The sequence below is a fragment of the Manis pentadactyla genome, chromosome 8 (genome assembly GCF_030020395.1).
Source record: "Manis pentadactyla isolate mManPen7 chromosome 8, mManPen7.hap1, whole genome shotgun sequence".
NCBI classification, from domain to species: domain Eukaryota; kingdom Metazoa; phylum Chordata; class Mammalia; order Pholidota; family Manidae; genus Manis; species Manis pentadactyla.
In genome coordinates, this window is record NC_080026.1 from 71,383,542 (window position 1) to 71,527,346 (window position 143,805).

General features: G+C 43.7%; 4 protein-coding genes and 1 pseudogene across 10 annotated transcripts; 4 read left to right on the forward strand and 1 right to left on the reverse strand.

Annotated features, from left to right (window-relative positions):
• The first annotated feature begins 35,245 nt into the window (after positions 1–35,245).
• Positions 35,246–52,647, forward strand: MAT1A (methionine adenosyltransferase 1A). 3 transcript variants are annotated; one of them, XM_036924090.2, is made up of 10 exons: positions 35,246–35,382; positions 35,570–35,809; positions 39,124–39,201; positions 40,046–40,168; positions 42,970–43,082; positions 43,474–43,617; positions 47,883–48,101; positions 49,221–49,403; positions 49,747–49,880; positions 50,537–52,647. In XM_036924090.2, exons 2-10 carry the CDS (start codon positions 35,716–35,718, stop codon positions 50,637–50,639), a joined length of 1,191 nt encoding a protein of 396 aa, XP_036779985.2. In that variant the 5' UTR covers positions 35,246–35,382; positions 35,570–35,715; the 3' UTR covers positions 50,640–52,647. The 3 variants fall into 3 exon arrangements, with proteins under 3 accessions (XP_036779985.2, XP_036779984.2, XP_036779986.2); XM_036924089.2 differs by lacking the exon at positions 35,246–35,382 and having other exon boundaries at positions 35,468–35,809; XM_036924091.2 differs by lacking the exons at positions 35,246–35,382; positions 39,124–39,201 and having other exon boundaries at positions 35,478–35,809.
• Positions 52,648–64,370: 11,723 nt separating this feature from the next.
• LOC118931495 (pulmonary surfactant-associated protein A-like) lies at positions 64,371–68,457 on the forward strand. Of its 2 annotated transcripts, none has more exons than XM_036924084.2 (5): positions 64,371–64,481; positions 65,245–65,439; positions 65,706–65,825; positions 66,562–66,639; positions 67,135–68,457. In XM_036924084.2, exons 1-5 carry the CDS (start codon positions 64,418–64,420, stop codon positions 67,509–67,511), a joined length of 834 nt encoding a protein of 277 aa, XP_036779979.2. In that variant the 5' UTR covers positions 64,371–64,417; the 3' UTR covers positions 67,512–68,457. The 2 variants fall into 2 exon arrangements, with proteins under 2 accessions (XP_036779979.2, XP_036779980.2); XM_036924085.2 differs by having other exon boundaries at positions 64,375–64,481; positions 65,248–65,439.
• A 6,337-nt stretch (positions 68,458–74,794) lies between these two features.
• On the forward strand, positions 74,795–78,982 carry LOC118931493 (mannose-binding protein A-like). Of its 2 annotated transcripts, none has more exons than XM_036924082.2 (5): positions 74,795–74,945; positions 76,397–76,567; positions 76,978–77,094; positions 77,917–77,991; positions 78,545–78,982. In XM_036924082.2, the coding sequence occupies exons 2-5, from the start codon at positions 76,405–76,407 to the stop codon at positions 78,916–78,918; spliced, it is 729 nt and encodes a 242-aa protein (XP_036779977.2). In that variant the 5' UTR covers positions 74,795–74,945; positions 76,397–76,404; the 3' UTR covers positions 78,919–78,982. The 2 variants fall into 2 exon arrangements, with proteins under 2 accessions (XP_036779977.2, XP_036779978.2); XM_036924083.2 differs by having other exon boundaries at positions 74,798–75,023.
• A 1,440-nt stretch (positions 78,983–80,422) lies between these two features.
• Positions 80,423–100,172, reverse strand: SFTPD (surfactant protein D). Of its 3 annotated transcripts, none has more exons than XM_036924081.2 (9): positions 100,114–100,172; positions 97,424–97,625; positions 92,124–92,240; positions 91,738–91,854; positions 91,322–91,438; positions 90,833–90,949; positions 90,119–90,202; positions 81,609–87,792; positions 80,423–80,919 (listed from the first exon to the last, which is right to left on the reverse strand). In XM_036924081.2, exons 2-8 carry the CDS (start codon positions 97,620–97,622, stop codon positions 87,416–87,418), a joined length of 1,128 nt encoding a protein of 375 aa, XP_036779976.1. In that variant the 5' UTR covers positions 97,623–97,625; positions 100,114–100,172; the 3' UTR covers positions 80,423–80,919; positions 81,609–87,415. The 3 variants fall into 3 exon arrangements, with proteins under 3 accessions (XP_036779976.1, XP_036779974.1, XP_057361841.1); XM_036924079.2 differs by lacking the exon at positions 100,114–100,172 and adding an exon at positions 99,706–99,847; XM_057505858.1 differs by lacking the exon at positions 100,114–100,172 and adding an exon at positions 99,706–99,847 and having other exon boundaries at positions 81,503–87,792.
• A 39,613-nt stretch (positions 100,173–139,785) lies between these two features.
• Positions 139,786–140,327, forward strand: LOC118931514 (ras-related protein R-Ras2-like; annotated as a pseudogene).
• Positions 140,328–143,805: the final 3,478 nt, after the last annotated feature.

Here is a 143,805-nt window from a genome sequence, read left to right on the forward strand (position 1 = left end):
TTGTGTTTTTATCGATTCAGTGATTCTATGTCTTTTGATTGGTACATTCAGTCCATTTACATTTAGGGTGATTATTGATAGGTATGTACTTATTGTCATTTCAGGCTTTAGATTCATGGTTACCAAAGGTCCAAGGTTACTTTCCTTACTATCTTAGAGTCTAACTTAACTCACTTAGTATGCTGTTACAAACACAATCTAAAGATTCTTTTCTATTTCTCCTCCTCCTTTTTCTTCCTCCTTCATTCTTTATATAGTAGGTATCAAATTCTGTACTTTTTGTCTATCCCTTGATTGACTTTGTGGATAGTCTATTTAATTTTGCATTTGCCTCACAATCAGCTGCTCCACCCTCCCTACCATGGTTTTACTACCTCTGGTGACAGCTATCCAACCCTAGGAACACTTCCGTCTATAGCAGTCCCTCCAAAATAGACTGCAGAGATGGTTTGTGGGAGGTAAACTCTATCAGCTTTTGCTTATCTGGAAATTGTTTAGCCCCTCCTTCAAATGTAAATGATAATCTTGCTGGTTAAAGTAATCTTGGTTCCAGGCCCTTTTGCTTCATGGCATTAAATACATCATGTCACTCCCTTCTGGCCTGTAAGGTTTCTGCTGAGAAGTCTGATGTTAGCCTGATGGGCTTTCCTATGTATGTGATCTTATTTCTGCCTCTGGCTGCTTTTAACAGTCTGTCCTTATCCTTCATCTTTCCCATTTTAATTACTATGTGTCTTGGTGTTGTCTTCCTTGGGTCCCTTGTGTTGGGAGATCTGTGGATCTCCATGGCCTGAGAGACTATCTCCTTCCCCAGATTGGAGAAGTTTTCAGCAACTACCTCCTCAAAGACACTTTCTATCCCTTTATTTCTCTCTTCTTCTTCTGGTATCCCTATAATGTAAATATTGTTCTGCTTGGATTGGTCACACAGTTCTCTCAATATTCTTTCATTTTTAGAGATCCTTTTTTCTCTGTGTGCCTCAACTTCTTTGTATTCCTCTTCTCTCATTTCTATTTCATTTATTGTGTCCTCCACCATATCCAACCTGCTTTTAATACCCTCCATCGTGCTCTTCAACGATTGGATCTCCAACCTGAATTCATTCCTGAGTTCTTGGATGTCTTTCTGTACCTCCATTAGAATGTTGATGATTTTTATTTTGAACTCCCTTTCAGGAAGAGTCACGAGGTCCATATCATTTAAATCTTTCTTGTGAATTGTATTAATAATTTTACTCTAGACAAGGTTCCTTTGGTGTTTCATGTTTTTATATGGCGCCCTCTAGTGTCCAGAAGCTCTATCCTGGAGCTGCTCAGCCTGGGAAGCAATGTCGGGGGTCGCAGGGGCGTGGTACTGGTACCTGGTTGGAGGAAAGAGCTGTTCCCCACCTCCTGGCTGCTGTGCCTGTCTCCACTGCCTGAGCCAGTGGGCTGGTCACACAGGTATATTTTTGTCCCAGAGCAGCCAGTATGGATCCCTGCTTTCCACAAGCAGCTGAAATCCCAGTCTCCCCGGGAACTCTGCCTGTATTAACTTTCCAACCCGGTAGTCATGCGAGTCTCATGAAAGCTCCATGAAATGTAGGTTTGTGCTCCCAGAGCAGATCTCCAGAGCTAGGTATTCAGCAGTCCCAAGCCTTCCACTTCCTCCCTGCTCCGTTTCTCCTCCTCCCGCTGGTGAGCTGGGGTGGGGGAAGGGCTCCGGTCTCACAGAAACACAGCCCTGGTACGTTACCCCGCTCGGTGAAGTCTGCTCTTTTCTCCAGGTGTGTGCAGTCTGACGCTGTCCTCTTTCCTGTTGCTCTCTCAGGATTAGTTGCGCCAATTAAATTTTCTAATTGTATCAAGTTTTAGGAGGAAGCCTCTGTCTCTCCTCTCACGCCACCATCTTTAATCCGTTCTCCAGTCTTAAAGTCATTTTTTCAGGATTAGTTGTATTTGCTGTATTTTCATGTTTTATGTGATTTTGGGAGGAGGTTTCTGCCTCACTTCTCACACTGCCATCTTTTCCCTCTCCTCAAGTAATGCATTTTCACAGAATCAAGATGTTATTTTTGTATATTATATCACTTAGACAAACTGTGTTTCATTTGCTGTAATTAATTTTTAAAAGTCACATGGAGATGGCAACTGAAGTCTTAGAAAATAGAAATATAATTTTTAACTATTCAATAAAGCTGGAGGAGGAAGGGGGAGAAAACAAAAACCACTATGAATGCCTACTGTGCTCAGTTTCCTCATCTGTATCACAAATAAAGTAATGGTGCTCACCTTGTCATGCCAATTACATGACTTTATTCATGTAATGCTTTTACAGCAGGGCCTAGCAATTATTAAGCACTCGGCAAGTGGTGACGTGGTTCCTACTATTGCTGCTTGTAATTGCTAGGCACTGTGCGAGGTGAAGAGAGAGCTCCTCAGAGTGTGTAGGGCATGTTCTCCAGAAGCCCAAAACAAACTCAGAGGTGGGACATAATCAGTGGACAGTGTAGGTGCCTAGAATTGAGGACTGGCTGACTTTCATGAGACCAAGGGGATCTAAAGTCAAGTGAGAGCAGCAATAAAGTGTGGGGTTCCCATGCTCACTATCAGCTGGGTGACTGCATTGTGGCTTTAGGAAAGCCGGTTAGAAGCCTTGCTCAAAGAGGATTCCTGGCTACGCACAGAGCTGTGGTCGGAGGTGGGAGGAGTCATGGTAGGAGAGGATACAGCAAAGGGCACAGCTCATGGGAGAGAAGCTCCGTGTTTAGGAAGGTCTGTGGCCCTTCCAAGGGGCTTAACTATGAATCAGGAGCAGGACCAATGCCCATTGTTCAGCTTAGACACATAGTGTACGGACTGGGGCAAACAGAAGGGTGCTTGTGACTGAGTAGGAGAGGTCAGGCATGAAGGTGGTGAAGGAGAGGGAGGAGGACTAACATTGACTATTAATACCAAAGGCTTTACTGAAAGTTTATAGGGTTGTTGATAAAAGCCTGTGGAAATACGTGGAGAAAGGAAGTTTCATAAAGTAACCAGAGTTGTTCAGCTAAAAAGTGTTGGAGCCTTGCTGCTCTGTTCTGTTCTGTTTGATGTATTATAATGACTAAATGTATTTGGGTGTAATGAGAGCTTTAGAAAATAGCTATGCCTAAAACAGAGCTTATTTAATTTTCCCAAAAGCTTTTCCCCCTGAAAAATTCAGTATTGTAATTTTCTTATTGTTGAAGTGCCCCATTTATAATGTAGGAATTAGCCTTGGCCCTTCTGTGGTTATTATACCTCTAGCCCAATGTACTGTGCCTACTACTTGCTCTTTCTCTCATATCCTGAAGTCAAAGGTGATGGGTTGCACCAGCTTAATTCTGCTGGTGTCACCTTCTCCAGTTCTTGTCAAAATGGAAAAGATCAGCTTGTTTAAAACATTACTCAGAGTCATGTGCCAGCACTTCCAGATTAAGGATTGCAAGGGTTTATCCCAATGTCAATCAATGCCATCCAGCCTTTACCTAGTTATCCTCCTTTCAACAGATCTCTCTTAGTTGGCTCCCCTCCAAGGGATTAGTTTCTGAGTGCACAAGCTGGTGTCAGAGGCAGTTGGTGCCACTGAGAAGCACACTTCTAGCTGGTGAGCAGGGGCCTAGGCAAGAAGGTAAATGGTGATGCAAACTCCAAATGACTAATTAATAGTGCTGTGACCTTTCTCCATGGAGAGAAGTCTCTTAGAGCTTCTTGGAAGTGAAAGACCAACACACACACACACACACACACACACACACACAGAACACAGGAAACGATTGATTGTGGGTGGGCAGGAGGAAAAATGTGAGCAGAGCAATGAAGATGGAATGCCTGCAGGATGCTTGAAGAATAGCAGATCCATACAGGGATGCAGTGAGGGAGTTCAGGAAAGTCGATCTGCACCAGCTAAATGTAGTATATTAAATCCCAAGCTAAGAAGTTTAGAAGGAGGTAGGTGCGGAAGATGGCGGCGTGAGTAGAGCAGCGGAAATCTCCTCCCAAAACAACATATATCTATGAAAATATAACAAAGACAACCCTTCCTAGAATAAAGACCAGAGGAAACAGGACAATATCCAGACCACATCCGCACCTGAGAGAACCCAGCACCTCGCGAAGGGGGTAAGATACAAGCCCCGGCCCCGGGGGAGCCGAGCGCCCCTCCCCCCAGCTCCCGGCGGGAGAAGAGCAGGCAGAGCGGGAGGGAGACGGAGCCCAGGACTGCCGAACACCCAGCCCCAGCCATCCGGGCCAGAGTGCAGGGCCCTCGATACTAGGAAAACAGGGCAGCAAGAACAGTGAGCGGGCACTGGAGCCCGGGTGTCGGAGGACATAAGAAAAGCGCGCGACCATTTTTTTTTGCTTTTTTGCTGTTTTGTTTTGACGAGCGCTTTTTGGAAGTCTTAAAGGGATAGGGACCCCAATACTAGGGAAACAGGGCAGAAAGACCGGTGAGCAGAGGCCTGAGGCTGGCACCGGAGAATAAAGAAAAACGAACGACCACCTTTTTTTTTTTTTAATTAAAAACTTTTTTTTTTTTTTAATTTAAAAATTTTTTTCTTTTTTTTTTTTTTTTGGTGGTCGTTGTTTTGTTTTGGCAGGTGCTTTTTGGAAGACTTAAAGGGGCAGGGCGGGTCACTTAATCCAGAGGTAGGGAATCGGGGGATCTCTGGGCACCCTAACCCCTGGGCTACAGGGAGCAGGGAGGCCCCTTACGGAGATAAATAGCCTCCCAGCAGCTCCTGCTCCAACGCGACTCCACCATTTTGGAGTAGCTGCCCGAGCCAGGCCACGCCCACAGCAACAGCGGAGATTAACTCCATAGCAACCGGGCAGGAAGCAGAAACCCTGTCTGCGCGCAGCTGCGCAGCACAAGCCACTAGAGGTCGCTGTTCTCCCAGGAGAGGAGGGCCACAAACCAACAAGAAAGGAAGTCCTTCCAGCCGTCACTCGTCCCAGTTCTGCAGACTATTCCTATCACCATGAAAAGGCAAAGCTACAGGCAGACAAAGATCACAGAGACAACACCAGAGAAGGAGACAGACCTAACCAGTCTTCCTGAAAAAGAATTCAAAATAAGAATCATAAACATGCTGACAGAGATGCAGAGAAATACGCAAGAGAAATGGGATGAAGTCCGGAAGGAGATCACAGATGCCAGAAAGGAGATCACAGAAATGAAACAAACTCTGGAAGGGTTTATAAGCAGAATGGATAGAATGCAAGAGGCCATTGATGGAATTGAAATCAGAGAACAGGAACGCATAGAAGCTGACATAGAGAGAGACAAAAGGATCTCCAGGAATGAAACAATATTAAGAGAACTGTGTGACCAATCCAAAAGGAACAATATCCGTATTATAGGGGTCCCAGAAGAAGAAGAGAGAGGAAAAGAGATGGAAAGTATCTTAGAAGAAACAACTGCTGAAAACTTCCCCACACTGGGGGAGGAAGTAATCGAACAGACCACGGAAATACACAGAACCCCCAACAGAAAGGATCCAAGAAGGACAACACCAAGACACATAATAATTAAAATGGCAAAGATCAAGGACAAGGAAAGAGTGTTAAAGGCAGCTAGAGAGAAAAAGGTCACCTATAAAGGGAAACCCATCAGGCTAATGTCAGATTTCTCAACAGAAACCCTACAGGCCAGAAGAGAATGGCATGATATATTTAATACAATGAAACAGAAGGGCCTTGAACCAAGGATACTGTATCCAGCACGACTATCATTCAAATATGATGGTGGGATTAAACAATTCCCAGACAAACAAAAGCTGAGGGAATTTGCTTTCCACAAACCACCTCTACAGAACATCTTACAGGGACTGCTCTAGATGGGAGCACTCCTAGAAAGAGCACAGCACGAAACACCCAACATATGAAGAATCGAGGAGGAGGAACAAGAAGGGAGAGAAGAAAAGAATCTCCAGACAGTGTATATAACAGCTCAATAAGTGAGCTAAGTTAGGCAGTAAGATACTAAAGAGTCTAACCTTGAACCTTTGGTAACCACGAATTTAAAGCCTGCAATGGCAATAAGTACATATCTTTCAATAGTCACCCTAAATGTTAATGGGTTGAATGCACCAATCAAAAGACACAGAGTAACAGAATGGATAAAAAAGCAAGACCCATCTATATGCTGCTTACAAGAAACTCACCTCAAACCCAAAGACATGTACAGACTAAAAGTCAAGGGATGGAAAAACATATTTCAAGCAAACAACAGTGAGAAGAAAGCAGGGGTTGCAGTACTAATATCAGACAAAATAGACTTCAAAACAAAGAAAGTAACAAGAGATAAAGAAGGACACTACATAATGATAAAGGGCTCAGTCAAACAAGAGGATATAACCATTCTAAATATATATGCACCCAACACAGGAGCATCAGCATATGTGAAACAAATACTAACAGAACTAAAGGGGGATATAGACTGCAATGCATTCATTCTAGGAGACTTCAACACACCACTCACCCCAAAGGATAGATCCACTGGGCAGAAAATAAGTAAGGACACAGAGGCACTGAACAACACACTAGAGCAGATGGACCTAATAGACATCTACAGAACTCTACATCCAAAAGCAACGGGATACACATTCTTCTCAAGTGCACATGGAACATTCTCCAGAATAGACCACATACTAGGCCACAAAAAGAGCCTCAGAAAATTCCAAAAGATTGAAATCCTACCAACCAACTTTTCAGACCACAAAGGCATAAAACTAGAAATAAACTGTACAAATAAAGCAAAGAGGCTCACAAACACATGGAGGCTTAACAACACGTTCCTAAATAATCAATGGATCACTGACCAAATCAAAATGGAGATCCAGCAATATATGGAAACAAATGACAACAACAACACTATGCCCCAACTTCTGTGGGACACAGCAAAAGCAGTCTTAAGAGGAAAGTATATAGCAATCCAAGCATATTTAAAAAAGGAAGAGCAATCCCAAATGAAAGGTCTAATGTCACAATTATCGAAATTGGAAAAAGAAGAACAGATGAGGCCTAAGGTCAGCAGAAGGAGGGACATAATAAAGATCAGAGAAGAAATAAATAAAATTGAGAAGAATAAAACAATAGCAAAAATCAATGAAACCAAGAGCTGGTTGTTCGAGAAAATAAACAAAATAGATAAGCCTCTAGCCAGACTTATTAAGAAGAAAAGAGAATCAACACAAATCAACAGTATCAGAAACGAGAAAGGAAAAATCACGACGGACACCACGGAAACCCAAAGAATTATTGGAGACTACTATGAAAACCTATATGCTAACAAGCTGGGAAACCTAGGAGAAATGGACAACTTCCTAGAAAAATACAACCTTCCAAGATTGACCCAGGAAGAAACAGAAAATCTAAACAGACCAATTACCAGCAACGAAATTGAAGCCGTAATCAAAAAACTACCAAAGAACAAAACCCCCGGGCCAGATGGATTTACCTCGGAATTTTATCAGACATACAGGGAAGACATAATAGCCATTCTCCTTAAAGTTTTCCAAAAAATAGAGGAGGAGGGGATACTCCCAAACTCATTCTATGAAGCTAACATCACCCTAATACCAAAACCAGGCAAAGACCCCACCAAAAAAGAAAACTACAGACCAATATCCCTGATGAACGTAGATGCAAAAATACTCAACAAAATATTAGCAAACCGAATTCAAAAATACATCAAAAGGATCATACACCATGACCAAGTGGGATTTATCCCAGGGATGCAAGGATGGTACAACATTCGAAAGTCCATCAACATCATCCACCACATCAACAAAAAGAAAGACAAAAACCACATGATCATCTCCATAGATGCTGAAAAAGCATTTGACAAAGTTCAACATCCATTCATGTTAAAAACTCTCAGCAAAATGGGAATAGAGGGCAAGTACCTCAACATAATAAAGGCCATCTATGATAAACCTACAGCCAACATTATATTGAACAGCGAGAAGTTGAAAGCATTTCCTCTGAGATCGGGAACTAGACAGGGATGCCCACTCTCCCCACTGTTATTTAACATAGTACTGGAGGTCCTAGCCATGGCAATCAGACAAAATAAAGAAATACAAGGAATCCAGATTGGTAAAGAAGAAGTTAAACTGTCACTATTTGCAGATGACATGATACTGTACATAAAAAACCCTAAAGACTCCACCCCAAAACTACTAGAACTGATATCGGAATACAGCAAAGTTGCAGGATACAAAATCAACACACAGAAATCTGTGGCTTTCCTATATACTAACAATGAACCAACAGAAAGAGAAATCAGGAAAACAACTCCATTCACAATTGCACCAAAAAAAATAAAATACCTAGGAATAAACCTAACCAAAGAAGTGAAAGACTTATACTCTGAAAACTACAAGTCACTCTTAAGAGAAATTAAAGGGGACACTAACAGATGGAAACTCATCCCATGCTCATGGCTAGGAAGAATTAATATCGTCAAAATGGCCATCCTGCCCAAAGCAATATACAGATTTGATGCAATCCCTATGAAACTACCAGCAACATTCTTCAATGAACCAGAACAAATAATTCAAAAATTCATATGGAAACACCAAAGACCCCGAATAGCCAAAGCAATCCTGAGAAAGAAGAATAAAGTAGGGGGGATCTCACTCCCCAACTTCAAGCTCTACTATAAAGCCATAGTAATCAAGACAATTTGGTACTGGCACAAGAGCAGAGCCACAGACCAATGGAACAGACTAGAGAATCCAGACATTAACCCAGACATATATGGTCAATTAATATTTGATAAAGGAGCCATGGACATACAATGGCAAAATGACAGTCTCTTCAACAGGTGGTGCTGGCAAAACTGGACAGCTACATGTAGGAGAATGAAACTGGACCATTGTCTAACCCCATATACAAAAGTAAACTCAAAATGGATCAAAGACCTGAATGTAAACCATGAAACCATTAAACTCTTGGAAGAAAACATAGGCAAAAGCCTCTTAGACATAAACATGAGTGACCTCTTCTTGAACATATCTCCCCGGGCAAGGAAAACAACAGCAAAAATGAGTAAGTGGGACTATATTAAGCTGAAAATCTTCTGTACAGCAAAAGACACCATCAATAGAACAAAAAGGATCCCTACAGTATGGGAGAATATATTTGAAGATGACACATCCGATAAAGGCTTGACATCCAGAATATATAAAGAGCTCACACACCTCAACAAACAAAAAACAAATAACCCAATTAAAAAATGGGCAGAGGAACTGAACAGACAGTTCTCCAAAAAAGAAATACAGATGGCCAACAGACACATGAAAAGATGCTCCACATCGCTAATTATCAGAGAAATGCAAATTAAAACTACAATGAGGTATCACCTCACACCAGTAAGGATGGCTGCCATCCAAAAGACAAACAACAACAAATGTTGGCGAGGCTGTGGAGAAAGGGGAACCCTCCTACACTGCTGGTGGGAATGTAAGTTAGTTCAACCATTGTGGAAAGCAGTATGGAAGTACATCAAAATGCTCAAAACAGACTTAACATTTGGCCCAGGAATTGCACTCCTAGGAATTTACCCTAAAAACACAGCAATCAAGTTTGAGAAAGACAGATGCACCCCTATGTTTATCGCAGCACTATTTACAATAGCCAAGAATTGGAAGCAAGCTAAATGTCCATCGATAGATGAATGGATAAAGAAGGTGTGGTACATATACACAATGGAATACTACTCAGCCATAAGAAAAGGGCAAATCCAATCATTTGCAGCAACATGGATGGAGCTGGAGGGTATTATGCTCAGTGAAACAAGCCAAGTGGAGAAAGAGAAATACCAAATGATTTCACTTATCTGTGGAATATAAGAACAAAGGAAAAACTGAAGGAACAAAACAGCACCAGAATCACAGAACTCAAGAATGGACTAACAGGTACCAAAGGGAAAGGGACTGGGGAAGATGGGTGGGTAGGGAGGGATAAGGGGGGGAGAAGTAGAGGGGTATTAAGATTAACATGCATGGGGGGGTAGGAGAAAAGGGAGGGCTGTACAACACATAGAAGGCAACTAGTGATTCTACAACATTTTGCTATGCTGATGGACAGTGACTCTAAAGGGCTTTATAAGGGAGACCTGGTATAGGGGAGAGCCTAGTAAACATAATATTCGTCATGTAAGTGTAGATTAGTGATACCAAAAAAAAAAAAAAAGGGGCAGTTCCTGTGTGGTAACCTCAAATGAGTTCTACACAATGGTATAAAGGGCATATAAAAGTGTAGGCAAAGGGTCTGTTTGCGTCTATACAGAAGATCAAAGCCTAATTGGGCTACCCCGAAAATGACCTAAGATACTATATGAAAGAGAACTTCCAACATCAGCACTCTCTGGAAGACTCATGCCAGAAGATGATCATCAAAAAACCCCAACAACGATCCACGCACTGCTACAGCTGTAGATGCACTCATCCCACCAGCTCCTGGACTTGCCATGGGAATGAGGAAGGAGATATCTAAGCTGGCCTGTGCATACAGTAAAACAACAAATTTGACTGGCTCTATACTGTTGGAACTCAACCAAGAATTAGGAGAAGTGCAAATTGTAGCGCTCCAAAATCTTACAACTACAGACTATTTACTGTTAAAAGAACATAAGGGATGTGAACATTCCCCAGGAATGGGTTGTTTTAATTTGTTTGATTTCTCTCGGACTGTTCAAGGTCAGTTGGACAATATCCACCATATCATAGATAAGTTTTCACAAATGCCTAAGGTGCCTACCTGGTTTTCTTGGTTTCACTGGAGATGGCTGGTTATTACAGGTATGCTTTGGTTATGTAACTATACTCCTATTATGTTAATGTGTGTGCGCAATTTAATTAGTAGTTTAAAACCTATACATGCTGAAGTTACTCTACAAGAAGATATGTCAAAGAAATAATCAATCTTCCCATGTTTTCTTCTGCCTGCTACTTCTATAGCTTTTCTTCTTCCTTCCTAATTACAACCCTTAAATAGAATTCGTGCCTCATATCAAATTTACCGAGTATCATAATTCTTCCAAGTGGTAAAGATACCTCAAGACAAATGCTGGGCATAGAAGCCACAGGGCATAAATATGCAAAGAAGTAAAAAGCTAACCTTTTCAAACAGTAAGGCTTCTCTCTCACTTACCAACTTTACATTTCCCTGTATGGCCCCGGAAGATGACTGGTTAGCCAGAGACGGGTAAGATTCCTCAAGGGAGGAACAACCTAAGACAGGCACAGTCGCAGGGGGGCCATCAGGTGAGAAATTGGGGATCAACAGAGGTGAGGCTTAGAACCTCACCCCCCCTGTTCTGAGAGAAATCTTCTGCATATGTGGATGTATTATTGCCCTTGTCTAGCTCGGATTAACACATAGTCTACAGGCACACACCTGATCATCTACATTTGCTCTCTTACAACACTAAACTATGTTTTCTACCTTTATCTTGTATCTACCTACCACTTCAGCATTTTATTAAAAATAATAATAATAAAGAGAGAAATGTGGTATCCACATATAAATCAAGTATAAAAACCAAATGAGTATTCATATTTGAACTGACTGTTTATAGTTCATAATGCATGAGCAAAACCGAAAGTTTCTGTGATGACTGCCCTTGTACTGTTCACTATGTAACTTATTCGTTATGTAAGAATTTGTTCTACATGTAAGAACTTGTTTGTTATGCCTCAGAAGATTGGAGACTGATGAAAATTAGGCTTGGGGTGTATTAGTGATTGTGCATTGAGCATTGACTCCCCTATACAGAATTTTATTGTCGTTAACAACCATTTGATCAATAAATATGAGAGATGCCCTCACAAAAAATAAATAAATAAAAAATAAAAATAAAAAAGGACAGACTTCCAATGGTAAAATAAATAAGTAATTGGGATGTAACTTATAGCATAAGAAATATAGTCAAGATATTGTAACAGCTTGGTAGGGTGATAGCTGGAACCTAGAATTATTTATATAAATGTTTTATCACTGTGTTGTACACTTGAAACTAATGTAATGTAATACTGTGCGTCAACTACCCTTCAATAAAAAATTATTAAAAAAAAAAAAAAAAGTTTAGAAGGTGTAGGCTGACAACGGGAATTGAAATGAGAGTTGTACATGGAAAAGCTTTATTGGGAATGGGAGATGAGAAAGTGCTTTTATGTTGCAAAGAGATGTTTTAAGATGCTTAATTGATGGTATTAAGGATAGATCAGGCTTAGAAAGCTGTTGTCGTAGTCTAGATCTAAGGTAATGAAGGTCTGAACGTGCGTTGTTGCAGTGGAAATCCATTCAGTGAACTTTTGTGGTGTACCAACTAAGTGCAGAGAATAGTACTAGGTTCTCATGGGGAACATATGTGCAAGAAATGGTTCTCTCAAGTCATTCCCAGTTTAGTAGGGGATATAAAGAACACAAGTGGACTTGGAAGCTGACTGGATAGGTTTGAAGGGCACAAGAAGAGTCTGGGACCTGGAGCAATGGTGGGGCCATTGAAGGTTCAGAGAGATCAGGCAGAGGGGCAGGTCTGGGACAGGAAGGGACACCTGGCCTACTAGGTGTGTAGCAGGGTGTAAGGGAGAAGCTTGGAGCTTCCTCCTGCTGTTCTCACTCACCCAGAGAGTGGGGTGGGGGGTGGGGCACTGTTTGGGTGACACTAGAACTGACAGCGTTGGTACATTTTTCAGACCAGTGGCTGAGCCATGTAATTGATGTATAAAGATAATAACCCTATTCCAAAGTGTCATCCCCAATAAAAAATTAAAATATAGACCACTGAAAACAAAAGCACAAGCTTTTAAATTTTTATGAAAATTTAATTAAACCAAGAATTCGGATAGTAATACATTGAAACAAGTTTGCTTCTAATTATGTATTAAATTGAAACTATTTCTGCTACCACTAGATGTCACAAAGATTCAGTTTTTAAAAGCCCTATCTCTTGATGCTGTGGCTTTGAAAGATTTTTGTACAGAAATAAGGTTTTCTAGTATTTACAATTATAATGAAATACTACTTAAAATTTTTTTAATCACTATGAAATATGCCACATATGCACAAGATTTCCTAGAATAATCGAAGTAATATCTTGTATCCCAACCCAGGTTTAACAAATACTAACCTTTTATCATGTTTGACAGCTTTAAAAAAATTAGTTGGTGTTTCCTTGTATTCTTCCATCCCATCCCTGTCATTCTTGCTCACAGATAACCATTATCTTTTTTTTAATTAAAGTATCATTGATATACAATCTTACGGTGATTTCAGATACACAACACAGTGGTTCAACAATCACCCATATTAGCAAGTCCTCACCCCCTCCAGTACGGTCACTGTCCATCAGTATTAAGACGGACAACCATTATCTTAAGATCAGTAGATGTACATCCTTGATGTTTTCAGGCAAATGTTTATCCAAAAATAACTTCAATTTTTTAATGAGATCTTAATGTTAAATGGTATCATACTATAAGTATCATTCTGCAACTTGCTTTTTTTCATTCAGTATTGTGTTTTCAAGATTTAGTCCTGCTGATTCATGTAGGTCTACTGCATTTATTTTAACTGCTGTATGTAAATGTACCATTGTACATATTCTTCTATTGACAGCTCTATAGACTGTTTGAAATGCTTTATTTTTAAACATACATCCTTGTACGTATCCCTTTGTGCAAATGTGTTACATTTGAGGAAATCTGATTGCACACTCCCTTGACTCTCAGTGACACTGTGTATTAGTGTAAACCAAGGGTTGTCAGACCGCTTTCCCAGGGAATGTATCAACGACCTCGTCCCTAGTATTCTGACACAAGACCCTGGTGAAATAGATGAGAAGTAATGTGTAAATGTTCCTCTGGGGCCATGGTTCTGAAACTTGCGCTTGCGTCAGAAATTGCACAGTCAGTAAGGCAATAAGTCTGAGCCAGGGCTGGCAGGCTGGCCTTCCTACCAAGCTCTCAGGTGCTGCTACTGCTCAGCAATCGCATGTTCGAAAACACTGCTCTAGCATAGATAGGTCCATCTGCCCAATTCCTGGTGTGTGTTCTCTGCATTATGCCACATTGCTTTCCAAAGTGGTCATGAGAGTTTATTAGACTATCCTACTAGCAGGATATGGGGTTCCTGTTTTGCCATTTTCTCTGCAGCAGTTGGCAACATCACACTGCAGTATTTTTGTCCATCACAGAAATGTACTGTGGTAGCTTCTTTGTTGTTATATTTTTATTTTCCCTGATCATTAGAGAGGCTACAAATCTTCTCATGTTTATTGGACAATGGTTTTGCTCTTCTGGGAATTGATATTCATATTATTTGCTAATATTACTACTGATTTGTTTGTGTTTTTATTATTGACTAAGTGTTGGGAAATCTCTTGGTGGATTGCCTTTTAATTTGGCTTATGGTGTTTATTGTTTGGCAAAAATGTTAAGTTTTATTATAGTTAAATGTATCCTTTTTTCATTTATGGTATGTGCTTTTTAATCTTTTGTTTAATAAATTAATAAAACATAATTATGAAAAACTTAGAAGATATCTAGTCTGATTTAAGGATTATCTTTAAACATTATTTTCATGTATTTTAATTTAGATTTTTTAAATTAACTTCCTTTAAGTATAGCCAATAATCAAACTGACAATCTAAATATCAGGCAAAGCGTAATTTTTCCAGTAATATTGAACAATTAAAACAATTCTAGCTCACTCCTCGCACATTGATGAAGTTGCTGAGATATTTTAAGTGCTGAAAAAAAACCTATTGCAGTTTAAATATTCGAGCTTGCTTTCACCCTTGGTAATATTTTTGTCCTTTTAATTTGATGATTCAACACTTTCTCCAAAGAAAAAGGAAAAAAGAGCTTTTAAATAAGAGGATTCCAAAGTACATTAGTGCAGGAGAAGTTCTTAAGTGGGAGGGGTGCAGCAAGGCTGATGGTGGTTGGCAGATGTGATTTTGTACGTCACAAGAACTGCTTACTTACTTCAAAGTGTCTCCCATGTGGCCACACTGGCTGGAGCAGCACCAACTAGATCATTATTTGCATCAACACTATTTTGAAATTCAGTTATCTCCGATATTATGGTTCATGTATCCAAAAGGAAGAGAGGGTACTTACTGTGTGCCGGGTGTGGTATGCAAGACACTTTGCATTATGCCTACGCCCTACTCCTATGCCTACAGAGACAGAAATAGAAGTTCAGAGAGGTGCTGAGATCCACACAGCTGATCTTCAAGAGAGCTAAGATCCAAACCCAAATTTTTCTTATTTTTTAACACTTTCTTGCTACCACTGTGTTCTCTCAGTGACATTTCACTAGCATCTACTGTTTGTAGGCATTATTAGCTATTCATATTTTAGTGGAAAATAGCCCAAGCTGTATTGCTAAGCCATAAAACCTAGCTGAATTGGATGTGCTTGGGAATAGGTAAGCAGGTAGGCTGGTGCTGGAGGGTTTAACTTAGTCATGATACCCTCTGAGAGCCTGAAGAGCTGGGACCCAATGATTGCACAGCATGGCAACCATACAGGAGGAAGTTCATTTGCTTTGTCCTTTTTTCCTAGGGCATTGCTTCTCAAATTTTAATTTCTTATAAATAACAGAAATTCTGTTCAAATGCAAATTCTAATTCCTGAGTCTCAGGTGGAGCCCCAGATTCTGCATTTCTATGAAGTGGGAGTGTGATGCTGAAGCTGCTAGTTAGGGGACCACACTGAACAGGAAGGGCCCAAGGTGTACTGACAAAGTGTGTGTGGTGGAGAATGGACTGGAGAGAAAAGGAAAAGTGTTTGATAGAGATTTGGGTCACTGGAGGAGTTTGAGGACAGAGCAGCAGTTCTAAGGAAGGTGGTTGAGGGCCTGGGCAATGGAGGCAAGTGGGTGATATGCACAGTGCTGGCAGTGCCTTTAGCTCATACCGTATGTTCTGAGCCCAGGCTGAGCACCGTGTCAGATGTCTGATGATTCGCTGGACACACTACTGCAGTACAAGTGATCCTTATGGCTCCAAAGCCAGTGGAAACAGACCATGCTGAGTGGTGGAATTAGGGATGTGTTTGCAAGGCTATCTCTATGGACTTATTAACATGGGAGACTGGTGTTAGAGATGGAGTAAGGACGGGAGGCCGCTTCTGCATAGGTTTTCAAAATATGCTCTCGAACCCCCCAAATGACACTATTATATGGAGATTTATAAACATGAAATACTTCTGACCAAATTCTGTTTTTTTTTTTGATGGGTTGGTAGGTTTAGGCTATATTACTTAAATAATCATTTTAGTTTCTTATTTCTCTTAACATATTTAGACACCAACAACACTATTCATTTATATAAAATATTTTCTAGAGTATAAGGGAAAGACAGCATATCAGGAGAAAAATAAAGCCAGATTACTTCATGACTGTAATTTTCTTTTTCTACAGTTTTTGCCTCTAATATGTTCTAACTCCCTGTTTGGTTGTTTGGGATGGGGATTTGCTCATTGAAGAAATTGTATTCTGGGAAAAGATGACTCAAATTCTGTCTCTGCCATAGGCTTTGGCTGTATTGCACAACCTTAGGTCAGTGATTAACCCCATTAAGCAAGGTGTGAATGAGGTCATACAGTTCTTTGTCAACCTATGCACTTCGAACATCTCCCACCTGTGTTGTTGATTTATGGTGAGGTGACTTAGAGGGAAGGATATGATATTTTAAATTTAAACTGTAAATCTAATAAGTTAGTTGAGATAATCTTCAGTTTTGAAAATAAACTGATTTATACTGATGGCTGGGGCCATTATGGTTATTTCAAAATGGATGTTGTGTGCTTCCATGTAGTCTTTAGGGATGCTGACAAATCCCTAAAGACACTCTAGCTGTCTTCTAAGTTTAGAGCTGGGAGTTGATAGCTAATTTATTGAAGCAAGTTATAGTGTATTCGACATTCATAGTGATTGTTATGAATTGATTCTTAGATTTAACTCAATATTTTTCTACTTTAAAGTATTAAGTCATTTTACAGCAAAGCTATTATTAGCCAAGTTGAGGGTCCCATAGATATGCTCAAAATTTGTGCTTCCCTATCTAACAAAAATTGAGCTTGTGTAATACAACCCCTTCCTTCCCTCTACCAAGGTTACACCCTGTGTTGGGAGATCAACTGACCAATCATGTGCTCCTCTTCCATCCCACCCAACTTCCTGCTTTTTCCCTCAGAAATTACTGGCTAATTTAAAATACACCCATGCTGGCTCCATTTTTACCTCAGTTGGATATTTATCTTGTGAGTGAGTTTGTTTATGTAAAATGAGTACTATTTATTTAGTGATAACATTCAGAATATTGATTATTTAATATAGAATCACATATTTATAGAAATATTTATAGAGGCATTTTTCAGGATGTGAGATTTTAGTATTTTATATCTATAAAGAATGTTTACTTTAAACATTTTGGATGCTTATTTACTACAACCTGACCTGTTGAGCAAGATGTTTACTTAGAAGCAGGCCTGAGAAATGCACGTAAAAGGCAATACTAGTGTTTGTGGGGTAAGAGACTAGAACAGGTCACTGAGAGCACCCAGTTCTCCCTAGGGCACCAGTACTCACTCACCTCCTGGCAGTGTCTAACACATCCTGGGAACACACAGTGTCTGTGTTTATTGTCATTATTACTCTGCTCTGGCATCGCACATGTTCACCTGACCCAGCTACTTGGAAGTCATCCCTGAATCCTCCCCTGCCTTTATCTCCTACATCCAGTGAGGTATCAAATCCCAATTCTACTTTGGCTATGCCATGTAATTTCCCTGTCTCCAGGGTAGCTCTGTCTAGTCTAGTCTCCACCCAACAATGGCAGCAGCTAGCAAAATGGTTTCTAGAAAAGGCTACATATACATATGATCTTGTGCCCCATCCAGGCCATCTTTTGTTTTTGAAACCCTTTCTTGACTTCTCTTTGGATCAGGAAAAAGTCTGAATTCCTTATAGGATCCCCAGAACCCTTCACGATCTTGGCTCTGCCACCACCTCCAGTCTTCTGTCTTGCTGTCCCCAGCCCACACTCCATGCCTCACTGAACCACTTGAAATGTGATGACGGTTTCATGCTCTCTCCAGCTTGTGGGCTTTAGTAAATGTTCTCTCTTTGCCTGGAACATTTTCTGGTGTCAGCTGGCAGGCCTGTGTTTGTCTTTACTATGGAGGGCCTACCCCATTTGTAGCATGTAGTGGGTGTTGGGTTCATGTTCAGTGAATGAATGAGTGGCATGTGAGAATGGGAGGATGGTGGATTCATGGATCCCTGTGTGGTATGGTGGAGCCTGTCCCGGTCTTCATGCCCATGTTTCTTTCTACCTGCACAGCCACTGCTGAGCCTGCACCCTAGAAAGGCATGCTTCCGACCTGCCTCTTGTCCCCCAGCCCAGAGCCAGCAGCTCACCTGCCCTCTGATGTAAGCCTAGACTCAGAATAATTGTTCCAGCTAGGTGCAGAGGCTGAGCCTCCTGCTAGGAATTTGCCATATCTGACTCCAGGGCTTCCTTTTACTCCTCTTTGGAAATTCTGTTCCTTGGTTGTCAAATTGCCAGATTGTATGGTCTTCAGCCTAGGTCTTTAACTTCTCAAAAATTTTTCTTCTATAATGAAGACTCAAGAAGATAATTTTTTATTTTGAAAAGAGTGACTTCTTTCTATGGTTTAACAACCACTTAGTGTTATTAGTTTAATTTTCCACTGCACTGTAAGCTCCTTAATGGCAAGAATCATGTTGGGTTTTATTTGCTGTTTGTATCTCCAGAGACTATAGCAGTGCCTGGGATATGTAGGTGCTCAGCAAATAATTCAGTAAGTAATGTGAATGAATATAGGAATGAATGAGCCAAGGTAAATGGTTTTTTAAAAAATTTAGAATAGTTTTAGATTTACAGAATTATTGCATAGTATACAGAGTTTCTGTGTATCCTGAACCCAGTTTCCCCTATTATTATCATCTTGTATTAGTATGGTGTAACATTATGGGATCTCTTTTCTGAGTTCTTCCTTCTCTGTGATATTCCCATTTTTTTCCCACCCTGGATCTCTACTTTTTAGTCCTTTGTCCAGAGAGCTGGATTTCAGTTGCCCCATTCTGCTGTGCACTTTCCACAACTATTGCTGTATCTGAAGCCAAGTGGTAGAAGACACACAGAGAAAGAAAGCAACAGGGATTTTCTCTACTTTCTTGGGATCACAGCTCTTCCAATCAGAGTTTCTCCTCCCTCACAATTTTAGGTACCTGCAGGCCCCCACCGCCAATTTTGTCACCATGGAATTCCCTGGACTCTAGAGAATGGAAAAAAGAAAAATACAGAGGGTTTACCTTTACTGTCTCAAAATATTAGAAATCCCCTTTCCTGCTCTTGATTCAGAATAATAGGGCCTCTTCTGGAGTTTTCTCTGTGTGCACCCAGGTGCCCACTTCTGAGTTTTGCACTGTCTGGGGTCCAGGATACAAGAGGAAAAAGATGGGAACCTCATTGCCTGTTCAATGGTACTTTGAGTTTTGATCTTCTTCCCCTATTTGCCTACTAATATTTACTTTTCAGAGTCCTCAAATAGCTACTCCATGCATTCTGACCAGATTTTATAGCTGCATTCAATGGAAGCGACACAGTGGAGTTTGCTTATTGTTCTATTCCATCTCTCTTGGAACTGGAACTCTACATGTTTAATTAACTTTAAAATTTTTATCTGATACGTGGGGACTATACCTGTGTAGCTATATAGATATATTTTCTTAAAAAGAAAATACTTTGAATATATTAATTAGGCTTATCAATCTATGAATGGAAGGATGATAGTATATTACTTTTCTGTACTATCTATATTTTTCTCACAGTTACTATAAATTACACCAGAATAAAACTCAATAAATGTTATTTTTTGAAAGAAGCCTAATACAATTGACTGTTGTAGTTAGAAGCTCGCAGCACCATTTCACATAAAGCATTTTTCTTTTATTTCTATCTGAGAAACCAGCCTAACAAAGCCCAGGGATTCTATGATGCTGTATTGTCTTCCAGTTTTGGAAACATTTTGCTTATGCTAGTTTCATATACTCTTTTGATTACTGTAGCTTTGTAGTAAGTTTTGAAATTGGAAAATGTGAGTCCTTCAACTTTCTGTTTTTCAAGATTGTTTTGGCTATTTGAGATCTTTTGCAACTCCATATTAATTGTAGGATAAGCTCTTATATTTCTGCAAAAGAGGCCACTGGGATTTTGATAAGAGATTGCACTGAATATGTAAATTGCTCTTGGTAATATTGCCATTTTAACAAAGCTGTCTTCCAATCCGTGAACATGGGATATCTTTTCATTTACTTAGGCTTTCATTATTTCAGCAATGTTTTATAGTTTCCAATATCCAAGTCTTGAATATCCTTAGTTAAACTTTTCCTAAGTATTTTATTCTTTCTGACACTGTGGAAAATGGAATTGTTTTCTTAATTTCCTTTTCAAATTGTTCATTAATAGTTTATAGAAATACAACTGATTTTTGTGTGTTGATTATATACCCTGAAACCTTGCTGAATTAATGTATAAGCTTTAATAATTTATTTTTGTGTGGATCTCTAGGATTTTCTCTATAAAAGATCATGTTATCGGCAAATAGAGACAATTTTACTTATTCCTTTCCAATTTTGGTGACTTTAACATATTTTTCTTGCCCATTTGCTTTTGCTAAAACTTCCAGTACAATATTGATTAGAATTGGTAGAAGTGGGAATCCTTGTCTTGTTCCTAGTCTTAGGGGGAAAGCTTTCAGTTATTCACCATTGGATATAATGTTACCTGTAGATTTTTCATAAATGCCCTTTATCATGTTTAGGAAGTTCCTTTCTAGTCCAAGTTTGTTGAGTAAAGTTTTTACCATACAAGAGAGTTGGATTTCTCAAATGAGATGATGGTGTTTTTTTCCTCTTATTCTATCACTGTGGTACATTATATTGATTTTCACGTTTTAACCACCCTTTCATTCCTGGAAAAAGCGCTCTTTCGTCACGATGTATAATCTTCTTAATATGTTGCTGGAATTTGTTTGCTAGTATTTTGTTGAGGAGTCTTTGATCTATGTTCATAAGGGATATTGGTCTGTAGTTCTCTTCTGATGTCTTTATTTAACTTTGGTATCAGTATAATGTTGGCCAAATAGAATGAGTTAGGAAGAGTTGCTCCCTCTTTTTTTGGAGGAGTTTAAGAAGGATTGGTGTTAATTCTTTAAGCATTTGGGGGAATTCACCACTGAAGCCATCTGATCCTGGAATTTTCTTTGTTGGAAAGTTTTTGATTGCTGATTCAATCTCTTGACTTTTTATAGTTCTTTTCAGACTTTATATTTCTTCTTGAGTCAGTGTTTGTAGTTTGTTTCTAGACATTTTTTCATTTCATCTCGGTTATCTAGCTGGATACAATTGTCCATATTATTCTCTTATAATTCTTTTTATTTCTGTAATGTCTGTGGTAGTGTAATTACCTTTATTTCTGATGTCAGTAATTTATCTCTTTGCTATCTTTTGGCCCATTAAGCTAAACATTTATCAGTTTTGTTGACTTTTTTCCAAAGAACCAACTTTTCACCTTGTTGATTCTTTTGTTTTTCTAATTTCTATTTCATTTACCTCTACTCTAATCTTTGTTATTTCCTTCCTCTTTTAGCTTTGGGTTTAACATGTTGTTCTTCTAGATTTTTAAGGTGTAAAATTGAGTTATTGATTTTATCTTTCTTTTTAAGAAAAATATAAGGTTTTCAGCTATAAATTTCCTTCTGAACACTGCTTTTGCTGCAGACTATAAGTTTCAATATCTTGTGTTTTAATTTTCCTTCATCAAAGTATTTTCTAATTTCATTGCAATTTTTTTCTGACTCATTTTTGTCCAAGATTATGTAAGTTAATTTTTACATATGTAAATTTTCTAGCTTTCCTTCTCCTCCTGATTTCCAACTTCATTCCATTGTGGTCAAAGAAGATACTTTATATGACTTCAATCTTTTCAGATTTATTGAGTTTTGTCACCTCACGTATGGTTTGTCCTAGAGAATGTTCCATGTCCATTTGAGAAGAATGTATATTGTGTTGTTGGGTGGAGTTTTCCATATACATTAGTAAGGTCTACCTGGTTTACAGTGTTGTTCAAGTCCTTTGTTTCCCTGTTGATCTGCATATTTGTTCTATCCATTATTGGAAATGGGATATTGAAATCTCCAACTATTTCTACCTTCAATTCTGTTAGTTTATGCTTTATATATTTTGGCATTCTATTGTTAGGTGTGTATATGTTTATAATGGTTATAGCTTCTCAATGGACTGATTCCTTTTATCAACATATAAAGTACTTATTTGTATCTTTTAACAACTTTTGACTTAAATTCTATTCCATCAGTTATTAGAGTTAGCCACCCTAGCTTTCTTCTGGTTATTATTATTATTATTTTAAAACAATGACTTCTTTCATTGCTCTCCATGCTATTAAGTTGACTGGGATCTGCTGGGTCATTCTTCTCAGGGCCTCTCATGCATTTTGTTTTTATTATTTTTATTTTGGTATTATTACTCTACAATTGCATGAGGAACATTATGTTTACTAGACTCCCCTCATCACCAAGTTCCCCCAACATTCCCCATTGCAGTCATTGTCCATCAGCGTAATAAGATGTTGTAGAATCACTACTTGTCTTCTCTGTGTTGTACAGCCCTCCCCATGCACCTGCCCACATTATACATGCTAATCATAATATCCATGTTCTTTTTTACCCCCCCTAACCCCTCCTCCCCAGTCCTTTTCCCTGTGGTAACTGTTAGTCCATTCTTGGGTTCTGTGAGTCGTCTGGTGTTTTGCTCCTTCAGTTTTTCCTTTGTACTTATACTCCACAGATGAGTGAAATCATTTGATACTTGTCTTTCTCAGCCTGGCTTATTTCACTGAGTATAATACCCTCTAGGTCCATCCATGTTGTGGCAAATGGTAGGATTTGTTTTCTTCTTACGGCTGAATAATATTCCACTGTGTATATGTACCACATCTTCTTTATCCATTCATCTACTGATGGACACTTAGGTTGCTTTCATTTCTTGGCTATTGTAAATAGTGCTGCGATAAACATAGGGGTGCATATGTCTTTTTCAAACGGGGCTGCTGCATTCTTAGGGTAAATTCCTAGGAGTGGAATTCCTGGGTCAAATGGTAAGTCTATTTTGAGCTTTTTGAGGAACCTCCATACTGCTTTCCACAATGGTTGAACTAATTTACATTCCCACCAGCAGTGTAGGAGAGTTCCCGTTTCTCCATAACCTCGCCAACACTTGTTGTTGTTTGTCTTTTGGATGGTGGTGATCCTTACTGGTGTGAGGTGATATCTCATTGTGGTTTTAATTTGCATTTCTCTGATGACTAGTGATGTGGAGCATCTTTTCATGTGCCTGCTGGCCATCTGAATTTCTTCTTTGGAGAACTGTCCATTCAGCTCCTCTGCCCATTTTTTAAATGGAATTATTTGCTTTTTGTTGTGGAGGTGCGTGAGCTCTTTATTCATTTTGGATGTCAACGCTTTATTGGATCTGTCATTTATGAATATATTCTCCCCTATGTTAAGATGCCTTTTTGTTCTATTGGTGGTGTCCTTTGCTGTACAGAAGATTTGCAGTTTGATATAGTCCCACTTGTTCATTTTTGCTTTTGTTTCCCTTGCCCAGGGAGATATATTCATGAAGAAGTCGCTCATGTTTATGTCCAAGAGATTTTTGCCTATGTTTTTTTCTAAGAGTTTTATGGTTTGATGACTTACATTCAGGTCTTTGATCCATTTCGAATTTACTTTTGTGTATGGGGTTAGACAATGACCCAGTTTCATTCTCTTACAGGTAGCTGTCCAGTTTTGCCAACACCAGCTGTTGAAGAGGCTGTCATTTCCCCATTGTATGTCGATGGCTCCTTTATCATATATTAATCGACCACATATATTTGGGTTAATATCTGGGCTCTCTACTCTATTCCACTGGTCTGTGGGTCTGCTCTTGTGCCAGTACCAAATTGTCTTGATTACTGTGGCTTTGTAGCAGAGCTTAAAATTGGGAAGCGAGATCCCCCCTGCTTTATTCTTCCTTCTCAGGATTGCTTTGGCTATTCAGGGTTTTTTTGTGGTTCCATTTGAATTTTAAAGCTATTTGTTCCAGTTCGTTGAAGAATGCTGTTGGTATTTTGATAGGCATTGCATTGAATCTGTTGATTGCTTAAGTCATGATGGCCATTTTGACAATATTAATTCTTCCTAGCCAAGAGCATGGGACAAATTTCCATTTACTAGTGTCCTCTTTAGTTTCTCTTGAGTGTCATGTAGTTTTCAGGGTATAGGTCTTTCACTTCCTTGGTTAAGTTTATTCCTAGGTATTGTATTCTTTTTGATGCAATTGTGAATGGAATTGTTTCCCTGATTTCTCCTTATGTTAGCTCATCATTAGTGTATAGGAAAGCAACAGATTTCTGTGTATTAATTTTGTATCCTACAACTTTGCTGAATTCAGATATTAGTTCTAGTAGTTTGGGAGTGGAGTCTTTAGGGTTTTTTATGTACAATATCATGTCATCTGCGAATAGTGACAGTTTGACTTCCTTTTACTAATATGGATGCCTTGTATTTCTTTGTTTTGTCTTATTGCCATGGCTAGGACCTCCAGTACTATATTGAATAACAGTGGGGAGAGTGGGCATTCCTGTCTTCTTTCTGATCTTAGGTGAAAAGCTTTCAGCTTCTCACTGTTAAGTATGATGTTGGCTGTGGGTTTGTCATATATGGCCTTTATTATGTTGAGGTACTTGCCCTCCATACTCATTTTGTTGAGAGTTTTTATCATGAATGGATGTTGAATTTTGTCGAATGCTTTTTCAGCATCTGTGGAGATGATCACGTGGTTTTTGTCCTTTTTGTTGATGTGGTGGATGCTGTTGATGGATTTTCGAATGTTTTACCATCCTTGCATCCCTGAGATGAATCCTACTTGATCATGGTGTATGATCCTTTTGATGTATTTTTGAATTTGGTTTGCTAATATTTTTTTGAGTATTTTTGCATCTATGTTCATCAGGGATATTGGTCTATAATTTTCTTTTTTGGTGGGTCTTTGCCTGGTTTTGGTATTAGAGTGATGCTGGCCTCATAGATTGAATTTGGAAGTATTCTCTCCTATTTTTTGGAAAACTTTAAATAGAATGGGTATTATGTCTTCTCTATATGTCTGATAAAATTCAGCAGTGAATCCGTCTGGCCAGAGGGTTTTGTTCTTGGGTAGTTTTTTGATTACCTTTTCAATTTCATTGCTGGTAACTGGTCTGTTTAGATTTTCTGTTTCTTCCTTGGTCAGTCTTGGAAGGATGTATTTTTCTAGGAAGTTTCCATTTCTTCTAGATTTTCCAGCTTGTTAGCATATAGATTTTCATAGTATTTTCTAAAAATTTTTTGTATTTCTGTGGTGTCCACCGTGATTTTAATTTTCTCATTTCTGGTTGTATTTATGTGTGTAGATTCTTTTTTTCTTGATAAGTCTGGTGAGGGGTTTACCTATTTTGTTTATTTTCTTGAAGAACCAGCTCTTGGTTTCATTGATTTTTTCTATTGTTTTATTCTTTGCAATTTTATTTATTTCTTCTCTGATCTTTATTATGTCCCTCCTTATGCTGACTTTCAGCCTCATTTGTTCTTCTTTTTCCAGTTTCAATAATTGTGACTTTAGACTATTCATTTGGGAATGTTTTTCCTTCTTTAAATTGGCCTGGATTGCAATATACTTTCCTCTTAGAACTGCCTTCTCTGTGTCCCACAGAAGTTGGGGCTTTGTGCTGTTGTTGTCATTTGTCCGCATATATTACTTGATCTCTGTTTTAATTTGGTCATTGATCCATTGATTATTTAGGAGCACGTTGTTAAGCCTCCATGTGTTGGTGAGCCTTTTTGTTTTCTTTGTATAATTTATTTCTAGTTTTATACCTTTGTGATTTGAGAAGTTGGTTGGTAGAATTTCAATCTTTTTGAATTTACTGAGGTTCTTTTTGTGGCCTAGTATGTGGTCTATTCTGGAGAATGTTCCATGTGTACTTGAGAAGAATGTGTATTCTGCTGCTTTTTGGTGTAGAGTTCTGTAGATGTCTGTGAGGTTCATCTGTTCTAGTGTGTTGTTCTGTTCCTCTGTGTCCTTAATTATTTTCTGTCTGGTGGATCTGTCCTTTGGGGTGAGTGGTGTGTTGAAGTCTCCTAAAATGGATGCATTGCATTCTATTTCCTCCTTTAATTCTGTTAGTATTTGTTTCACATATGCTGGTGCTCCTGTATTGGGTGCATATATATTTATAATGGTCATATCCTCTTGTTGGACTGCCCCTTTATCATTATGTAATATTCTTCTTTATCTCTGGTTACTTTCTTTGATTTGAAGTCTACTTTGTCTGATATAAGTACTGAAAATCTGCTTTTTTCTCCCTATTGTTTGCATGAAATATCATTTTCCATCCCTTCACTTTTAGTCTGTGTATATCTTTGGGTTTGAGGTGAGTGTCTTGTAAGCAGCATATAGATGGGTCTTGCTTTTTTATGCATTCTATTACTTTGTGTCTTTTGATTGGTGCATTCAGTCCATTTCCATTTAGGGTGATTATCGATAGGTATGTACTTATTGCCATTGCAGGCTTTTGATTCATGGTTACCAAAGTTTCAAGTGTAGCTTCTTTACTATCTAACCTTCCAACTTAACTCTCTTATTAAGCTATTATAAACTCAGTCTGATGATTCTTTATTTCTCTCCCTTCTTATTCTTCTTCCTCCATTCTTTACATGTTAGGTGTTTTATTCTGTACACTTTTGTGTTTCCTTTGACTGTGGTTAGTTGATTTTATTGTTTGCCTTTAGTTAGTATTTGGTTGGTGTTCTTTCTTTGCTGTGATTGTATTTTCTCTGGTGACATCTATTTAGCCTTAGGAGTGCTTCCCTCTAGAGCATTCCCTTTGAAATACCCTGTAGAGCTGGTTTGTGCATGGAAAATTCCCTCAATTTTTGCTTGTCTGGAAATTTTTTAATCCCTCCTTCAAATTTAAATGATAATCATGCTGGATTTAGTATTCTGGGTTCAAGGCCCTTTTGTTTCATTGCATTAAATATATCATTCCATACTCTTCTGGCCTGTAAGGTTTCTGTTCAAAAGTCTGATGATAGCCTGATGGGTTTTTCTTTGTAGGTGATCTTTTTTCTTTCTCTGGCTTCCTTTAATACTCTGTCCTTGTCTTGATCTTTGCCATTTTAATTATTATATGTCTTGGTGTTGTCCTCCTTGGGTCCCTTGTATTGAGAGATCTGTGGCCTTCCATAGTCTGAGAGACTATTTCCTTCCCTAGCTTGGGGAAGCTCTGAGCAATTATTTCTTCAAAGACACTTTCTGTCCCTTTTTCTCTCTCTTCTTCTTCTGGTACCCCTATAATGTGAATGTTGTTCCATTTGGATTGGTCACACAGTTCTATTAATATTCTTTCATTCCTGGAGATCCTTTTGTCTCTCTCTGCCTCAGCTTCTCTGTATTCCTGTTCTCGGATTTCTATTCCATTAACAGTCTCTTGCACCTCATCCAGTCTGCTCTTAAACCCTTCTATCAATTGTTTCCTTTCTGTTATCTCCCTCTATACTTCATCCCTTAGGTCTTGCATATTTCTCTGCAGGTCCATCAGAGTGGTTATGCCTTTTATTTTGAATTCCTTTTCAGGAAGATTGGTTGTATCTATCTCACCAGGCCCTCTCTCTGGGGTTGTCTGTGGATTTTTGACTGGGCCAGATTCCTCTGCCTTTTCACAGTGATAGAAGTGGTCGCAGTCAAGTGGCATGTGTGTCAGCTGGGAGAACAAAGTCCCTTCCTGCTTTTTGGTTGCCTTGCCCTTCTCTGCTGCCTGTGTTGTCTACCGGCAAACCAGGAGCAGGCTCTGGGATAATCTCCTGACCTGCCGTGGGTGGGGTGGCCCTTGGGCTAACCTAGCGCACTGCAGGGGGTCGCAGCTGTGCTGGGTGTGTTCTCCTACAATAATGGTGCCCCTTTGTACCTTGCTCCGGCTTCCACTGCCTGTCCTGGTTAGCTGCATGCTGGGGAGGAGACTCTGTGTGGTTGCTGTGGGCAGGGCTGCTCTCCAGCTGCTCCACAGTGCCCCTTTGTGAGATGTTGAGTTCTTTCAGATGTAGGTGTAGCCTGGCTGTTGTACTGTATCTTCTGGCCTCTCTTTTAGGAATAGTTGTATTTGTTGTATTTTCAAAAGTATATATGGTTTTGGGAGGAGATTTCTGCTGCCCTTCTCATACTGCCATCTTGAGCCCTGCTCCACTCTGCCTTTTAATTAGAGACTTTAAGCTATTGACATTTAAAATAATGGTGGATGAGAAAGGACTTCTGCCATTTTCCTATTCACTTTCTATATGTCGTATCTTTTGTTCCTTTATTTTCTATTACTGCCTTTTTTGTGATTGATTCCCCTCCCCCCCATTGTATCATTTTGATTCTTGTTTCTTTTTCTGAATATATGTGTATTTTTTTCTTAGTGGTTACCCTTTGGATTACAATTAACATATTAAATTCATAACAATCAAGTTGGAATTAATACCAATATAGTTTCAGTAGTATACAAGAACACTGCTTCTTTAGAGCTCTGTCTCCTCCATCATGTTGTTATTGTACCAAATTACAAATTTTACATAGAGTGTCCATTAACAAAGATTCATAATTGTTTTATGCATTTGTCTTTAAATAAAATAGTTATGTATGAAAAATGCAATAATACTGCCTTTTATATTTACATATGTGCCTATGTATGTACCATTATTCTTTCTGTGTATGACTGAATTACGGTCTAGTGTCCTTTTATTTCAGCCTGAAGGCCTCTCTTTAGCATTCCTTATAGGGCAGGTCTACTGTGACAAACTGTCTCAGTTTTTATATTATCTGTGAATGTTTTAATTTCTCCCTCATTTTTGAAGAAAAACTCTGTTGATATAGAGTTCTTGGTTGACAGGTTATTTTTTCACCTTTAATTACTTTAAATATGTCATCCCATTGGCTTCTGGCTTCTTCCACAATTTCTGAAGAGTCATTGGCTGTTAATATCATGGAAGATTCCTTGTATATGATGAGATGCTTCCCTATTGCTATTTTCAAGATTCTCTCTTTGTCTTTCAACAGTCTGACTATAGTGTGTCTCAGTGCGGATCTCTTTAATTTATTCTTCTTGGAGTTTGTTGAGCACCTTGAATGTGTAAACTTAATGTCATTACATTTGTGAAGCATTTAGGAATTTTTTCTTCAAGTATTCTCTTTTCTCTCTTTCCTGCCTCTCTGAGATTCCCATTTTGCACATATTGTTAAAGTTGATGGTATCCCACATGTCTCTTCAGCTCTGTTCATTTTTCTTTATTCTTTCCTGTTTCTGCTCCTCAGACTGAATAATTTCAACTGGCCTGTCTTCATATTCACTGATTCTCTTACCTGCCAGCATCTGCTGTTGAAACCCTATAATGAATTTTCATTTATATTATACTTCTTAGCTCCAGAATTTCTAGGTGGAATTTTCTATCAGTTTACCGTTATTCTGTATTTTGTGATAAAACATTCTCCTGCTTTCATTTAGTTTGTTCCCCTGCCGTGATTTTCTTTATATCACTGTGAATATATAAGGCAGTTGATGCAAGTCTTTGTCTAGTAAGTCCAATGCCTGGGCTTCCTCAAGATAGTTTCTATTAATTTCTCTTTTTAACTTTTTCACCTACAAATAAGCTATCTTTTTTGTTTCTTTGTATGCCTGGTAATTTTGTTGTTGTTGAAAAAATGGACTTTTTGAATATTTATATGGCAGCTCTGAACATCAGATTCCCCTCCCTGGTGTTTGTTGTTGCTATTGTTGTGGTTCATTGTTGCTTATTTAACACTTCTTGGGACTATTTTGTATTCTGTACTTTTTGTTGTGTGTGGCCAATGAAGCCTGTTTTCCATTAGCTTAGTGGTTAGCTAGTTAGTGGTTTGACAGAATTTCCTTAAACACCTGGAGCCAAGAAAAGAAAAAGAAAAAAACTCTTCCAGTCCTTGCAGATTGGTTCCTTGCTGGGGCATTCTTCAGTGCTCAGCTGGGCCATTTACAACATTGCCTTACCCTTCACTCCTGTTCCTGGGAGACTGGTTCAGCCACAGGTGAGGTCTTTTCTGAACATTTGTCCAGCCCTGGTCATGTGCTTGGTCTTCATGATTCCCTGGTATATATGGTAGCTTTAAAAATCCCTTATTCTTTCATGTATCTCTTTTCCCAATCTCTTCCTCTGAGGCTTTTGGGTCTATTCATTGCTTGTCCCAAGTATCATCTGTTGCCTCAGTTTGCTGTGGCCAATGCTTTTGCCTTGAAATGCTTTTGCTCTGAAACACTTTCTGCAAATGCTACCTGAGATGCTGCCGCAGCCCTAGGGATGCTCTGGATTGGTCAAAAGAGAGGCAGGCCCTTAAATCAGTCCTTCAGGGAGCTGCTAGACAGGTCAAAAAACTAACTACTATTCTTTGAGAATAAGGTTTGTTTTGCTCCCTCTGGCAGTAGCAACCTGCATCAGTAGTGTGTGTTACCATCTTCATAGCTACCATTGATCTGGGAAATAAGGGACAAGGTGGGCAGTTTAAAATGCAGCAGGGCCCTTTTACTGTAATACGACAGCTTCTTTATATATTAGCTCCTATTAATTCTCTAGTGAATTCCAGAGTTCTGGAAAAGTTGATTGAGTTATGTTTTTTTCCAGGTTATTAGTTGATTTTTTTTGGAGGGACAGAACCCTGGAGTTTTCTACTCTACCATTTTCACTTGGTTCTTTTTCTTTTGTATCCTTTATTGAATAACTTCATTTTCCCCTGTATTCTTTATTGAATTTTTATATATTCCTAAAAAAGTAAATTTAAAAAAATCTTGGTTTTACCTTTATTAAAGGATATTATATATATATATATATATATATATATATATATATATATATATATATATATATATAATCGTCTTCATCCATACTATTGTGTATGCTAATATGGTTAATGTTTTGACTGCTGAATGGTATTCCAGAGTAGGAGTATTTCTGGGAGATTGATTTAGCTTTCCCTGTGTAAATATTTAGTTTGCTTGCCTTAACTGAGGGTTTGTTAGCATAAGAGATTGTTCATTTTTCTAGTATCAATCAACAGGCACTTTTAAGGCACCTAGTATGTACAGCACAGTACTAATCTGTGAAGGGTGTGTTGATATGGGATGGCAGGCCCAGCTGGTGCCTAACTGAAATGTGACATGACAGGGATGACTGCAGAAGTGACTGTCCATGGACATGGAAATAGAAGGGGAGAATTCCAAGGCACCATTAAGAAAGAGTTGATGCAGGCTTTGTGGGAAATTGAGTATGGATGATAAAGGATCAGAACTTGAAATAACCTCTCTGGATTTCAAGCATTAGCAGTTAGGGTATATGTGTTTGAGGAATGGGATGATTCTAATAAGAAAAGCAACAGAATTTTGAAAACGAACAGTGCATACACAGTTTTGCATTATATTATATGAATGTCTCTGAGTCTGTTCCTCTTCAGGTTACTCCTGGATCAAGGCGGGAGTTTTAACTCTCTTCTCTAATTTTGGAATCTTCTTCCTGTAATCTAGCATGCATTTTCCTGTCTGACCGAAACTCCCATTTTATTGCCTACTTAACTACTCTGAGTTGCAGCTCCTGGCTTGCCTGGCTTCTCAGTCCTCTACCATCCTGCCCAGTTATTTCCCAGTCCCTCAGATGGAGTTGGCACAATGCTCCTCTGCACCACTTCTGTTGTGATTTTTTGGCTAGTGAAGTCCTGCCACCCTCCCACCCCCAGAGCCTCTCTGTCTCCCTGTTGCCTTTTAAAATCCTATAATTCTCCAGCTCAGGTTTTGTTTTATCCAGGAAGTCTTTCCATATTTCTTTCTTCCCTTTCAGAATAGCTATTGTATTTGGGTTGGACTTTTTACTGAATGAAGGTCACCATATTGCCGAAATTCCCTAAAATTTTAAAAACGTACAGTCTGAATCGATTTTATCTTTCTTTCATAAATAAGTTACTCATAGTCCAGGATGACATATGTGGGAAAAGTTTGTGCTTCAATTAAATTAATGAGGGCAAAAGAAGTAAATCTTGAAAATATTCCATGTGGTTAGAGGGACTTTCTCACTGAAGTTTAGAAATGTTGGCACCTAAATAGCATTGTAAGGGTGGATCCAGTGTTTTAGGTCATCAAAACTATTCTTTTTTCTGGCTGTGGCATAGTGCTCAGGCATGGCAGTGCAGGGGCCTGCGAAGGGCACCATCTGGCCAGGTGCTTTCTATTAGTTCTTCTTCCTCATGGTGTTACCTGGGATCAGGTGCCTTGTGAGACTGGTCAGTATGCCTTACATACACTGCTTGTTGGAAATATCATCCTACATTTGGTATTTTATGTTTAACCTAAAGTGATTTTCATTGTCAAGTTTCTCCAGAGGCTTGTTGGCAAAGCTTCAGAATTGAAGGTTGCTGCAAGGAAGTGAGATGTGCTGTGGGCCTTTGGCATGTTGGATTGTACCTCAGTAATCCATGGGGCTGGAGGGCAGCGGGGAGGGGGTGGGTATTATTAGGACAATATATGTAAGGGAGGAGGGGACAGTCGGTGTGTAAGGGAGGCTTTAATTTGGGTTTAAAATGGCAAATCAGGGCTACAAAGTCCTTGTAGATTCAGCTCTCTTAGTAATGACATCTTTACCAAGATCTGCCAGTTCTCTCTGAAGGGGACAGATTGAAGCTACTATTTTAACTCATAGTTGAAGTGCTACTTTTTTTTTTGTTTAACTTTTAAAATTTATTACAAAAAGGAAATCTTTTGGCTAGATTTCAGCCAAAAATGCAAGGAGATAAAAATCTTTTATCTCATTACAAAATCATTTCTCTTTTTATAAAACACATTTTATCTTTTTACAAAAAATATATTTTTGTAAATAAATATTTATATCTTATCTTTTTACAGAAGCATTTTATCTTTTTACAAAAACATGCCAATGAATAAATATCTTTACTGCAGCATTATAGTGATATCAAACAATTAGAGAAGTTGAAAATGTTCAGCTCTTATGGAATGAATAGTAATTTTATGGTACATCCTCATTGTGAGATATTATTCAAGTGCTAAAAAATAACGTCTATCAGTATGTGGAGATATAAAAGGAGGATTATAGTATATTGTGAAAAGAAACAATGCAGAATAACATATAGGATCTATTTTTGTTCAGAAGAAAATCATGTACATGCACATGGAAGGTGATTAGGCAGTATTTTATTAAACTCTTACTGTGTACCAGCACTATGTTCAACACTCATCATGCCTAATGATCTCATTTCATTCTCACAACACTGTGAGGTAGGCAATTATTTAACCTGCTTTACAGATGAGGAGTCAGCAGCTTACAGAGGTTAGGAAGCCTGCCCCAGGGTACAGAGTAGATTAGAGGCCAAACAGGACTCCAGCCCTGAAGCCTACACTCCCAGCCACTGTACTGTGTGTGCTTCTTGTTAACATTTATCTGCAGAAAGAATGTAAGGTGGTCTGGTATTTAAGTAGGGATGTCATATGAAACTTGTACATGAGCTGGGTACTGAATTAGGTGCCTTTGAGATCCTTTCCTGAATTTGTGTCCTGGCTGCAGAAGCCTCCTGCATCATGTTCTGAAAGGGCCACTTCCCAGTACAGGACATCCCCCCATCCCCATGTGTCTTTGCCCTTTGATGCTATCATTCTTTTTGGAATTCAGAGGACAGTTAAGCTGTTGTTGGGTGACATCTTACTAGCTGGGGGAATGTTGAGGAGTACTTGGTACTTCAGCTTCATCTTGCTCTTTCAGAACATAATGCTGTAGTTCTAACTGCTAGCGTAACCTAGGTCTGCAGTTCACATTAAACATTAGCTCTGGGTTTGAAACCAGTGTACCCAGAAGAAATTTACAAAGGGACAGAAATGTTGAAATATTTTAAGTGTAAACAGGAGGATTCCTGTATGCTGACAAGGACAAGGTTGTGTCCTCTAAAGTCCCTGTTTGATTCCTCATTATCTCATCCCTTCCCAGGGTCTTTCTCTCTCTGCACTTCAAGCAGTCTTATGCCCTAGTATTACAGTTCACTCTTTGCTAAATGCTTCTGGTTATATATGTATATGTAAAAATCTCTTACTTTACCCCAGAAGAAATCACTTTAATATAGTTTTAATTCCCTGTAGAGATAGTACTACCACTGCTCACCAGTTGGCAAAATTCAAGATTTGGAGCACCAGAGAAAAATGTTAAATGCTCTTAAGTATAGAGGGGATTTGGTCACAGAAATGTTCGTTGGGGCTATTGCGTCCTACCCTTTGCTTCCCCCAGTCCACTGTCTGATGTATGAGGTTTGGGTTGATTACTTTTTATTGTATTCAGTGGGAACTGTTTTCTCCACCCATTCTCATTCTCTGTCATCTCAATTCCCTATTGTTCCTTAGGCTTGAGGATGCAGCTAGATCTGAAAATGGGAAAGAATGAAATGAGAGATGCTGTCATTTAGTGCATGAATTGGTTAAAGATATAATCCTATCTACTTTTCTTGGTCAAAGCAACAAAAAAATGCAGTTTTGTCAGCAGGATGTTTATTAAGTATATAGGACTGACTGTATAGATGTTTGATTTATGATATGGAAGCTTTGGGTTATTGCACTCTGATAATTTCCCTGTAATGAATCTGTCTCTCAAGAGTTTTTCTAAAAAACATTGGTTTCTATAACTTGTCCAGAAGCTTTTTAAACATCTTGTTTGTTAATACAACTGCCAGCGTCTTAGAGAAGTTGATAGTTTAGGTGCTTGCTATTAGCAGAAAACTGTGGGCTCAAAAGCTTTTCCTCTCAATGAATCTTGTGTAACATCCAAGCTGACTCAGGACACAGGTGCATGTTCTTGCTCTGAGAAGGTAGAGGAAGGGGAAGGGCCCAATCTAGACAAGGTATGAGGGAAGGGAGAACCAACAGCAAAGGCCGCCCTCTGCTGCTGTCTCAGCCCAAACCTTACCTCTGGGAGAGAGGAGCTCGCTGCCTGTTGGATCCCAGAGTGACCCCAGAGCCCCAGCTTCCACCGTGGGATGTTTACCTTAGAGAGGCATGGAGATCAGCATCAGAACTGAAGCAGAGTCCCAGAGGAGCTTCAGTTCTGCAGAATCTATACAGCCTTCTTTACCAAGCATTGACCAGATGCTTAGGGCTTGGGATATCAGAGCTCAAGACTGAAATTCCTCAAGGTAAGGAGACCCCTCCCTCCCAGGAAATGGACTCCTCCAATTTTCTCACATGATTATTCAGGCACTTTCACTTTTCCATATATAGGAGTCACTCAGGAGCAAGCTCTGACCAGTCGGAGGGAGTGACACATCTGTCCTCAGTCCCTCCTTTCTCACCCATCCTCACCTTACTCTCATGTGTTTGCAGGCAGTTAGGCAGAAGTGAGCCTTGTGGCTCTGCCAAAGACAAGCCCTGTAGATTTAAAGGAAAAACACAAAACAAAAACAAACACAGGCAAAGTCACAGCATTAAAGTCTTTGCCTTGAAGAAGCTGAGTGGAGAAGTGTGGAAAGATGAATGGACCGGTGGATGGCTTGTGTGACCATTCTCTAAGTGAAGAAAGAGCCTTCATGTTCACATCGGAATCTGTAGGAGAGGGACACCCGGGTAAGTAGGTTGTCCTGGGCCAATGGCAGCCTGTACCAAGGGAGTCACTTTTACTAGAGGTCTTAAAAACAATTTGTTAGCTATTATAAGGGTTCTCTGGAGGAGTAAGATAAAGTAATTTTTGTTGTATTACTTTGTAGTTTTGTAAAGCAGTCACTTACACAGATGATAAACTGTATATTAATGAAGCTGAGGGTCCTTGTTGCTGCCCACCATCAGCATCTCAGCATGAGGGGGCTGCAACAGAAATTATGTTGGCTAAACATGTTATACATACAAAACGTATCATCAAATATAAATGTGTTATATATGTATATTTTATATATTATTAATGAGCAACTTACATCAACAGAGAATGTCCCCTAGAACAAGACTGTGGGTCACTAAGTTTTGCATGTGAAAGACTGCACTTCAGAAATGAAGAGCGGTGCATTCTACTGAGTGCTGAGATAGAGCTCTAGGCCCTGGAAGTTCCAGGTATATTATCTAAGAGAAGTAGAGATGACTTTGTCAAGAGGAAGAAAATTAAAGCATTTCTTTTGGTCCCTGAAAGGCAGGTGGACTGTGATGAGGGGAAGTGACAGAGGCTTCCGTGGCAGCAGTGAGGACCGTGATCAGAACCTCAGGTTCTCAGATAGTGGTTCTCAAACTTCAGGGCATCAGCATCACACAGAGGGCCGGTGCAAACCAGGGTGTCGGGCCCCGCTCCCAGAGTTTCTGATTTAGTAGGTCTTGGGTGAGGCTCAAGAATTTGCATTTTTAATAAGTTCCCAGGAGAACCACTGTTCTAGGAGAAGCCTGGGGCTAGACATACTGATTTATGTAGTTAAGCACTTCTTCAAAATTCATTTGAATATTTAATGTTTTTGGCAACTAGTCACCAAATCTACCTCTTCTTCATCTTCCTCATCCTTGTTCTTTCTCAAAGAGATTGAATTTTCATATCTTATAACTCAGCTTTAGATAATCAGTGCACTCACTACTCCTTCCATATGCTTTAGTCAGTGGTTCTCAACTGGGGGCGATTCTATTCTTATTCCCCCAAGGGCATTTTGTAATGTCCGGAAACATTTTTGGTTGTTACAACTCTGCGGGGGGTGGAGAGTGATATTGGCATCTCAGTGGATAGTGGCCAGGCATGCTTCTAAACATCCTGAATGCACAAGACCATCCCCCGCCAACAAAGAATTTTCCAGTCCCAAATGTAAATAGTGCTGCTCTTGAGAAACCTTGGCTTATGCTAAGTTTTGTATGTGACTTAGCTCAATTCAATTTAAATGGCCACTTTCATTGTGCCTTTAACTTTATAAAGTTTCTTGGTTTACTGTACTCATAAACTAAGATTCATTGCTATGTCTGACCCATTCTGCACAGATCCATGGTTTATGAAGGCCATTTATAGGTTAGGAGAAGGATTTGCTCCACCTGGAGAAAGTGGGTATTTTGGCCAGTGGGCGCATCATACACAATGTGTGCTCCATGGACAGAAAAGGAAAATTCCAATCAGTCGGTGGTCTTGTTTACTTAATGACAGCCCTTCAATTTGTCTGATTCTCCTTTCACTTGCTGCTATAAATGAACTCTCCAAATTAGTCAGTTTCTTCTAAGGCTTGGTGACTTTCTGCCTGTCATTCCAGTGCTGGATTCCTTTCCACCTGAAGGGTAAAATTAATGCTTCTCTTTCAACTTCCAAGAAAACCAACCATTGGCTGTCTTGAAGCTGCTAAGTGACATTGATAGAAATTTCGAAAGCCTAAAGAAACTGTTTAGAGAGGGCCTCCTTAGGCATTGTTTTAGTCTGTTGAACTATCTTAATACCCTTGCTTAACTCTAGTTTTATCCCTTATATCCCTAATCCTGTTTTCCTGTGTGGATTGGGAACATGTGACCTTTGTCCTTTAAACAAGCAGAGTCATCCATGGTCAGCTTGTGAGTAGCCCCTAGGAGTCCTAATGGGTAAGCCTGAAGTGGATATGTTAGCACAGCAGGTCCTCATTGGTAGGGGTGTACAGAGGCTATAGACTCAGATAAACCTAGATTTTCAACCAGGCTCTGCCACTGGCGGGAGGATGGATAGAAGACCTCAAACATTTATTTAGTGGCAGTTTCTGAAGGTAGGATCAGAGAATTCACCTTTAATGGCAGACTAACATTTAAATTACATTAATGTTTTAAACAATGCACTTTTGAGAGATAAACTACTTGATTCTGGATCTGGATTCTTAATTTAAAAACTAAAACACCCCCCCCCCCAAAAAAAACTCCCCAAACCAAAACAACAGAGGGACACAAAGAAACTTTTGGAGGTGACGGGTATGTTTATTACCTTGATTGTGGTGGTGATAGCATAAGTATATACATCTGTTCAAACTCACCAAATTGCATGCAGATGTTTTACATACCAATTATACCACAATAAAGTTGGAAAAAAAGACTTATTAATCTAGTACAAAGCAGACTCTAGGGTTATTTTAAACTCTAAATGAGATCAATGTATATAAATAGATGTCACTTTTATTTCTAAATTTGTGAACATTGAAAGATCCCATAATCTCAAAGCAATAGTGGGTTTTTCCATGGTGCCTTTTAGTGGCCCACATACTCATCCATGTAGTGTTTAAGGCAAAGAGTAAAAGAATAAGACTGAATCATAGCTCATGTTGAACTTTTGTCAGTCCCACCTTGACTGAGGGAGTCAAACCCACTATTAGAACATCTAGCCTTCAGGAGGCTGTGGGACTGTGGGGCAGATCTGGGAACCATTTATGGAAATGTTTTGCACCACAGCAATGATGCGTAGAGGGTCTCTGACAGACCTTACCAAGGGAGTCATTGACCCGGACATGCATGGTATTTTATACACAGCGCATTGCGTCTCCTGGAGCCTGTAGTGCAATGTATCTGTCCCGCCTGGTTTTACATCTTGGCACCTAACCTTACTGACTTTATTAGCTATTCTAACTTCTATTTCTAGGACTTTTCTAGATGTTACACTTAAAGGGAATATGTTGAGGAATGAGAGACTTCTTAATAAGTGAAATATATGTGTGTATATGTGAATTACTTCATTGTGTTAGAATCGATTTTGGAATGTAGTTCACAGGGAATGCTTTATATAATATACATCATCCAAAATTAGGCAGAAATAGTAGAAATAAAAATTTCAAAATATTTCTATTTTTTAATATTTGAAATATATCTTCTTAGGTAGGTGGGTTTGATACATAAACTAACAAAATAACTAATGATTTTAACATTTCAGTTTGTTATACTTAATATTTCTGTGATTTCTACACATGCTCATGCTTGTCCAGATAAGATCTGTGACCAGATCAGTGATGCAGTCCTGGATGCCCATCTCAAGCAGGACCCCAATGCCAAGGTGGCCTGTGGTAAGGAATACCCAGTCCCTTCCTGCTGGAGACCTAAGTGGGCAAGGCTTGAAACCTTTGCGTATATTGAGGCCCTTGGCCAGCAGAGAGTCAGAGACTCCAGAGGCTGGGAGACCCCAGAGCTGACTGTGTCTGACTCACTTTACTGAGGGAATCATGGGTGCAGCCAAATCAGGGTCTTGGCAAGGTCACAGGTTAGGGGTGTCCAGCACGGAGCCCAGAGCACCACCCTCCTCACTGTCAGCACCCTGTCCTGTCTGCCGCACAGAATGGCCCTCTCACTCCAGTGCCACCCTATCCCCTGGGTTGAGCACTAGAGGGTCCTGTTGCCCCTCTGAGGGTAGACTTCACACTGAGATCTTTGTAAATAGCAGGAGAGAGGTTGGCCTGCCTTGATTCTATGTTCAGAATCCTACTCTGTAAAGCCTGTGGTGAAGTTTTAGCAATAAAGGGGCAGGAGAAGCCTCACATATGTTGACTGCATTCTTTATGATAACTGCATAGAGCCACTGTCTCATTTTAATCCACACCACAGTCTTATTTTTCATCTATTAGTTGAGGAAATAGAGAGGCTACATAAGTTGTCCAAATGTACAAATGGGAGGTGATTGCTATGAAAACACAGGCGTGGCCAGTTCTTTCCAGAGCATAGTTCTCAGGCAGCATTTGCAGATGGTCAGCACTTAAGCTGGGATTTACTCTTTTTATTAGCACTATTATTTTCTTTCTGGAATCCATTCCTTGTAAGGTTCTTTGTGAGTCTCTTTTTCAGCTTTGTGAGCCATCTATGTATTAAGCTTCACTTTGGGGGCATGTGGCCACTAACTTCTCTCTTCCCTGACAGAGACAGTGTGCAAGACAGGCATGGTGCTGCTGTGCGGAGAGATCACCTCTGTGGCCATGGTGGACTACCAGCGGGTGGTGAGAGACACCATCAAGCACATTGGCTATGACGACTCTGCCAAGGGTGAGGGAGGGGATCCTGGGTGTGAAATATGGGTGGGTCTCTGCTGAGAGATCCTCTGAGGCTAAGTCACATCTGAGGCTCTCTGTCTTCTGGAAGTGCAAATATCACCAGAACGAAAAACATCCCTGGGCCTGCCTGTCAGGGTCCAGGGGTCAGAATCCATTTCATATCTCCATCCGTTATTGACTCTGGTCTTTGTTAAGGTCCTGCCTTCTTGGTGCTGCCAAAGGCTTTGGAAGAGAAACAAGCACCAAGTAAAAGGGGCTGCGCTTTGCTGGGACATGTTCTCTGCCAGGCATGGGTGCCGGCTTCCTCGTATGCAGCCTCTTACTTGCTTGAGGAGCTCTGCCGTACTTCCCATGCAGATCAGGAGACTGAGCTTAGGGATGTAAATGATTTATGTAAGTCAGCACAGTGGGTAAGTGGCTGCCGCATTTGGGACTCCTGTGCTTCTGCTAAACTATGCTGCTTCCCATCACAGACAAAGAGATGACAGTCCAGAGCTCTTGTTCTCACAGCAAGTGAAGGAGACAGACTGGCTGAGGGAGACTCCTATGTGGGACCCTAAAAGCGGAGACGGGGCCCCAGCCCCAGCAGCAAGCACTGTGATCAGGTGGGGTGAGCGCTGAGGGCCCAGAGGCAGACCCCACATCTAAGACTGCGCGGGCCAGGGAGGGGCCCAGTCTGGAGGGGTATCAAGGACAGCACACAAGGGCCAACTGCCGAGGGCCTGTGTACAATGACATCCCATTTACTGGTCATTCAGGGTGACGTGCAGCATCCTGGTGGGTGAGGGAGGCGGGATGATGCGCTGAGCCTTTTAAGTGAGAGTCACTCACTGCATGAGGGCACAGACTCACAGAAGCTCAGGGCCACTAACCTCTGACTTGCCCGAAATACTCACCAGTGAGTGCAGGTTACTTCCCTGCGCAGCGCACGGGGGTGTTCAAAGAGGAAACACTGTCCTGGAGCAGCAGCTTCTTGACATGTCACCGCACAGACCCGTCACCCAGTTCTCCCGGAAAGCTGATTATTTATGTACATATAGACCTTCCTCAACAGCAAACCTTGTTCTGCATTAGGTAGAAAGGAATTTCCCAGGAGGTAATGCCTGCTAGAAAGGGAGAAGTGAGAGAACCCAGCTGTGCTGTGGGCTGCCTGTCCGTGGGCCTGTGCCAGGTGGACAGCGTGTGATGTCATGCAGGCAGCAGCCAGGCCTGTGGCTCACCATCCTCACTGCTCCTGGCCACGGAGGTGCTGGGCTTACTGCCCTATCCAAGCCCTCTCCTTGGTCCCCCAAACTCTTCTCTTTGGTCCCCTAAACTCCAGTGTTCCAAATCACTTGGACCCTGATTTATTTTCAGCGTTGGATTTATTATTTAGACAGTAATTAGGTATAGTGAGAAATGTTTCGTTCAGAATTGGTGAGTCCTTGGCAGCTCTCTAAAGATTGTTCACTGGTGTTTGCTGAATGCAAAGATGATTTTTAATAAGACATTCACTGGGAACAGGAAGCTGCAGAAGACAACGGTGATGTGATGGTCCCAAAGTGGGGGTGTTGCCTGGCATTAAATGCTGCAGTATGAGGTGCCCAGTGGTGAGTCAGGGGCATAGGGGGAATGGAAGGCAGGTGCAGGAGGGTCCAGGGACATTTACTGACAGCTAGTCAGATTTGGGGGTGTGGGGATGGGTTGAGGAGGAGCATTCTAGGCAGAGAGACTTTGTGGGGTGGAAAAGTCTTGTTTAAAGCTGTCCCCGAGTTCCTGTTGGCTCAAAGACCCCAGCGGAGAGGGACTAAGGCATTTCAGTTTTACTTCATTTGGCAGTAGGTCCTCACTTGAAGCATGTACAGAAATAATAGATTGGGTCTAGATTTGTTTGTTTGTTTTAATAAACCCATTCTGGCAGCCTGGATAGAATACACTGGAAAGGTGACAGTTAAAGTTGGCACTAATAGTTGATCTTGTGGTGGGGTCTCTGCACATTTTAACTTATAAATCACATGATCTCCATAGCTGAGCCCAGCAAGGCTGTGAGCCCCAGCAGGGAGAAGAGCGTGCTGTCTGTGCACAGCAGCTGTCTCGTGGGCTGCTTGGGCTGGGCTGTTCCTAGCCAAGACCTCTTGAGCCAGTTCCCAGCCTGCTACACCTGGCCTGGGAGGAGCAGCCTTTGTCTCTGTGCTGAACTTCAGGGATGGGCAGACAGGGCCTTGGCCTCCAGAGGTGTGCCTTCTCTTTTGCATCAGGCCCTGTGCTCATCTTCAGATCAGAGGACTCTGGCTCTGGAAGTCTCTTTGGAAAGTTCATGGGCACTGTGTTTATTCAGTGTATTTAATACTTGGATTAGACATATACCTGGGCTTCTGAAACAGTGTTGGAGGGCCCTTGCTTTTCACTCTGCAGTGATTTTTAACCTGGGTCCTGGGGGTACCCTTAGGAGAGACTAAGAGGATGGCAGGGCCATGAGTCACCCACCTGCTCCTCAGCCAGGGCAGCTGTGGCTGTTATCTGGATTTCATACTGCAGTTCTGTGCAGGATATATTTTGATCAAGGTATAATTTAATGTAGCAAACATAGCAAAATCCATGGAGAATTTTCTTCAACTAGAGCTCCATGCAATAGTATGGGAAAGGTACATAGCCTTCCCCATCCTGGGCCTCAGCTCTGGGCCCAGACAGACCCCAGCTAGTTAGAGACCACCCACCCCAACACTAAATGCCATGTCAGGATGTGAGTGGTCCACCAGGAATCACAGCCACCCTGTCTGACGTGTGTTCAAGCCTGCATTCCCTTCTCCTTAGGCTTTGACTTCAAGACTTGCAATGTGCTGGTGGCTTTGGAACAGCAGTCTCCGGATATAGCTCAGTGTGTCCATCTAGACAGAAATGAAGAGGATGTCGGTGCCGGGGATCAGGTAACTGACTGCTGCACATGGGTGCTGCCTCATGAGCAATGCTGAGGAGCTGGCTGGGGAAGTTCATGTGGGATGGGTTAAGCAGAGTGTGGGGTGGAGCCCTCATCCTAGCCTGAGTGCTGGTAGGTACGTGCTTCAGGGCAGTGACTTGCGGGTATAGCAGGTTGTGGAAGGCTGTGGTCCCTGATGCCTGAGTTAGGCTGGTCTCCCACTTCTAGAGCACCAAGAGGGCAACAGAGACCAAGTTGTCCTCTCCACAGGTGCACAGTGCAAATGTTGCACACATAAGCACCCACACATGTTGGAATGCCTGAGAAGTGCTAGGCTTGAAGGAAGTCTTTGCCCTGTTGTCTGAAGTGGGTGTTGCTCAGTCAGCCCTCTCCTGCCACAGGGCTTGATGTTCGGCTATGCCACCGATGAGACAGAAGAGTGCATGCCGCTCACCATCATCCTCGCTCATAAACTCAACGCCCAGATGGCAGACCTGCGGCGTGCTGGGGTCCTGCCTTGGCTGAGGCCTGACTCTAAGACTCAGGTGAGACCCTCTTCCACCTCCTGTGGAGCTCCCGACACACACCTTTTAGCACCTCCAAGTCCTCTTGCTTCATGTCATTGTAAAAATCAAAATGTTCAGTCTGAGCACTCTAAGAATTGTTGATTTTGAAAAGAACTGTTTATTTGAAAAATCTTCAACTTTAGGTACTTCCCCCCCAACATTTTATAAGAAAAGTCTTAAAAATACAGAAAAATTGAAAGAATACTGAATACTTGATTTTTTTTTTTCCTTCTTAGCATAAATTGACTCTGGTAATGTGATTCTCTGATTCCTGACACACACACACTTCGTAACAGGTTTCAGGCTTTTGGTCACTGCCCTCCCACACACAGACACACACACACGCACACACACAGGTCTCCATATCTTGAGCAGGACCTGGACACAACACTAACAAGGACGGTCTGCACCTCACTGTGTCCCTTTTCCTTTGTTTCTCATAAAAAGGCTTTACCTTTACTGGTTTTGACTCTCCGTCCCCATGGGCCCTGACCTCTCTGCTCCCTTCAGTGTTGAAATCCTCCCTGGAGCCTCTGTGTGAAGGCCAGTAGTGATGCAAGTGTCAGCACACATGGAGGCCCTGCCTGCCTGCACATCCCTGCCCTGTTCCTCCTGATGACCCCTATGGCCCCTTTCCGTGGGCTGCCTTCCCTGGTTCCTCTCCCCCATGCCAGCAGGTTCTTGCCACTTCTCCCATACTCTCTCCCCATCTACCCACACCTGGGGGTCATTTTCACCTCTGCACAGCCGGTTCCCACATCTTCCACCTGCAGGTCTCTGAATCACCAGCCGCATTTCTCGTTTATTACGCAAGCATAAGTGCGCGAGAGCTCATGGGGTGCAGTTGCCCTGTCACCACCACCTCGTGGAGTACCAGCTTTGGCCCAGTCCTGCACAGTACCCTGCCCTCTCTGTGTTGTCTGCCTGTGCTCCAAGTCCCCCTACAGGGAAACCCTTCTGCTCCAGCCTGTTTCCCAGACCAGGGCCACATCTGGGCCATGCCCTCCCAAAGGTTCTCCCTGCCTGGAAACTCCAGTGAATTCCCTTGGGCTTCACTTTTAATTTCCTAATATCTGATCTGAATCCTCCACAACTTTCTACTTCCTACAGGTGGTGGGGACTGGGAGGGCACATGTTATTCTGGTATTCCAAGCCTTTTATGGTCTTCCAACTTCACCTCCCTCTGCTCCCCTCCCTGATCTTTGCTTCATGTGTATTATTTCACTCATGTTCCCCTTATTCCGAAGTGCTTTGCACCTGAGTTCCCACCCTTCGCCTTACTTGGAATCTTTTTCTGGTTACTGCCTGTCCATCAATGGCCAGTAAAGTGTCCACTTCCTCATGGTTTTCCCTGGTCACCACCAGATAGAGACTTCCCTTACTCTTGTACTTGGAATTTGGCACATGTAGTTTCATAGCTCAGTATGGTTCATGTGGCTTGTCCCATTACTTTAGCTGCTTGGGCATGCATGCTTCTCATCCCCAAGCCTAAGGCCACACCGGGCAGAGGGTTGCATATTGGCTGTACCTCGGCAAGGAAGTGCATTTGCAGCCTAAAGGAAACCCTTCCTTGGGCCTTCTGGTGTTATCCATGTGACCGGTGAGTGGCAGGTACTGTCATCAGCATTCCTTAGGTGTTCTTTGAGACTGTGGGGCAGGAGAACTAAATTCTGAAGGTGGGGATGGAACCAAACGAAAGGGGCACACAAATGGCACACCCCGCCTATCCTGTACCAGGGCTGTGCTGTGATGGGAAGTAGGGTGGAGAGTCACAGAAAAAGAAATCCTAGAACATGGCTGGAGGAAGAGTGAGACAACTGAGCTTTATTTTCCTTGCATTAGAGAGGGCAGGAGGCCCCACCAGCTGACTGGAAAGGCTGCCTTCATCCTGCTTAGTAACAAGGCTTCCCAGTTCAGGAGGCACCAGCACTGGAGGGGGCAGGATGGGCTCTTTTAAGGCTTCCCTTCCTGCAAGGACACACTGAATTCTCTTAAAAAGGCTTCTTGGGCTACCAAAGTCAACCTCACTGCCCTGCCACAGGCAGGACCCGAGCCCCCTGGCATTGGAGAGGGTGTGGGTTTGCCCCTCGGAGATCTCCCAGAGCCCCCGTGCTGGCCTCCGGGCAGCCTGACTCATCCCAGGCAGCTGCCTCATGCCGAGGGGCACTGTGCCAGGAACAGTTTCTAAGCCTTCTCCTCTAGCCTGTTGGTAAATGTTGATAGGTGTTTCATCATCTAACCAGAGCGCTGGCTGTGAACAGGGTTTGTCTTTCCACCTGAACAAATTCTTGCTGCTGATATTGAGAGAGGGGCAGTATGAGTGGCTATTTTTGTACCTGGTCAGAGTTCTGTTTTCCATGGTATGTTTTTCCCCACATCTTGCTGACATGATGAGATAAGAGCCATGCTTGGAGCCCCTTTGCTCCACCAGAGTTCTGTAATTCTGCAAGGCTGATGCTTGAGGTCTGCAGCAGGCAGAGTGGGAGCCCGAGGGACGGGGAGCAGTGGAAACGCCTCCTGAGGCCTGGTGCAGGCGGTCTGCTGCTCCTGGGAGCCCCCGCCCCGACTGCAGCTCCGCCCCCAGGGCCCTGTGTGTACACAGCTCCGCACAAAAGCGTTGCTCTCAGTCCTCAGATGCTGGTGCGCATCTGCCCATCTCACCAGGAGCAGGCGTTGCATGGGCAGGGCTCTTTTCTCTTCCTTCTCCTGGGCCCCATCCGATTGCTCTTTGGACCAGGCAGTATGCCAAATAGGAGTTTGGTAAGGATCTAGTTTTTGATGGATGTCTCAGGGGCTTCAGGCAGGCCGAGACCTTGCTGCAGGCACAGCCCCAGGGAGGCTCTGTTTGCTGCCCTGTGGTCCTGTCAAGGCCCTGGGGTATGGACTAGTCCTGTACCAAGGCCGTAGGACTCAGGTAAATCACTGCAGGCCCCACACACCCCATAGCCCTCCAGGCACTGCTCCTGTGGGTCCACATTGCCTTGGCTATGGGGTCAGGATTCCAACATGTCCCTCAGCAGCTGAGTGACAGCCTTCTGCTAGGCAGAACCCTCATACCAGGACACACAGCTCCAGGCTGTGTATCTTGACCAAGGTGCTATATCCTGGAACCTCAGCTTTCTTGACTTTAAAATGGGCCCACTAGCAGCTTCTCATAGCTTTCATCATGGCTTCTTGCAGAGAAGCGCAAGCCATCGATGGATGATCCCCCCTGCCTCACCTGCCATCCTCACTGCCTCGTTCTCTCTCCCTCTTCAAGCCCAGGGTGCCCAGGCTGCCCTCCTTTGTTACTAGTCAGGCTGTGACATTGGGCTCGCTGGTATGTCAGTACAGGATGGTGTCTACGGAGAAGCATTTTGTCTGTGCTGCTGTGGGAATGACACATGCTTTTGGATCAAGAAAAAGCAGAGTTTGGCTCTTTGGCTTTACAGTGACTGGCGCGTGACCTCAGACCAGTTGTTTCCCTTCTCATAGCCTAGTTTTTCTCATTTGTAAAGTGGAGATGACATTGCCTCTCTTTCCGGGAAGGCTTTAAATATTAACTGATAGTGCATAGAATGGTACGGGACTGCCCCGTGCTGGCGGGTGTACCAGACTTGCCCTGTGGCCTGACCTGCAGGGGTACCACAGGCGGGTTGCTTCCCCCATGTGCTCTCTGCCTTTCCTTTCTTTTCTGAAATGCCCAGAGGCTGGCAGTGCAGAGCTTGCTGCTCCTGCTTGCCCAGGCACCCTGCGCGAGTCCTCTCACTCTGTCCTTGTAGCAGGCAAGTCCCCTGCCCCTGTACACTGCCAGAGCTCCTCCACTGAGGGGCTAGGGCAGCTGGCGTGCAGCCCACAGACTCCTGGGTCCCTTGGCAGGAGCTGGGATACCTTAGCCCCAGGCTGTGGAGGGTCTGGAGAGGACCGTGGCCAGGGGCACAGTCACCGGCAACCAGAATGTCTGAGATAGGAGGAGAGGAATGTAGTGGGTCACAAATAGAAAGGAAACTCTTTAACACCTGGGTCTCCTCCAGGGGTCACTAGTTGTGGTCACAGGTGGGAGTAGCTTATGCCTCATGCTCAGTCATCCTGTAGCACTAGGCAATTATTCAAATACAAGAATGCGCCAGATTAACTTTTCTGGAGGCCCTGGGAGGACTGGAGGCCCCCTTTGGCTGCTGGGAGCCCTGCCTGCCTCCTGGCAGCGACATGTTCTCAGCTCAGGGCAGGTCCTCACAATGTCTCCTCCTGCTTCTGGCCACCAGGTGACAGTTCAGTACATGCAGGACAACGGCGCGGTCATCCCTGTGCGCATCCACACCATCGTCATCTCCGTGCAGCACAATGAGGACATAACACTGGAGGAAATGCGTGAGGCCCTGAAGGAACAGGTGATCAGGGCCGTGGTGCCAACCAGGTACCTGGATGAAGACACCATTTACCACCTGCAGCCCAGTGGGCGGTTTGTCATTGGAGGTCCCCAGGTATGCCCTTGTCTCTGAGCCAGGTCCTGATTTGCCTTTGTTACTGGAGCTGCTTAGCAACCCCAGCACAAGCACAACAGGAGGTGGGTTTTTGTGGCTCAGCCAGGTCTGGCCCTGATCAAAATGTGAAGTCAGCTCCGTCTCCGTGGGGCCTGCTATGTATCTGACAGTACAGGAGCATCAGGCCATGTCCCCAGGGTGCTCCACTCAGCGCTGCTGACCCTCCCATTCCAGATGGGTCATACTTGCCCAAGCCACCCTCTCTCTCTAAGGTGCCAACTCACCATTGCAGATGGCTGGACCGTCCAGCTGGCACTTACCAGCTCTTTGCCACAGGTACCTTCAACTCTGTGGGCAGCAAGGTGGGACATCTGCTGCCCCCACTATCCCCCCACAGGAGTAAGGAACTGGAGAGGGCAGAGCCCCTCTGTGAGGCTGCTGACCACTGCCAAAGGGACCTCAGCTGTGGATGGGTCACCCCAAAGTGGAGCCCCCTTAACAGGTTCTGTGGCCCCATGCAGTGCAGAAACACAGGGTGAAAGGAAGGGAAAGCTTCCCTTTTTTCTCGTAGGAATTGTCAAAGCCTAGAGCCAACAGCTCGGCCGCAGACCCCAGAGCAGGGGATACAGTACTCAGATTTCCCCCAAATCACTTAACGTTGAGCACCCTGCCCTCTGAAAACATTCGCCCTGACTGGTGTTGCACAGAGCAGACGCTGGAGGACATGCGCAGCCTGGCGTCATGGGTGGCCCGGCCAGGGCCGCAGCCGGGGTGTGTTTATCACAGTGCAGCTCCTTCCTGGGGTTGGGTTTTTCCATTGCACTGACTCAGAGAAACAAAGGCCCTGGGCCTCCAGAGGATCTCCAGCCCATCTTCACTCTCTGATGAGGCTCTGACAGTTCACCTGACTTGTAACTGGCCAGTGACTGAACTGGGGTTAGAGCCCAGGATTCCTGTCTGCCTCCCAGCCCAGGGGTCTTTGGAAAATGCCCACAGGCAGCGTCAGGGCCCCCTCTCGCAGTCGTAGTGCAGTGGCTATCACGGTGCTTCGGTCTTCTCTCAGCCATCGCCGGCTTGCATTCTCATCTCCTCCCTCTGTCTCTTCCTTTCTCTTGGCAGGGGGATGCTGGCGTCACTGGCCGCAAGATCATCGTGGACACCTACGGTGGCTGGGGGGCGCACGGCGGTGGGGCCTTCTCCGGGAAGGACTACACCAAGGTGGACCGCTCAGCAGCTTACGCCGCCCGCTGGGTGGCCAAGTCCCTGGTGAAGGCAGGGCTCTGCCGGCGAGTGCTCGTGCAGGTGGGTCCGGCCCGTCCGACCCCAGCTCTGCCCTGAGGGAGGACGTGTTGGCGGGGCGGGAGGGTCATACTGCCGAGGAATTGTGACTATATGTTTTGCATCTGGGCACAGTGGCCAGTATCCTAAAAACCTGGGGGAGGGAAAGCAAGTATCTTCAAGGAGAAGGGTACACACAGAAAGTACGCACTGTGAGGATGGCAGGGATTTCTAGGCGGAGGAGGTGAGGGGAACATACTGGACCAGAGAGGCGTGATTCCAGCTGCTCCTTCCTGTGGACACCCAGGTTCTGTGAGGGGTTCCCTGCACAGAGGCCTCTGTCCCTGACTTTGGTATCTTCTGGAAGGTTTCCTATGCCATTGGTGTGGCTGAGCCACTGTCCATTTCCATCTTCACCTATGGAACTGCTCAGAAGACAGAGAGAGAGCTGCTGGATGTGGTGAATAGAAACTTTGACCTTCGGCCTGGTGTCATTGTCAGGTACAAGTTCTGCCCTGCTGTTAGAACCCCCCCAAGTCTCTCACCCCTAGAGGCTCAGCCCAGCTAAAGGGAAATGGAAAGGATTTGTGGTTTCCCAGAAGCGAGAGGGTCTACGATCTCTGGGCCCAGCGCAGGGCACACCCAAGGCAGGCTGTCGGGTCCTCTGGCTGAAGGAGGCCGTGTCAGGTCCCTGCTGGCCCCACAGACACTGACTCCACAGGGCATCTGAGCAGGTGGGAGGATCTTAGTAAAATAATAAGGCTACCTGCTGAGAACTGAGTCTGCAAGTCTAGTCCCATCTGCTCCCATCTCTGATGCCTTCTGGAGCTTTGGGTATTGGTGTCAATCTGGTCAGCTCAGTGGGTGGAGGGGAAGGGCACAGGGAGGCCGGAGCTCAAATCCAGGCCCCCTGTGGTGCCTCTGTGTGATCAGGTTGTCCCTGAACCTCTGGGAGCCTCTTTCCTCAGGGCCAGTGACAGTCACCTCATAAGATGTGGTGTAGCAGAGAAAGGAAGTTTATGGGAAATTGCTCCGAGTGGTGACACTTCACACAAAGACTGTCTTGGTCTGTTAATTCTTCCCATGCTTGAAATTCAGAGAAAGAAACTCTGCCCCTTTTCCATTTAAAATGGCCCTCTTTTCTGATGACTATCCAGGGATCTGGATCTGAAGAAGCCCATCTACCAGAAGACGGCATGCTATGGCCATTTTGGAAGAGACGAGTTCCCGTGGGAGGTCCCCAAGAAGCTCGTGTTCTAGAGCTGGTGGGTGCAGGGCCTGGCCTCGCCCTGGGGGCACCTGGCAGGCCGCTTTCCGCCTCCAGGATCCTCCCCTAGATTTCTCAGCCACCGATTGCTCCCTGAGGAGTGCCTTCCCCACCCGCAGCCCCCTCCTGGGCTCCTGGCCCCTCTGAGGTAGCCCCATCCTGTCATCACTGCACATGGCAGGGGGCAGGGGCTTCCTGATCCTTGGATCCGGTCTCCTCGTGAGCATAGTCACCAGGCCCTGCCTTGCCCTCAGTACAAGTCAATGTTAATTTAGTGGAAAACCTGCCCCTTTCAAGAATAAAACCCCTCCCTCACCTCCCCTGCCAGCCTGGACCCTGACCAGCACCTCCCATTCCCTGTATGTGCCAAGGTCAGCACATCTCACAGACTTCAGGGCTCTGCTTGGGCCTGAACATGCCGGGTCTGCCCTTCACATCTGCAGCTGGTACCCTGAGCCAGAGCCTACAAAGGCCCTCCATGGCTGGGCATCTGCTGGGGCTGAGAACAGGGCCTGACGTCTCCTAAGCATCTGTGAGGTGTGAGGGACTGGGCCAATGAGTGATTTCATTTCTTCTTTACTGCAACCCGAGAGGTAATGCTTCCTGTTATCCCACTTACATATAAGGATACTGAGGCACAAATGGCTAGGTGACTTCCACAAGGCCCCACAGCCACACCTATCAGGGCCTCGACATCAGTCCTGGAGCTTTGACTCGGGAACCTAACACCCTCACCCCCATCTCACGCCGGAAACAGGTTCAAGCAATGACAAAGAAGATTGAAATGAGGCTGTGGCTCTGTCCTGAAGATGCACGGTGGCTAGGCAATAGGGGGTTAGCCTACTGGCTCTTGGTGAGCCCTGGACAACGATCTGCAAAGTTAAGACAGAACGAAGGACTATTTCATTTGCCTCATTAATTTGAGAAGACAGTTCAGAGTGAGCTGGCTATCCTGACCCCTGTGGTGGGGCTCTGGGAATAAGAAGAAACCATGTAATCCTAGCCCCTGATCACTCAGGACATGCAAGGCTTGGGTTTTGTGGACCTCTTTCCAAGTCCAGTCCAGTCCTATTTGGGCTTCCTGGAGCAAGAGAGCAGCTTGTCCAACAGGTGACCAGCAACTTAGACAGGGGCCGGAACCCTGTATCCTTCAGGTCTCTCTCTTGGCCCTTTATGCCCCCCGCAGTCTGAGTGCTACTGGAGTAAGTGGGCGAGCGCCTCAGGTGCCTCTTCCAAGAAGGCCAGGCCTAAGGCCCAAATATCCCATGTGAAATAATGACTAGGGGAGGGTGTGACTCCTAGTGAGGAACAAGTTGGCTGCAACTGAATGAGGAGAGTCTGCCTTTGTCAAGTGGTGTCTGGGGGTCTACTCCCGAGAGACCTGAGTGGTCCTCGGCATGCCAGCCTCCTGGAACCTGCACATTACCTCCCTTTCCATCTGTGGCTGGCACTACCTACCCGCACCTGGGGCTCTGACAGCATCGCTACCTTCTCCCCGCTCCCTGGACCGAAGGCTCCGGCCGGGGCCTCCATGGGCCCCAGGAGAACCCTGTGGCCTGGGCTCTTTTCTGGGGCACACAGTGCTAATTTTGGCTGGGGTAGTAGCCCAGGAAGCCTCATCTAGGGAGCAGACAGCCTGCATCTGGGCCCTGGGCCTAACGCACAGAGACCCGAGGCCCTCACTGTCTCTTCAGCTCAGAAGGAGGGGCCCAGTTACCATAAAAAGCCAGAGCTCATATCTGATACAGAAGCACTGGTCTCTGTGGGGCTCCTGGGGACTCAGGGAGTCTCAGGTTCCTTTCAGGAGAGGGGAATACAGGTTTGCAGGCACTGAGTTCTTCTAACTTGGGCCATATTCAAAGTGAAAATTCAGAATTTTATGCTTTCCCTACTCCCTAGAGAAATGAGATTTTTTTTGTCACCATTGTTTATGTGACACTAGAGCTTTTATTTGTTAATATTTCCTAATAAGACAGTGAATAAAAACAGAAGGAACAACTACTCTAAGCTTCACTTTTGTCTGCAACCCCCCTGAAACCTCCCCTCTGAGTAGCATAACCTGGGGCCCCCACCCCCCAACAAAGTGGGTGAATGTCCCTCAGCCTTCCCCACACCCGGGGCCGTCTGTTCCCAGTTGTGGGGCTCATGCAGCATGGACAAAAGTTTTCTCTTCCACCAGCCTCTGTGTTAGGTCACCACATTGTTGTGCCCTGCACCACACTCTGCAGAGGTGGACATGCTTCAGAACCCCGGTCACCTGAGGACAACAGGCTCATGGGGGTAGGAGTGTGACCGAGGGCACCTGGCTGCCAGGTGGCTCCGCAGACTTCAGAGTGCTCTCAGTCACCACATGGTGCCACCTGTAGTCCTCACCTGCCCTTCCTGCCTATGAGCTTCAGTAAGACTGGCATGTGGGGGCACTTGGGCAATGCTTGTTGAACAGTTGAATAAATGAAGTCAAATGAAACGAGTGAACCAAGGAGTTTGGTCTGCAGAAAGATGAGCCAGACCTTTAAATGGGTGCACATTTCCCTGCTACGCAGATTGTGAGGAGAATTAGCAGATGGTTGTTCTGATTAGAAGACCATCCTGTGGTAGCCCCAGGAGAGGAAGTCCCAACGGCTTGTCGATGCAGGTGGGGAGATGGGGCCTGCACTGTTTCCCACAAGCAGATGGTGAGGAAAGGAATCCGCCTCCAGGCCAAGGGGAGAGCCTGTGTGGGAGCCTTGGTGAGACCCTGACAGGAGAGAGGCTGATGCAGGGTGCCCGGGAGGGCTGACATGCAGAGAGACCTGGGAATGCGGCACAGAGAGGAGAGGAAAACCAAAGGCCAAAGGCAGGAAGCTCCTACAGATGTGTTTGAGACAGAACGTGTGTCTTGAGAAGCCACTACATGGGCTGTGCAATGAAATACTTTCCCTATAAATAATACACATTTTGTAAGAACACATACAAACAGAAAGATAAGCACGAAACATTGGAATGCTAGCCTCTGAGGGAAGGTGTTCAAAGAATGGGCTTTATAGGCATGAAAGGCCAAATAGTGAAAGCAAGAAGAAGAAGCAACTTAGGAGCCATGAAACCCTCAAGTACTAGAATGTCATGGTAACCATCAACGGGAAAGGAGATGGGGACGGAGCAGCTGGGGATGCAGGGTGGGGGAGAAGAGCCAGGAGAATGGGGCGGGGTGGCAAGTGAGGACAGGATTTCCAGGAGGAGGGAGTCTCCTGTGTGAGATGATCCTGATGGGTGAGATGGTGTGAGGCCGTCAGCCACGTGGAGGTCATTGGTGACCTGAGCAAAGGACAGTCGTGTGGCCATATTCCCCACCAGTCCTTTAGTGCCTTGAATACATTCTGAATAAAGTTTAAGGGGCATGACTAAGCTGTCAGTGTCCTGCATGCCCGCCCAGTGGCCGTCTCTCTGCCCTCCTCCTAGGCTTCTCTCCCAGGCAGCACCCCTGCGCTCCAAACTCCCTGCCTGCTTTGGCTTCCCCAGACATTCCTGCCTCACGACTTTTGCACATGACATTCTTCCTCAGATACTCTGCCCTGTCATTGAATGGATGTGCCCTCTTGTAGGTTTCAGATGAGATTTCTGGGTTTCTGAAAATCCCCTTCCTTGATAAACCTCCTTTCCTACTCCCTTCTAGTTTTAGTTGCTCGTTTGGCAGTTGACCCAGTGTGTAAATAAGTATTTCCTTATCTACCTCCTGGGGCCCCATTCCCCTCATGACCCCTTCCACACCCAGCCACCGGCCTTTCTCTTCACAGGGTGGGGCCTTGAATCCTTTCAGTCTCATTTTATAAGTCACCCTCCAGACAGACACTCCCAAATATCCTAAGTTATGCTCAATACCACCTTTATCTGTACAGGGATATCGAAGACTGTAGTTCTTAACGAATGTCAGTGCTGGCTTGCCTATTCCTGTTGGCCCCTCAGGACTTGAGTTCTTGAGGTCTTGTCCGTTTTGTCTGCTGTTTCACACCCAGCTCCGGTGCGGGCCTGGCACAGAGCAGCTGCCCCACGTGGCTGGATCAGAGCATGAATTCTAGGTGTGTTCATCTCCCCTGCCCCTGAGCTCCCTGTAGCAAAGAGGTTCTGCTAGATGAGGATCCTGCTTACCCTCTGGTAGGTTCTGTGCAGGCTTAGGCCTAGAGGTGTAAATAATTATTTAGTGGAATTAATATTTTAAAAGCACTTGTTAAAGAGCATGGTGCTGTGACTGACACAATTCATTATTTCTTAAACAACATATCATCTGGGAGCAGTTCGGCCACTAGGGCCTTTGGAAACTTCACAACACTTTCTGCTGATGCTTCATTGTTGCTCAGTGATAAGAGAACAGTAGGGATTGCTTCATGGGCTCCAGAAACAGTTGTTGATTAATGGCTGGGCTCTTATGATTGCATGAGGGGCAGGTGTGTGGAATGAGGGGTCCCTGGGGGGCTCCTGGTGGTCTGGGCCTGGCACAGCTGCTGCCCTCTTGTTATGAGGACCCTGGAAGGGGCTGGATGAGACTCCACTTCTCCATACAGCAGGAGGCCCAGGCTGGGATTCTCAGCCCTGCCCCACCTCTCCAGGGCATCTGGGCCACTGGGGCCCTGTCTCTTCATCCAGAGTCAGGAACCTGCCCCAGCATCACGACTCTTACAGTGCATGTGCCGAGGGCTGTGGGCAGATTGTGCCAAGCTGCGGGATATCAGCAGCCTTGGGACTGGAAGCTGGGCATGAGTCGCTATACCCAGCAGCTTGGCTGAGCCAGGGTCAAACTTGTCTGGGGCTAAATGTCAATTAGAAGCAAAGAGCAAGGCTGGCACCTCGGGTGGTCTGGTAAGCAGTGGTGGGAACTGAGGCTTGGATGAGGCCTGCCTTCCACAGTAACAGTTCAGGTAGAGCCTGTCCAGGGCCTGATCCATGGCTGTAGGCATTGTGGGCAGAGAATGCACTAGATTCTTCATGGAAACCATGCAGAAGATGTTCTGGAGTTACTTGGAAAGAGGTTTGACCCAGGTGATGGAATTTACAGGCTGTCCCACCTCTAGTGAATTACAGAGCCTCACTGAACCTCCGACTCCTCCTCTCTTACAAGGGAGTGAAGATGGGCCCTCACTTAAATGACTGTGGGAGAGAGATGGTAGATGTGAAAGGTCTAGCTAGTGCCTGGTACATAGCAGGTGCTCAGAATGAACAGTGGTTCACATTAGGCTTCTCCAGGCACATAACACCGAGCCAGCCTTTGCAGACAAGTAGAAACAGGACCATTAGCCAGATGAGCTCTGACAAAAGGAGGCACCCAGGGCAAACTCTGTATCTACCAGACTAGGTCACGGGAGAAGCAGGGAAGTGGGGAAATTGGAGGCTCTCATGGATACAATCTGGGTGAATCAGAGGATTAAGCTGTGTCTCTTGTCCTGCGTTGGCATCTGGTACAGAGTAGCCCTCTGTGAAGTTGGAATGGATGAACAGGGAGGGTGACCTGTGGCATTCCTCTACGCATCCCCTCAATTGGATGCAGTTCTACAGGCAGCCACCAGAGGGCAGAGCTGACCCCACATTCCCTGTGAGATCGAGGCGGAGCTCCTTGGGAGCTCTGTGAGCTCCCTGGGGGATGGTGAGCCTCAGTGCTCAGGGACCACCCCATCCCTCGCCATGGGTGCAAGAGGCCATTCAGAGCCCCTGAGAGGTCAGGACTCCTTCCCCAACATTCTGGGTCTCTGGAACAGGACAGGCCTGTTGAGACAAATGTTCATGCATGTGTCTGACCAGATTTCTCAGGGCTTTAGTGCACCTGTGCCCCTTCTTGTCCAGGGAGTGCTCCCTCTTCCTCCTTTGTTAGGGAGGACTTTTCTCAGGGGAAAATACCCCCATGCACAGGAATGCTACCCCGTGTGCTGTTTACAACCAGTGATTGTCAGCTAGGAGCTGTCTTTATGCTCATTTTACAGGTGTAAAGACAGAAGCCCATTGCAGCATCGTTGTCATCAATGAGAAGCAGAGCCCCAGTTGAGCATGGAGTGGAATTGTGTCTGTGCATTTTCTGGAGCCCCCTCCCCAGTCCCACTTTGGTATGATAATGACTGGTACCCTTAATGGGAGGTGGGGGGATGGCTGGGTATCTCGGGAGAGGGAGAAGAGGCCACTGGCATCAGGCTGTGCTGGTCTGGGAAAAGTTATTTTTGAGTCTAAAACACTCCTCTTGTTAGGTTGCAGTCCTTGCATGGGGCCTCCCAGGACACCTTTGCTTGATGCCACCCTGTCCCCAGCATGTCCCCACTGCACTCTTCTCACTTCTTGGGGCTCTCTAAGCCCCTGTTCAGGGTTGACCTGTCCACTGGGACCACTATGGGCCACTGGGATCATAGGTGGGTGTGGGCCCCATGACACACACAGCAAGGCTACCGGTGAGCTCTCCACTGCTCCTGGACCAGGGGGACATTCAGAGGTAGCCAGGTGGCACCCTCCTTCCAGGGATAGCTGTCCCTCCCTAGGAACTGGTCACCTCCAACCCCCACCCTGCAGACATACAAACACAGATGTGGCACACATCTAGACACTCCTATGTTGATATAGGCAGAGACACACATGGAGAAATGCAGAACTGATGTGATACAGATGTGCTGTCCCTTCATTCCCCCTCAGACCCGGAAGTCACACACATATCAGCAGGCATGTGCACAGGGACAGGGCTGCTGGGTTGCCTGGATAAGGCATTTTGGTGGAAGAAAACCTTGCTAGTGGCCAGTGTCCTACAGTGTTCACCAGCCGTAGTTGAACTCCTGAAGGCCCCCCCAACCCTGAAAGTCCCTCCAGCCTGGCTCCTTACCTTGGGCAGAGTGGGGCCCATGGCCCGGTGTGTCCCCTCAGTTTTGGGTGGGTGCACGACCATGTAGCTTAGAGTTAGAGTCCCAGCTCTGGCAGGGTGGGGCCTGCACTAGGTTTGCAGAGGGCTGAGTTCCTCTAGTTCAGGCCATATGCGAAGCACACTTTCAATTTTTTGTATTTGTATTCATAATTTTCATATGGACAGCATTTCCCAGAAAACCAAGATGGATTTGGTTAAAGCTGTTTCGATTAGTATTGATTTGCAGCTGGAGTCCCCGTTTGCACACAGTCAGCTCCTTTGGGTCTGGGTCCATGTCTAGCTCTCCAGTGCCCACCGACAGGTGTCTGGTGTGCGTAGACAGGAAGGCAGCGGAGCACACGGGGTTGGGGGTTTTGGAAGGCCCTAGAGTTAGGAACAATGCAGATGCCAGGCAAGCCCTGCGTCCCCTCAGCAGAGGGCAGACCTTGGGCCGCTGTGTGGGGAGCTGGTGCCTGCCTCCCTGTAGGTGTGGGACACTGCCAGCAAGGGTCAGGTTTTCCCCACACCAGTCATCCTGCTGGGTGCTCTACCTGAATACCATCTTTTATTATCTCTTCAGCCCAATGAGATCGAAATTCATAGTATGCCAACTTTATAGATGGCAACCTGAGACCCGAAGAGGCTTAGGGCCATGCCCAAGGGCCACTAGGAAGTTTAAAATTATATATGTGGGTTCTAGTTTATTTCTAAAAGTGATGTGCTAAAATCCAGGCAGCCCCGGCATCGCTGCGGACTCCCTGCTGCCTGTTGAGGGTGGGTGGGTGCCAAGCGTGAGAGCAACACCCTGTCTGAGGTCAGGAGCCCTGGGCCTGGGGCTGGCTGCCCCCAGGGTGCTAGGAGGGAGCAGGCTGGGCAGTGCAGGGACTTCTGTCCCTGCCCCGTTCTTGAGACACCTTAGGCTGAATGCTCCAGAGAACTCCCTGTCTTCTTGGACATCCTGGTCTTTTAGAAGGAAACACAGACCATGACCAATTATTAGTCCCATGTCAGGAGCACTGGGGCCAAGCATCACAGGCCTTTATGAGCAGAGACTCTAGTCCCTTCTGAAATGTTGTCAGAAGTCTAGGATGAAGATACCGAGGTATTATTGCTGTGATCTGAGTTATTAATCACAGGAGGATTCACAGAGGGGCATTGCGCACAGAAGGAATAGAACATGTCCAGGCCATAGGGCCATGAAGAGTGAGCCTCTCCAGAGAGCCCAAGGGAGCCCACGGAGCTCACGTGGCGGCGCTGGGGAACTGAGCTCCAGGATGGGCGGGAGGAGGCCAAGGGTGACGCCCAGGGTTGAGTGTGTCAGGCTGTGGGCTCACACTGTCTCTGAGGATGGGGCCCCGGATGAATGAGATGGGGGTGGAATGGGGAGACCCACAATGGGAAGGGTCGCTTCAATTCCAGTATGGACGCGAGTCAGCCAGATTGGAGGCCAGTTGTCTCATGAAGCAGGGAGAAGAGAGCCCCAGGTTTTCCTGAGCCTGGAATTCCTCCCCCGGGAAAAAGCTGTGACAGTTTAGAGCACATGCTCATGTTCATGTTGGATTATGAAGATCAGGACCTCTGTGGTCCTGCGACGTGCTAGGGCTAAACCAAAGAGCAGAGTGTGCTGCCTGGGATGCAAGTTCTCTTTGGTCACCGTGGAGGGGGCAGATGGTTTCTCTAACTCCCTCAGGCTGGGCTCCAGGTGCAGCCGGTGCTATTTCTTTCCTGGGTTGGTGAGGGGAGGCAGAGACCACCCTGACTGTTGCTGATGCCTCCCTGTCGCATCCACTGGCTGAGCACAGCTCCACCTCCACAGGCAGCCTTGTGTCAACAGCCCCTGGAGCCTGAGCCCTGGCTGCGTGCTTGTCTCTGGGCTCTGCACAGTTTCAAAAGTGTCTGGAACCCCCGTCCCAAAGAAAGGGACAATAGGACCATGAAAAGCCTTTACCCACATTCAACATCCCGGAAGGCTGGTCGGAGGCATGTCAGCCTCACCTGGTCCTTCCCTGGCAGTCCTGGTCTACTTTGTCTTACTGAGCTCCCTATCCATGCACGGAAGCTCCCCCGGGAAGCTCCAGGAGAAGGCTCACTCTAGTCCAGATGCATGCAGGGCAACTGAGAGGATCTACATGAAGCAGATCCTGAATGTTATTACAACGCTGGCTCCTGTACCCTGCCAGCTTCGGAGAGAGCTGGGTTTGTCTTCAATAGCAGCCTTGCTTATGCCCATATACTCCTTCCTTCACAGCCCCTGCTTGCCAGCCAAACAGAGCTCAGAAAAAACTTTTCATAGCAACCGCCAGGCTGGGTTCTGCCTCGCCTCACCAAACTAAACAGTATAGCATGATAGCAAGCCAGGGAAGTCTCTCCTGCCTCACCCAGAGCCTCCACTTGTCTGGCCTCTTCAGGTAGATGCTAGATAAACTACAGGAGGCACAATTACATTTGAACTTCACATAAACAATGAATAATTTTTTAATATTGCTTGTGATATAGCTGTATTAAAAAATTGTTCCCTTGTGCGCTGTTGGTGGGAATGCAAATTGATGCAGCCACTGTGGAAAGCAGTATGGAGGTTACTAAAAAAACTAAAAATAGAAATACCATATGATCCAGTAATTCTGCTTCTGGGAAGAAAAAAAAATCACCAGTTTGAAAAGTTTTGAAAAGATGTATGCATACCCATGTTCATTGCAGCATTATTTACAATAGCCAAGGTATGGAAATAACACGTGTCCATTGATGGATGAATGGATAAGGAAGATGTGGTACATATACATAATGGAAAATTTCTCAGCCATAAAAATGAATGAGATCTCATCTTTTGTGACAATGTGGATGGACCTAATGTATTATGCTCAGTGAAGTAAGTCAGACAAAGAATGACAAGTACTGTATGATTTCACTTACATGTGGAATTTAAAAACAAAACAACCGAACAAACACACAAACTCAACAGAAACTGACTCAGAGACACAGAGAAGAGTTGATGGTTCCCATGGGGCTGGGAGGTTGGGGAGATGGGCGAAGTGGGGGAATAGGATAAAGAGGTGTAGTCTTCCAATTATGAAATAAATTAGCCATGGGAATAAAAGTACAACATAGGGAATATAGTCAATGGTATTGTAATATCTTTGCATGGCAACCAAACTTATCTACATATACTACAGTGAGCATTTAGTAATATATTTAATTGCCAAATCACTATGTTATATACCTGAAACCAATGTAATGTTCTGTATCAACTAAATTTCAATTAAAAAAAATAATGCTAAGGACAAAGAAGGATGAGAAGGTTGTATTGGTAAAAATTGAAGGAAAAATAGTGTGAATTTTAAGCAGTCATTTTCAGGTAATAGAACTACATTTACTTACTATGTTATTCTTCTTTTAATGAAATGACATTTATTGGAGAGGCCCCAGTGTAATGTGTGTATGTGTGTGTGAATGTTTGTGTATAACATACACACTATTTCATGTGTTGACTGCTTCAGGGCATGACAGCCTGAATTCCCTTTTCTGTGTTGGTGAGCTGGCCTGAGAACACACCTTGAACTGTATAATTTACTGTAATAGTAAATTACCTTGTTTATCCCTTTGTCTCTAGGCACAAGTAGGGTAAGCACACCCCTCTGAATGTGGGATATTATGTCAGAGAGTTTTAAGTGGCTTACAGGAGACCTGTAATGACCCTGTCAGGGTGACCCAGACCATTCATGCAACCTCCCTCAGCCTCAGTTGATTTAATTCTCAAATGAGGAATCACTTTCTCTCTGTGTCAAAAGGTTGTTGTGATGGCCCCAAATGAAAGCTCTGTCAAGGCAGCTGCACACATACTCCTGAGCCAGAAGCAGGGCAGCTGGAGGGGAGGGCGGGCAAGGAGCCGCGGAGACAGCGGTCCCGTCTCCCAGCTGCTGGCAGGGTGAGTGCATGGCCTCCACTTAGCACCCTTTGGTCTTAGTTTCCCCCTTCTGACAGCAGGGTTTCCTTGCTGGGTCCGGTCACACTGAGCGAGGAGGCGCCTGTGTGGGAGGGGTCCTGTCGGTGGAAGGGGAGGGCGCAGAGTAGGGCCAGGTACTCTGCAGTGAGGTGGCTCACGTGGGCTCCTAGAGTTTGGGGCAGGGAGGAGACGGTGGCTCACAGGCAAGGGCTCAGAATGGGGTGTTAGAGCTAAGGGAAATAAACATATTTTTAGGGAGAGGGTTATTTTACTGGTGACACTGAGTTGCTGGTGCAATGCACTATTAAGTTCTCTACAGATATATTATTTAAAAATTATCTACAGAAAGTGCAGCCTCTTATTACCTGCATCCTGAGTGGATGGTCTCCCCCATCCTCCTTACTCTGGCCTGTGATTGGTGTGCCTCAGGCATGAATTCATGCTAATATGAATAAATAAATGAAATAAAATGCAAAGAGAAAGCTTGATGAAGGATCTTTACATAGTACTAAAGTACCTCCTTACAAAAGAGTTATTAGTTAAAAAGAGAGAAAGCGGTAACTTTAGGGTGGGGTAGTCTGGCATGCACCATCTCCATCAAATGATTAAAGTCGACATATCATAACTTTTGAGATGATTGAATTCTGTGCCACCTGCTTGAATGCGATGAGAACAAGGCAGGTGATTCCTGCCAGAGCTGCGGACCCGGAACCTAATCTTGAGGCAATACATCAGAAAACCCCAAACGGAGAGACATTCCACACAATAACTAACTTATCTCTGAAGTGTGTTAATGTCACAGAAATTAAGGAAATTAAGAAATTAAGAAAATTAAGAAATTAAGAAATTAAGGAAAGCCTTGGGAACTGTTCCAGATTGAAGGAGATTAATGAGATACGATAATTCAAAGGAATGCACTTTCTAAACTGGATCCTTTTGCTGTGAAGGACATTACTGGGGGCATTGAGCACATTTTGTACAGGGCCTGAAGGTTACTTAGAGTTGTATCAGTGTCAGTCTTTCCTTCCTTCCTCCCTCCCCTCCTGTCTTGCTCTTTCTTTTTTTTGTGACAGAAAGGGCAACCAGAACCCTACAGACCTGTGAAAAATCACAATCAAAGAGCACCACCCAGGTCTGTGAACTTAGAGCTTTCACTTGTAGAGGCTGCAGAAGGCAGAGTGGGGAGACCCAGGGTGAAGGAGGTAAGGCCAGGCAGCTAATGACATGAGTTGTTTTATCATAATTTTGTATCACACATCTATATATATATATATATTGACGTGAAGCAATGATAGTGACTTCAATGATGAAATAAGATATCCCATGGTATTCTACCACATTTTAATAAAAATAATGAATGAATCAGTGTTAATTTCTTGTTTTTGGTTACTATAGTGTGGTTACAGAGGAAAGCATCTTGGTACGAAATATAAAGTATTGGTGTGAAGAGTTATTGCTTTGGCAACGTACTCTCATAGGTGCAGAAAAAAGTTGTATTATGCCTGCAGCTTTTCTGTAAGTTTGCTGTTGCTTCAAAGTCATAAAAAAAAAAGAGAGAAAACCATGGCTCAAAAAGTTACATAACCTGACCAAGGCCACATGGATAATAGGTGGCGGCTCCCAGTGCAGCTGAGGTGTGTCTGCTCCTAAAGCCACACCCTCCGCCACCAACCTCTGGCACCCCAGATATCTCAGCTGCCTCCCCTGAGACCCTTCAAAAGACTCTGTTCCTGTTCCTTCCCCTACAGAGCAGCCTCCCCTCCCAAGCCAAGCCGAGGTCCTTTTGGTGGAGCTGCCCCCCTCCCCCCTGCCACAGCCTTGTGCTGGCCCTGGCTCCCACCCCACGCCCAGCCGGGTGCCCGCAGCGGCAGGAGGGCAGCTGAAAGGGCTCTGAATAGGCTCTGGCTGCTTCCAGAAGTGGGGTCCTTTTAGCCGAGCTTGCACTCCCCCAAAGTTCTCTCACCCTTCCTGAGGATCTCACAACTTTTCAGACCTCTTACAAGTATGCGTGGTGATTCTGTCTTGTCGTGGATTCTGCTGTCGCCATATAACCATATAACCTCCATATAACCATCATCCATATAACCTCTAAGTTAGAGGTTCCCTCCTAATCAAGCAGCTTGAATAGGGGATCTCATCGATCAGGGCTTCTTAATCACGCCCCCACTTAAGGTAATCACCACTGTAGGTCATCAGACATTTCCCACCCCCAGAGACAGAAGCTGCTGCTCTCCCGGGACCTTGCAGGCTCTGGCCTGCCTCCCCGCAGCACAGCCTGCCTGGGCAGAGGGAAGGGGGCCATGCAAAGGGTGACCTGTGACTCTGAACCATGTGCCCACCAACTCAGCAGCAGGCTCCAGAAGCAGCAGCTGGGAGGCCTGAGGGGCCCCATGGTGAGGCAGGTCCCATGACAGCTTGTTCCCGCCCCACCTCACCACCCTCAGCTTGAGCCATGACCCCTGTGCTGTGTGGAACCTAATGGGCCGTTCCCAGTGCTAGGAGGCTCTGTGGCTGGGATGGCCCCAGGAAGGAGTCCCCTGGAGACATCCTGGTCGTTGCTGGTCCACCCTCTGCTCCCCTGGGAAAAGAGCCCAGCCCAGTATGTTCTCTCCTGCTGGTGGACACTTGGGGGATGGTGGTCCTGGGCCTGTGAATGTGGCACCAGCTGGACTGGCAGGCAGGGGTCCCGGAGGGGGAGGGGTTCTCTGCCACATGCTTCCCTCACTTCCTGTGTAAGCGCCCTCATCTGTCACGCCAGGGGAGCTGGCTGGGGTAGAGGGAGTGACCTCCGGCCCTCAGGACACTCCCTTGTTAGAGACTTGGGGCTTCCCTCCAGCAGGTCTCTTAAGTGCCCCTCGAGCCTGAGTGCTCTGAGGAAATGCTGTGTAAATAAGATGGACTCTTCCTGCCTGGCCCTCTCCAGCTAGAGCCCTCTTGATGGGAGGCTCTCTGGGCCAAGATGAAGGTGGTAGCCCACATCCATATAAATGGTGCCATCCACCTCTCCGCTCTACCCAAAGGCACAGATCCACATTGGCTCTGCTGGTGCGGGTGAGTTCACCCAGTGCGGGTGGTGAGAGCCAGCCCTGCAATCATAGGCTCACCTACGGGCTGGCCTGGGAAGGAGGGGGCCTCCCCATGCACCACGGGTGTTTTTCCACAGGATCATAACTATGGATGCAGGAAGATGGGCTTGCAAATATCCCCATCCTTCGCTGTACTTCTCGGCCAGGTCCATTCCCACCAGGGACTCAGCAGGGCCAGCCAGAGGGAAGAGCATGCTAAGGAGAAGGGGACAGACACCCCAGCAGGGGAAGAGGACTTGGGGTGAACAGGCTGTCAGCACTGGTCATCTCTGTTCATTCTCAGGAAGATGATCCCCTAGAATCTGGAAGGAGGGTGGCTGAGAGGATGAGGGACAGAGGGAGTGGGTGAGTGACCTCCCTCCTACCAGCAGGCTGGGAGGGACAGGTCAGGACTGAAGCTGAGAGAGCTGAAGTGCATTGCCCATGGTCACAGTGAGGTGTGAACAGAGCCTCCTTGAGAACCCAGTTCCTCTGACTCTCCAGAGCTCTTTACTCCTCCTTGCCCGCTGGGTGCCATGCCACCTCAAGCCAGAGGGATGGGGCGTGAGGCCACGTCAGGTGCCAAGCGGCCCCGGGAGTTTCCAAGGATTCTCTGGGTTTTCCCAGGCCTCTTGTCCGTACCTGCCCGGGGCCTCAGGCTCTGTCATGTTCCCGACTCTGGACAAGTCGCAGTGAGCAGGGGGCCTCTGCCAGTGCTTCTGAAGGGCAATGACCCCTCCTTTCTGCAGCAGAGGCCACTGGAACAGAAGCCATGCTACCAAGCTCTTTGGCCCTCGCCCTCGTCTCGCTTGTGGTTTCTGGCATTGAATGCGATGTGAAGGAAGCCTGTGTTGGGAACCCTGGCATCCCAGGAACTCCAGGATCCCACGGCCTGCCTGGCAGGGACGGGAGAGACGGCATCAAAGGAGACCCCGGCCCCCCAGGTACTCGGGGGAAGACTGCCCCTCAGCTTCTGGACAGCGACCTGTTTCTAGGAGGCCTGCCTGTCCAGGGCCCAAGGGTCAGCCGGATGTTGGGGAGTGGTGGGAGTTTCCCGGGACCATCCGACGGCAGCAGCTCTGATCCACCCTCAGAGTGCCTGTGGAGGGACAATGAGGCAGCCTGACGGGTAATGGAGGCCCAGCCACATCAGCCCCACCCCAGCGGTGGGTGACCGATCCCACGTATCCATGTCCCCTTCTCTCTGCAGGCCCCATGGGCCCTCCTGCAGCAATTCCAGACTTCTGTGGGTGTAATGGGCTGTCTGGGGCCCCTGGCATCACTGGAGAGCGTGGAGACAAGGGAGAGCCTGGCGAGAGAGGCCCTCCAGGTGAGCAGGGTGGGAGAGAGGGCAGGGGCAACGTGGCACGGTGCCCATGATGGGGATCAGACAAAACCGTGGGGTCCCCCAAAGGGCATACTGCTCAACCTCAATGACAGAATCTGAACTGGAGGAGAGGAATCAGAAGTGTGTGGGCCGCAGGGCACAGTGCAGGGACTGATGGGTTTAAGTGCCCTGCACCTCACGACTGCTGATGGGGGAACACAGGGAGTTGGGTGTGGGAAATGGGGCAGCACTGGGAGGCAGGGGAAGCCCTTCCTGGGGCTGAGGCATGGGGGGCATCTGAGAGGCGTACAGGCTTATGTGCACCCAGGATCCAGGCAGATGGTGTGACTGGGAACCCCACATGCAGAGAACTTGAAGCTCTGCGTGGTAATCAAGGTCAATCAGGAAAGTGAACAGAGAACCAGGGTGTGGGGGAGGGCTGCCCAGAAACCAGATAAATGCCCAGAAGTGGACAGACAGAGCTGCTAAAAAGTATGGCAGGAAGGAAGAGCAGGGAGAGAGCTCCACAGGGGCAAGGGAATGAGGAGGAAGTGTGAAAATACACTCCAGTATTGTGGACCCGATAACCTGGGGACTGGGTAGTGCGTCTGCAGGAGCAGAGAGCAGAAGGCCGGGATGCATCTGGACAGGACGAGGCTGCCATCACACCTGCTGGGCAGCAAGTGGTCGGGGGTCTTTGTTGGCTCCCTCCTCATCATGGGTGGGAATCTCTCCACAGGGCTTCCGGCTTATCTAGACGAGGATCTTCAAACCACACTCCACTTCTTGAGGCATCAAAGCCTTCAGTCACTGGGAGGTAAGGGGACCCCTTAGGGCATTTTAGGATGAGTGGTCTTCCCTAAGTTCTCCTCATCCTCAGCATTAGGCTCCCGCCCTAAGGACTTGACAAATAGGTGTGGACATGCAAGTCCTGGGGAAACAAATGATACTTTCTTTTTCTGACATCTTTGAATGGCCCAGAGGAGACAAAACTAGACATGGTTTAGCCCCCTATGTCCTGATTTATGGGAAAGCAAGTTCTCTTCCTAGAATGCTTTGTAGTGAATCCCAGGAAACTATAGTTGCTGGCACATAATTGACAGTGGATAAGTAATAGCTAGATGAGTGAACGAATGAATAGAACAATGAGAGCTTAGGGGAGAAATTTGAAAAGACTAGGATTGGAAGAGGAAGGGAGACAGAGAGAGGCAGAGATGGAGAGACTGGAGGGAGCAGAAGGGCAGAGAGCCCCAGTGAAGCAGAGGGACTGAGGCAAAGCAGTGGGTAGCCTGACCCAGTCCTTTGCTTTCAGTCCTCAGTTTGCAGGGGTCCATGCTGGCAGTGGGAGGAAAGGTCTTCTCCACCAATGGGCAGTCAGTCAATTTTGATGCCATTAGAGAGTCATGTGCCAGAGCAGGCGGCCGCGTTGCTGTCCCATTGAGTCCGGAGGAGAATGAAGCCATTGCAAGCATCGTGAAGAAGCACAACACTTATGCCTACCTGGGCCTGGCCGAGGGCCCAGCCACTGGAGACTTCCACTACCTGGATGGGGCCCCTGTGAATTACACCAACTGGTACCCAGGGGAGCCCCGGGGGCGGGGCAAAGAGAAGTGTGTGGAGATGTACACAGACGGGCGGTGGAACGACAAGAACTGCTTGCAGTACCGATTGGCCATCTGTGAGTTCTGAGCAAGCATCAGGGCCCTGGGAGAGATTGAGTCCTGCCTTGCCACTCAACCTCCATCTGTAGGAAACACCTGATTTTTATGAGATGCTCTATCTCTTTTTCAACAAAATCCATTTGTGGCTATTATAGTTGGAGGCACTCTTAGCCACTCTGCTCCCCAGTTGGGCCCTGCCCCTGCCCCCAGGATCACTAGTCAGTCTGGCGCTCACCCCGGAGCCCTGTCTCAGCTCTGCACTCTAGGCCACCACTCCTAACTTTGCCCTTCGGCAAGAGATGGAGACTTCCTTCCTCTTCTCGTCCAGTTCCTTCCTTTATAGATGGCCACGGTGACGTCCTGGGATGGAAATCCCTCAGAGTGTGCCTGCTTCCTGGCCCCCTCTACCCTTTTTCTGCAGTCCACCACCTGCCCAGCCTCATCAAGATTTAGCAGTCTGGACAAGCATGATGACAGACAGACAGACTTCTCAGAAACTCCAAATGTGTGGGGAGGCCAACCTAACCCTAGTGACTGGCATATATTATCCACTCCCTTGAGTCCTGGGGTGCAACCCAACTCCTGGACCTGAAATCAGCCAGTCTATGCCCCACACCCCAGAAACAATCCAAATAATTTCCTGCTGATGGACATATCCCCACACCACTTGCCACACCATGGACTATTTATTGAGCACATACTGCCCAGCACCTTGATAGCACTTCTGATACACCTTCTAGAATATTATTTAATCTTCACACAATGCCATGGGACCACCATTATTTCCCCATTTTTTATATGAAGATATTGAAACAGAAAAGTTAAATGTTTTGAGTTTCATTACAGTGAGTTTATTATAAGTGGCTGTGGCTGGATTCAAACCCATCTATGTGGACCTGAAAATCATGCTCATAACCACCCCACCTCACACTGAACAGAGATGATTTAACTGTAATAAATCATGAATGTGTTAACATGAGCCTCCATTGCTTTGGTTCCAAGAAACATCACATATCTGTATTTTTAGTTAGTTAATCAAATTAACTCTGGCTCTCAGCCCCCATTTGCCCAAAAAAGGGAAAATTCAATCTCAAGTTATGCTTTCTTTGTTGGGTGGGAGTGGCCACCAGCTCTCCACCCTTAGGTTGTATGGGTGGGTGGCGAGTTGCAGAAAACATCTGGGAGAACGTGTGGGTGTCAGCGTTGATGGCTGGCATTAAGATAACTCGATCTAAGACCACGCGGTCCATTTCAGGGGGTGGCAGCATGCCTTCCATTCCCCACTCAGCCCTCTGGATGTTTTCCATAGCCCAAAGAGGGTGGCATTCAGGGCTCTGCCCCAGGCCTCTGTGAGCCGCCTCAGTCTCAGTCCTGCATGGAAGGGGGCCATGCTCCCACACCCCAGAGCTGTGTCAGAACCAGACCAGGCCCCACACATGGAAGTAGCCACGTGTGTGCCCCGTCTCCAGAAAGGTCCCCGCTTCTGCCGCCTTTACATCTTCGACTGCTCTCACTGCTTCTACTTTTCTTAGGCAACAGGGAGCTCTGGATCAAAGACCACAAAGCCACAGAGGATTGAGTAGAAACATTTCTCTTTGAGATGTCCCCAAAATTCAAAAGTGCAAGAAAAAACACATTTCCCGTTTTGTAGATGAACAGTCTCAGCCTCCAGAAACTGATGTCTTCTCATTTCTTGTTAGGTTTATTTTTGCTTACTTTATATACAAAAAGACCCATTATGTGCTATTTTTAGTATATTATTTTTAAAAATCACATTTTAAATGAATTGTTCCTAGTTCAGAAGAAAACTGTTGATTTATTTTTTTGTTGATCTTATAGCCAACCACCATTTTGGATTCTCATTTTTCCTCCAATATGTCTAATATAATTGATTCTTTCATATTTTATAAATATATGATTATTTACAAATGACAAAGTTTGCCTGTTCTGTATGATATTTATATTTCTTGTTTGTCCTTCTTATCTTTTTATAGGGGCCAGAAGCCCCTACCTATTGTTGAAGACATTTAATGATAAGTGACACCTTTTGGGGGACACTAAATGTATAAAGGGGACACTTACAATATTTTACCATAGAAAATGTTGCTTGTTTTGTGTTTCTGATAGATACCTTTGATTGAGGTAAAGAAGTTCCCTCTTTTTGCTGTTTGCTGAGATGCATTTTAATCATGAATGTGTATTGAATTGTATCACATGAATTTTTTTTTAGTCATTTCCAAGTAAGTCAAGTGTGGATTGAATCATTTCTCATTCCTGGGTACTGGGATCTGGAACCCACAGCTGAGAATAAGAGGCTCTAAGTGCCTCATCTTCTAAGGTTAGAGAAATGTCCTGGGGACACCATGGAACTGCAAGGAGGGGGCCGTGCGGCAGGAGAAATTTGATGATTTCCACTCCCTTGGTCAGTATAAGGAGGACTGAAGAGGGGAGAGGAGACTGACCCACTGGGTGACACCTGTATTCTCACAGTGGAAATTATCCTTCCCCTCCATTCTCTGTGGGATCTTAGCAAGTAGGGATGTTCCTATTCTCAAATTGCTGAAGTACTGAACCAGCAGGGGACAAATCTTAAGGAGGCTCAGAGACATGGGGTGATAGAATTGTGAGCAAGAGTGTTCTGGGGCAATGTGGATTTCTACCATTTGGAGGGAGTTTCCCCGGGGCTGTGTGAATGTCAGTGCCATGGAAGCTAGCCAGGGTTTAAACCCTGCTAAGAGCAGGTTGCCCCTTGGAACACAGGGAATTGAAAAACAAGAGACTGTAAATTGGAATATCCACTGACATGATGTTGAGGGCAGGGAACATGCAGCTGGAGGCTTTTACAGAGTCCCTTCTCTGAAGAACCAGCTCCTGAGGGGAGCTGTCACTGCAATCAGTCATCCAGTTAGTCAACAACCCGGCAGGGTGGCCTGAGAAGCAGCTGCACCCCACTGACATGTGGTTCCTCCTGCGAGCAGGTATTGACCACCCTTGTCACCATCAATCTCTCTACTCCCCACAAGTGCAAAGGAATAAGAGAGATGGTCACAGCCACCCTTCAGTTCACCCACAGCCTACCACCACTCTATGGCCAGGGTGGTGCTGAATCAGAGATGAAACAGATCTCAATGACAAAACTGGAGGTAAATAATCATTTGTTTGGACTCTGTTTTAAATTAATCCTAGAAAGTTTGCATTACAGGAGTCCAGAAAGAAAATGTATGATGAAATTTGAGACCATGTAGTTGCTTTGAGAATAGGGTGAGCGTCAAGCTTCAGGATTATACATATCTGCGTTAGGCCTTTTAATTAAACTTGTTATATATTAAATTAGTGAGTTATATGGATTTATTACACCGCATAGTTGTAATTGAGTAAATGATTGGCCGTTGGCTGATTCAGCCTCTACCTGCCCTTGGGTGGGGGTCCAAAAATCTCCCATTAATGTGATAAAACACCTGCTTCACCTTTAAGACTCTGCAGTGTTTTCAGGAACTGGGGATGAAGACCAAATATACTTACCATAGTGGAAGGATAATTTCCACTATGAGAATACAGGTGTCACCAAGTGGGTCAGTCTCCTCTCCCCTCTTCAGTCCTCCTTATACTGACCAAGGGAGTGGAAATCATCAAATTACTCCTGCCTTGCACTCCTGGTATTTACCCTAATTGGCTGGTACTCTCATCATACTATGGATTAGGTACTATACTTGTATTAATTCATGTGATCCTCATTAATCCTAACAGAGTATCTGCATAAGATGTTATTCGTATCTCCAAGTTACAAATAAGAATACTGAGGCACTTTGAGGTTAAAGTGACTTGCCAAAGATTGTGCAGGCAATTCATAGTAGAACTGGGCCTTGTATATATGAAGTCAGAGCCCCAAGACTATATTATTAACCAGTAACATGTGGCTGGACTATAATAGTTATTTTTTACCTCAGGCTTTTAGGTGGGTTTGTGTCTGCTCCACATACTTAATTATTCTAATATTAGTAGTTACCAGGGACATAGTCTTCCCATGATCGGAAAAAACAAGAGGTCAGGTTAAATCCACAAGAACATTTAAAACTGCTGCTTCCTTCGTTTCTGCTCATACTCACATGGCCAAGACAAATATCAAAGAGGTTGGATGCTCACTCCATATGCTAGTGGGAGGCTCTGCAAACGACCGTGGCAAAGGGCATCGGTATATAATTATGTGATAAGGCAAGTGTGATTCCCTCTTGTCCAACACCAAATACAATGGTGTATTTGTTCCCTACATACATGTATAACAATATCAATATTACACACAACAGTAATAGTAGTAATAACTCCATCTGGGTTCCTGGATCCAATTCCAAAGTGTGTAAATTTGTGGGAGGGGCTCTTCCCACACATACTTACACCAAGCAATTCTCAAACACCAGCAGTGTGCTGGAGAACTCAAATCAGTTCTGATGCTATCTGCCCAGAGACAGCACCAGATTCCCAGGTTAAGGGCTCTGTCCTGCAAGGCTGTCCTCCACCAGACAACGGTCACACGTCCCAGGCAGTTACCTGTGCGTCTGACCTACCAGCTACAGACTAGAGGTTCCCATAACCTCCCCCTTAGGTTTGATTAATTTGCTAGAGTGGCTCACAGAACTCAGGAAAACACTTACGTTTACCATTTTAGTAAAGTATACCATAAAGGGTACAAGTTAACAGCCAGATGAAGAGAGACACAGGGCAAGGTCCCAAATAAAGGAGCTTCTGTCCTAGTGGAGCTTGGGGCCTGGCTTGGCGGCACACGGAGGCGATCTGGTTCCCGAAGCTTAGAAGCTCTCCCAGACTGAGAAGCAGGACCCAACCTGGCAGAGCAGGGCAGAGAGAGCAAAAAGCTCTCAGGGGTTTGTGTGAGGGCTTCACCACATAGTTGTAATTGAGTAAATGATTGGCCGTTGGCTGATTCAGCCTCTACCTGCCCTTGGGTGGGGGTCCAAAAATCTCCCATTAATGTGATAAAACACCTGCTTCACCTTTAAGACTCTGCAGTGTTTTCAGGAACTGGGGATGAAGACCAAATATACTTACCATATTTGGTCATATGAATAACCAAGTATGTATTTTCTTATAACTCATTATATCACAGTGAGTATAAAAATCAAGAACAATAATCCAAACCCCCATGGTCATATTTGCCAAGTTTTTTTTTTCTTTTTGGCAAAGAACTAGTTTTTTATTTTATTGTCAGGTCTATAGTTATTTCCTTAATTCATTAGTTTACTTATTTAATTTTTACTCATTCCTTAGTTATACCATCTTTTAAAAAACATCAATTTATCTGTTGCATAGTCAATAGTACTTAGAGGACTATTTTTGAGGCTTGTTATACCCATCACCTTTCACTCTGCTTATTTCCTACTGAGTTTGGTAATTTTTACAAGGTGAACTCAAATTTTCTTGACCCTCATCAGCGAAAATCCTGTGGTGCCTGGGTTAAGGTAAGGTCCTCTATTGCTTTTATGTCCCCATAGTGCACTAGGTTGTGACCAGCTGGGACGCTTGACAATTTTTCATCTTGGTGTAAACAGCAAAATTCAATAATAATAATCATAGGAAAAAAAACAGCATACATTAAACCCCCAGGTCAATGAGAGAATGGGCTCGCAGACTTGCATCTTCAAAGGAGGCTCCTTCTCCTCGCAGGGGTTCAGGTTTTCTTCTTGTCCCTTTGTCATCACAGTGCACATCCCTTCCTCCTCCTGCTTATTCTCTTCCCTCCTTCCCAGGCCCCCTCCCCCTAGGCCTGCAGCACATACAGGGTCCTTGTTTTATGTAAATCTGTTTCAAATGTCTACCTTTTTGGGAGGTCTGCCCATCTGCTGTATGGGTTTAATGTTCTGTGTCCTCTCAACCTGTGGGCTCTTCAAAGTTGTGCCAGTGGCATTTGGAAACACAGCTCCAAGAGGGGTTTTCTTTAGAGTGGGCCCCTCTTAGTGCCTGGCAGACTCCTTTCCAACAGGAATTTGGGAGAGCTGTTCAACGGGCATGGTGACTTGAGTACACAAGGCTAATGACCCTTGAGAAGCCAAAACAGCCATTACAAGGCAGCGTCAAAGGGAAGTGGCCAGGCTCACGCTCCCCACCCGAGAAAAGCAAACCTCTTGAGTTGTTTGGTGAGACAAATTGTTTCAAAGAGTGACTGTAAGTTTGAGGAAGGGCAGAAATCAAAGGTCCCGTCGAGGACTTGATCGGGCTCTGGAGATAAGACCTGGATCCTCCTGGAAACCGAGGCAAGGGGGAGCCACAGGCTGGGCTGGCATCTGCCCTTGCTCATGGTCTCTGTCTCTCTCCTCACTTTCTCAGTGGGTCCCTCCTGTGTGCCCAGCCCCGGGTTGCACCCTGGGGATAAGGAGGTGAATCAAATGCAGCTCCCACCCTAAAAAAGTAACAACACTGGGAAAGTGGGCACAGACGTTACCTCTAGTTGGAGAAAGGTCAAGAGGGCAGCCTTCAGGACATGATGCTGGAGGATTCATTTGTTCCATAAATGTTTATTGAGCATCGACTGTTTCCAGGCACTCTTCTAGGTGGGGATACAACAGCTGCGGAACAAGACCCTTGTTTTGATTAAGTTTCTGTTCTAAAAGAGCAGGGTGCTCAACAAATATGCAGCCAAATAACACAGGACAATTCGTAGCGACAGAGAATTGCGATTTCATGATAGAGTGGCTACTTAAAATTAAATGATTAGGTAAGCCCTTTCTCCAGAGATAACATGTAAGCTGACATCTGAATGATAGCAACCACTTATGCAAAGATAAGAGAGAAGTGTCCTAGGCTGGAATAGCCACTGCAAACGCCTGCATTCGACTTGAATATGAGCTGTCTACAAATGCTGCTTGCCTGTGTGCCAAGCCCTGTTAACACGTCCAAAGGAGACATTTGAAAAATGTTCTGAATGACAAAGGAGGAATGAGGTGTCCCTAATCCCTCCCTCCTCTGCCAGTAAACTAAACACAAATGGAGGGGGGACCTAGTCAGAACAGCTGAACAGAGGTGTGTGCCTGTATGTGTGTGCGTGTGCGAAAGAGAGAGAGAACATGTGTTTATTTGGTAGAGTGTCTATGTGTGACCCTTCTAGAAATGAATATCTGGAGGGAACTACCTTCCAGAGTCTGTGATTCTGATCTGTGATCTCAGAGGATCATTGTTGCTGGGCTGTAGAGGTTGATGTGTGGACGAGGGCAGCAGAGGGAATTAAAGCAGAGAACTGCCCAGTGTAATTCAGGAGACTCACTGGCAGCCCGGAGAACCGCCCACGATACAACAGTTCTAAGAAGGGTTGTTTATTAATCTGGGCTTGAAGGCCAGTCCAGCACTGTCCCTGGTCACTAGGCTCATTGGGCCTGACATTGCTGAGGCAACTGCCAGAGGCCTGGGCCGGAGACCAGCTTCCCTGCCACAGCCTCCGTGCTCTGAGGAGGCCCTAGTAAGTCATTTCTGGAGGACAGAGGTACAGGCCTGGGCCAAGAGTCTGGCCACTTGTCTTGATCCTGATGAGGTCCAGGTAGGGGCTTTGCTGGGGTTGTCAGGGCCTCTGTCTCTCTGCCTTGGGGCATTTGTGTCCTTCCTCGACTCACTTGGCCATCTGAAAACTGAAGGGTGGTCTCTTCAGCCAAAGGGAAGAATGGAAGTGAGGTGTGTATGCCAGCATCACGTTCAAGCCCTGACCTTGGCCTCCACCATCATCAGGAAAGGTTTTAAAAGAGAAAAAAGAAAACAGATAGAAATAAGAAGGTGGAGAAGAAAGTGATCAAAAAAGTTCCCTTCCAAGGCACAGCTCTCCCCGAGTCCTGGAGGAAGGAAAGAGTTAAGGGAGCTGACGGGCCAGGGTGGGCAAGGGTAGACACAGTAGTAATGTCACAAAGGCCAGTAACATTGGGATTAGAGGCTGTAGAGGAGCCGAGGGAGGGGCCCTTGGGGGCCGGGCTGCTGAGCCTTCCTGGAAGAGGGGCCAGCTGGAGCTTAGGCTGGATGGGGGCACAGTGCCAGGGAGGCATCTGGGCTGCATGCAGAGAATCTTGCCAGAACAAGGAGCACACGCTTACATCTTGCCAGGCCAGTGTGAACAGAAATTTTAGGAGCCTGGTTCTGGCTGGCAAAAATGACCTCTCAGTGGAGAATCTCAACCCAAGAGAAGAAAGCAAATCTAAGTCTCATCTGGCCAGGACCAGTGACCAAACAAGTTCCCATTCTGAGGGGTCAGACCCCTGCCTCAGGGCACTCTGAGCCCTGAGCCCTCAGGCAAGTGCCTGTCACAAAAGACTTTCTATAAGATGATTGACAGGCTGTTGGGGAAACTGGTCTGAGGGTAGCTGGCACCCTGCAGTGAAAAACAGGGATTTTTATGTGAATGAGAGAATGGGTGTCCTAAACCAGGTCCCACTGAGAAAAGGCCTTGTGGAACCTCAAGTCACCTGCTATTGTTTGAGTCCAGCTCTAGGGCCTATAGGAAGGGGAAGAAGAGAGAAACTGAGGCTCCCATGGCCCTCAAGAAAGGGAGTAGAGAAAGAGAGGAGCCAAAGGTCACACAGTGAGCTCTCCTTGTCTCTGTGCCAGGCCACCAAGAGCAGGGGTAGTTTGGCATTTTCAGACCTGGGGTCTTGAACCCACAGGGGCTGTGTAGCCCTGGAGAGAATGGGTCTTTATTATACTAATTACTCCTGCAGCTACCTTAGTTTTAGCACTGATCTACTCTTAACACTTTTCACCTGTCTGCCTCCCTAGTAGTAGCCTGGGAATAACTCAGAGCCCAAGGCTGTGACGTTCCCCTCTGGGTCTGCTGCCCCACGCACAGGGGCTGCCAGACCACAGGACTTAGCCAATGTTCACTAAACAAGATGAGATGGAACTCCTTTCCTTGACTCTCTCGCCTCTAAGGAAGGACCATGCTCCTGTGTTCACTACTGCCCATCCTTCTGTGTGTGGTGACAGCATCGTGCATAGAAACGACAGCCTGTGAGGATGCCCAGAAGACCTGCTCAGTGATTGCCTGTGGCACCCTGGGCAGAGACGGGCGAGACGGACCCAAGGGAGAAAAGGGAGAGCCAGGTACAGGACAGCTGCTCTGACTTCATCAGTCACCACCCCTAACAGGAGACTGTTTCCTATAAGGGATCTAGCACAGAGACCTGAGGGGGGCCCCCTTTCATTACGGTGGATGACGATTCACTCAGAATAATTCCTGTAAAAGGCTGTTCTCTCCCCAAGAAGATCCCCTGGTTCTCCAAAACCCCACATTTCCACACAGGAATGTGGCTGTCAGGAGAGAGGCAGTGTCCTGCCTGTTCAGGGAGCTGCCCCTTATGACAGGCTATCCCTTAGGATGCCAGAGATTTTTATCTTTTGGGTCACCACTAGTTCACTGGCTGTTTCTGGGGTCAATGTGAATCAAGTATTGAGCTTCTGCAAAAAGAAAATGAGCAACAGCCAGTGGATCACATTTCCTTTTTCTTCCAAAGGGCAAGGGCTCAGGGGCTTGCAGGGCCCTCCAGGGAAATTGGGGCCTCCGGGCAACAGAGGGGAGCCTGGGTCTCCAGGACCAAAGGGCCAGAAAGGAGATCATGGAGGCAGTTCAGGTAAGGAGCTCACTGCAGCCCAGTGTGGACTGAGGGGACCCAGGGAGGGCCCTGAGAGCTCCAGGGCCAGGTGGGAGGTGCCCCTTCTCCTGCTGCGCTGAGGGGAGATGCTCATTCTGCTTCCTGACCCAGTGCCCTGTTCCTCTCAGTGTGACCTGGGGTCTGAGGATTCCCACCAGGGCCTGAGCACAGGCTTCCACACCCTGCCCGGCCACTGATCTGCAGGCCTCAGGCAGAGACAGGCCTGGCTCCCTCCAGCTGAAACAGTCCGTTGTGTGTTTCCAGGCTGTGAGGGACACAACGGGTCCTCTCAGGTGTTGTGCTGGGTTTATGTCTATTGTCACAAAAGTGGCATGAAAATGGTTGGCTTCATAGAACCCCTGGATAATGGGGAAGATCACAGCAACTTAGTTCAGAGTAAAATGAATCCAGTAACAATCAAAGGAAAACAACGACCTCTTATTAATATGTGTCCACTGGCCCATCAAAATTATAAAAGTATTAAAAAGTTTGCCTGGAATAAGAAATGAAAAAGAATGAATAAAAAGGAGAATGAGCTGGGCCTTTTCTTATAAATAATTGTAATAGTACAATATTTAAACCGTGTTTAATGAAAAGTTTCCAGAGCTATCGTTTACAAGTGTTACTGCATGTATCTGGGAAGGCAGGAACAGCGCCTTTTTCCCCCTTTTGCTTCTTTTTGCTTTCTATTTTTCTGAACTAGTCATACATTTTGGTGGGCTCATTTTTTCTCTCCCAAAATACTCTGCTCTCCAATTTAGGATATTCTCAATAAACATACTTTTTCCTGTTGCTTTGTAGTTACTGAGATTAAGCTGGCTAATTTAGAGGAAGAGATAAGGAGCCTGAAATTACAACTGGACCACATCAAAAAGTGTAAGCTTCTTTTCTGCCCCCAGAGTGCACTCGGCTTTTGGGAGGGAGGACAAGGACTAACTCATGAACACTTACTATTGCCAGGGCCTGTGCTAGGTCTGCATTTTCTCATAATACGGTTTCATTCAATCTTCTCATTAACCCTAATTGTGGGTATCATACCCATTTTATTTACAAGTGGGAAAACAGGCCCAGGGAAGTGTAGATAATTCATACACTGTCACCCAGCTGGGAGGTGGCGGAGGGAGGATTGCATGGAGGTCCTGGGGCCCCAGCCTGGCAGAGGGATCTAGCATGTTTCCTGATGTCCACCTGTACGGCAGCAGCTTGTGACAGATACTTGGCTCAAGGGTGGGTGTTCCAGGAGAGTCAAGGCTGTCTGCCAGGGACTTGCTGTACGGCTGAGGATCTCTTCCTTACCAGGATCTGACCTGTGCTAGTCAGGCATGGGGCTAGTTTTCAGACTCCTGAGTTCCCAGCAAAGGGCTTTTTACCTACTGTCCTGGGCTGAACTCCAAGCTGAATCAACCCTACCCACCCTTTGCAATTTCAGTGCAAACCTTCTCCTTGGGCAAAAAGTCGGGGAAGAAACTCTATGTGACCAATGGTGAAAGGTTGCCTTTTTCCAAGGTGAAGGCTCTGTGCACCCAGCTCCAGGCCACCGTGGCCACCCCCAAGAATGCCGAGGAGAACACAGCCATCCTGGAGGTGGCCAAAGACACTGCCTTCCTGGGCATCACAGATGAGGTGACCGAGGGCCAGTTTGTGTATGTGACAGGAGGGAGGCTCACCTACAGCAACTGGAAGAAGGATGAGCCCAATGACCATGGCTCAGGGGAGGACTGCGTGATCCTCCTAAAGGACGGGCTCTGGAATGACATCTCCTGCTCTTCCTCCTTTGTGGCCATCTGTGAATTCCCAGCCTGAAGAGTTCCCTCCTTGCTCCCCACTGAGCTCTCTCCAAAAGAGAATGCAATGCCTGTGTTCCCAGGCCCAGTGTCGACTCATTCCTTCATGCGAATAGGAGGAAAATGAAGGGGATGCATCTGATTGTGGGATGAGGAAATGAGAGGCTGACAGTGGGGCCTGAGGGTTTCCGATCTGGTTCCTGGCAAAGGACACCCTCCACCTAAGATCATGGCATGGGGTCAGAGTTACCCATGGAGGGGCTAAGTCAGGCCGTCTCCTTTCTCTGTGAGGACACTTCCTCCTGCCAGAGGGACCGAAGGAGGGCCACGTATGTGTCAGACTTGGCAGTGGGTCTCAGCCTCCAAGAGATCCAATTCCCTTTTCTCCAAGGGTTGCCCCTCTGTGATAGCAAACTCTCCAGCTCTCAGCTCCTCCCCAGGCTGGCCCAGAGCTGCCCATGACATGGGAGCTGGTTTCATTGTTCGCAAGCTGTGCCAGAGCACCCCTCACTGCCACCAGGCTGTAATACCCTAATGGGCAACAGTTATTAGTCCCAGGAATCCCCCCAGCTTGCTAAGTGACTGTGGCCTCCTTACAGTCAGTAGGGTGATCTTGAGACAAAGGGCAGCCTTTCCTTGCAGCACAGGCTGAGGAGACTGACGGATGTTGTGGTGCCTGCCTACACCAGGGACGGGGTGTGATGACTCTGCAGTGGTGAGAGCAGGCTGGGACATGCTGAAGGCACTGGGGGTGGGGGTGGGGGGCAGTGACAGGACCCTTGGCCTGGCCTCCAGCACACCTAGACTGCCGCGTCACTGAGTTTTCAGTCCTGGGAGGCTCTCCTGGAGGCCCTCAGAGCAAGGAGGGAGTGTATTGTGATGCAGAGCAGGAGGAGTCACTGTTTTCAGTTCAGATCCAGGCCGCTTCGCCAGGGGAACATGGAGCTGCCCTGGCAGTGGGAGTAGAGACACACATAAAACCATAGGTTATGGCACATAGGAAAAGGAAAGACCAGAAACCTTTTAGAAGGAAAGAAGGTACACATATGGTGGCACAGCTAGGGAGAATTACTGTAATTAAGCAGGAAACTTACATTTGAAATTTCTCGTAGCCAGGACAAAAATGAGAAAATGGACATGTAACCATTATATAATTCTTTCAGTTTTATGTAAGGGAGGTGGTGGGGATCATGTCTACCCGGGGACGCATGTCTCCTTTGTTTATGCTATGCACGAAGGATAATATCTTTAGCTGAAAACTCTTAGAAGATACAGTCATGTACTTCACATGGATGGTTTCCCAGTATGTAATAATTGCCCCCTCACTCAGGGAAATGCAACAAACATCTGCAGGACAAGCTCAGATGCTCCCATTCCTCTCTTCAGGCTGCTTCTCCACTTGTGCTCCCCAGCTGTGAAGCACCCGATCATATTCTCAGAGCTCCTCTCTCTCTCTAAGTGTATCTCCTTGACACCACTCTTCCCTCCATCTAGAACTGAAGCAACCAGCTCCCTCCATTTACTTCCCAGTCTTTTCCAGTAAGCAATGGGGGCTCCACCAGAGTTAGCACAAAAGAAGGTGGAGTTTAGCTAATGATACAAGATTCTCATGAGTCCAAAGAGAGAAACGGCAGTTCAGCCAGGCTTCCCAGCACCTGAACAAGAGGGCAATGATGGGTTCAAGGTGACTCCAGTCTCTCTCACTCTCTCAAGGGCTGAGTGCAGGCAGTTTCCTTTACTGAGGGACATGCAATCATGTCTCTGGCACAGGGAACCTAAGGAAGCCGGGCACTCCCAGGACAGCTAATGGGGCAGCACATTCCCCTTGGAACTTCAGGAATGGGAATGAATCTGATCGCCTCTTGAGCCCTACTATTTGTTTTGATGGAAAAGGATGTCAGCCATATCATTTCCAAGCTGGGTTTTGGAGTAGGAAACAGGCAGCCATGTCCAAGCTCCATTCTTTTTTTGGTCCCTCTTGCAAAGACTGAGGACCTGCAGGTCACATCCCAGAGCATCCCTGGAAAGGAAGCTGGTGTTCAGACCTGCGCAGCCTGGGCGCTGACTCTGGGATCATGCCCAGGGAGAGAACAAGGCCCGGGTCTCTGTCTGCCATGTCAGGGCTGAAGAAGAGGTGGCTTAGTGGGTGAGAAGTTCAGTACTTGGAAGTTGGACACTGTGGTGTGACATCAGCTCCCTGACTAACACACTGAGTGGATGTTGGCTCCCTATGCCTCAATCTCCTTACCTATAAATCTGTAAAGGCTTCTCCGTTTGAAAGCTGGATGAATCAATGGTCACACACAGATTCAGACCCACAGGGCCTGTTTCAGGAGCAAAGCTGCAGGATCTGAGGACTGCTCTCAGTTTTTGTTATCTGTCACTTTTGTCCAACCTAGTTGTGACCTGAACAAATATTATCTATTTTTCAATTCCATGAAAGCCAATCTGAATAAGTTAGAATGGCAAATACACCTTGCTCTTGAGATGGAGCTTTGAGTTTAAGTTACATCTGTAAGTCAGCCATCTCTTGTGGAAACACACGGCCAATGTGGCTGTGATTTGCTTCATGGGCCAGAAAGGAAATAGCTCCCGAAACTCACGGTGTTCAAGGCCAGGCTCCAGCCTGGGTTCTGGGTCCTGGAGCTGCAGGGCCTTGTTCCTGGAGGACAGTCTTTCTTAGGGGGCCTGTAGCTCTGCTGTTCTTACCTCTAGCCATGCCCAGCCCAAGGATGGGGGCTTGGGGTACCAGCTGGTAGCCTGGCATTCATGTTCCTCAAATCCCCTTCCTGCCTGGGGCCAGATTTCTTCCCTTCTCTGTGGCTGTCAGAGATTGACCAGTACCAGCAGTCACAGGCAGAGCTGGACTTGGCCCCGGGCTATGTGTCATGGCACTGAACCTCTGACCTGGAAGGTTGTTTGCTCATGATTGTGAAACTGAGCTGTGCTTTGGAACCTGCCAGGAATTGGGGGTTTTTTTGTTCTCATCAACCAGGAAGGATCAAATGTCATGGGGGGCCTGGGCTGCAGATGTCAGGAAATGGACTTGTAAACAGTGTTGTCCTAGTGACCCTGAGTGACTGACAGAAGAGAGGAGGAGCTCAGGGCAAGGGGCCCTCTGGCAAGGAGTGCTCCCAGCCCTGGTGGCAATCTGTGTGGGGAGGAGACAGCATCTCCAATTGTGGACCAGCGGTTAGACCAGGCAAACATAAGGGTCACACGCAAGAAGTGGAATGCCAGTAGCCGTTTATTAGCTAGACAAATGCCTTGGGCTAGGCTAGCCACTGCCAACCCAAGGCCTGTCTGCCCTGTACTCATAAGCAGAGTACATGTGTCACCTCATGTATTCAGCTCTTCAGAGTAGTGGCCAGCAAAATCATACGATCTTGGCTCCATTTTGGACCAAGTGAATCAAAACCTCAGGAATTTGCCACCTTGACAAGGTCCCTAGGTGATCTGAATGTTTGCCAGTTTGGGAAACTACTGCCCCAAGAAAGGTGATCACCATAGCTGCTCTCTGTCTGCAGGAGAGGGAGGCTTAGAGCCAGGAAGCCAGGGATTCTCCATTCTTTCTAGGCCCTTCATGAGGTGAAGGGGGTCCCGCTTAACTCCATATTGTCAGATTCCAAATAATCTCCTTCAACTGGTCAGTGCCCCACTTGGAAAAAGCAACTGCTGACCCAAATCCTTGTCTATGCATCTCCAGAGCCTTCCTGATGCCTGTGGCTTCAGGGGGTGGGTCTGGGCCTGGAACAGCTCTGGGGGATGTCAGAGAAGGTGAGGCACAGGGCAGTTGAGCCTCTGCGTGAGGAGCTGTGTGTACACGGATCAGGAGTATTTGTATGTACTTTTGAGCATGTGTCTGTACGGAAACTAATAAATGTAGTGTCTGCAGTCCCAGCATCCTGCTCTGGGGGGCTCAGCCTCTGCCTGCCCTACCAGCTGTGTCCGGGCCTGTCTCTGCACACCCCTCACTAGGGAGCATTACCTCTGGGTTGCTCCAGGTGAAGTGTGTGAGTGCTCGGTCATGGACAAAAGGGTCCACAAGTGGCCCTGAACTGTGCACTGGGACCTCTAGGGCTCAACAGAGGTTATCTGAGTGCTAGGATGATCCTCTTTTAATGTCACTATTATTCCCCCATAAAGTCCTTATCTGACCATTGAATCTAAGGTGCCCCAACCTCAGTCACTCTTACAGTGCCCCGTTTTAATGTGTTACTAGCAGTTATAGTCATCTGCTGTCATCTTGATCATTTACTTCTTTAAGTTCTGTCAGGGCAGCAAAGTCATTAAAAGGACTCGGGAGTCAGACTGCCTGGATTCACGGCTTTGAGGCTGTGTGACCCTGGCAAGTCACACACATTTTCTGTGCTGTAGTTCCCTTTCCAATAAAACTGGGAAAATAATAGTGCCTCCCTCAGGGTAGTTGTGAGGGATAAATGAAGTGATACAAGTAGAGTACTTAGGACAGCGCTGTCCTGCACAGAGGCCAGGCTAGCGTTTGTTCCTGTTGGTGTGATTATCACAAGACTACCTCATTCACCACTGCACTCCAGGATCTCAAAAAGGGCGGGGAACCACATGCACACTCCTAACAGTTGAATGAACAAACAAATGACTGAATTTCAGTCCTCCCCCAAAATGTGTGACCTGACTCCTTTCTCTGTAGCTTGACTGAGCTCCAAGCTGGATCCAAGGAGAAGCAGCCAAATTTACTTTGGAATACGGCTAAGGGCACAGCCTCATCTGAGGGGTAATAGGGTTGAGTGTCCTGGTGCTGCAGGAGCTGTGGCCCTCTGCTGCCCTCTGCTGTTTGTCTTTAACGCGGGAGACAAACAGAGAGATCACAGGGGGGTGCCCGGTGAGCGGTGTGGTTCCAAGAGCCCATTGTCTGCACTTCAGATACCCCTGCGTTCCTCCTCTCCCCTTTTGCCCTCAGTACTGGTGAAATTTTCTGCTCCGTGTCTGTATGTCTGTTTTGTTTCCAAACCTGTGTGAGCAGGGCCTCTGTGCCACTCCACCCCCTCCTTTTCTGCCTGCCTGAGATCTCTGTGTCCTGGACAATTTCAGAGTCCCCTTGAGGACAGGACGCAACAGCTGCTCTTTCCTGGGCCCCATGGAGGCTGGATTTGTGGGCTCCCTCTGTAGACTTTCTGGGTATCTCTTTGAAGTCCAACCAGAATCAAGCCCTGGGCTTTTTCTTTCCCCCCTCAGCATCAGCAGGGAGAGAATCTGGACTTTTCTGTGAATCAGGTCCTTTTAGAGAACACTGTTGAGTGTTTACTTGTGACTTTTTGTCATAACTCACATCCCCTCATGATACAGAGGAGTTCAGGCTGAGGACCTGTAGTAAGGAAACTTCAGAGACTGCCCTGGGGTCCCTCAGGGCACCAGCCAAGGGTCCAGCACACAGAGGGGTGGTGGGCGCCTCCTGCCTGTCTTGAACAGGGACGACATTGTCTCCACCAGTTGTCAGTCTGCTCTGTGACTCTGCCCTTGAGCTTCCTGGAAGCCCACCTGACAGAGACATCAGGATGCAGGCAGAGGTCCCGGAAGGGGCCTTCACCTGGCGTCTGTCCTGTTGGGTTCCCTCAGGTTCTGGAGAGCAGTGCCCTCTGAAGCCATGGATGGCAAGCACTAGCACCTATGAAGGCATGACCAGCTGTTTCCATCTGTTCCTGGGTAAATATTGGACATAGAAATTAATATTCTATTCTCCTTGATAGATGCTTAGTATGTAAAACATAGATAACTTGAAAAGGTCAAGTGCACATGTTCAAACTTGAATTATGGACATCTGGAAGTTAGGAGTGATTGAGAATGCCCTGAACTTAAGATTCTCAATTGTCAGTGGTTTATATCAAGAAAATTTAGAACATAGGATCCTAGAAAAGCAAACACCAGAGGGAACCCACTGGCTATTCAATATGGGGTGTCATTCCGGTTGGTGCCAGTACTAGGAGATGACTTGAGAATAGACTACTAAACTAAATGGAGGTTTCCCCATGAGACTGCTGTGGCTGTCTGTCTTCCCAGCGGGGAGGGCTCCAGCCTGCCCCCGTGTCACCTGGCATTGTGAAGGTCATAACATCTCCAGAGAATGTGAGAGTCACAGAGCCCTGGCTTTACTTGGCACCTGGGCTCCTAAACCAGGGGCCATGGCTGCTACAGTCGGAGTGGGGCTGATACTGTTTAATATCTGGGTGGCCCTTTGCCCATGAATGTTAGTGCAGGAGAGGCCTCTGGGCTCGAGAGTGAGTTAGGACCTGAATTTCCCTGAATAGTTGCCTCAGTCCTCTGCTTTAGTTGGCCTGTGTCTACAGAGCCCCCAAGACCCTCCTTACTTGTCCTCTGAGCTGGACAGCACAGCAGACCACGGGGCCCCATACGGCAGGTGGATCTAAAGCTTATTCTAGTTTGGGGTCTCAACTTTCCCGGCCGTCAGTGCCACAGGAGACGTTTTTGTTCCTGCTGAGTCACATAGCTCTGCCACTCTTTCCTTCCTTCTTGTCAAGAAATATGCTTGGCTTAAGTACAGGGACGGGTAGCGATCACTTTTAGAGTGTGTGCCCAGACCATGGGGACCTTGCCCGGGGCCATCCTGTCCTGTGGGGTCCCATCCCCCGGGTTTAGGGAATTGCACCAGAGGTAGGGATCTGAGACAAGCCAATTCATTCTCATAGGAGTATTGCACTGACATCAAACAAAAGTTTCTTGTCTCTGTGTGGCAATCTCAGAGACACACAATTCCCTACACTTGGGCAGTGGAAAGACCCAGAAGAAGAGGAAGCTGGTATGTAAAGGAGAAAAAGCGATGAGGATCTAAAAAACACTGCAGAAGCCAGGGAGTAGGACAATGTTGCTTCCCCAGTCCCACTTGAGTCAATTCAGAACTTTCTGTTCTTAGGGAAAAAATGCTCCTCTTTTGCTTAAACTAGCTCTAGTTTCTTTCTCACTGGTAATTTTAAAAAGTCCTACACTCCCTTGATGAGGGTGTCCAGGTTGGCCTCTGTACTGGAGGGCTGTTTATCATATAACTGACTCATATTTCAAAAGCTGCCAGGAATTGGTTTTTTTTTTTCAGTAACAGGAAAAAAAAACTTTGTGGAGAGACTGGGCTGCATGCCCTTGGGAGGGGTGGCTCTTGTTTTCAGACACGCTGTGCTATATATGAGGGGCACCTGCAGGAGTGTTGGGAAGAGAGGTGGGGCTTCGGGGTCCCTTCAGGAAGGCCAGAAGGGGCAGTTGTCTTGGCTCCGGGGAACGACAGAGTGAGTGGTCAGTTTCCTGTCTTGGGGAGGCACTTGCTGCTTCTGCTGTGAGCCTATGGTTCTTGCAGGTGTCATTCCAGTTTCTAAGTGCAGGTGTCACTTTTGCAGTAGTGTGTCAATCAAATAGACTAAATACACAGAGGCCTTTGGCCTAAAAAATTTACAGACCAGAAGTATGAGACCTTTTTCATGACTGAGCTGTGGCATATTGCCATCTGTGGCCTAGTGCAAGCCCCCCACCCCTGGTCTTGGTTTCCTTATCTGTAAATGGGGAGAAGTATTTGACTAGGTGGAGTGGAGAGAGAACATTCCTGGAACTGCCAGGCAAGAGGTTTGGGGGTGACTTTGAGCGTGGCTGGACAGCCTCTGTGCCTGAAACTTCAGGCAGATTTAGGATTGTACAGCTGGTACTCCCTCCCAGGAACCAAGGGGCAGTCATACTGACATGGACAGAGATTCCAGGCAGAGCAGGAGGTGGGGGAGGCCACTGGGTGGATGGAAGCCGAGCGGTGTGGGCGAGGCGGACGCTCCGTCCAGTTCATCCCCCAGCGTCCTGGGCTCAGGCCTTGAAGCAAGAGGCAACTGCAGAGGCCTCCCTGCCCTGGGGCTCCAGCTTGCATTGGCTAGAGGAGACCGTAGATCCAGGAGAGGTCCTGAACAGGGTCTACTTGTGGGAGCCATCATAGGGGGAATTTAAAGCCAGAATGAGCTCCCCTGGAGTGAGTGTAAGGAGAGGGGAGAACCAAGGGCTGAGGAGTGGGCACTCACCCCACCGTTAAGTGGCCAAGAAGAGGAGGAGGGACCAGCCAAAGAGGCTGATAAGGAGTTGCCATCAGGATAAGAGAAAAGCAAGCATGGGTGGTGTCCCGGAAGTCAAGAAGAGGAAGAGTAAAGGAGTGATAGATGGGTCAAATGTGGCTGATTGTTCAAGGAGAAGGAGGGCTGAGGAGGAGCCATCGGATTTTGTAACAGGGAGGTCTTGGACTGAATTTTATCCCTCACAATTGGAAAGGCAGGCTGGCCCATTCATCCTCTGGCAGCCATTCCAGGTGTGAAGCCAGTTTCTGATCCTACTCTGAGAGGCATTGGGCAGGGCCGCTCCCTCTGGCCTCGTTGCACGGCTCTGTGGAGAAGCCCTGGCCAGCAGAGGAGTCACATTTTATTGGCGTGTTGGCAGCACAGGGTCTGGGCCCTGACTCGCTAGCCAGGCTCCTGCGGCAAGCACTGCCCCACCCGCTGGGGGGCTCAGAACTCGCAGATCACGAGGCGCTGCTCCCCACAGTTCTTGTCATTCCACTTGCCGTTGGTAAAGATCTCCACGCAGTCCTCTGCCCCTCCATTGTCATTGGGCTCCCCTGGGGCCCAGTTGGAATAGACCAGGGGCTCCCCTGAGGGGTAGGTGAACTTGCCCTCCACCTTCATGTCAGTCATGCTCAGGAACGCTGCCTTGTTCTGAGCCATGACCAGCTGTTTTAAGGCCTCGTTCTCGGCTGCAGAGCGTGGAGAGGCCATCTGTCCCCCAGCCTGTGTGCATACCTGCTCTGCATTCTCAAAAGTTTTTTCAAAGTCTCCTGTCTTGAAGATTTTCTCCCCCACACTTCGGCCGTTGGGGAAGAGTTCCACTAGGAGGAGAGGAGAGAAAGGTTAGGAGTGTGGCCCCATCTGTGATCTTTGTGCCCCCCAGGCCTCCCATATGCAGTGTCAGGTCAGGGCACCAGATAGGACAAAAGTGAGACACTTGGTTCCAGAGCAGCCTCAGCACCACAGTGAACCCTGGGAGAGGGTACTGTGGTCTCTAGCTACACACCAGAACACTGGGACTCAGAGAGGTTAAGTAAGAGGCCCAGAGGCATGCAACTGTCAAATGTAGAGTTGGGATTAAACCTGTTTGATCTGATCCTAAAGCTTAGACATGCTCTCTCTATTTCACCCCACATTGTACGGTAGGATCAATTTCTCAGTTGCTGTGTAGAACTAGAATGACTTCGGCCAGGAAAATGACATTATGCAGGATGGGACTGACTCTGAGCATATGGGAAATCCCAGTTCAGGGGGCCCACTTTCTAAGAGCAGGGAATGTGGGGTTGCTGTGCAATGGGATGAGAGAAAAGGACACCTGAAGTAGACATCTGGGAGCAGCAATATACTAATCTCTGCACTGCCTGCAGCCAGCGTTGGCCTCTCGGTACACAGGTGGGTGATGTCCCAGCCAGGCAGCCTCGCCTGCAGGGCTGGGTGAGGGATGAAGGCATCTGAGAGGTGAATGTGGGAGCAGGCACAGGGCCACTGCTGGAGAGAGCCCTGTTTGGGAATCAGAAGGCCAGCTGCTCAACTCCTCTGACCAAGACTGTCAGGTGGGCAAGGGAAAGTCACTTCCCTTTTTAGGGTGTCCAGTTCCTCATTTCCAAAGATGGGTACACTCTATAAAAGCATGTCAAAGATCTCTTTATTCCATCCCATCCCTATCCCTTTGACTTCTGACTCATGCACAGACATCTTCAGGGCTCCAGAGAGGGCTGTACCTGGCCTTCCTGGGCTGGTAGGAGCCCAGGCTGCACCCTGACCCACTGCCCTCCTCCTCTGAGTAGTTTCAACAAGGGCTCAGGGGCAGCTTCTCCACAGGCTCAGGGTGGCACTCAGAGCAGCCCTGGAGAAGGTCAGTGTAAGAGTTCTTATGCCATTACTGGGTTCATGTTCCATGCACCTGGGTGGGTATGCAGTACATACATGAATATGTCCATGTAGTCATCGGAAGGTACACAGGAGTCCTTAAGGTCCATCTGGATTCGTGTGGGTATATATATGTGTGTGTTCACATATGTAGGCAGTGTGTGTACATGATGGTATCAGTTATACATGTGGCACATGCAAATGCACAGGCCCTGCTGTGTGCATCTGCATGCATGATGAGTGAATACATAAGCAAATATGTTTGTGAAGGGAGGAATACATACAAATGCTTGAAACCCTCATCCTTGGAACTTAGATACTTAGTTGACTTAGGTACTTGTAAGCCAACCCTGGGTCTCACCCAATAAGGTCCCTTTACACTTTACTCCTTCAGAAGAACTCTTCTTTTCCTGGATTGGTGAGATTTGACAAATGTTATGACTCAAAGCTGATGTCAGGGAAAGCAAAGGAGGATGAGGGGCAGTTAGGGACCAGGGGGAAGATTCTAAAGGCACAGGGCCCTGACCTGTGTGCTCTTGCAGCCCCTGACCCCTCAGCCTCCCAAGTAGGGGAAAATCTCTGCCTGAAACCCTGGAGGAGGTGCAGGGAGAGCCCAGGGCTGGCTGGAGCCCAGAGGCACCTGCACCTTGCCAGACCCATGGGTGTGGGTGAGGTACCTCATGGCCACACACCAAGGTCAGGCCCCCACCAGCTTGAACCCCAGGAGTGGCAGCCCAGCCCTGGCCCTTGGGACAATGTGTGAGCACCCCACTGCCTGGGGCTGTGCAGCGGCAGCTTTGTTCACTCGCACGCTCGGCCCCAGAGGGGTAAGAAATGTATCCTGGGTTGGGTGTTCGCTTGTCCGTCGGAGGGACCATTACAGGGCTGGCAGGAGTGAAGCCTGGCTGAACTGCGCTGGGCTCAGGCCACTGATCTGGCTTGGGTGACAGGTGGCTGTGTGCTGGAGGGGTTCTGGAGCCTGTGAGCCTCCACCATGCTGCCGCCAGCCCCCTGAGTTGCTGATGTAGGTCACATCCTCCTACTTGTCCCTTGCATCTATTTCCAGACCCTGGAGCCTGGAGCTGTACTACCCTGTCCCAGCCCTAACCTTATGCCCACTCCCTGCCCCAGTCCCAGGGCCAGCCCTTAGCATGGCACCAACCTATTCTAATCTCAGACCCAGGCCCAGTTTCAGGCCCACCAACTCCAAACCAAGGCCCAGACCCAGTCTCCAGCCAAGCCTAGGTGCCCAGCTCCAGTTCAGGCCCAGAAACTCACCTTTCTTGTATTGGGAGAAGGCGTCCTGGAGGTGTTGTACCTGTCCCTGTAAGGCCTCCACCTGCTGCCTCAGAGCAGCGATGTCTGCAGGAGAGAGGCCAGGTGAAGGCAAGCTCAGCCCATCCTGGGATCAGCTCGGAGCCTGGGCCTCCAGGGGAGGGTGCCCCGTTGCGGGCACATATTAGGGGGTCAGGGTTAGGAGCTGGGACTGACCTCTAGGAAGTCTACATCTACTGACACAACTGGCCCCTATACTGCCCACGGGGTTTCCTGTGGCTCTGCTGTGAACAAACTGTCCCCTGAGCAGGTCCCTGTACCTCCCTGACACTGAACCAGAAGACATTTTAACTTCGAGTCCTGGGAATCTGATAGCACCTCCTTTTTGGGAGGACAGGAATACACGCTCCTCAGGCTCTTCTTGTCCACTGGGTTATTTGCTGCTCAAAGCAGGCTGATGAGTGGGAAGGGACCTGTGATTTCCCAGTGATCAGATGGCAAAACTGCTCAGGGTTGCCTTCCAGTAAAAGTAATAGAGTCTAAAACCAGAGCCCAGTTCTCCTGCCTTCCAGCCTGTAGGACTTCCCTGCTTTCCCTCATCCCTGTAATGAATGGGGCTGACATCCAAGAGGGGCTGTCCCGAGCTGCAGAGGGTCTCCTCCTCCCCTCCCTCCCCCTCCTGATGGGGGCTCCCAGAGCCACAGGATGCTACCTTACCTGGAAGCCCACTCTCTCCCTTTGCTCCTTTGTCCCCAGGAGCACCTCTGTCCCCTTTCAGTCCTGGGGGTCCCCTAGCACCTGGAGGTCCCTGTGAACCATTGGCTCCAGCAGGTCCTGGGATCAGAAAAGAGTGGAGGAAGCTCTGTGCACGTACTCTGGCATTTCCACCCTCCCAGTACATGGACTGTCCTACTGCCTGGCAGCACCCTCCCCATTTACAGACTATTCCTAAAGCCCAGCTGTGCCCCTCTCTGCATGACTGTCCCCCACACTCCACAACGTTCTCTGTACACAGATGGTCCCTGCTGCTCACACTGCACTCTCTCTAGACAAAGACAGTTCCCAGGTGCATACTTCTTAGTTATAGAATCTATCACCCACAATAAGGCCAGCTCTGACTCGAAGGATGGTGGCAGAGGGGTAGGCACTGACAGCTTTAGGATCACAAGAGAGCTGGAGCCAATCCCAGCTTCTTCCAGCACTCACCGGCTACCCCAGCATTTCCAGGGGCTCCTCGCTCACCAGGGGCACCTCTGTCTCCTTTAAGACCTGTGGGGCCTCGTGTCCCTGCAGAGCCCTGCATGCCTGGGGCACCCGGTTCTCCTGAGCAAGGAACACATTGGGTCAAATGCTGCTCAGGGTGTTGAGCAGGCGAGCCTTTCACTACAACTCCTGGGAGGGAGAGACCTGGGCAGGCTGGGCTCATTGCCAGTGTCCCTCCACCGAGGCTAACAGGAAGACACTGCCCACGTGGGAATGTGGGGGCCGGGGAAGGCTTACCCAGAGCTGATGGTCTGGGCTCTTCCTGGCTCTCTGAGCAGGCCTTGGGTCACTCACTTCATGGACAGCGGTGGTCACTCCTCCCATCTCCCTCCCACACTAGAGGCATACCGACCACCTACCTTTCGGCCCAGGCTCTCCTCTTAGGCCTGGTGTGCCTGGAGGCCCTATGTTCCCCTGTCTCCCCGGGGCACCATCTCGTCCAGCTGGGCCAGGTATACCTGGAGGTCCTGAAGGTCCTGGGGAAAAGGACCAGACTGGTCAGTGACACTAAATCTTCTTGGAATGGAAGTACACGAAAGATAAGAGAAATAATAGAAGTCAGAGAGGCAGCATTATTCCAAGATGATGCCCAATAGTGGCTCCAGTCTTCCCCAAAATAACTTTATGCCACTTTCAGAACAACCTACTTCCTTCTTCCTGGAGTGGCGCCTGTGCACGCCTAATGGCACATTCTAGCTGCAGCAGCACCACCCGCAGACATCTGATTCCATGCCCTGCTACTCACCACGTGGTCCAGAGTCTCCCTTTGGTCCAGGTTCTCCAGCAGAGCCATTGTCACCTTTGGGCCCAGCTGGGCCAGGTGGGCCAGGCATCCCTGCTCTCCCTACAGCCCCTGGCAAACCTGTAGCAGCAGAAGAAATGAGCATTATCCTAGCCCTAGGCCCAGGAGTCATCAGCTGCCTGCAGGGTCAGCCCCGTGGCATTCCTTCAGGGTTCTCAGGGGTAGACATGCCACCTCCACATTTATTTGCCCAGTGGTGATCCAGGAAGTGGGTGTCCACATGCCCATTTACAGGTGAGGAGAAAAGCTTGCCAGGGGTGGAGGCTGATTCAAGTCAAGACCCATCTGACTTCCCACACAGCTCACCTTCTGCTCCAAGGCACAGGATTTACAGCGGGCAATCTGTCAGCATTTACCCTTGGTCCTGGACTCCTTGCTCTATCTCTCAGCACCAAAGTTTATATCCAAAATAATCATCAGGGAAATGCAAGTAAAAAACACAGTGAGCTATCACCTCACACCTGTCAGAATGGCTAACATCAAAAAAAGAACAAATAACAAGTGTTGGTGAGGATGTGGAGAAAAGAGAACTCTCATGCTCTGTTGGTAGGAATGTGAACTAGTGCAGCTACTATGGAAAATAATATGGAAGATCCTCAAAAACTTAAGTGATCCAGCAATTCCACTTCTGGGGATCTCTTCAACAAAAATGAAAGTGCTAGCTCAAAAAAATACATGTACCCCTACATTCATTGCAGCATTGTTTACAAAAGCCAAGACATGGAGGCAGCCTAGAGCTTAGGTGTCCATCACTAGATGAATGGAGGGAGGAAATGCAGGGTGTATATATGATGGAATATCATTCAGCCATAAAAATGAATAAAATCCTGCCATCTGCAACAACATGGATGGATTTTGAGGGCATTATGCTAAGTGAAATAAGTCATACAGGAAAGCAAATACTGTACAAACTCATATATGGAATCTAAACGAACACAGCAAATTCATAGATACAGAGAAGAGACTGGCAGTTGTCAGAGGTGGGGTTGGGGGAGGACCAAATGAGTGAAGGTGCTCAAAAAGTACAAACTTCTTGGTATAAAATAAGTGAGTTCTGGGGAAATAATGTACAGCATGGTGACCATAGTTAGTACTGTAAACTGCATATTTGAAAGTTGCTAAGAGGGTATATCTTAAAAGTTCTCATCATCACAAGAAAAAATTGCTAATCTATATGGTGATGGATGTTAACAAGACTTATTGTGGTGACCATTTCACAGTGTCTGCAAATATCACATCATTACGTTGTACACTTGAAATTAATATAATGATATATGTATCAATTATATCTCAATGCAAAAAGAAAAAAGTATGTAACCTACTCTTGAAACTACAGAAAGCAGACCAAATTACTCTCTATCTCATCGGTACATGATAAAAGTACGTTATCAGCACGATGTTCACTCTTATTCTGTTTCATAAATAATGTCCATGATGTATAGGGGTGTGCACATGTAACACACTGGAAAAACCACAGGAAAGGCATATACAAGAGTTTTAACAGTTGTTCTTTTAAGGTAATTTTAATTTTCTTCTTTCTGCTTATCTTTAGTGACCACATAGTCTTTTTGTGTTGGAAAAATGATCAAACATTTTTCAGAAGACATATTACCTCAAGAAAGGCTTCCTAAAACTGAAATTATACAAGATTTACCCCAAAAGACCAAAGGGAGAAAATGGCTATCAGTGTTTAAGAATTTTACATTCAATTCTGATAGTCTCGTTATTCTTTTTATTGAGGAGATATTCACATAGAATAAAATTAACTTTTTAAACTTTAAAAGTGTACAATTCAGTGGCATTTAGCTTATTCACAATGTTGGGCAACCATCACCTCTATTTAGTTCAAAAGGGTTTCATCACCCCCCAAAACCCCATACCCATTAAGCAATCCCTTCCCATCCCCCACCACCCCAGGTCCCTGGCTACTGCTTCTGCTATCTGTCTCTATTGTCTATTCTGGATTTTTCACATAACTGGAAACCTTTTATGTCTGGACTTTTTTTTTTTAACTTGGGGTGATGTTCTGGAGGTTCAGCCACCTGTGCATATCTCAGCTTTTCAGTCCTTTGTATGGCTGAACAACACTCCACTGTATGGATAGAGCACATTTTGTTCATTCATCAGCTGATGGACATTTGGGTTGTTTCCATCTTTGGCTGCTGTGAATAAAGCTGCTGTAAACATTCACTGGAAAAAAGAAAAATGATACCTAACAGGTGTTACTAATTTGTTCATTCACTTATTGGCTCATTTGCTCGTTATTTCACTTATTTGTGCACTCGGAAACTATCTAGGGAACCTAACGTTATGCTCAGTGCTGGGCCAGATGCAAGTGCACCAGGTCCTGGGCTTCAAAGGGATTTCTAACAGAATTTTCAACTGTTAGGCAAGAATGTGCTGGTGGTGGGGACTGGTGCATTTGATCCGTGACCAAGAGGCTCTGTGCTGGGCGTTGTGTCCTGCTTTGCGTTATGATCCTCACTAGGAATGTAATGGAAGCATCTCGTATCCAATGGCGCACTGTGCTAGGAAAAGAGATGCCCTGACCCCAGGCTGAGACTCTCCTAGGCTCCACCTGGAGGGATGGCAGTAGGCAGATGGACCAAAGGAGAAGGCCCCTCCCTCAAAGGGGGCGTTCCAGGTTGCCTGTCCTTGGTGCACCAATCAGGAGACCATAAGCCCTGAGGTGGGGGAAGGGACGCCATCCTCAATAGCAAGTCACCAGGCCCCCCAAAGCACTCACTTTGCACCCTCGTGTCCTCCGAAGGCCTAGCCCTGTACCCCAAGGCCCCCTGAAGGGAAGCTTTATGAGCCGGCAGTGTGGCTGGTCTTCACTGCGCTAAAATCTCCCTCTCCTTCATACATTCACTCACTCAGAAGTATTCACGCAGCTTTGGCTATGTCTGGGGCACCGTCCTTAATGCTGGGATGCAGTGAGGAAAGAAAGAGACAAAAAATCAAATCCCTTCCTCATGGACCGTAAGCTCAAGTGCATAGAAACAGATGTAAAAATGGACGTGTTCAGCGTAAGGTTATGAGAGCAGAGGAAGAAAACAAGGCGTAGAGTGTTGGCGGTGGGGGCAGTGTCTTCTAAGTCAGGGGGCCAGGGGAGGATGCCCTGGGAAGGTGCTGTGAGTGAGGCTGTGCAGGAGGTGAGGAGAGGGCCACAGGGACATCTACGGGCAGAGTGGTGACAGGGCCCTGAGGAGGAGGGGACGGAGGGCGGGTAGGGACCAGCAAGGGGCCAGTGCGGTTGTGTCTAAGTGCCGGGAGGAGGAAAGGAGGTCAGATCTGAAAAGGCAGCGGGGATGGAGGGGGGTCTCAGGGCTGCCGCAGGGTGTATGGCTTCACTCCAAGGGAGGCCACCCCCCTTCACGGGCTCGCTCACGGAATCCTTCCAGGCAGGACTCTGGGAGGTGCTGGGGAATCAGTGAATTGTCCCTGGAAATACAGTCCCCGAAGCAGGGCCCCAGCTTATTGGCCCTCCGCGCTATGTCCAGGGCATCGTCACAGCGACCCTGGCTCCGCCTTCCACCGCTGCTCGAGGGTCTCTCCCCTCAGGCCCATCTGTCCTTTAGAACAGGTTCCTGGTGCCTTGTTTACCAGAATCCGCAGGGGAGGTTGTCAGAGAGGCTCTGGCCCCACTCAGACCTGCTTGGGGCAGGATTCTGAGGATGTGCCAAGCTCTCCAGGAAATGTTCAGACCTGTAATGGCTGAATGAATAACGTGCCCGGGACTCAGCGGCTGGAGAGCAGCCAGGTGCCCTGGCCCAGCTGTGCACTGTTCTCTGGCCAAGCACCAGCCCACGGCCACACTTGGAAGGGGCACAGGGTGAAGGGCCTGCACAAAAGGAGGTCTCAGCCACAGTCCAAGCGACAGGCACAGAGGGCTAATGCAGCAAAGGGCCCCCAGGGTGCCATTCAGGGCCCCTCTGGGAGCAAGAGAGAGCTGGGATTGTCCAAGAGAGCAGGTGCCTTCAACACCACCCTTCCTCCGACTTCAATTCCAGGCGACCCTCCCCAAGCCCCAGCCCATTCACGCTGGGAACCACTTTCTGTCTGTGCAGGACAGACAGACAGACGCTTGTGCCTACTCTGCAAAGCCTGGGAAATGTTTCCTATTCTTTCCAGCTTAAATGTTGTTAGTTTCCTTCCCTCCCAACCCAAAAGGCAAACTCCAGGAAGATAAAGGCCACAGTTGATTCCTCCGTAGCCCTAGCTCAGGGCCCTGGTGGTGGCTTCGCCCTTCTTACTAGTTCACTGAGTTCTCCCTTCTTGCTAGAAAGACCCAGTACCACCCCTGTGGACCAATATTTCTCAGATGATTCCCTTAAAAATCAGCACCTTTGGAAATCTCAGGAGAATTCCTTTGGTTGGTACATTAGGAAGATGCAACTTTATCCTGAACACTCAACAAAAAATAAAGCCTTGGCTCAATTATTTGTCACTGTGTGGTAGATATTATCCCCATTTACAGACTCAGGGGCACAGAGTGGCTTGTCCCAGGGGGGTTCCCACTGTGGCGCTGAGCTAGCAGTCCAGCAAAGATCTGATACAGAAGCTCATGTCCTTCCACCTTCCAGACTGGATGTCATTTAGCTTCTCTGTGTTACAACTTTCTTACTTGTCAAATAAGATTAATACATCCCTTGTAAGACTTTTGTCAAGATTAAATGAATTATTTAAGTGAACACCAAACACAGGGACAAGAAAGGCGACACAAAGAAATGTGAGCTCCTGTTCCTTCTCTCTGTCATGTGTTTAGGGTGAATCTTTCTGACCAGGTCTGAGTATGGGGCCACAGAGCCTATCCTTCCCCACTCTTCATGCAGTAGAATTTAATAAAATATTGAAAATATTTACCATCACACACCACTTAGCTGGAATGAACAATTGTTAAATGCTTGAGCAGGGTGCTAGAGGGCCCCAAATGCCAGACATTTACCTACTATTTGCTCATTGTTGCAAGAGGAGGAATCAGAAGATCCTAGGGGTGGAATAAGGACAGTTGGTGGAGGGTGGTGGAAAGAGCCCCCTGTGGGCTCAGGGAAGCCTGTCATTTGCCAACTGGTAAACCAGTGGTTTAGGTGGACTGAAGGTCTAGGGGAAACTCACACCCTTGGGAAGAAGTCAGTCCATTTCCAAGGCTTCCACAGAGAAATATCCAGAGTTTCTGGGTCGGTCACAATTCCAATGCCCACCCGTGCCCACTAGGACACACACCCACGGTCCCAGTCTACCTGGATCCCCCTTCTCGCCCCGGGGGCCCTCTCTCCCATCCCGTCCATCGCGACCAGGCAGACCATTCTCCACAGGGCTACACATGACCAGGGTGCAGGCGGTGGTCGCTGCTCTGTGGGAATACGTCTTCACTTCTGCTCCCAGTGACCTTGGGGGCCATGTGAGCAGGATCAGCACGGAGAGAGGGAGAAGAAGCATGGCCTAGGTGGGCAAACAGAAAAACAAAGGGCATGCTCTTGGTTCTAGGACATGGGTTGGGGCAGGGCCCAGCTCTGGGAGGTCAGGAAAAGCCCTTCCCCCAACTCCTCTCCCCTCCTTGGGGTGGAGATCAGTAGGATTTGGGGAGTGGTTTAGGGACACGGTGAGCATACGGTCGGGCCTGGGATGACATGAGTTACCCAGCTGGAACTCTGTCCTGGGTTGACAGCAGCACCCACCTGCTCTCAGATGCCCTGTGTCATTTGTTGTGCCTTTCCTGGGGCACTGCCACCAGCACAGTGGCTAGAATATAGAATTCCTCCCTGAGGCCACATGCCACGCAGGAAGGATTCAGTGGGCGCCTTGGGGCAGGACTCTCCCTTCACCCCTATGGACCCCCTTCTCCCTGTCTGTGCCACTGAGGTGGGTGGCTTTGCTCTGACAAGGCAAACCTGTTTTCTCTCCCTTGCTGCCTTGGATGAATGAGCACTGGTGGTTTGTGCTGGTCTGAAAGGGAACCAGAGTCCCAAAGCCTCAGTGGCACCTATCCTGAGCACAAGACGGATGCGTGGCTGCATGTTTGCCCTGTGATCTCCTGTTCATGGACTAGACGCTGTCTCCATGAGGAAGTCCCAGACAGAACCCAGGCTAAAGTTCACAGAGGTACTAAACTAGCACCTGGAGAGACCCTGGGACACGCAGAGTTCTGCCCAGGCCACGTGAGAAAACTTGGAAAAGGGGCCTCACAGGGGGAAAGGGCCACATGAGAAGGGCTCAGTCCAGGGGAGGCTAGTTTTGGGGGTAGGCAAAAGTAGATCCAATGGGGCAACCAGTTACCATCTGCAAGGGATCAGGGACTGAGATCAGGGTGGGTGCAGGGCCTGGGCTATCCCACTGTTGGGCTTCTCCCCTCCCTCAGGGAGAAACTAGCATTAGGGACATGCAAATAGCTCTGGGAGTTGCAGAGGCCGAGGGCAGAGCCTGAGGGACTCATGCAAAGGAGAAGGTGGTCATCAGGCAGGCCCAGGTGGTGGCAGGGGAGGGGCCTCCTGGCCAGAGAAGGGCCTTCTCTAGTCCCTGGTGATGCTGGGCTGTGGATGACCCCTATTCAGCTCTGGCCTCTCAAGTTCAAGTTCACCACTGCCTCGGGCATCCTGGGGGTCTCTAGAGCCCCGCAGGCAAGCTCACAGGCCAGCAGCAGCTGCTTCATTGCACTGTTGGGCGGCAGCTCAGTCATGAGCACCGAAGGACCCAGACCAGCGTGGGGGCATCGTCCTCTGACCCGCAGCTTCCTCAACTCCAGGGACCTGCTCCCAAGTCAGGGCAACAATGAAAAGCAATATGCATTTTACCCTTGGGTCAAGATGGCACGAAAGGCATCCCCGGCCACTGTAGCAGAAAGGTGCCAGGGGAGAGCTGACCTACAATCTCTCAGCCCTAGGATTCAGATGAGACATCCTACAGATGAGACTCCCTGGGGCTGCACAGGGAGGCGCCAGGGCCATGGCCTCCTCAGCCCACACAGCCTTCAGTGCATACCACACTCTCAGACAAAGACTTCGTTGAAAAAGTGACTCCTCTGAAAACTGGTTGGAAAATCGGTGACCTAGTCCAGTAAGTCTATTCTTGTAAATAAAGATTTGAGGCTCAGAGAGAAGCATGTTTATCTAGGCCCCTCAGGCAGTTGGCGCCAGGATGGGGATAGAACCCAGGCTCGTGAATGCCTGCTCTGGTTCTCCTCCACCACGCTTCTTTCTGAAGAAACCAGGGGAGGAAAGGCCCAGGAAAGAAGTCAGAATTGCAGTTTCCACTGGGGCTTCCAGACAGTAGCATCTGGGGTATGCACGGGTGTCACATGTAACTCACCCTCCTGCCTCAGTGCAGAAACCCTGTCTCCCACTGAGCAAAGGGAGCAGAACAAGGGGCAGACGAGCACTCCCCCCACCTCCCATACCCCACCTCCTAGACCGGAAGAGCTACATAGACCCCCCTTTCTCAACACCAGTAGGAAAAACTACCCATAACAAGGAGATATTCACCAGACATCAGGAAAACAAGGTGAGAGGCAAAGACAGACACTCACAGTAGCTTCTGTTAGGGCTCCAGGTTCTCCGGCCAAGTAGCCTTTCCTTGGCAGGCACTGGCTATTTATACCTGCCCTGTAACCTGAGCTGCCAGCCCTGGTCTTCTGAGAACTCTCTTCAAGAAGTGGGGCAATTTTCTTCCTTGTTGATTCACTCACTCTCACCCCAACCTGGTTCTGTATATTTGATATTTTGATAATATCTGATGCTGATATTTTTAACACTATATCCATACCACCTTAGGGATTATAGATACCCCCTCAGCCCATGAACCCATCTGCACCTTACTCTAGCCCTAGGAGTTAAGTCACATCATCAGTGTCTGTGATTTACAGATGTTCAGGAATCTGAGGTTCAGAGACCAGCAAGTTGCAAAATGACATACAGCTATTGCAAAAGCAACGTACCCCTGCAGATTCCAAGGGCGAGGACCTGCTGTGCCACTTCTCTTCCTCCTTCACCTCAGCATTACTGCCCAGGTATTGGGAAAGAGCAGAGAGCTCCTTTGTTTATCTGGGCAGGGGTGGGGCAGGCTGCACCCTGTTTATCTGTAGGAGGGGCTGGGGCAAGCTGCACCCTGTTTATCTACAAGAGGGGCTGCAGAGGCTGTAGCCTGTAGCAGCAGTGGCTGGAGGAGCTGCCACCTGGCAGGGGTCATTCCTTCTTGCTCTAGATGTCGGACAGCACCCCCCCCCCACTTGCTTTTTGTGGGATGGCCTTCCATTAACTTCCTTGCCCTCCTCTTTCCACCTTCTTCGCTGGTGTTTGCCCCATGCATTGCTCTAGGAACCAGTTTGGACTCCTGAGCTACTGATAAGTTAACTGTTGCAGCTGTCCCCAGGGAAACTGGAGCATTATCCTGCCTTACTGCCCTCACTATCATCTCTGCTTCCTTCTAGGTCCCCGTGACTTTATCTATTCTGCACCAGCCCTTTGCCTAGGTCCACACACCAGCAACCAGCCCAGGTCTCCAATCCTTTCCTTTGGCCATCCCAAGTGCTGACTTTCTCCTCACTTTTCATGCTCCTCATGGCAAAAGATATCCCTAACCACCTCACATTTTCAGAGTGGCTATTATCAAAAAGACAAGACATAGCAAGTGCTGGTGAGGATGTGGATTCCTCCTATACTGTTGGTAGGAATGTAAACTGGGGCAACCACTATAGAAAATAGTATAGAGTTTTCTCAAAATGATAGAATATGACTCCCTCATAAAAAAGAATGAAATTTTGCCATTTGCAACATGTTGGAACTTGAGAGTATTATACTAAGAGAAGTAAGTCAGGCAGAGAAAAGAAAATATTGTATGACTTCACTTGTAAGTGAACTCCAAAAAACAAAACAAACAAACAATAGAAAACAAAACCCAAACTCATAGATTCAGAGAACAGAGCAGCGGCTGTCAGAGGTGAGGTGGATTGGGGTGGTGGGAAGGTGGTGAAATGAGTAAAGGGAATCAAGAGATATAAGCTCCAGTTAGAAAACAAATAAGCCATGGGAATGTAAAGTACAGCACAGTGAATACAGTCAACAACATTGTATTAATAGTGTGTGGTGACAGATGATAACTAGGCTTATTCTGATCAGTTCCCAATGTATACAAATGTCCAGTCACTATGTTGTACATGAAAATAGCTTAATAATTGTATGTCAATTATGCTTCAATTTTTAAAAATAAGAAAAGGAAAACAAAAAATGTTGATTACAATTATTTAAGAGAATATGCATTCAAAAGGAGTGACAACAGAGTCATGGTGGCATAAGTTGTTCTCTTTTTCTCTCTGCCTTAACAATTGAACATCCATAACTAAACAAAAGTGACTCTGCACATGTTGGCAGGACACCAAGAAGTTTCTACCCACCTGTGCATCTGAAAGTGGATGGACAGGACCTCTGTGGGTCTGGGGATCCAAAGGACTCCTAGATCCTGCCCCACCCCCACTAACCACGACTGGGGAAGACAGGGAACAAGCAGAGCACAAAACTGGGTGGACACCCCCTGGGGAAAGAATTTGTGGAGGTCCAGCCTGCCTGATGGGGGAATCTGGTATATGCCATGGGAGCCAGACAGAGATGAGTTTGGAGGTTGAGGAGGAGGCTCTCCCCAAGGTGACCCCCCTCCCCAGGGCAGCTCTGCAAGGTGCTGGGCCTTTACCAACCTCAGCAGTGACCTGTCCTGCAGAGAAGGAGTGGTGACCTCTCCCAGGGAGCAGGTAGAAAGTGAAGTGGCAACTGCCTGGCTGTACCAGTTGTGTAGGTTGTGGGTGGAGAGATCCATTTCTCTCCAGCAGCATCTGGATTTATGAGGAGGAACCTCTGTGGCATGGGGGAGGGAAAAGAATGGGAAAGAAGCAGATAAGAATTTCAAAGGTCATTGAGGGGTACTTTTCCTGCTGTGTGCTTTGAGACTTCAGGAGAGGTCACCCACAGACCCCTGAGTGTGTCCCACTCAAGAATCCCCCACCAGCCCACAGGCCCCTCAAAGACCCTGGTGCTAAATCTGCACCTCCCCTGACTCTGCTGCTGGCTCCTTATGCATGCAGAGGGCATCCACTGAGAGCCAACTCAGGTAAGAGAAACCACAAACTTAAGCCACAGAGCCACTTTCTGGAACTTGAAAGAAAGGCTCTAATGGACAACCTTCTGAATTGTAAGAACCAAAAATAAAAGGAAGGAAAGTGTCTGCTATTTCCAACGCAAAAGCAGAAGTGCTGTGTCTTCAAACACTATGAAAAATCAAGGAACTATGGTATCATGAAAAAAAACGGTCATTCTCCAATAACCAAACTCAGAGGAGTGGAATATTGTGATCTAATTGATAAAGAGTTCAAAATAGCTGTTATGAAGAAATTCAATGAGCTACAAGAAAACTCAGAAAGGTAATTCAATTAACTCAGAAATAAAATTAGTGAACAGAAGGAGTTCTTTACCAAAGAGACTGAAATTATAAATAAAAAAAAAAGAACCACACAAATTCTGGAGCTGAAAAATTCAATGAATGGGATGAAGAATGCACTAAAGAGCACTGGGCAGAGTAGATAGAAGAAAGGATAAGTGACACAGAGAACAGAAATGTAGAAATAATTCAGTTTGGAAAATAGAAATGCATAAATCTTAAATCTTCATTCTTGAGTTTTGACAAATGCTTACATCTGTGTAAACCAAATCACTTTTCCAAATATATGTCATTGCCATTAGCCCAGAGAATTCCTACATGGTCCTTTCCAATCTGTTATTTTTATTTATTTATTTTTTACTTATCATTAGTCTGCTCTGAGGATAGAACATAGCTGGCTTATCAATCATCCTACTGATGGATACTTGGTTTATATCCAGTATCCATTTTTTGCCTACTGTGAATAGAATTGCTATAGACATTCTTGTACAAGTCTTCCTGTAAATATATGTTTTTGTTTCTCTTGGATAAATACTGAAGAGTAAAAATAGCATATCAGATGATAGATGTATTTAACTTCTATAGGAATCTGCCAGACCATTCTCCAAAATGATTGAACCATTTTATATGTCCACCAATAACATATGAGATTTCTTGTTGCTTCATATTTTTAGCAACATTTGGTGTTCTGAGTCTGTCTCATTTTAGCCATTCTGCTGGGCATGTAGAGCCATTGTAGTTTTAATTTGTCATTTCTCACATGTCTAATAATGTTGAGTACTTCTCATGTGCATATTTTGTGGAGTGGCTGTTCATATAATGTGCTTGTTATTTGAGCTGTTTGTCTTTTTGTTATTGAGTTGTAGTATTTCTTTATATATCATGGATACAGGACTTTGCCAATATACATTGTACAAGTATTTTCTTATAGCCTAGCTGTTTTTATTCATTTTCATCCATGATGACTTCCGATAAGCAGATTTTGAAGAACTCTAATTTACAATTACTTTCTTTTATTGATTTCTGGGATCTAAGAAACCTTTGCCAACCTCCAGGTTATGATGATAATCTTTGATTTTCCTTTATAAGCGTTAACTTTTTAAATCTTTTGTTAAAGTATATGATCCATTTCAAATTAGTTTTTGTGTATAGTGTGAGGTTGGAGTCAAATTTATATTATTTTCCATGTAGAATTTCATTTTTAAGGTCCAATTTTAAAATAGAAAGTATATTTTAACTGTCTGAATTTTTTAGAAAATATGGTACACAAAGGGAGAGTAACCGAAATGAAACTATTTCTACAAAGAATTTCAAATTTTATAAAAATCTAATCATATTTGAATTGAATAGACTTGTCAACTACACCCCCTCTTTATATCTATTTCTTTTGACACTTATAATTTATAATAATCTTAATAATATATATTTTTCAATATTATACTTCCAGTTATAATTTGCTTCACATTGCCACTTTTAGCTTTATGGTAACTAAAATGAATAATAAATTCTTGTAACATTTTGTGTAATAGATCATTTGCTAAGTATGTACATATCATGTTCTTTTCAAAGAAATATATTAATCAAAGAAAAGTACATAATTTTCCATTGGAATGCAGATACATGTCTTTTAGATACTTGTAGATGGTCCTGAATTATACATAAAAGTACAAATAATACATGTATGAGGAATCTTCAGCCTCAGGGAAGGTTCTGTTTTGCTATTTTCACAAAATATAAAGTTGTGGAAAAGTTTATATATTATAAAATTTTATAGAATTTAAATCTCAGTGATTAACCAACTGCCAGAAATTTACCTTCAGGGACATTCTGGGGTGAGAGATCATATTCCCATTTGTTATAAATGTAGTGTTGTCCACTGTGAATGTTGAGGAAAAGATTTTTTTGTTTCGTTGTTTCTTAATTAGAAATTTTTCTTTTATTGAAGTATAGTTGACATAATAATAGTTTTAGTTTTATGTACAAACAATGTTGGACAGTGATTTGACATTACACAAGGTACCCCATGTCAAGCGTAGTTACCATCTGTTGCCACTCCAAGTTACTATGATAGAGTTGACTATATTCTCCATGCTGTACCTTCCATCCCTGTGCCTTATTTAGTTTATAGCTGGAAGTATGTACCTCTTGACCCCCTTTACTTTTTTCACCTATCCTTGTACCCACCTTCCCTTCAGCAGCCACCAGTTTGTTCTCTGTATTTACGAGTCTGTTTCTAGGTGTTTATTAGTTGCTTGTATGCTTTGTGTTCAGACTCCATTTGTAAGTCAAGTCATATGGTGTTTGTTTTTCTCCACCTGGCTTATTTCACTTGGCATCATACCTTCTAGGTGTTTCCATATTGTCACAAATACAAGATTTTGTTCATTTCATGGCCGAGTAATATTCCATTGTGTATGTGTGTGCATGTGTGTGTATGTATCACATCTTTATACATTCATCTATTGATGGACATATAGGTTGCTTCCATATGTTGGCTATTGTAAATAATGCTGCAATAAACAGAAGGGTGCATTTATCTTTTTGAATTAGTGCTTGTTTTCTTTGGGTAAATACCCAGATATGAAATTACTGTTATATGGTATTTTTATTTTTAACTTTTGAGAAAACCCCATACCATCTACCATAGTGGTTGCACCACTGTACGTTCCTACCCACAGTGCATGTGAGTTCTCTTTTCTTCCTCATCCTCACCAACACTTGTTATTTCTTGTCTTTTTGATCCTAACCGATCTTACTGGTGTGAGGAGCTAAGTTCATTTTTGTGCTCCTGGACCCCACCATAGATACCTCATTAATTTTCATAGTTATGTCTAGGTTCCTTAGGCTCCTCTTGGTCATGAGAGTTTCTTAGACTTTCCTTGTTTTTGATGAGTTTGGCACTTTTGAGGATTCCTGGACAGGTATTTAGTACAATGTCCCTTTACTGGGTGGGGTTGGTCTGATAATTTTCTCATTATTAGTCTGGAGTTGATTTGGGGGGAAGAATACCATAGAGGTAATCTGCCTTTTCATCATATTATTTCCAAGGTACATATTATAAACATGACTTTTCACTGTTGATGTTGATCCTGATCACCTGGCTAAAGTAGTGTTTGTCAGGTTTCTTTACTGCAAAGTAATTATTTTCTCCATTTCTTTACTGTATTCTTTGGAAGAAAGTCACTGTGCAGCCCACACTTAAGAAGTGGAGAGTTACGAATCACATCAAGGAGGTTGGAGTTTATATAAATGATTTATAATTCTTTTGCATAGAATATTTGTTCTCCATTTATTTTTTAATCATTTATTTACATCAGTATAGACCCATAGATATTTTGTTGCTCAAATTGTTCCAGGTGGCCTGGGAGCCCTTTCCTCAGTTCCTGAAATAAAAGCATTCATATTGGAGAGAGAGAATTAAACCTGTCTTTACCTTGCAGATGATCTGACCTTATAGAAAATCCTAAGGAATCAAAAAAATATGTAATAAATGAATAAAAATATATAATAAACAAGGTCACAGGACGTAAGGTCCACATACAAATGTCAGCTGTTTTTCTTTGCACAATCAATTGAACAATCTGAAAATGAAATCAAGCAATAATTCCATTTACAATAGCATCAAATGATTCAAATACTTAGGGAAAAAATCAATGTTAGTAACTATTGATAGATATTAATGTGTGTGTATATATGTTTTGTTCATGTTTCATTCAATTAAAGTCAGGGATTCTATAAGCAGCCTTCTCACACATATCCTCTCAAAAATTGTAACAGTTTCTGTCTTAAATCTGTGGCTTGATTTCTTTGGTTCGTTCTAAAATATTCTTGGTCAATTTATCTTCTCCTATCCTGCAACTCCAGTTACATGATGACTGACATTTTTCACCTTGTCAAGTGACCTGCACCTCTTTATATCTATTTTTCTAAATTTTGTGCTAAATTATTATTAGGTCTCATTAATTAAATCACTTGTTTCTATATACTATATATATTATATAATATACTCTGGTGCATGTCCATGCAGTAAGATTCAAAAATATTACATTTGTTTCTTAGTACCAAAACTAAAAATGGATTCAATGATTTATCTAAAGTGGTCTTCCACTGACGTATTAGCACTTTTAAATGTCTCATTCAATTGCTTCAAAGGGTGTATCCAGATATGGCTTGTACCATTCCAGAATTTTACCTTCATTTCCACTGGTGAGCTAAAAATATAATAATCCCATGACATCTCTATTGGAATTAAATAAACAGAGACATTAAGGAAAGGGTGTGTCCATTAAATTTTGTGTGCATGAGTTATCAGTACCATGAAAAAGAAGAATTTTGCTCTTCATGGACCTCTTAGATGCTATGATTTTGAGCATCATCCATCAATTATCTACTTTTGAGGCAATTTCTTCTCTTTGTGAGAGCACAGAGCACTCTGGAAATCCTACGGTCACTACTGATCAGCACCAAAGGGCAAAGCATTGAGTAACAGGATGAGAAAAAGACACTGATGCTCTGTAGATTAAAATGTTCGTGAGGTGAAAAGGAAAGGTGCACAACGAGGAAGGAATTGATTAAATGGAAGAAAACAAAACATGTCACCAAGCAGAGGATGGTTTGAGTGGCTCTATTCTCTGGGGAGATTTTCTGGGTTTTCTTGCTCTTGTGCCAACTCTGAACTTTCTTCTGATGTCTGTGTAGGAGTCTCACCATGTAAATACTGGCCCAGGCCATAAGGAACACAAAGAGAATGTCATTGGTAAATATGACACTTAGCAGCACAACATGGGGCCCACCTGTTATACAGTATTTTAGTGGAAATCCATGCCCAGGAAAAGTCACATTTTTTGGTGCTGTGCCACCTCTTATGTATTTGCTGTTGAGCAACATGTTCAAAGCCCAAAAGAAGAGGAAAGAAGAGGAAATCACATTGGATATTTTGGGTTTGAGCCATAGCAAGACACAATTGCTGGGACTGATGGTGGTGGCCTGGAATATGCTCAGGAGACATGTGGAGCAGATAGCAAGTCCACGTGCAACTCTGTAAATGAATATCACTACCTTACACCCAACATCATCTAGAATATTTTTAATTCCAAAGGAACACATCACTTCCTCCTACAAAAGAGGCATTTGTAGAGGAATGCCTCTACAAATTATGATAACCATGTTATAAAAAGTCAGATGGGTGAGAATATTATCTGTGGCCTTCTTCTGACATGTGTCAATTAAGGAAATGTAAGCATATGCCAGGAGCAACAGTAAGTTCCCCGAAATTCCAATGCAGGTTTGGGAAATGAACAAAATTCCAATGAGTACATTACCTGAGAGCATTTTTTGTGTCTTTGTTAGAATTGAAAATAATGCCCAAGGAAGTCTGCAAATACCTAGAAGTAGAATTAGATATCAGTCAATAAAATCAGTTGATACAGAATGAGAGAACAGATAGTAGTGTGAGTAGTGTGGCAGGAATCTCCTCCCAAACCACATATATATTGAAAATACAGCAAATACAACTATTTCTAAAAGAGTGACCAGAAGTAACAGTACGCCAGCCAGTCTACATCTGGGAGAAGTCAATATCTCATGGAAAAGGGTAACGTAAAACGTCACAACCCAGCAGGATCTGAGCATTTCTGCCACCCCAGCTCACCAGCAGGAGGGAAAGAATCAGAACAGGGAGGTAGTGGACGCACAGGACTGCTGAGTACCCAGCCCTAGAAATCTACCCCAGGAGCACAGACCCACCCACATTGCATGGTGCTCTGGAGATTAGAAAGTGTGAAAAGCAAAGTCTGAGACTAAGACGGTGAACAGGATCTCCCAACTGGCTGCCCTGGGACAAAAGAAAGGCAAGTGTTTTAAGGGACCTCGCAGTCAGAGGGTTGCTAAAGGGGCAAGGGTTTAGGAGAAGGAACAGGTGGACAAAATCATCCTGGCACACTCAGCCCAGCAGACTGGGAAATTTCAGGGGCTTCAGGTGCCCTAAACCCCTGGTTGGCAATGCAGCTCCGAGGCTTCTCACCATGATAAGCAGCCTGCCACTCCTTCCTGACCACCGGCACCTATGTCGAAACCGGCTGTCGCCGTCGCTGTTGCAGACCAACTGGAGAGCAGCCCAGCCTACAGCAACTATAAAGCATAATGCAGAGGCTTCTCCCTGTATGTGGCTAACTGGCCCAGACCCAGAGGCTGCTCCCTGAGTGCAGAGGACCAGCACAGACCGTGGAGATGAGCACGAAGACCAGGAGCCACGAAGGGGCTTTGTTATTGTGGTAGAACCTGTACCAGTCACCTACGACCCCCGCCATTGCACTAGGCTATCCCAAGGGCTACCCCATCCACAGAAGTTTAGGGGATTAACCCAGTGGCTGCTCCCTGTGCACAGTTAACTGGCACGGACTGCAGAGACAGGCACAGCAACCAGTAAGCAGGAAGGGACTTTGTCCTCCCAGCTGACACCCTCACCACTCGCCGGTGACAACTCCCATTGCTCCAGGACTATGAAAAGGCAGAAGAATCTTGTTCAATCCAAAATCCATCAAACACCAGAAAGAGGGTTCAGTGAAACTGAAATCACCAATCTTTCTGAAAAAGAATTCAAAATAAAAATCATAAGCATGCTAATGGAGCTACAGAAAAATATTCAAAAGCTAAGGGATGAATTTAGGAGTGAGATAACAGAAATAAACAATGGAGGAATTTAAAAGCAGATTAAATCAGGTAGAAGAGACAGTGAATGGAATAGAAAACAGAGAACAGGAATACACAGAAGCTGAGGCAGAGAGAGAATAAAGGATCTCTAGGAATGAATGAATATTAAGAGAACAGTGTGACCAAACCAAACAGAACAATATTCACATTATAGGGGTACCAGAAGAGAACAGAGAGAAAAAGGTATAGAAAGTGTCTTTGAAGAAATAATTGCTGAAGACGTCCCCAGAATGAAATAGTCTCTCAGGCCATGGAAATCCAAAGATCTCCCAACACAAGGGACCCAAGGAGGACAATACCAAGTCACATAATAATTAAAATGGCAAAGATCAAGGACAAGAACAGTGTATTTAAAACAGCCAGAGAGAGAAATAAGATCACCTACAAAGGAAAGCCAATCAGGCTATTTAAATGATAACAGACTTCTCAGCAGAAACCTTACAGGCCAGAAGAGAGTGGCATGGCATGATATATTGAATGCAATGAAACAGAAGGACCTCAAACCAAGATTACTCTACCCAGCAAGATTATCATTTAAATTTGAAGGAGGGATTAAACAATTCCCAGATAAGCAAAAGTTGAGGGAATTTACCTGCCAAAAAACATCTCTACCGTGTATTTTAAAGGGATTGCTCTAGATGGAAGTGTACCTAAGACTAAATAGCTGTCAGCAGAGCAAATAAAACCACAGCAAAGGAAGTAGACCAACTAAATACTAACCAAATGCAAAATTAAATCAGCTACCCAAAAAGTCAGTCAAGGGATACACAAAGAATACACAGTATGACACCTAATATATAAAGAGTGGAGGAGGAAGTAAAAGAAGGGAGAGAAAAAAGAATTATCAGACAGTGTTTATAATAGCATAATAAGTGAGTTAAGACAGACTGCTAGATAGTAAAGAAAATGCCCTTGAACCTTTCGTAACCATAAATCCAAAGCCTGCAATGGCAATAAGTACATACTTATTGACAATCACCCTAAATGTAAATGGACTGAATGCACCAATCAAAAGACATGGAGTTACAGAATGGATAAAAAGAGCAAGACCCATCTATATGCTGCCTACAAGAGAGTCACTTCAAACCTGAACACATACACAGACTAAAAGTGAAGGGATGGAAAAAGATGTTTCATGCAAACAATAGGGAGAAAAAAGCAGATGTTGCAGTACTTGTATTAGACAAAATAGAATTCAAAACAAAGTAACAAGAGACAAAGAAGGATATTACATAGATAAAGGGGTCAGTCTAATAAGAGATATAAGTATCTATGAGCCCAATACAGGAGCACCTACATATGTGAAATGAATACTAACAGAATTAAAGGGGGAAACAGAATGCAATGCATTCATTTTAGGAGACTTCAACACACCACTCACTCCAAAGGACAGATCAACCAGACAGAAAATAAGTAAGGACACAGAGGCACTGAAAAACACACTAGAACAAATGGACCTAACATCTATGGAACACTCCATCCAAAAGCAGCAGGGTACACATTCTTCTCAAGTGCACTTAGAACATTTTCCAGAATAGACCACATACTAGGCAACAAAAAGAGCCTCAGAAAATTCAAAAGATTGAAATTGTATCAAGGAACTTCTCAGATCACAAAGGTATGAAACTAGAAATAAATTGTACAAAGAAAACAAAAAGGCTCACAAACACATGGAGGCTTAACATGCTCCTAAATAATCAATGGATCAATGACCAAATTAAAACAGAGTTCAAACAATATATGGAGACAAATGAAAACAACAGTGCAATATTCTAACATCTGTGAGACATAGCAAAGGCACTTCTAAGAGGAAAGTGTATAGCAATCCAGGCCTATTTAAAGGAGGAACAATCCCAAATGCACAGTCTAAATTCTCAATTATTGAAATTGGAAAAAGAAGAATAAATGAGGCCCAAAGTTAGTAGAAGGAGGGACATAATAAAGATCAGAGAAACAATAAATAAAATGGAGATGAGTAAAACAATAGAAAAAAATTAATGAAACCAAGAGCTGGTTCTTTGGGAAAATAAACAAAATAGATAAACCCTTAGCCAGACTTATCAAGAGAAAAGGAGAATCTACACACATAAACAGAATTAGAAATGAGAAGGGAAAAATCACTATGGACAACACAGAAATACAAAGAATTATTAGAGAACACTGAAATTTATATGCTAACAAACTGGATAACCTAGAAGAAATGGATAGTTTTCTGAAAAATACAACCTTCCAAGGCTGACAAAGGAAGAAACAGAAAATCTGAACACACCAATTATCAGGAACGAAATTGAATAGGTAATAAAAAACTACCTAAGAACATATTCCTGGACCAGATGGCTTCACTGATGAATTTTATCAGACATTTAGAAAAGACATAATATTGATTCTCCTTAAAGTTTTCCAAAAAATAGAAGAGGAGGGAAAACTTCCAAACTCATTCTATGAGGCCAGCATGACTCTAATACCAAAACCAGACAAAGACACCACAAAAAAAGAAAACTACAGACCAATATCGCTGATGAACATGGAAGAAAAAATACTCAACAAAATATCAGCAAACCGAATTCAAAAATATATCAAGAGGATCATATATCATGATCGAGTAGGATTCATCTCAGGATGCAAGTCTGGTACAACATTCGAAAATCCACCAACATCATCTACTACATCAATAAAAAGGACAAAAATCACATGATCATGTCCATAGATGCTGAAAAAGCATTTGACAAAATTCAGAACCCATTCATTAAAAACTCTCAACAAAATGGGTATAGAGGGCAAGTACCTCAACATAATAAAGGCCATATATGACAAACCCAGAGCCAAAATTATACTTAACAGCGAGAAGTTGAAAGCTTTTCCTTTAAGATCGGGAACAAGACAAGGATGCCCACTCTCCCCACTTTTATTCAACATAGTATTGGAGGTCCTAGCCACAGCAATCAGACAACACAAAGAAATAAAAGGTATCCAGATTGTTAAGAAAGAAGTCAAACTGTCACTGTTTGTAGATGACATGGTATTGTACATAAAAAACCCTAAGGAGTCCACTCCAAAACAACTAGATCTAATATGTGAATTCAGCAAAGTTGCAGGATACAAAGTTAATACACAGAAATCTGTTGCTTTCTTATAAACTAATGATGAACTAGCAGAAAGAGAAATCAAGAAAACAATTCCATTTACAATTGCATCAAAAAGAATAACATACCTAGGAATAAACCTAACCAAGGAAGTGAAAGACCTATACCCTGAAAACTACCTGACACACTTGAGAGAAATTAGAGAAGACACTAATAAATGTAAATTCATCCTGTGTTCATGGATAGGAAGAATTAATATTGTCAAATGGCCATCCTGCCTAAAGCAATCTACAGATTCAATGCGATCCCTATCAAAATACTGACAAAATTCTGCAACGAATTGGAACAAATAGTTCTAAAATTCATATGGAACCACAAAAGACCCTGAATAGCCACAGCAATCCTGAGAAGGAAGAATAAAGCAGGGGGGATTATGCTCCCCAACTTCAAGCTCTACTACAAAGCCACAGTAATCAAGACAATTTGGTACAAGCACAAGAACAGACCCATAGACCAATGGAAGAGATTAGAGGTAATAGATATTAACTCAAGAGTATATAGTTAATTAATATACAATAAAGGAGCCATTAATATACAATGGGGAAATGACAGCCTCTTCCACAACTGGTGTTGGCAATACTGGACAGCTACATGTAAGAGAATGAAGCTGAATTATTGTCTAACTCCACATACAAAAGTAAACTCAAAATGGATGAAAGACCTGAATGTAAGTCATGAAATCATAAAATTCTTAGAAGAAAACAGAGGCAACAGAGGAGAGGTGAGACAGAGGCTTCCTCCTAAAACCACATATAATATGAAAATATAATTAATACAACTAATCCTGAAAGAACAACAGGAAAGAGGACTGCACCAGACTGCACACACCTGGAGAAAAGAGCAGACCTCATGGAACAGGGTAACATACCAAAGCTGTAGCTCCCGCAGGACCCGAGCCCCTCCCCCACCCAGCTCACCAGTGAGAGGAAGAGAAACTGAGCAGAGAGGGAGTGGAGGCCTGGGACTGCTGAATACCTAGCTTTGGAGATACGTTCTGGGAGCACAAACCTACATTTCATGGTACTTGTAAGATACTCTCGTGATTACAGGGTTGGAAAGCTAAGACCAGCAGAATTTCTACAGAGGCTGAGATTCCAGCCACTTGTTGCAAGCAGGCGCCCATACCCAGCTGCTCTGGGACAGCAGCTTACACCTGTGTGCTCGGCCCACTGGTTCAGGCAGTAGAGACAGGCATAGCGGCCAGGAAGCAGGCAACAGCTCTTTCCTCCACCCAGACACCAATACCACTACCCTGCTACCCCCAACATTGCTTCAGGAGCTGAGAAGCTCCAGAGAGTACAGCTTCTGGACACTACAGGGCGCCATATACAAATATGAAAGGCCAAAGGAACCTGGTTCAGAGTAAAATTAATATAACTCCTGAGAAAGATGACATGGACTTATGACTCTTCCTGAAAGGGAGTTCAAGATAAAAATCATTAACATACTCATGGAGGTATGGAAAGATATTCAAGAACTCAGGAAAGAATTCTGGTCAGAGATCCAATCATTGAAGAGCACATGGAGGGTATTAAAAGCAGATTGGATGTGGTGGAGGAGACAATAAATGAAATAGAAACTAGAGAAGAAGACTACAAAGAAGCTGAGGCATAGAGAGAAAAAAGGATCTCTAAGAATGAAAGAATATTGACAGAACTGTGTGACCAATCCAAACGGAACAATATTCACATTCTAGGGGTACCAGAAGAAGAAGAAGAGAGAAAAAGGGATAGAAAGTGTCTTTGAGGAGGTAATTGCTGAAAACTTCTCCAATCTGGGGAAGGAGATAGTCTTTCAGGCCATGGAGATCCAAAGATCTTCCAACACAAGGGACCCAAGGAGGACAACACCAAGACATATAATAATTAAAATGGCAAAGATCAAGGATAAGGACAGACTACTAAAAGCAGCCAGAGACAGAAATAAGATCACATACAAAGGAAAGCCCATCAGGCTAACATCAGACTTCTCAGCAGAAACCTTACAGGCTAGAAAGGAGTGACATGATGTATTTAATGCAATGAAGCAGAAGGACCTGGAACCAAGATTACTTTATCCAGCAAGATTATCATTTAAATTTGAAGGAGAGATTAAACAATATCCAGATAAGCAAAAGCTGAGAGAATTTACCTCCCAAACACCATCTCTACAGTATATTTTGGAGGAACTGCTATAGATGGAAGTGTTACTAAGTTTTAATAGCTATCACCAGAGGTAATAAAACTACAGTAAAGAAAGTAGAACAGCTAATAACTAAGCAAATGCAAAATTAAATTAACTATCCCCACAGTAAATCAAGGGATAGACAAAGAGTATAGAATATGACACCTAATATGTAAAGAATGGATGAGGAAGAAAAAGGAGGAGAAAAAGAACCCTTAGATTGTATTTGTATTAGCATATTAAGTGAGTTAAGTTAGACTCTTAGATAGTAAGGAAGTTAACCTTGAACCTTTGGTAACCATAGATCTATGGCAATAAGTACATACTTAACGATAACCACCCGAAATGTAAATGGTCTGAATGCACCAATCAAAAGAGATAGAGTCACTGAATGGATAAAAAAAAGACCCATCTATATACTGCCTACAAGAAACTCAGTTTAATGAAAAGACATACACAGATTAAAAGTGAAGGGATGGAAAAAGATATTTATGCAACTAATAGGGAGAAAAAAGCAGGAGTTGCAGTACTTACATCAGACAAAATAGACTTCAAAAAAAGGAAGTCACAAGAGACAAGAAGGACATTGCATAATGATAAAGGGATCAATCCAACAAGAAGATATAACCATTATAAATATCTATGCGCCCAACACAGGAGCACCTACATATGTGAAACAAATTCTAACAGAATTAAAGGGGGAAATAGACATTCATTCTAGGAGACCTCAACACTCCACTCACTCTGAAGGACAGATCAACCAGACAGAAAATAAGTAAGGACACAGAGGCACTGAACAACACATTAGAACAGATGGACCCAACAGACAGCTACAGAACTCAACACCCAAAAGCAGCAGAATACACATTCTTCTCAAATGCACATGGAAAATTTTCAAGAATAGATCATATACTAGGCCACAAAAAGAGCCTCAGTAAATTCAAAAAGATAGAAATTGCACCAACCAGTTTCTCAGACCACAAAGGTATGAAACTAGAAATAAATTATGCAAAGAAAATGAAAAAGCCCACAAACACATGGAGGCTTCACAACATGCTCCTAAATAATCAATGGATCAATGACCAAATTAAAACAGAGATCAAGCAATATATGAAGACAAATGAAAACAACAATTTAACTGCACAAAATCTATGGGAGAAGGGGATTGAGGGGTATTATGTTTAGTACACATGGTGTGGGGGGTCATGGGGAGAACAGTGTAGCACAGAGAAGGCCCATAGTGGATCTGTGGCATCTTGGTGACCTGATGGACAGTGACTGCATTGGGGTATGGGTGGGGCTTTGATAATATGGGTAAATCTAGTAACCATATTGTTTTTTCATGTGAAACCTTCATAAGAGTGTATATCAATCATACCTTAATAAAAAATTTTAAAAAACAGAGGCAACATTCTCTTGAATACAAACATGAGTAACTTTTTCATGAACGTATCTCCCCAGGCAAGGAAAACAAAAGCAAAAATGAACAAGTGGGACTATATCAAACTAAAAAGCTTCTGTACAGCAAAGGACACCACCAGTAGAGAAAAATGACATCCTACAGTATGGGAGAATATATTCATAAATGACGTATCTGATAAAGGTTGACATCCAAAATATATAAAGAGCTTACACACCTCAACAATCAAAAAGCAAATAACGTGATTAAAAACTGGGCAGAGGATCTGAACAGACACTTCTCCAAAGAAGAAATTCAGATAGCCAACAGGCACATGAAAGATGCTCAAAGTGCTAATCATCAGGGAAATGCAAATTAAAACCACAATGAGATATCACCTCACAACAGTTAGGAAGGCCAACATCCAAAAGACAAACAACAAATGCTGGCAAGGATGCGGAGAAAGGGGAAACCCTCCTACACTGCTGGTTGGAATGTAAGCTAGTTCAACCAGTGTGGAAAGCAATATGGAGGTTCCTCAAAAAACTAAAAATAGAAATACCATTTGACCTGGAATCCCACTCCTTGAAATTTACCCAAAGAATACAACTTCTCAGATTCAAAAAGACATATGCACCCCTATGTTTATTGCAGCACTTTTACAACAGCCAAGATTGGAAGCAACCTAAGCATCCATCAGTAGATGAAAATGGATAAAGAAGATGTGATGTGGTACATACACACAATGGAATATTATTCAGCCAAAGAAGAGAACAAATCCTACCATTTGCAACAACGTGGATGGAGCTAGAGGATATTATGCTCAGTGAAATAAGACAGAGGGAGAAAGACAAGTACCAAATAATTTCAGTCATCTGTGGAGTATAACAACAAAGCAAAAACTGAAGGAACAAAACAGCAGCAGACTCACAGAACCCAAGAATGGACTAACAGTTACCAAAGGTAAAGGGACTGGGGAGGATGGGTGGGAAGGGAAGGATAAGGCAATTGAGGGGCATTATGATTAGCACACATAATGCAGGGGGGTATGGGGAAGAAAGTATAGCACAGAGAAGACAAGTAGTGACTCTACAGCATCTTACTATGCTGGTGGACAGTGCCTGTAATGGGGTATGTGGTGGGGACTTGATAATGGGGGTAATGTAGTAACCACAATACTGCTCATGTGATTGTATATCAATTATACCTTAATAAAAAAAAATCAATTGATACACAGAAAATAAAATAACAGTAGGAAATTCCACCAAGGGCAAAGGAAAACCTTCCCCAGATCTTGAAACACTATACTGTACATAATGCAACTTTCTTTTTGGCACTTATGAGATCACTACAGGGACAGACAGTAAGATAATCACAAGGAATTTGATCTGGAAATATCACAATTTCATTTGCTTCTTCGAGAAAGCAAACCACAGAGAAAAAGCAAAAAGTCACGATTAGTGCATGGATAAATATAGTTTATGTTATGCTATTATTATGTCATAATTGCAGAAATTATGGGAAAAAAGAATTATAATGCAGTATTTTAAAATACAGATAACCCACCCCTTACAGAGGTAAACACATTTAACATTTTGACAGTTTATTGCAGTTTTTTACATCATAATCTTTAAAAGAATCTACATGGAATTTGGTGTCATGTTTGCACCTTATAACAGAGGCATTTACCATGTAAACAGAAGAGCTTGATAAGCACAAATTCAAATATTATAATATTTAAATACTAAATATTTCACAATTTCTGAAAACATTTTCATATCTAAGTTATTTCTAAATTTTCCTTACTAGAAATAATGGTATGCCTTTTTAGGTACAAAGCTTTATGCACAGTTGGCAATAATTATCAAAAAATTTCCAGAAAAGTTATACCAAAATAAAGCCTCATCTTCAACAAATTGTAGTAGCTAACTCTAACCAAACCAGCCTAGAATACAGTAATTTTAATAATCTTTACCAATTTGGGAGAAAAAATTAACATGGCTTTGATGTTGTAATTTGAATTTGATTAATTTTGCATTGGGTTGATCTTTAACTGCGATAATTTGTCTTTTTGTTTTGTTAAGTGTAGATTCAAAATGTTCTTAATGCTTTGCACATCCTTTATATCTTAGATACTATATTTTGGGTATTTAATAACTGTTTCTCAGTTTGTATGTTGCCAATGAATTTTGTTCATATATTTTTCTAATTTACTGTGCATAAAATTAATTTGTTCTTTGGTAATTCTGTTTATTTTAAGAAAAGAAGCTGTCCACCAGCCTTTGAGATTTACTTTCAAGATTTTTATTAATTATTTAGTAACAACTTGATTTCTTCTGGAATTTATTAGTGTATATATACACACATGTATTTAGACACATACACACATATAATACATATATTTTGATGTGTATATATACATGTACAATATATATGTATGTATATGTGTATATATCTCACACTGAAACCAATAAAGTTATACAATAGAAAACCAAAAAGAGAACCAGTGAGAGATAATTGCAATGCACACAACTGAATATGTATTACTCATATCTCCTAGATATGTCAATATCTCCTTAAAAACTATAAGAAAAAGACAGGGGACCAAAAAGACAATTGGAAAATTTATGCAACAAGAATTCATAGAGGGGTTACCCAGTGGTTAGGTAGCCTTTGAAAATATACCTCACTTCAGTAACAATTTACAAAACACATATTAGAAGAATAGGATAATACCAGACTTTACCATCATGCTGATAAAAACATTAATAGATCATCACAAGGGCTGGTGAGGAATTGGGAAAATAGAATTGTCAGACACTACTGGTGGCATGGTAAACAAGTTTGTTAATTCTAGAGTGCAGTTTGGAAGTATTTATTGAATTTAATATGTACATGCCCTCTGACACATGGGGTTTATGCCCAAATATAAACTCAGTATAGACAGCTTTACTGGGAGACATACAAAAGTATTAGCCAGTTGAGATACAGGTGAGTATAAATGTGAATGATGCAAACAAAAGAAGAATATGCAAAAGTTACTAAGAATGATTTAGATTTGAATCATTAGTATAGAGAGATCTGAAAAAATAGCACTGGAAAAAAAATAGCACTGGGTAAAAAGATAAGAATCAGAACAAGGAATATCACACAAAACACTTCATGCACATTAAATACAAGTCTGTGAATGGCTCTGCAAGGGAGAAAAGGATTTGGGGAATGGGTTAGAGGGAACTGCACAGGTTCACTATAGATTAATACGTAGACTGTGTGCACACAGTCCTGGACCCCTAGACTGATGAAGGCAGTGTGCTCGAAGCAAAGTATTTGGTGATGAAGACAACACAACAGCAACAGACAGACATATAGACACTTAGCAACAACCCTACAACTATCTAGCATTGTGCTATTCAATGATATAATGCAGGGTATATTGAAATTTTAAATTATATACTAGCTACATTCAAGCAAGGTAAAAGGAAACAAATGAAATAATTTAACCATATACTTTATTTGGCTCAATATATCCAAACTATCATTTTAACATATAATCAATATAAAAACACTGAGATATTTTACATTCTTTTAAATATTAAGTCTTTAAAATATTTTGTACTTACAGCATAGCTCAGTTTTAATTAGCCACATTTCAAGTACCATGGGCTAGTGGCTGCTGGTTACTATATTGGACAGCACAGATATAGAAGATATTTTTTCCATTCTTTCCTAAATATTAATGCTAAAGTTACTGTATATGCTAAATATGTTATATATGCTAAATATACTGCATACTATATACATAGCTGCTTTTCAGTGATCTACTCTTTCTATTGAATAGTCTGTTAACCATTATTACAAATGTTTATTTATTATTGCCTGAATATAGTTAAATATTTGGTTGGGTAAGTTTCAGATTTTTTCTATTTTTAAAAATAGTAATTCTCACATTTTCATTTTACTTTCAAGACCTTTAACAAGAAATTAATTTCATCTCCTGAAAAGTATAATTTCAATTGTAACATTAATTCACAATATCTTCTATGTAGTCTATAGAATATATCTTAACATATTGAGAATAGAGAATGTTATTAATATAAATTTCTAAAGCACTACAGATACTCTTCTGTGGAATAGAACATTTTCTGTTAGGCTAGTAGAATATTGGAAAAACAAGAAAAGTATAAAAAAGGAAAATAAAAAGACTAGATGAAATAATATAATATAAAAATAGAAAAGAGACTTTTCTAGTCTTTTGAGGAGACTTTTTGCCTCCCTTTCCCATAGCACTTACCACACTACTAAAATTACATGGGGCTTTCTGGTTTTTGCTCCTACGAGAAATTAAGGTCTGTATAGGAAAGATCAGTTTCTGAGCTAACAGAGGTATCATTATCACACAGAAGATATTTTTAAAATTACCTATCAATGTAATAAAAAAATATAGGTGATCATTTAAAATGATATTTACAGCAAATATTGAGAGCAGGAGAGAAATTAAATTATAGTGGAGAAAAAAGGGAGTAAAGTGAAATACATAGGGGAGAACATGGGTAAATGTGAATATGAACGGGATGAGCGAGAGAAGATAAAACAATCTAGAGAACAGGAATTTGAAGAAAAGACACAGAATGAAATGATCAGGAAAGAAAAGTTTAGGGAAAAAAGATACTAGATGATGAATGAGGAGAAAACATACATTCAAAGAAATAAAAGGGGTAGAAGTAAGTCATACATAAAAGTTATAGCAAGATAAATAAGAGAAGAGGAAGAAGAGAAAAATAAAGAGAAGGTGAAAGGCACTAAAACCACATATATGAAAATCAACCAAAACATAAAACAACCGAAGACATATAATCTTATAAAATTATAAAGGAATGGGAGAGGTGGGGAGAAAAAGGGAAATGTAAAACAGAATGTCTGAAAAAATGTGAGCTCTGAGGATAACCAAGCCAAATTACTATTTGATGAAGAAATAGATAAGCACCAAAGGAAACGGAAAAAATATAAAGCCTAGAAAAGAATGCATTCCAAAGAGGAATAAAATGGCCTTAAAGGTGGTAAAGAAAAGAGATAAAGAATTGGGAGACTAGAAAGACTATTATAATTATAAAGTTTTCTGAACCCAGGAAAAGAAACAAATTAAAAGAGCAAAATATTTGTATGAGAACACAAGTAAAAGCAAAGCAGTTGAAAAAATAATAAAGCCATGTAGGCTATTGATAGAGGAAAGGGAGCAGCTCAAGGGAATGACAGGTGCCAAGAACAAGTAAAGGGGCTACAAACAAAGGATGCACAGCCATTAGGACATTAATAATAGACCTCTAGTGCCATGTCCACTTCTAAACAATGTATCTGTAATCATTCACTTAATCAGATGAGGAAATTAATGCTTTATTCCCATTTTATAGAGGACAGTGAAGCACAGACAGTATTAATATCCTGTCCAAGGTCCTATATCTAGAAAGTGAGACAGCTTTGATGGAACCCAGGAAGCTTGACTGTAGCTATTGTTCTCCTAACATTGTGCTGTGATGCCTCATGCAGGTCAGAAAAATTTAACTTTAAATACACAAAACAGAACATGACGGAGAGATGTGGGTGAGAAAAGAAAACATGAAAGAGACTAAGAAAAGACATGCAAGGTGGAAAGAAAAGAAGAAAAATAATGGTGAGAAAAACAGGAAAGAAAACAGAAGATAGATAAATGATGAGGAAGGAGAAGACTGACTCAGGAAATGCAATGGAAAAAATGGGGAAAATGTGATGCTGAGCATCAAAGGCAAGTTCTTCAAAAGAGCCTGTCTCTGTCATTCCGTGTAGGAGCTGAGGCAGAAATGACTCACCTGAACTGGACTCCTCTCTCCTAGTACAGGTGGAAGTAATGACAGCTAGTGCTGGTGAGGAAATACTAGCTCCACAGTTATGGGGCAAACGAGTGTTGTCAGGTCCCACTGAGATGTGATTATGATGTTACCTACATGGGCCGTGACAGGCTGGAGGGTGAGTCTCTGAAGTGTTAAAAAAAGAAACAAATTATTTTTGCTACAGCAAATTAATCCACTAATGACCAATTGAGACAATTACATGCAGGAGTGAGATAATCCTCTAAGGATACAAACTTTTCCACAAATTAACTTGTGTATTAACAGAAAATCAAGGATATGTAACAGGAATGGAAATCAAGCACTGGGAATTTTAACTCTACTCTGGTGCACCAGTAAATTAATTAGTAAGTTTTGGCAATATGAACCTGATAGAATACAATGCAATGTTTTAAATTGATTTAAGACAACAGTACAAATATGAAGACAAATGACCTATTAGGGTTAAAAACAAAACAACATAAAGTAGTTCCTAAAGTCTTCTTTAAATATTGGCTGTAATTATTTAAGAGAATATATATCCAAGTTATTAGAGGCCAAGGAAATGTGTAATGTTTCTGATTGTAGATGATTGACCAATTTTTTCACTTTCTTCAATGACACTGTCTCTCTCATTTTTAAATGATATTGTCTCTTAAATCAAAAATAATAATAGGAAGAAATAGTGTTCTTGCCAAAATTCTTCTCCCAAGGAAAATACTATTTTTCTCTGTGATTCATTATACTTTTTAAATTACATGAGTATCAGTGCCTTGGGTTACATACCATAAAATCAATAAGGAAGTTAAAATGGGAAATAAAATAGTATCTTTATAAAGTAAGTTAATAAAAATATCTTCAGCCATGAGACACAGTTTACTGGCATTATACTTTCTTTCAAAACAAAAGCAGAAACCATGGGAAATAAGTCACCATCTCTGATAGAAGGAAGAATGTTAATTCACTTTTACTGATACTCAATTCTAAGAAAAATTATTATGTAAGAATTCACACAAGAGGTGTGAAAAACATTTCAAATATGCCTACTCTGAAGGCTTTATGGTGAATGATTGTGGATGATAGCACACATCACTAAATTTCTAAGTCTGATTTTTTTCAGTGTGACAGCATATAAGCTACTATTCAAAGGCTAGGATTTGTTCATCTTTATATTTATGGACTATTGTATTTGCAGCCATATAGTTATATCTAGCAATGTGCTAGTAAGCAAGCTATCTGAAGTAAAAAGTACTCATTTGGAGTGTTTGCTGATTTCCATTTTTTTAAGCTAAAAAAGGTTTAACAATCAGATTGCAAAATTCCTGAATATACGCTCAAGAGCCACTATGAGCCAACTTCCCAGAACACTAGTGCTTTAAAAGTACAGTATCATGAATTTCCAACTTTTTTTTCCCTTTCTAAATTCATGGAAAAGTACTTGTGGTACAGATGATATGCCAGTCACTTTAATGTTGAAAAATGTACACAATTATTGAATGTTCAAGCACATTAAAAAAAACCATCAGGTGACCAAAAAGCATTCTTTAAGGTCTTAATCTATGAGAGTGGAGGTTTCTTCCAAGCTAAGTCTATGCTACTCATATGCATGATAACTCTAAAAATATGAAATGACTTTTGTTAACTTGAGAAAAATAATGTATTATATGCTGGCTACTTCTTCTCACTAGTTACTGCAAATTTTGTGACTTCAACAAAGCTATTAAACTAAATACTCCTCCCTCTGAAATTAAACTAACCTGACTGACTGTAGAGAGAATTACCACAATGGGTCAAGACCCCATCCTCATTGCAAAAAATACTGAGATACTGAGACCCCACAACCTAATCTCATCTACTCTTAACACAGCTGTGTTTATGTAATGTACACCCAAGTTTTACATCTCAGAGACTGAGAAGGCTAAAAAACATCTTTGATATTTTGATCCAATTTACCACATCCTCCCAAGGTGTTTTAATCAATTAATTCATGTTCTAATGCTTCAGGTTCTCCCTCTCTATAACCTATGGTTCTGTAAATACCTGCATGCCTTCAGTTGGCCTGTGTTATCTCCTCCTAGACAACAGCATTACAAAACACAAAATATGTTTCAAAGTGATCTTAGGTAAGATTTCACTGAAATGGGAAGACAATAATTACCAATACATTCTACTGGGCAAACACTCTAGTTTCCTCTTTCTGCATTTACAGTCAGCTCTAAGCATGGAGACTCTTGCAAACCAAATACCTATCTTTGAAATGACTGTCTATAACATGATTATTTATAAACAAATAAACACTGTGATTGCTTCCCCATTACTGTAGTCAGTAGAAGGATGTACTTTTTAATAAATTCAGATGTTTTATGTGGAATATTTCATAACTTATTATAAGATTTATGCTAAAAATATCAATATCTGTTGACCTGCTCTTATGTCCCAGGCATGGTGCACAAATGTTACATCTCTTCTCTCAGTTAGTTACTCCAAATAGTGTAAGAAAAGAAACTTTAAACACAAGGGGAAACCTGAAAGTAATGAATAAATTAGAGAACATCAGGCATGCCTGATCCTACATTGTTTCTTGGATGCTCCTTCCTCACTGTCAATTCAAATGAGTCCAGTGCCACGCAGCTAGCCAATTGTAAATATTCCCACAGAATGCACTTTTATTACTGGGATTTGAGTACATCTTGTTTCCACCACCCGGAATGAGAGCATAAAGAGAAAGAAATATGTCTTCTCCCTAGCAAACCCTCACACTGAGATCCCTATAGCCAATGGTTTATTGAATGTTATAACATTTGATTCAAAACCCTAATCTCAGGATTTTCTTCTAGATAGTTGCTTTTAGATATTCATTGCCAGTCAGAATGTAGCTTCTCCTGGTATAATTGTGCTTTTTCAAAAATATTATCAAAGAATTAACTGGAGAAATGCAGATTCTTTTCATTTCTATATCTGTCATTCCATTCAAAATATTTCAATATGGGATTTTGGCCAGTTGTACTCCTGTAGTTATGCCAGGTTAGGGGGCTCCATTGAAACTGTGTTTATAGTGCATTCTTTTGACTTGGCTTCACAACAATCTTTCTTCATCAGAATTCTCTCAAAAATGGGCCTCATGTAGAGAAAATGGCAAAAAATATAGGAAGGATTTGATGTGGACAACAATCTGTGGCATGAGCTTGTCGCTTTTATTAATGCCCAGTTGTAAGCTTCAAATTCCAATAATTACCCTGTACTTTCATTTCATGGATACAGCAAATGCTGTGTTTAACTGGACACAGGAAATTCTACATATACATACATCAGAGAGGATAACAACAGACAATCTAGTTATTCATACCAATAACTAACAGAGAGACCATAAAGCTACTTGCAAACAAAATAGGTAGCAATAAAAAAGAGACGTTAATGAAAAGAAAAACTAAAGTTTTCTCTTTTAACACAAAATTTGGTCAACTGGGATTCAACATATAACTTCACAAAATTAAATAGAAATATTTGATACTTTATGTACTGTTCTCTCCACCTAAAGTGCCAACATTAAGATTTTCAGTAGAGGAGACTTTTGAGACTTACTGTATGGAATACCCACAGCAACCGGAAGAAAACTTCAATAGAATATATACAAAATGAAACAATAAGAAAGTCAAAGTATGTCACTATAAGAAATCAACAAAATACAAAGAAAGGTCGCAAAAGAAGAAATGGACATTGAGAAAACAACAACAAAAATATGGGAACAGTAAGACCTTCCCTATCAGAAATTATGTGAATTACAAGTGAATGAAAATCTCTGATTAAAAGACATGGATTTTTAAAAAAGAGGCTCCAACTATATGCTTTCTAAAAGAGACTAACTTTATAGCTGAGGACATGAGTAGGTTTATAGTGAAATGATGGAAAAAGAATTTCCATGCAGATAGCAACCAATGGAGAACAGAAACTGACAAAACTAATGACAGACAAAATATACTTCAAGTGAAAAACTGTTAGAAGAAACAAAGGAGGACTTTTATACTTCTATGTGTCAAATAAGCATATGACATTACAATTACAAAAATACATTATTACTTAGGACCAAATATCAGTACTCACAAATACGTAAAGCAAACAGTGACAAAATTCAAGGGAGAAATAGCCTACAATAATAGTAGAAGAATTCAGTATACTCTATTTTAATAATAGACAGAACAACTAGATAGAAGACCAGTAAAGGAATAAAGGACTTGAACAACACTATACAACAACGGGACATGACTGTCATATACAGAACACTCAACCCAACAGCAATAGAATATACATTTTTCTGAAGTGCACATGAAAAATTCTCCAAGATAGACCATATATTAGGCCACAGTAAGTCTTAACGCATTTAAAAAGATAAAAAGCATACAAAGTGTCTTTTCTGATCACAGTGAATGACACTAGAAATCAATAGCAGAAAAAGCAAAAATATCCAAAATGTGTGAAAAATTTAAAAGATATTCCTAAGTAAATAATGGATCCATGGAGAAATCACAAAGAAATTACAGAATATGTTGAGAGAAAAATGAAAAAAAAACCACTATGTCAAAACATAGAGAATTCAGGGGAAAAAAGTAACCAGAAAAAAACTTCAATAGAATATATACAAAATGAAACAATAAGAAAATCAAAGTATGTCACTATAAGAAATCAACAAAATTCAAAGAAAAGTAGCAAAAGAAGAAATGGACATAGAGAACTGATATACTAATACCTGTGAACACTTACATTAAAAAAGAAGAAAGGTATGAAGTGAACAACTTGACTTATACCTCAAGGAACTAGAAAAAGAAGAACATACTTTCTAAATTCAGAGTTACTAGGAGGAATGAAAAAATAAAGATAAGATAAAAAATAAGTGAAAAAGAACAGATACATGATATAAAAATCAACACAACTGGAGAACAGATTAAAGATGGCAGCATGAGAGGAGAGACAGAGGCTTACTCCTAAAACTGGATACAATTAGAACATTTAATTGGCACAACTAATCCTGAGAGAGCAACAGGAAAGAGGATGGCATCAGACTACACACACATGGAGAAAAGAGCAGACCTCACTGAATGGGGTAACGTACCAGAGCTGTGGCTCCACAGGATCCGAGCCCATCCCCCCACCACAGCTCACCAGTGGGAGGAAAAGAAACAGAGCAGGGAAGGAGAGGAAGGCTTGGGACTGCTGAATACCTAGCTCTGGAGATCTGCTCTGGGAGCACAAACCTACATTTCACGGTGCTTTTTTGAGACTCACATGACTATTGGGTTGGAAAGTTAATACAGGCAGAGTTCCTGGGGAGATTGGGATTCCAGCCACTTGTGGAAAGCAGGGATCCATATCCCGCTGCTCTGGAGCAAAAACTTATACCTGTGTGACTGGCCCACTGGCTCAGGAAGTGGAGACAGGCACAGCAGCTGGGAGGCAGGGAACAACTGTTTCCTCCCCACAGATACCAGTACTGTTCCCCTGAGACCCCTTGACATTGCTTCAGGGGCTCAGCAGCTCCAGAATAGAGCTTCTGGACACGAGAGGGTGCCATATACAAACACGAAATGCCAAAGGAACCTAGTCCAGAGTAAAATTGTTAATACAACTCCCGAGAAAGATTTAAATGATATGAACCTCGTGACTCTTCCTGAAAGGGAGTTCAAAATAAAAATCATCAACATTCTAATGGAGGTACGGAAAGACATCCAAGAACTCAGGAATGAATTCAGGTTGGAGATCCAATCATTGAAGAGCACGATGGAGGGTATTAAGAGCAGGTTAGATACGGTGGAGGAGACAATAAATGAAATAGAAACTAGAGAAGAGGAATACAAAGAAGCTGAGGCACAGAGAGAAAAAAGAATCTCTAAGAATGAAAGAATATTGAGAGAACAGTGTGACCAATCCAAACGGAACAATATTCGCATTATAAGGATACCAGAAGAAGAAGAGTGAGAGAAAGGGATAGAAAGTGTCTTTCAGGAGGTAGTTGCTGAAAACTTCCCCAATCTGGGGAAGGAGATAGTCTCTCAGGCCATGGAGATCCACAGATCTCCCAACACAAGGGACCCAAGGAAGACAACACCAAGACACATAGTAATTAAAATGGGAAAGCGCAAGGACAAGGACAGACTGTTAAAAGCATCCAGAGACAGAAATAAGATCACATACAAAGGAAAGCCCATCAGGCTAACATCAGACTTCTCAGCAAAAACCTTATAGGCCAGAAGGGAGTGGCATGATGTATTTAATGCCATGAAGCAGAAGGGCCTGGAACCAAGATTACTTTATCTGGCAAGATTATCATTTAAATTTGAAGGATGGATTAAACAATTTCCAGATAAGCAACAGCTGAGAGAGTTTAACTCCCACAAAACATCTCTGCAGTCTATTTTGGAGAGACTGCTATAGATGGAAGTGTTCCTAGGGTTGGATAGCTGTCTGTCACCAGAGGTAATAAAACCACGGTAGGGAGGGTGGAGCAGCTGATTGCAAGGCAAATGCAAAATTAAATTGACTATCCCCAAAGTCAATCAAGGGATAGACAAAAAGTACAGAATTTGATACCTAATATATAAAGAATGAAGGAGGAAGAAAAAGGAGGAGAAATAGAAAAGAACCTTTAGATTGTGTTTGCAACCAGCATACTAAGTGAGTTAAGTTAGACCATTCAATGGTAAGGAAAGTAACCTGGAATCTTTGGTAACCATGAATCTAAAGCCTGAAATGACAATAAGTACATACCTATCGATAATCACCCTAACAATAAATGGACTGAATGCACCAATCAAAGGCATAGAGTCACTGAATGGATAAAAAAACAAGACCCATCTATATGCTGCTTACAGGAGACTCACCTCAAACCCAAAGATATGCACAGACTAAAAGTCAAAGGATGGAAAAAGATATTTCATACAAACAATAGGGAGAAAAAAACAGGTGTTGCAGTACTAGTATCAGACAAAATAGACTTCAAAACAAAGAAAGTAACAAGAGAGAAAGAAGGACATTACATAATGATAAAGGGCTCAGCCCAACAAGAGGATATAACCATTATAAATATATATGCACCGAACACAGGAGCACGAGCATATGTGAAACAAATACTAACAGAACTAAAGGAGGAAATAGAATGCAATGCTTTCATTTTACGACACTTCAACACACCATTCACTCCAAAGGACAGATCCACCAGACAGAAAATAAGTAAGGACACAGAGGAACTGAACAACACACTAGAACAGATGGACCTAATAGACATCTATAGAACTCTACACCCAAAAGCAACAGGATACACATTCTTCTCAAGTGCACATGGAACATTCTCCAGAATAGACCACATACTAGGCCACAAAAAGAGCCTCAGTAAATTCAAAAACACTGAAATTCTACCAACCAACTTTTCAGACCACAAAGGTATAAAACTAGAAATAAATTGTACAAAGAAAGCAAAAAGGCTCACAAACACATGGAGGCTTAACAACATGCTCCTAAATAGTCAATGGATCAATGATCAAATTAAAATGGAGATCCAGCAATATATGGAAATAAATGACAACAACAACACAAAGCCCCAACCTCTGTGGGACGCAGCGAAAGCAGTCTTAAGAGGAAAGTATATAGCAATCCAGGCATATTTAAAGAAGGAAGAACAAACCCAAATGAATAGACTGACATCACAACTATCAAAATTGGAAAAAGAAGAACAAATGAAGCCTAAAGTCAGCAGAAGGAGGGACATAATAAAGATCAGAGAAGAAATAACAAAAATTGAGAAGAATAAAACAATAGAAAAAATCAATGAAACCAAGAGCTGGTTCTTTGAGAAAATAAACAAAATAGATAAGCCTCTAGCCAGACTTATTAAGAGAAAAAGAGAATCAACACACATCAACAGAATCAGAAACGAGAAGGGAAAAATCACGACGGACCCCACAGAATTACAAAGAATTATTAGAGACTACCATGAAAACCTATATGCTAACAAGCTGGAAAACCTAGGAGAAATGGACAACTTCCTAGAAAAATACAACCTTCCAAGACTGACCAAGGAAGAAACACAAAATCTAAACAAACCAATTACCTGCAAAGAAATTGAAGTGGTAATCAAAAAAATACCCAAGAACAAAACCCCCAGGCCAGATGGATTTACCTCAGAATTTTATCAGACATACAGAGGAGACATAATACCCATTCTCCTTAAAGTGTTCCAAAAAATAGAAGAGGAGGGAATACTCCCAAACTCATTCAATGAAGCCAATATCACCCTAATACCAAAACCAGGCAAAGACCCTACCAAAAAAGAAAACTACAGACCAATATCCCTGATGAACGTAGATGCAAAAATACTCAACAAAATATTAGCAAACCGAATTCAAAAGTACATCAAAAGGATCATACACCATGGCCAAGTGGGATTCATCCCAGAGACGCAAGGATGGTACAACATTTGAAAATCCATCAACATCATCCACCACATAAATAAAAAGAAGGAGAAAAACCACATGATCATCTCTATAGATGCTGAAAAAGCATTTGACAAAATTCAACATCCATTCATGATAGACTCTCAACAAAATGGGTATAGAGGGCAAGTACCTCAACATAATGAAGACCATATATGATAAACTCACAGCAAACATCATACTGAACAGCGAGAGGCGGAAAGCTTTTCCTCTGAGATCAGAACAAGTCAGGGATGCCCGCTCTTCTCACTGTTATTCAACATAGTACTGGAGGTCCTAGCCACGGCAATTAGACAAAACAAAGAAATACAAGGAATCCAGATTGGTAAAGAAGAAGTAAAACTGTCCCTATTTGCAGATGACATGATATTGTACATAAAAATCCCTAAAGACTCCACTCCAAAACTACTAGAATTAATATCGGAATTCAGCAAAGTTGCAGGATACAAAATTAACACACAGAAATCTGTGGCTTTCTATACACTAACAATGAACTAATAGAAAGAGAAATCAGGAAAACAATTCCATTCACAATAGCATCAAAAATAATAAAATACCTAGGAATTAACCTAACCAAGGAAGTGAAAGACCTATACCCTGAAAACTAAAAACACTCTTAAGAGAAATTAAAGAGGACCCTAACAAATGGAAACTCATCCCATGCTCCTGGCCAGGAAGAATTAATATCATCAAAATGGCCATCTTGCCCAAAGCAATATACAGATTTGATGCAATCCCTATCAAATTACCAACAGCGTTCTTCAATGAACTGGAACAAGTAGTTCAAAAATTCATATGGAAACACCAAAGACCCCGAATAGCTAAAGCAATCCTGAGAAGGAAGAATAAAGTGGGGGGGATCTCACTCCCCAACTTCAAGCTCTACTACCAAGCCACAGTAATCAAGACAATTTGGTACTGGCACAAGAACAGAGCCACAGACCAGTGGAACAGAATAGAGACTCCAGACATTAACCCAAACATATATGGTCAACTAATATTCAATAAAGGAGCCATAGACATACAATGGGGAAATGACAGTCTCTTCAACAGATGGTGCTGGCAAAACTGGACAGCTACATGTAAGAGAATGAAACTGGATCACTGTCTAACCCCATACACAAAAGGAAATTAGAAATGGATCAAAGACCTGAATGTAAGTCATGAAACCATAAAACTCTTAGAAAAAAACATAGGCAAAAATCTCTTAGACATAAATATGAGTGACCTCTTCTTGAACATATCTCCCTGGGCAAGGGAAACAAAAGCAAAAATGAACAGGTGGGACTATATCAAACTTAAAAAGTTTCTGTACAGCAAAGGACACCATCAATAGAACAAAAAGGTATCCTACAGTATGGGAGAATATACTCATAAATGACAGCTCCAATAAAGGGTTGACATCCAAAATATGTAAAGAGCTCACACACCTCAAGAAAAAAAGGCAAATAATCCAATTAAAAAATTGGCAGAGGAGCTGAATAGACAGTTCTCTAAAGAAGAAATTCAGATGGCCAACAGACACATGAAAAGATGTTCCACATCACTTGTCATCAGAGAAATGCAAATTAAAACCATAATTAGATATCACCTCACACCAGTAAGGATTGCCATCATTGAAAAGACAAACAACAACCAATGTTGGCGAGGTTGTGGAGAAAGGGGAACCCTCCTACACTGCTGGTGGGAATGTAAATTAGTTCAACCATTGTGGAAAGCAGTATGGAGGGTCCTCAAAATGCTCAAAATAGAAATACCATTTGACCCAGGAATTCCACTTCTAAGAATTTACCAAGAATGCAGCACTCCAGTTTGAAAAAGACAGATGCACCCCTATGTTTATCGCTGCAATGTTTACAATAGCCAAGATATGGAAGCAACCTAAATGTCCATCAGTAGATGAATGGATAAAGAAGATGTCGTACATATACACAATGGAATATTACTCAGCCATAAGAAAAAAACAGATCCTACCATTTGCAACAACATGGATGGACCTAGAGGGTATTATGCTCAGTGAAATAAGCCAGGCGGAGAAAGACAAGTACCAAATGATTTCACTCATCTGTGGAGTATAAGAACAAAGGAAAACTGAAGGAACAAAACAGCAGCAAAATCACAGAACCCAAGAATGGACTAATAGTTACCAAAGGGAAAGGGACTGGGGAGGATGGGTGAGAAGGGAGGGATAAGGGAGGGAAAAAGAAAGGGGGCATTACGATTAGCATGTATAGTGTCGGGGGGCATGGGGAGGGCTGTGCAACAGAGAAGACAAGTAGTAATTCTACAGCATCTTACTACACTGATGGACAGTGACTGTGAAGGAGTATGTGGTGGGTACCTGGTGAAGGGGGGAGCCTAGTAAACATAATGTTCTTCATGTAATTGTAGATTAATGATATGAAAAACAAACAAACAAATAAATAACATACTGTTTTTAAAAAATCAACACAACTAAGAGGAGGGGTTTTTTTGGTTAAAGATGAACAAAATTGACAATATAGATTAACTAAGTAAAAAAAATTGAAAACTCAAACTACTTTAAATCAGAACTGTAAGAGTTATTAAAACTGATGCTACAGATAAAAAGCATTATGAGACTCTACTTTGAACAATTATACACAAATTGAATAACCTAGATGATATGAATAAATTCCTAGAAGCAGACACCTACCAAGTCTGAATCATGAAGAAATAAAAGGCTTGATGTAATCAGTAAACAAAGCCTTCCAACAAAGAAAACACAGGCTTCACTGGAGAATTCTACCAAACAATTAGTAAGAATTAATGCTAATCCTCCTCAAACTCTTCCAAACATTGAAGAGGAGGACAAACTTCCAAACTTATTTTATGAGATCTGCATTACCCTGATACCAAAGCCCAACAGACACTATGAGAAAAGTGCAACCAACATCCTTGATGAGTATTGATGAAACAATCCTCAACAAAATACCAGCAACCCAAATACATCATGACCAAGTGAGATTTTTTCCTGGAATGCAAGGATGGTTCGCCATATTAAAATCAATCATTTTTGCATCACATCAAGATGACAAAAGAAGAAAAACACACGATCATCTCAACTGATACAGAAAAATCATTTGACAAAATTTCACACTCTTTTTTAATAAAAGCACCCTACAGACTAGGAACAAAAAGGAGATGACCTCACATAAAAAAAAACCAATCTGTAATGACTGGGAACATCATTGTTTTTCAAATGCCCAATTACAAAAACAAATCACAATGGGTACAAATAAAGGGAAAACAGCCCATTTGGTGGGGGTTGGGCAGGTAGGAGAAAGTGCCAGGAATTGTCCCTGAAGAAACACAGGCAGTGGAAGTACTAGACAAAGATTTTAAAGGAATGGTCCTAAAATGCTCAAAGAGCTAAAGAAAAACAAACTAAAGAAAATCTGAAAAATAACATATAAAAATGAGAATATTAACAGAGAAATTATATTTTAAAAAAAGAAGGAAGAAAGAAGGAGAGATGTGGAAAGAAGGAAGGAAGGAAGGAAGGAAGGAAGGAAGGAAGGAAGGAAAAGCAAGTGAAACAAACTCTGGAACTGAGAACTGCTATAATTGAATTGAAAAACTGAATAGAGGGATTCAACAGCAGACTGAATAGGCAGAAGGATTAATGAACTTAAAAACAGGTAATTTGAAGTTATTGAGTCTGGGGAGCAAAAATATAAAAGGTTGAATAAAAGTCATCAGAGACAAAAGGACTTTGGGACACCATCAAGCAAACTAACATATATATTATGGAAGTCCCAGAAGGACAAAAGAGAGAAAGGGACAGGGAGCTTATATGAAAAAATAATGGTTGAAACTTCCCAAATTTGAGGAAATATATGGATCTACAAATCCAAGAAGCACTACAAACTACAATAGGATTAAACCAAAACAAGACCCAAAAAGAGACACATTAAAATCAAACTTTCAAAAGCAAAGAAAAAGCAAATATTGAAGCAGGAAGAGAAAAGCAACTAATCACATAAGATCATCAAAAAAATTACCAGTGGATATCTAAGCAGAACCCTTGCTGTCCAGAAGACAGGGGGATAATATATATAAAGTATTGGGGAAATAAAACACTGTCAATCAGGAATTCTATATCCAACAAAGCTATCCTCCCAAAATGAGGAAGAAATCAGACATTCCAAGCAAACAGAAACTGAGGAAACTCATTACCACTAAACTTTCCCTAGAAGAAATATTGAAGGGAGGCCTTCAAGTAGAAATAAAAGAGCATGAGGCACTAACTTGAACCCATATGAAAATATAGATACCCTATAAGAATAAGTACATGGAAAAATATAAAATAAATAAAAATTGTTGTAATTTTGATTTGCAACACCATTTTAAATTTCATACAGGATTTAAGACAAGAGCTTTAAAAATAATCTGAAACCTATACTACTGAGTACACAATATATAAAGACGTACTTTGTCATATCAATAGCATAAAGTTAGGGGGCTGAGTTGTAAGGAACTAGAGCTTCAGGGAAAGAGATGAATAAAAAGAGCACACAGGATTTTTTAGGGCAATGAAAACCCACTATATGATAACTTAAAGATGACTTATGACATTATACATTTGTCCAAATCCATAGAATGTACAACAAAAAGAGTGAACAATAATGTAAATTATGGACTTTGGGTGATTATGATGTGCCAAGTTAGGGTCTTCAGCTCTAACAAATGTACCACCCTGGTGGAGGTGATTGATAATGGGGGAGGCTAGGAAAGTGTGGTTTCAGGCAGTATAAAGGAAATCTCTATACCTTCCTCTCAATTTAGCTGTGAACCTAAACCTCCCTAAAAAATGTCTTAATATACACACATACCAAAAAAAAAAGAAAAGTAGAGCTTTTGTGTGTGATTGAAATTAGGTTATTACTACAAATTGCTGAAAAAATATTTTTTAAATTAAAGAAGACACAAATAATGGAAAGACAGACTGTGTTTCTGAAGTGGAAGACAATATTGTTAAGACATCAAGAGAGACCTATACTCTGAAAACTAATAGGCATTGATGAAAGAAATTGAAGATAACACAAATAAATCCATGCTCATGGATAGGAAGAATTAATATTGTTAAAATGGTCATACTATGGAGGTCCTAGCCACGGCAATCAGACAACACAAAGAAATAAAAGGCATCCAGATAGGTAAGAAAGAAGTCAAACTGTCACTGTTTGCAGATGACATGATATTGTGCATAAAAAACCCTAAAGAGTCCACTCCAAAACTACTAGAACTAATATCAGAATTCAGCAAAGTTGCAGGATACAAAACTAATACACAAAAATTTGTTGCATTCCTATACATTAACAATGATCTACCAGAAAGAGAAATCAGGAAAACAATTTCATTCACAATTGCATCAAAAAGAAAAAAACACCTAAGAATAAACCTAACCAAGGAAGTGAAAGACCTATACCCTGAAAACTACAAGACATTCCTAAGAGAAATTAAAGAGGATACTAATAAATGCAAATTCATCCCATGCTCTTGGGAAGGAAAAATTAATATTGTTAAAATGGCCATCCTGCCTAAAGCAATTTACAGATTCAATGCAATTCCTATCAAAATACCAACAGCATTCTTCAACCAACTAGAACAAATAGTTCTAAAATTTATATGGAACCACAAAAGACCCCAAATAGCCAAAGCAATCCTGAGAAGGAAGAATAAAGCAGGGGGGATCTCGCTTCCCAACTTCAAGCTCTACTACAAAGCCACAGTAATCAAGACAATATGGTACTGGCACAAGAACAGAGCCACAGACCAATGGAACAGACGAGAGAGTCCAAGTCAGGTGGAGAAAGACAAGTATCAAATGATTTCACTCCTATGTGGAGTATAAGTACAAAGCAAAAACTGAAGGAACAAAACAGCAGCAGACTCACAGAACCCAAGAATGGACTAACAGTTACCAAAGGGAAAGGGGCTGGGGAGGATGGGTGGGAAGGGAAGGATAAGGGGAAAAAGGGGCATAATGATTAGCACACATAATATGGGGGGGCACGGGGAAGGCAGTAAAGCACAGAGAAGACAAGTAGTGACTCTACAACATCTTACTATGCTGATGGACAGTGACTGTAATGGGGTATGTGGTGGGGACTTGATAATGGGGGGTATCTAGTAACCACAATGTTGTTCATGTAAGTGTATATTAATGACATCCCCCAAAAATAGTAATATTACCTAAAGCAATCTACAGATGCAATTCAATCCCTATCAAAATACCAATCGCATTTTGCACAGAACTTGAACAATAAATTCTGAAATTTGTATGGAACCACAAAACACCCCAAAAGACAAACGATCTTGAGAAAGAAGAACAAACTTAGAGGCATCACATTCTCTGATTTCAAATCACACTACAGAACTACAATATTAGTTTTGAAACAAAATAGAGAGCTCAGAAATAAACCCAGACTTATATGGACTATTAATAAATGAGAAAAGAGGCAAAAATATACAATGAGGAAAAGACAGCCTCTTCAACAAATGGTGCTGAGAGAACCACACAGCTACATGTGAAAGAGCAAAACTGATCACTGTCATATACCATACACAAAAATCAACTTGAAATGAACTGAAGGCCTAAATATAATACCTGAAACCATAAAACTCCTGAAAGAAAATAGAGGTAGTAAACTCTTGAACTTCAGCATTAGTAATTGTTTTCTGGATATGTCTCCCCAGTCAAGGCAAACAAAAGCAAAAATCAATAAGTGGGACCACATCAAACTAAAAAGCTTCTGCACAGCAAAGGAAACCATCAACAAAACAAAAAAGCAACATATGGAATGGGAGAATATATTGGCAAGTGATATTTCTAATGAGAGGTTAATATCCAAAATACATAAACAACTCATACAAATCAACACACAAAAAAACCCAAATAATTACATTTAAAGAATGGGCAAAGGTACTGAATAGACATTTTTCCAAAAAAGACATACAGATGGCCAACAGACACATGAAAAGATGCTTGATATCCCTAATCATCAAGGAACTTCAAATCAAAACCAAAGTGAGATATTATCTCACACCAGTCAGAATGGCAAGGATCAAAAAAAAAAAAAAAAAGAAAGAATGAAAGAAATAACAAGTGTTGGCAAAGATATAGAGAAAAGAGAGCCCTTGTACACTGTTGGTGGAAATGTAAATTGGTGCAACAACTATGATAAGCAGTATGGAGATTTCTCAAAAAACTGAAAATAGGAATACCATACAACCCAGTAATTCTACTTCTGGGAATTTACCCAAGGAAAACAAAAACATTAATTTGAAAAAACATGCATCCTTATATTTACTGCAGCATTATTTACAATAGCAAAGATACAGAGGCAACCAAATGTCCATTAATAGATGGATGGCTAAAGAAGTGATACATATATACAATGGAGTATTACTCAGCCAAAAAAAGAGAATGCAATCTTGCCATTTGCAATAACATGGATGGACCTAGAGGGTATTATGCTAAGTGAAATAAGCCAGAGAAAGGCAAGTACCATATGATTTCACGTATATATGGAATCTAAAAAATAAAGTAAATGAACAAATAAACAAAACAGAAATACTCATGACAATTTAAGAAATACAGAGAGAATAGACTGGTGGTTATGATAGGGGAGGAGGAATGGGTGAAATAGTTGAAGGGGATAAAGAGGTACAAATTCCAAATATAAAATATATTAGTCATGGGGATGAAGGTACAGTATGGAGAATATAGTCAATAATATTGTACTATCTTCATATGTTGATGCATTTAGTAATGTATATAATCATCAGATCACTCAGTTGTATACCTGAAACCAATATAATATTATATATCAAATTTATCTCAATTAAAAAAAGATACACACTAAAGATAAGAATATCTGACAAAAAATAAAAATAAAAATAAATTTAAATTAAAAACAACATTTCTCCACCAACATCTCAGAGGCATAGCACTGCCATATGGGAAAAATTGTGTGCCACAGACACCTTATCTAATTCCGGAATGCCTGTTTATCTAGCCACTTATTCCCTGGTAATACCAGGAAATAAATTCTTCTCAAAGGTTTGAACAAAGGTACTGGTTTGTGATTGAATGATGGATGTCTGCTTTCATGTGTCTTCTTTTGGTAAGCATTGCAAAGGAAAACAGGAGAAGAAAAGAAGGCTTTTAGACCATCTTTCACATTTAAACTCAAACAGAAATTTCAAATATCATCTGACAACCTGTATTCCCTTTGCTTCCCTAGGGAAACACCATCAATCAGTCATTGCCCTTGGATAAGACCCCTGATGTGACAGAAGAGCCGGACACTGCACCGCTTAGGTACAGCAGAAACAAAATGTCCAAAACCTTTCTCCCTAAGAACGTGCCTCTCCTAGAAGAGTGGGGGGATATTTTTATCTCTGACATTAGGCCACTCAAACATTATTATGAGTTCCTACCCTGAGCATCCTTTACAGAAAATTTGGACACAATATGCAGTTGCTTACCCTCTCAAGGAGATTTTATGCTGAATGCATTTGGACTGGTGGATTCTAATCTCAAGTCTTAAGCTGAGGCTTATCCTGTCCTTGGGTTTGATGTTCTCCTAAGGAGCATTCAGATCTCAGTCGTTTCTGTCTCATCTGTGGTTTTCAAAACAAATCTAAGTGGGAAAAGATGTGAGAGATCAGCCTATGTCACTCTGAACATCAGTTCGATTGAACATAACTGGTTTGGCATTAGCTGGTAGAGTGTATTATTCATAGACATAGACGATGTACTATTCTAGGAATGATGTTATTACCTCAAATATTAGCATGAAATTCAGGTCAGCACTCAACTGCACTCAAATCAGCGTTTCTATGGTCATTCCCATGGTGTCCAAAGTAAATTTCATTGATTCGACACTCTTAGGTTTCCCAAAGGAAATCCCCACCCAACTCCTCCCCACCCAACTGCCAGCCAAATATCAGGTGTTCCCCACGTGAAGCACTTTTCACTACTGGGTTTTGAGTAATCCTGCCTCCCCTACTCAGAACAGATGCATGAAAAGGTAAAACATTTCTTCTCAGGGCGCTGCGGAGGCGTGTGGAGGGGCGCGCTCCCGGCCCCTGCGGCCCTTGGTCCTGCGGTCATCTCGCTCCTCCGCGCCTCCGGCGGGACCCGCCCAGTCCGCGAGCCGCGTTGCCCCAAGGACCGGGCCTCCCGCCGGCTCCTGGAGCCCGGGACCCTCGCCCGGGACCCCCGCCCGCAGCGCGCCGGCCGCACGCGTCCCCGGAGCCGGGCCCGGGGCGGGCACGGCGGCGCCCCCACGGCCGCGGCCGCCGGGCGGACGGTTCCGAACAGAAGCACCGGCTCCTGGTGGGCGGCGGCGGCGGGGCAAGTCGGCGCCCGCCGTCCAGTTTCTCGAGGCCTGTGCTGTCACGGATTGCGATCCAACCATTGAGGACTCTGCGCAAAGCAGTGCGTGGCTGATGACAGGGCAGCCGGCTACGTACTGGGGATCCTGCAGGACGAGGAGAGTGTGGAGCCGGGAGAGAACAGGGTATGGGAACGGCGAGGGTTTCCTGTTGGTCTTCTCGGTCACAGATAGAGTCAGTTTTGAAGACGTCTCTAAGTTTCAAAGACATTTTCTCAGAGTAAAGGATCGTGAGGAGCTTCCAATGATTTTCATTGGTAATAAAGCAAATCTGGATCATTAAAGACAGATAACACAGGAGGAACGACAGGAGTTAGCATGACAATTTAAGGTAATACACATGGAGGCGTCAGCAAAGATTAAGATAAATGTAGATCAAGTTTTCCAGGAAGTCGCCCGGATAATAAGGAAATTTGAAGAGCAGGAATGTCCTCCTTCACCAGAACCAACGAGGAAAGAAAAAGACAAGAAAGGCTGTCTTTGTGTCAGTTTTCAAAGAACCCGTTGAATTTTAGCTACTAACTGCCAGAAAAAGCCCTCCTCTTCTCCTTCTCTCCCTACAGTTACATCACGTTGGTACCTTTCTAGCCTTAGACAAATGGCCACCGTGGTAGCCTTAGACCAAGAATCTAATCCTATGCTCATTTCAAGACAGATTTAAAGGAAACAGTAAGGCTGCTTCAGAGATTATCTGATTCCTTGAAAATATGCATACAAGACAAATTATTTTTAAAGAGCTTATTACATTTTAAACGGATGAATCAGTTTTGGAACCTAAGCTGTTTGCCAAGCTGAAGTCACAGTTTGTGAAATAACTTAGCTTCTGGAATCATATTGCCTATTGTTACTCTAAATAGAAACATAGGGAGTTTTTAAAAAATATGTGAGTTTTGCCCTATCTCTGAAAATTTTGATGTCAACTTCAGTTAACCTTAAATACACTGAACTGAACCTGCAAAAGTGAGGTATCTCAGACTTTTCCTGATGCTCTAGCCTTTGCTTTCCAGTGACCAAAATACCAGAATACCTATTGTATTTATTGATTAAAAACTGCATAGAAAACCTTTATTATTACTCCTACTCTCAAAGATGATAATATTTCATATGGCCAAATATTTGGACTCATTCTGGGCTTAGGTATCTCAACGTTCTTGGTTTTTAAAGATTTTTCATAGCCATGTTGAGAGTAAAAATAAATAATTCTGTCTTCCTTTTCAAGTATTTCTGGATAACAGATTCAAAACAAAGTTAAAACTTTTTGTTGGTAATGTAAAATATGGGATAGATCTTTCCAGGGTCACAGATGATTAATATTTTTTGCTATATACTTTTATACATTATATTTTTATCAAACCAGTTAAGTATTTTTGTATGTTTGTAAGCAAATATGTTTTCACAGCATATCTTGTGTATATGTAAAGATAAGTACTTAATTCTCACTGTTTACTTTTAACTGACAAAGGAAAAAAAAAGTGAAAACTACAGAAACTGTGGTAGAGCTTTGCTTGCTATTCTGGTCCTGGTTGTACCCACCTGTGGCCAGTCACATATCTACTCAAGACATCTTCCCCGAAGACTACAAAGGAATGAGAATCTGAAGTTACTTAGCTATCCCTACTAGGTAGTGAGTGTTATGTCAAGTATCAAGTGTAAGACTTTTAATTGACTATTAGTGTAACTGTGGATGGCTTCTGATTTTGTCTTTAATTCTGGTGGATTGTGCTTAAACAATTCAAAAGTGCGTTCCTGATTGTGAAACACTAAGTGGTATTATATACTTGTCACTTGAATGAATGTGCACACCAGTCCCATGAAGTTTATAAAGTGTACCCTGGGTATAGCTTCAGGTGCTAAAATTAAAACTGCTGTTACCACACACACAGAAAAAGAAAAATTTCTTCTGTCCAGCATCCTCAAAGATTGAGGTCATGTTTAATAGCCAATACTTAATCTAAGGCTATATATTCCATGCAAAACCTGAACTCATTTACCTCTAAAAAGACATTTTTACTTATTTTCATTTGTGTAAGTACAGTTTCACCTAGAATAATTATGTATTTATATCTATCGTTAATAACCAAAATAAATTCAACATAGTTGCATTTTTACATCAATTATTCAAAATAGTTCAATACAGAATTTTACTTCAAATACTCTCTCTCATGTGTGAATCATATTTGATATAGTAACCAAAAAAGAGACTAGCCTATAAATTAGGGATTTCAGTGAGATCTTATTCCAGTTTTCTCAAAATTATGTTAATTATTGTTTTGCTGTACATAATCCAATAGACACTATATCATTATCATACTGATCCAACTTCCTATATTCTGTAAATCTCAAATTTTGATTTCATTATCTCCTATGGGGAAAGCCTGAATCACAAGATTATCCTTTCCCCAGTGAATACACACAACCAATATTCCCACTGTAAGCAGAAGTTACAAACAAAATTCTTGTTTTTGTATTATTTTCCCATTGTATAATAGGAAAAAGACTTCATGATGAAATGCCTAAAAGAATTGCTTAAGGGATTAAAGATGGTGGTGTGAGAAGTGAGACAGAGGCTTCCTCCTAAAACTGCATATAATACGAAAATATACTTAATACAACTAATCCTGAAAGAGCAACAGGAAAGAGGACTGTACCAGACTGCATACACCTGGAGACAAGAGCAGACCTTATGGAACAGGGTAACATACCAAAGCAGTGGCCCGGCAGGACCCAAGCCCTTCCACCACCCCAGCTCACTGGCAGGAGGAAGAGAAATGGAGCAAGGAGGGAGTGGAGGCCTGGGACTGCTGAATACCTAACTCCTGAGATCTGCTCTGGGAGCACAAACCCACATTTCATGGTGCTTTCATGATATTCTGGTGATTAGGGGACTGGAAAGCTAAGACAGGCAGAATTCCTGGAGAGACTGAGATTCCAGCCGCTTGTGAAAAATAGGGATCCATATCCGGCTGCTCTGGGACAAAAGAAAGGTGGGAAGTCTGAGAGACTTCCTAACAAGGAAGCCCTTAGCAAGAGGGCTGCTAAAGGAGCAAGCATTGCACAGAGCTTATGGCTCAGGAGAAAGGACAGGTAGACAAAATTGTCTTTGTGCACTCTGCCCAGCAGGTTGGGAGCTTTCATGATCTTCAGGTGCTCCAGCTCCCTGGCTGGCTACACAGCTCCAAGGAGCCCCTCCATGGAAAGCAGCCTATTGCTACTTTCTCCCTGCCAGCCCCACCTGGCTCACAAACTGGCAAACCCTACCCCAGCATTAGGCCAGCCAGAGGGAAGATTTGTCTACAGCAACTACAAACACAAAGCACAGAGGCTTATATCTGTGTGCTCGACCCACTGGTTCAGGCAGTAGAGACAGGCATAGCACCCAGAAAGCAGGAAACAGCTCTTTCCTCCCCCAAGAGACCAATACCACTCCCCTGTGACCCGTGACATAGCTGCAGGGGCTGAGCAGCTCCGGAGTGTAGAACTTCAGGACACTAGAGGGCACCATATACAAATATGAAATGCCAAAGGAACCTAGTTCAGAGTAAATAACTCCTGAGAAAGATAACATGGACCTCATGACTCTTCCTGAAAGGGAGTTCAAAATAAAAATCATTAACATGCTCATGGACGTACGGAAAGATATTCAAGAACTCATGAATGAATTCTGGTCAGAGATTGAATTGTTGAAGAGCACAATGGAGGGTATTAAAAGCAGATTAGATATAGTGGAGGAGACAACAAATGAAATAGAAACAAGAGAAGAGGAATACAAAGAAACTGAGGCACAGATAGGAAAAAAGAATAAGAATGAAAGAATATTGAGAGAACTGTGTGACCAATCCAAATGGAACAATATCTGCATTATAGGGGTACCAGAAGAAGAAGAGAGAAAAAGGGATAGAAAGTGTCTTTGAGGAGGTAATTGCTGAAAACTTCTCCAATCTGGAGAAGGAGATAGTCTCTCAGGCCATGGAGATCCAAAGATCTCCCAACACAAAGGACCCAAGGAGGACAACACCAAGAC

Coding starts and splice junctions, on each gene's coding strand:
- MAT1A (XM_036924090.2), top strand. CDS start 35,716: ATGAATGGACCGGTGGATGGCTTGTGTGACCATTCTCTAAGTGAAGAA. Junction 35,810..39,123: donor TGTAGGAGAGGGACACCCGG/GTAAGTAGGTTG, acceptor ATGCTTGTCCAG/ATAAGATCTGTGACCAGATC. Junction 48,102..49,220: donor TTGTCATTGGAGGTCCCCAG/GTATGCCCTTGT, acceptor TTCTCTTGGCAG/GGGGATGCTGGCGTCACTGG.
- LOC118931495 (XM_036924084.2), top strand. CDS start 64,418: ATGGTGCCATCCACCTCTCCGCTCTACCCAAAGGCACAGATCCACATT. Junction 65,440..65,705: donor AGGAGACCCCGGCCCCCCAG/GTACTCGGGGGA, acceptor TTCTCTCTGCAG/GCCCCATGGGCCCTCCTGCA. Junction 66,640..67,134: donor AAGCCTTCAGTCACTGGGAG/GTAAGGGGACCC, acceptor CTTTGCTTTCAG/TCCTCAGTTTGCAGGGGTCC.
- LOC118931493 (XM_036924082.2), top strand. CDS start 76,405: ATGCTCCTGTGTTCACTACTGCCCATCCTTCTGTGTGTGGTGACAGCA. Junction 76,568..76,977: donor GGGAGAAAAGGGAGAGCCAG/GTACAGGACAGC, acceptor TTTCTTCCAAAG/GGCAAGGGCTCAGGGGCTTG. Junction 77,095..77,916: donor AGATCATGGAGGCAGTTCAG/GTAAGGAGCTCA, acceptor GTTGCTTTGTAG/TTACTGAGATTAAGCTGGCT.
- SFTPD (XM_036924081.2), bottom strand. CDS start 97,622: ATGCTTCTTCTCCCTCTCTCCGTGCTGATCCTGCTCACATGGCCCCCA. Junction 90,950..91,321: donor TGGAAATGCTGGGGTAGCCG/GTGAGTGCTGGA, acceptor TTCTGATCCCAG/GACCTGCTGGAGCCAATGGT. Junction 90,203..90,832: donor GGGAGAGAGTGGGCTTCCAG/GTAAGGTAGCAT, acceptor TCTCTCCTGCAG/ACATCGCTGCTCTGAGGCAG.